The 115,326-nt window shown below is 39.6% G+C and overlaps 4 protein-coding genes and 2 long non-coding RNA genes across 9 annotated transcripts; 3 read left to right on the plus strand and 3 right to left on the minus strand.

The window, feature by feature from the left end:
* Positions 1-761: 761 nt before the first annotated feature.
* Positions 762-7,392, plus strand: krt18a.1 (keratin 18a, tandem duplicate 1). Its single transcript, XM_055048591.1, has 7 exons — positions 762-1,323; positions 3,414-3,496; positions 3,884-4,040; positions 5,904-6,068; positions 6,162-6,287; positions 6,522-6,742; positions 6,829-7,392. Exons 1-7 carry the CDS (start codon positions 877-879, stop codon positions 6,944-6,946), a joined length of 1,317 nt encoding a protein of 438 aa, XP_054904566.1. The 5' UTR covers positions 762-876; the 3' UTR covers positions 6,947-7,392.
* Positions 7,393-8,206: 814 nt separating this feature from the next.
* Positions 8,207-11,439, plus strand: LOC129371844 (keratin, type I cytoskeletal 18-like). Its single transcript, XM_055048676.1, has 7 exons — positions 8,207-8,692; positions 9,434-9,516; positions 9,600-9,756; positions 9,934-10,098; positions 10,211-10,336; positions 10,720-10,943; positions 11,270-11,439. Exons 1-7 carry the CDS (start codon positions 8,291-8,293, stop codon positions 11,391-11,393), a joined length of 1,281 nt encoding a protein of 426 aa, XP_054904651.1. The 5' UTR covers positions 8,207-8,290; the 3' UTR covers positions 11,394-11,439.
* A 31,030-nt stretch (positions 11,440-42,469) lies between these two features.
* On the minus strand, positions 42,470-44,061 carry LOC129371766 (uncharacterized). Its single transcript, XR_008607197.1, has 3 exons — positions 43,953-44,061; positions 43,263-43,355; positions 42,470-42,557 (listed from the first exon to the last, which is right to left on the minus strand). It is a non-coding gene; the product is annotated as an uncharacterized LOC129371766 (long non-coding RNA).
* A 570-nt stretch (positions 44,062-44,631) lies between these two features.
* On the minus strand, positions 44,632-46,443 carry LOC129371767 (uncharacterized). Its single transcript, XR_008607198.1, has 3 exons — positions 46,301-46,443; positions 45,543-45,574; positions 44,632-45,229 (listed from the first exon to the last, which is right to left on the minus strand). It is a non-coding gene; the product is annotated as an uncharacterized LOC129371767 (long non-coding RNA).
* Positions 46,444-46,606: 163 nt separating this feature from the next.
* On the plus strand, positions 46,607-108,922 carry tns2a (tensin 2a). 4 transcript variants are annotated; one of them, XM_055048338.1, is made up of 28 exons: positions 46,607-47,137; positions 70,005-70,110; positions 70,292-70,329; positions 85,777-85,815; positions 86,158-86,199; positions 87,173-87,222; positions 87,920-88,103; positions 88,335-88,385; positions 88,487-88,609; positions 90,929-90,993; positions 92,230-92,313; positions 93,480-93,592; positions 94,541-94,601; positions 94,738-94,813; positions 96,796-96,925; positions 98,741-98,806; positions 98,916-99,032; positions 99,675-101,243; positions 101,514-101,679; positions 102,302-103,371; positions 103,468-103,596; positions 103,721-103,816; positions 104,060-104,137; positions 104,257-104,334; positions 105,771-105,939; positions 106,023-106,091; positions 106,377-106,406; positions 107,122-108,922. In XM_055048338.1, exons 1-28 carry the CDS (start codon positions 47,009-47,011, stop codon positions 107,258-107,260), a joined length of 5,067 nt encoding a protein of 1,688 aa, XP_054904313.1. In that variant the 5' UTR covers positions 46,607-47,008; the 3' UTR covers positions 107,261-108,922. The 4 variants fall into 4 exon arrangements, with proteins under 4 accessions (XP_054904313.1, XP_054904315.1, XP_054904316.1 ...); XM_055048340.1 differs by having other exon boundaries at positions 86,161-86,199; XM_055048342.1 differs by lacking the exon at positions 46,607-47,137 and adding an exon at positions 57,785-57,899.
* LOC129371642 (piggyBac transposable element-derived protein 3-like) lies at positions 67,580-68,505 on the minus strand. The gene is made up of 2 exons (XM_055048343.1): positions 68,394-68,505; positions 67,580-68,021 (listed from the first exon to the last, which is right to left on the minus strand). Exons 1-2 carry the CDS (start codon positions 68,400-68,402, stop codon positions 67,695-67,697), a joined length of 336 nt encoding a protein of 111 aa, XP_054904318.1. The 5' UTR covers positions 68,403-68,505; the 3' UTR covers positions 67,580-67,694.
* Positions 108,923-115,326: the final 6,404 nt, after the last annotated feature.

Below are 115,326 nucleotides of genomic sequence, written 5' to 3' on the forward strand. Positions count from 1 at the left end.
ACACTGTAATAGCACCTTTTTAAATTTAAAGTGAGTTTTGGTAATTCCAGTGTAATGGGACCAGATTAAATACATCATTGGTTTGAGTTTGACCTTACTGAAAGTAGTTTAATACAAAAGTAAACAAAATTATATAAACAGAAAAAGTATTAGATTAGATTATTTTACTCATGACAAGATATTATTCCAATGTTATAAGTGAAATGTTATCCCAATGGAACTAGTAATTCTTCATCAACACTGAAGAATTATTGACTTAAAATAAACTCATATCTTGCTGAAAAGTTACTTGTACGTTAGTTTTGTCTATTTTCAAGTGTATTAAGATATTTGCACCAGACCCAAAATACTTCTCAAGATTTTGTAAGAACTTAATTACAGCATCATCCAACCAATTACCCTTCATGTTAACTTGGTTGTAACATTCTTTCTTAATTAGTATTTTCTGGTACAATGCATGCCATTATGAGAACACATCAGCCATATTAAAATCATTTTAATTTCAATAATGCAGTGGTGATTAAATAAGAAATTAAAACAAGCCTTGAAGTTTGGTTTATTTTTATTTATTTTTTTACACTACATGTTCAACTATTATTGTCAATTATTTCCTACAAAACTTTCTTTCATATCCCTCGGGAGAGCTGAGGAGAGAAACGATGTGGTTTTGAGTTCCTCTGTTTGGAAAACAGGGAGGAGACATTAGGGGTGGACTCAGGGGCGGACCTGTTGGTCCACGCGCTTATATATTCTAAAAGGCTTCCCCCTCTCCTCCTGCCGCTTGTCTGTGAGCTCCAATTTCTGCCCCTTCAGCCTCTCTCTGTCTCTCTTTGACTCACAGTCTGTCTCACTGAGTCTCAGCACTCTAGAGCAACCATGCAAACTACCAGGCAAACTGCATACTCCATGCGCTCCTCTACCAGCAGCAGGGCCCCTGCCATGTCCATCACCCGCACCTCCGCTCCTGTCTACAAGGCCCTGTCCATCCACGGCGGTGCTGGCGGCTCCCGCATCAGCGTGTCCTCCAGCTACAGAAGCTCCCTGGGAGCCGGGATGGGAGCCGGGATGGGAGCCGGCGCCGGGGCTGGGGGGTTCTCCAGCAGCGTCCAGGTGAGCGGGAACAGCGCAGACATCATGGGCAATGAGAAGTTTGCCATGCAGAACCTGAATGACCGACTGGCGAGCTACCTGGAGACGGTGAGGAATCTGGAGAAGGCCAACCACAAGCTGGAGATAAAGATCAAAGAGGCCCTGGAGAAGAGTGGACCTGACTTCAGAGACTACAGCAAATACCAGCCCATCATTGATGACCTGAGGAAAAAGGTAAGGAGGGAAGGGTGGAGGGATGAAATGGGCAGACATGGGAATGTGTTTATTAAGAAGTGTTGAAAAGAAAATATGTGATGAACCACAATGAGATGTTGGGAAATGAAAGATTTGGGATGAGTTGACCTCAAACAATCAATCAAGACTAAAGAGTACAGTAAAAGTTGCAAAATCTTACATTAGAAATATGATGAAATTAATGAACAGCTCTGGTTTCTTATTAAAATGTAAGTCCTACATGCGTCAAGGCATTTTCTTTTTTAATAAATTCCTAAGCTGCCTGCCAGACGGGCCCTAAGTCTCCACCGGAAACAGTATGGAGGAGGAATGTATCAGCGTCAGCAATCGCACAGACAGGAAACCAAAGCATAACAAAAGTGGAAAAAGTCCAACTTTAAAAGTCAACTTCCAGACCCATTCATTCCAGTTTCAACAATCATTGTCATTCATTTTATTGAGCTGAACAATAGCAGAAAAAAGGAAGACCACACAGAAAAGGGAATGTCAAGAGATGACAATCTCTGTATCTTCTTACTAATACGTCTGCCACTGTAATGAGTAATGAGCTAGAAGTAGTTGGTTTACAGATGTTTACTTCATATTCTATAAAAACAAGTCAGAATGAGTCAAAGGAGTTTTTTTAATCTAATGAATCCATTACATTTGGTTGTCTAGGTTCCTTCAGTTTTGGGAAACCCCAAAAGTACTTTTGTTCTAATATTTTCAGTAGCAGTTCAGAAGCATCAAGACCAGCTGAATTGAAATTTATTTTTTTAAATCTGAAGCAAAAATGATATGAGGGGGATTATCTTTCAAATCACTTAACAGGAAATATTTTATTGATCTAGATTTGCTTTACAAATACAAAGGGAACAAAGTTTATATAAACAAACATTGTGGGGTCAGGATGGGCATTTTTTTGTTATACTTAAAACATAAAATTGCTCAGTTAGTGCCCTTCCACCTCAGTCTTATCTGAGAAAACAGTGACTGTCACAGCAAAGCTAAACCAGACCAACACACAAAGTCAATTATCCATGGAGAAACCCACATACACACACAATCACAAGCCTGGACAAGCACACACACACCCACGCATGCTCACGCACGCACACACACAACCACCAAATCACCACCTGGGTTAGGCAAATGTTAACAGGGTAGATCCTGCTCTCCAGAGCAGAAGAGCTACCTGGCAGTTTTTTATTGGCTCATGGACTTTGTCACCTGGATGCTTACCTGCTGTTCTGCCAGCCTTATCAACCTTACTGTGACTGCTGAAGCAAACCACCTGGTTTTAAAAGTGGTTAACTCTCACTGTCCCTGAAGATACCAAAAGGCAGTGACATTTTCTCTCTAGTCCTTTTATAGGTTCATAAAATAAGCACATTTTATGATCATTTAGTTTAAAGTTGATGTTTTGTTTGTTGTGTTGGAACATATTTTTAAGTTTTCAATATTTCTCAAAGAGTTAAACCAGTACAGTTGTGTCTCATGTGTTATATTTAACACTCTGTTGCTGCTACCAGCAGTTTTCCAGCCTGACTTGGCATAAATATACACAACCAGTAAAACTTTTTTTTTTTTTTTTTTTTTCCATTTCCTTCTAAGCTTGGCTTTTGGTTGGACTACTTTAAGGTTCTAATACTACTTTCAAAACCAATTATCAAAAAGATATTGCAGGACCATTTAAAAATGTGTGTTATATTTAGCTACTTGACTGCTGCTACTGCCAGCTTGTTAGCCCAGATTTGCTTAAAAGTACGGAAACAAGCTACCATAGCTTTTTCCTACCAATGTTAGTTAAAGCCCTTAATATAGCAACTTTATCTAAGTTAGTTGCAAATCTCCTCCTAGCATTAGGTTAACTCCTAGTAGGTGTAAAACTGTTTAACTTTAATCAGTCCTTAGCTTGGTTTAGCTTAGCTGGTTTCAAATTAACATATGTAATATGAAAAACTACCTACAAATCAGATTAATGTGCTGAATAGGGTAAGTGGTATCTGTTTTTTTTTAAGTATTTTTTGGTGTCTTTTATTTCTTTAACTCTAAGATGTGTTATGGTGTGCTTTGTTAACATTTTCCAGATTTTTGATGCGACCACCGACAATGCCCGACTGGTTCTCAACATTGACAATGCACGTCTGGCAGCCGATGACTTCAGAGTAAAGTAAGACCCGCCTGCTACGCCGCTAATATTGTACAACACAAAGGCAGACATCTGTGGGCACACACCCTGTTTCACTACAGAATGGTTTTGAGTAGGGCAATGAATAAATCCTGTCATGATCTAAGGAGGCAGTCATTTGTCTCGTAGTCATAAATCAGCACCCTTGCATCATAAGCGGCGGAGACGCTGCAGTTGTGTCGTAGACATAAGCAAACACAGCTGGCCAGTGGCAGCAGAATTGAATTCTGACCTCTAAGTTTTATGTACATTCAGTCCTAAAGAAACAAACACAAAATATTTGATCCTTGACTACATGACAGTGCTCCATAACATAAGATATTCCTGATGATAATTTAGTGTCTGAAATGCTGTTTGTGTGTTTTTCAGGTACGAGTCTGAGCTGGCCATTCGTCAGTCTGTGGAGGCTGACATCGTCGGTCTGAGGAAACTCATCGATGACACCAACCTGAGCCGCATGAACCTGGAGAGTGAGATCGAAGCCCTGAAAGAAGAGCTCATCCACCTCAAAAAGAACCATGAAAATGTGAGTGTAACGCCAACGCTATTCCAGTTATGCTACTGCACTGCACAAACAAACTTCAAGAAACACTCCTGAAAACACTTGAGCAAAGGTCCACACCCTTGAGGTATCTGGATAAATATTTGTATACAAGCTCATCCTAATAACTCCTGCGTAGCTTTTTACCTAAAGCACACAAAGGTGCCATGTGGTCAGCTTATCGGATTGCGGGGCGTTCTTAAAAACAGGCATGAAAAAACTCCACGTTTAGAACTGCTAAGACATCTCAAATATCTGTGTGTGAATTCTGTGGGAAGCCTCATCATAAAATTCCTTCAGTCCATACTTGAAAACAAACACCGCAGAATTAAAATGATTGGTATTTGAGCAGAGGCCAAAACACAGCCATTTGTTTACTGAGAAAAGTATTAAACTAACTATTTACGTACCCAGACAAAGATTTAGATACGACTCCTGTATATTTATCTGGCCATAGCATATAATTATGGCTTACAGGAGGCCAGGAGTCACAGACAGGTCATAGTTCACCAGTCATCCATTGTGTTTGCTTTGCAGTAAGTTAAATACTGATTGTTTGTGCATTTTTGAGATGTCAAACAAGATCAAAAATGAAAAAAACTCTTGGTTAACAGAGATGAAAAAGAAACAAAGCAAAACATAAAACTAGTAGATCTAAAAAAAAAATGCCTGGATATTTGTTATTAAAGTGATGTCTGTGTGGTTTATTGTCCTCACGTTGTTGTAGGTACATACTTTTAAGCCATTATTAGGTACCCGAATGTAAAGATGTATGCTGTAAGCTGGTGATCCTGGATTTCTACTGCAGAAGTCTAATTTTGGAGTAAGAGAGGAGCAGTATTGGAGTTGTCTTTAGTTGAAGAATAAAAATCTGGTGACATTAAATTTGAACGAAGCCCTTCCCTTCACTTTAAGGCCACCTTAGCAGGTGGTAGGTCTTTGGAAGTTCTTGGAATTAGCATTTGTAGCATTTGAATCAGCTATATGCTTTGCTACTAAAATTTCACCTGTGTACCTCATACTGACAACAAAGAGTGCAACTTCAATGCTTTTTGGGGGGTTTTTTGAGTCTGGACTTCATTCAATCCCCTGAAATCTCATCAGATTGGAAATGAAAAAGTCTACACTGAACAGAATCTTTCACATTCTCAAAAAAAAAAAACACCAGAGATTTATAAAACCTTTAATACATCAACCTATTCACAAATATCTGGAAAATTGAATTGATCCTACAGAGCAGGTGAATTACATATAAGATCAATATCTGTTGCTAATATCTAGTGGCTACAGATTCTGGTAATAGATGTTGGCTCAACAAGAAGGCACAAACTATGGCGAATGGCCTGTACTTGTGTAGCACTTTATCAAGTCAGAGGACTCTCCTTCACACTGCATTCAGTTATTCACCCATTACCACACTGATTATGGAATCAATGCTACAATGTAGCTACCCATTGTAGCATTGGGGAGCTACCAATGCTATCCAGTGCTACAGTAGCATTGTACAGTGTAGTTACAATGATCTGGTGGTCTGGGTAGCTACAATGTAGCTATAATGTAGCTACCCAGACCAGCAGGCAAAGTAGGTGAAATGTCTGCTGGTTCACCCAAGACACAATGACAAGAAGTACAGAGTAGTCTGAACCATTAATCACTGCTTCGACGATAAACTCCTACCACTGTCACCTGAATTAGGTCTGATATATAAAAATACAAAGACCAAATATTGCTAGAATATTGCTAGAATCTTATCCTATTCACATGAAGTATTGGTTTGTGAGCTGAGCTCATTATTACAATCCTAGGGTTTACTAATAATACTTGTGTCAATTTTTGTGTTACTTTTAGGAAGTCATGGAGCTTCGTAACCAAATAGCCCAGTCTGGTGTTCACGTAGATGTCGACGCTCCAAAGGGTCAAGATCTGGCCCAGATCATGGCAGAAATTAGGGCTAAGTACGAAAAGATGGCAAAGAAGAACCAGGAGGACCTCAAAGTGTGGCATGAATCGCAGGTAAAGGATTAAAAAAAAAAAAACTGTCTTCACTCAAGAAAGCTTTTCTCCTTTTATTAATGATCAAGTGATTAACACATCTTTTAATTTCAGATTGTAGAAGTTCAGACACAGGTGTCACAGAACACAGAGGCCCTCAAGGGTGCCCAGACAGAGGTGAATGACCTGCGCAGACAGTTACAAACCCTGGAGATTGAACTGGAGTCACAGAAGAGCCTGGTAAGAAGCCTGCACTCAGCACATACTTCATTTACCTCAACACAAGCGTATTCTCCCTCACAACAATGTCCAACTCAGCACACTCTCTTCAGGTTGCTCGCTGTTATGTTGTTGACACAGGGTTAGGGTTAGGGTTAGGGTTAGGGTTACACGCTTTACACTCTGATGATCACTGTCACTGCACAGTAAGCTGTAAGCATGTAAACCCTTTTAACCCCTTCATTGTCCTTACAGAAAATCTCTCTAGAGGGAACGCTGAGGGACACAGAGTTGCGCTACAACATGGAGATAGAGTCCCTTAATGCTGTTCTCCTGGGCCTGGAGGCGGAGCTCACACAGCTGAGGAACCAGATCCAGCTGCAGTCACAGGATTACGAGGCCCTGCTGAACACAAAGATGAAGCTGGAGGCTGAGATTGCAACATACAGGCGGCTGCTGGACGGTGGAGACTTCAAGTGAGCAAAATCTTTGCAGAAACCATCTAAAAACCCTACTTCAACAAATTTGTAGAGACTAACAGAAATGGGATGTTTTCCTCCAGGCTTCAGGATGCCATAGAAGAGCAGAAAACAATGACCAAGACCAAAGTAATGACCGTCACACAGACCCTGGTGGACGGAAAGGTGGTCTCCTCCAGCACAGAAACGAAGGACCTTTAATCATAGCATGTGACTGAAACACCCAACAAACACTAAAACAAGAAAAGCAAAGTATTTGTTTTTATCAGAGTATCAAATGTTACATTCAAAGAGATACTCATAAGATCTTAAGCTATTTGTTAAACGTCACACCCAGATCAAACCGTTCTTGCAGAGGCTGATGGAAATTGGATGAGAGGAAAACAAAATCATCAGTTATTTATTTAATCTTGGTTTTTTTATGTCATTGTTTTCTGTCCTTTTGATGTTTACAATAGTTTGCAGTTGGTAGATTTTGTAAATCTATCAAGAATCTGACGAATTGAGAGAAATTTCAAATTGAAAATGGTCCAATTAAAAACTATTTCAAAATACATGTTTTTGTCTTTGGCTTTCCTTTTTCCCAATTTGGTCTGCCTGCTGCTCTGTGGTGATTAAACATTTCAATAAAGTCCTTTTGAGAAAAATCTGAATGTCAAACTGTGTTATTTCTTCCAGACGATCATCAAAGGGTCTTTTGCTTGTAAGCAAACAGTGAACGTAATAAAAAATGGACTTCCTAGGGATCCTGTATGATAAGCATCATGTCCTTCACTTTGTTCACTGATTATCTCTGCATTTACTTTTCATAAGACCTATTCTGTGGAGAGTCATTTTGCAAAAATAAAAAATCGAACAATTGCAGGAAGGTTAACTTTTAAGAGCTTTTAAGCCTCTAAAGTAGAGAAAAGACGTTTGGGTAACAATGGGTCATTTGAGCCATCTGGCGTTGTATTTTTTGGCCCGTTAGCAACACATCTCTGCCAGAATAAACTCTTCCACTTTCATTTTGAATAAAAAGTCTCTACTAGTACAAATCATGCTAGCCTTGAATACTCTATCCCAAATGAATAGAGTATTCTGTTTCAAGCCATAGTTTCTTACAGATGGAAAAAAAAAGAGAAAAACTTTTCCTAAAGCAACTGATGAATTCATAATCTGTTCCCCAAATGTGAGTAATTTATGGCTTTCAGATGGCGAGAATACACACATTTGGTACCCTGAACATCATTTGCGCCATTAATTTTGACATACGAGACTCACTTCCTGTTATCCCCCAGTTTCCATGGATACAATTTCTTTACCACACATGAAAGGTCAGCACACATTTAGTCTTTTATAGATATATTGCCTGAAAGGGGCAAAGTCTACAAAATAGCACAAATGTAATAAAGATAGAAGAGGAGTGGCAGGGAGGAGTACTGGTATTCAGTGATATATATAAGACCCCTGACACTTCCTTTGTTCTCCACTCTCAGCTGCCAGCTTGTCTGTTCCAACTTGTGTCAATTTTTCCTTTAATTGATCAGCAAACTTCTCTCAACCATGGAGTTGTATAGACGCCAGTCCTCCCAAAACCTTGGGTACTCCACTGCCTCTGGCAGACCGGCAACAGGGTATGCTTACAGCGTAAGTGGAGGCGCTGGGGGTCATGGAACCAGGATCTCCACCGCTTCATTTTCCACTCGGGTTGGCAGCAGCTTCGGTGGGGGGTACGACTACCAATCTTCTGAGTCAGCCTCTGGAACCTTGGCAATTGGAAATGAAAAAATTGCCATGCAGCATTTGAATGACCGTCTTGCCAGCTACCTGGAGACAGTTAGAAATCTGGAGAAGGCCAACAAAGGTCTGGAGATCAAGATCAGGGAGGTCATTGAGAAGAAAGGGCCCTTAGAAGGACGGGACTATAGCAAATACTATGCCATCATCGCCGACCTGAAAGCCAAGGTGAGCAAAAAGTTTTATCGTGATAACTGATGGATAGCTCACACTTTATGTAACATTTTACCCCTCTCTTAAAACCCCTGTACATGGCTGTATTATGAGGTTTACTCAGTAGGTCATTGTTCTGATTGGAAGAAGACAATCAGATAAATTACTCTTGTCATAGCATTATGTCATAGCATGAAATAACAAAAGTAACAAACCACTCCAACCATTCATCTATATATTTTCGGTAACTGTAGTTCTGTTTGGTGGTACTTAGCTCCTATTGTTGACAGCCAAGAGGGGAGTTGCATCCAAGGCATTTCTCCAGTCAATCACAAGACCTATTTCAGTCATCCAGACTGAGCTTTAAGAGCTACAGTGTTTTATTTTAATTAAAGTTTAGTTATTATGGCAAGATATCAAAATATCTTTTTAGTTGTACTTTGTGTGAAACCTTCTGAATGCCTTTTCAGACTAAGGCAGCAGTTAATTGTGGCTAAGCCAGTTTACACCTTCTACTCTATAAAGGCTCTGGTTATCTGCACTGATTTGTAAACATTTATGACCACAGTCTGCTGGTAAACCTTGCAGCACCCAGAATGTATTGGCTATTATATGTTAGTGATTGCCTCGACACAATTCAGGTACATTTTGTGACGAAAGTTATTTGAAAACTGAAAATACATTAAAAAAATATATATTGGAAAAGAAACAATTCTATTACTAATAAAATAATTTTGCTTTCTTCAATCCTTTTAGATCTTTGAGATGGTCAAAGGCAACGCCCACCTTGCGATTTCTGTTGACAACGCACGGCTGGCGTCAGATGACTTCAGAGTCAAGTAAGTATTAATGTTGGTTTCAAAATGAAAGAGTATATTCCATGCATCATGGTGTGTGTCTAAAGTAAGGGATGCATTCACAGGATGGAGTATGAGCTGTCCATGAGGCAGACTGTGGAGGCTGACGTTGCCAGACTCAGGAAGCTTCTGGATGACACTAATGTTGCACGTATGCACCTCGAAGGGGACATTGAGTCTCTAAAAGCAGAGCTGATCACCCTGAAGAAGAACCATGAGGATGTAAGTGCCTTTATCAGTATTGAGATGAGAACGACTGTGTAAGGAGAATTTCTCACCATTACTCAGGTGCAAAAGAAGCAACATTCTTGCCAAATCGCTTGTCTCTAAAGTTTCTTGCATAGGATGACCCATCTAACCTTTCAGGAAATCACTCCCTAACTATTTCCTCCCCAACAGGATGTGGCTGAATTGCGTGCCCAGATTGCACAGGCTGGGGTCCGTGTGGATGTTGATGCTCCAAAGGGCCACGACCTGGCCAGAATAATGGAGGAAATGAGAGAGAAGTATGAGAGGATAGCACTCAAGAACCAACAAGAACTCAAAGCATGGCATGAATCTCAGGTACAACACAATTCAGTTCAGAAGCTATAAATTGACGGTAGATTTTGAATTACTGTATTATGTATTTTTGAAGTATTACTCGTAGACAGTAAACATATTGTTTTGTTTTAAGATCACAGAGGTGCAGGTACAGGTGACTGAGAGTTCCACAGCTCTGAAGGAGGCCACCACGACGATGAGCGAAACTAGGAGGAGACAACAAGCCATGGACATTGAACTTCAATCCGCCCTCAGTTTGGTATGGGATTTCACATATTATTATACAAATAAAAGAATTTAGAAATGTTAGTGACAAACTACTGAATGTAAAAATGTATTGGACCTAAAGGGAGGTTAGGCTCCTTAAGAAAGTGTTGACATTTTTGGAAGGTAAACATGGATAATTTGATTTGTCCAGATGGTCTGAAACCAGAACTTAACATTTATCTAAATAAAAATTCAAAACTAGGGTGAGAGATAGTCTTGTTCTAGCTCTAGCCATAAAGCTTTAGAGAAATCAAAACACTGATTTTATTACCCAGTGGTACCATTTTATGGCAAACTAATTGTTACACAGCACCAACCAAACCTTATTATGTAATATTCTTCTTATGTAAGCTGAAAAATGTCATTTTCTGACAGAAAGCCGCCTTGGAGGCCACCCTGCGTGACGTCGAGATGCGGTATAACATGGAGGTGGAGAAGTACAATGCGATCATCCTGAGGCTGCAGGAAGAGCTAGCCAAGATCCGCACCGACATCCAGCAAAACTCAAGAGAGTACGAAAACCTGCTGAACATCAAGGTGAAGCTGGAGACTGAGATCGCCGAGTACAGGAGGCTGCTGGACGGAGGCGCTGACTTACAGTGAGTATGAAGAGACACAATGGGCAAGATGCAAAAGTGCAGGTCATGCAGGTGCAGGTGATGAAAGCATTGAGTGAATAACCACACAAAACAAGCAGTTGTTCAGCCCAGACATGAGTTTGCATATCAAATTTAAATGAGCTTCATGCAAAGACTGATGGAGTACCATTGACAGGGAAAGTAAAAGGGATTTTTTCATGCCAATGAAACATTTCAGATGCTGAATTTTAACAAGGCTGCTTTAACCTTAAAGTATCAAAACATCATTTTTAACTGTAAACTATGACTAACTGAATTTTTTCTCTTCTTCTTTTTCAATCTAACAGACTGGAGGATGCTCTTGAACAAAAGAAGGTGCAGACTAAAGTGGTGACAGTCACTCAGACTCTGGTGGATGGGAAAGTGGTGTCACAAAGCCAGGATGTTAAATCCAGCGAACAAACCTTGTAATAACCAAAATATCATGAAGAATAAAAGCTGAGATGAAAACTGCAAATCATGTGTGTGATTTCTTTTTGGTGCTTTTGATGAGTTATAGAAGCTCTTTGCGCTACTTTGGGCTGCTTTATCACAAAAAGCAGGACAATGTCTTTGTGTTAAAGATCTAAAAAGCTTAAAGTTTTGACAGGGTTTGGTTGGTAGCAAAAATAAAGAAAAATAATTAGCATCAATATAATTATTAGAATAAATATTGATGGATAATAGAAAAAGTGTCAATGGTCTTTCCCCTTTATCTGTATGACGTGAACACTTCCATTCTCCATTTTATGAAATACCTTTTTTAAGAACGACATGTAAAAGCTTTCACTCACTGTATGTTATACATACATTAAAAATGGCACAAACCCTTAGAATGTTCTGGCTGGAATGTGATTTGGCTCTGCAGACCAGTGAGGGCTGTGTAAATGATTGATTTGAAAGGAGTGGGCACATCTAGAGCATAACATGTCTGTGTTCTCAGCCAGTTGACGCAGCGTTTGGCATTCAGTACAAGCAGACATCACAATTACAGACATGTAACCTATCAACAAGTGCAATTGTATTGGATATGCATTAACTCCACATGCCATTCTTTTGTACTGGAACACTGATGCCAGTTGCTGAGAGAAGGTGCAGGACGACACCGGATATTGGAAAGTGTCCCAAAGTTCCATCTGCCTGGCAGGAGTGCAAACAATGAGTATGTAATGGTTGATGTGGTCTTATTTTGGATGTCCAGAATCTTCACAAGTGTGGGTTCATTTTTATACCTATTATTTCTAATGTTGGGAAATCGTAGCAATATGTCTACAGTGAACTTCTTCCCTATGTCAACGAATTGTTGAATATTTTAACTTACTGTCCAGAAGTTAAACATTGCTTTGAGTTTATTTAAAATATAATGGACTCAGAAACATTTTACAGGAAAAGGTGATAGAGAAGAGAAAGAAGATTGAAGAAATTACAAGTCAACACTCAATCTGCTTCTACACATGCAGAAAGAAAAAAAACTGAATCAAGAAACCATAGCAACAAACAACATGCATAGATAATATCAATTATCACTGAAAACTTGACACACAATGGTTTTAGTGGTAGCTGCGGTTCAATGGAGAATGAATCTGAAAAGCACCTGATTCTAAACACCTTTCATTATTTAAGATTTATTTATTATTCATTATTATTATGTGCTGTTTCCCAAAGGTAGAAGTTAAGCTGGGTGAGTGAGCAAAGTATCTTCATTTGTTAAAAATTTCATATGACCTGAATACTTTAATCACTGGAATCAACACAAACTAAGAAACAAGAGTGAGGATGCAAGAAGGAATGTCCACTCTGTGCACACTAATTGGTTTTTAGTGTCCTTCCTTTTCCTTCTACACATCTAAGTCGACACAAACTTCAGGAAATTCTTTCTACTTCTGAGAAATTCCCTCTGACCTCCGGTACGACGCCTTGTCCACTTATCGGCCAACAGCCTTTTTCTCCCAGGCTATGCTGGTGGTGGTCAGTGAGGTCTTGTCTGTCGCTTTCTGTTTATTTGAATTCAGTGAGTCTGAACCCCTGTGAACCGTCCAAAACAAATTACCCCTTTTCAGCCTCAGCTGAATCAAGGCATAAATAACACTGGGCGTGAGCCTGAGCTGTTCATCCACATGTAGAGAAACGGGGATAATTTACTGGCTAGAAACATGTTTGGAAAGAAGATGATGACTATACTTACAAACTACTGCACTTAGTATTCTGCCAATCACTAACTTCTCCAGTTCCAGCAGCTGTTGGGTGATGTATTTGTGGCTCTATGCTATAGGGAGTCCTTGAAACAGCTCCACCAAAATGCCCTTATGGGAATGATCATAAAGCTGTCTTTTCTGATTATCTAAACGACTTTTAGTGGATTCTGTTATCACATGAATCCATATGCTTTATATTATGGTCTCCCAATAAGATGCTGTTGATGCAAAACTGAAAAGAGAGGAATTTCATGCTGGAAAGATGAAGGGTTTGTTAGGGGCAGGAAGAGAAAAACAAAGTACAGATCTCTGGCAAGCCTGGTACCCTGAGTGGGCCTCAAAGGGAGCTTTTCCCTTTCTATTCTGCAGAGAGGGTGGGTTTGCTTCAAGCAGTAACTCCCTTTATGTCTTAAACTCGATCCAAGGAAAAAAAAGGTCATTATGATTCCATGCACGTTTTTTCTCCGCAGTGAATTAAATCACTGTTAACTACATAAAGGTCCATGCTTTTACTAATTCTATCCCAAAGGGAGCCATTGCATTTTTTCTGACCCCAGGAACCATTTTTGAGATTTGACTGAAGTAGTTCACCAACTTTTTTGTGTACACTTCTCAGGAAGGACATAGTTGAACTCCACTTAAAGGGTCTTTTGTTTAATGGATGCTTGAGGTTGGAGTAAAACTATTTGCTTCCTAAAAAATGCGTAACAATACATGAATTGTGGCTTCATTAAGAGGCTATTGACTTTTCTTACTTCATTTTCATTTTACTTCCTGGTGTATTTTTTAAACCCTCCATTAATCTTGTTAGAAGATGTTTTGGAGTTTGGTGCTTCTGTAGTTTTCTCCAGGTACTCTTGTTTTTTTTTTTTTTCCAAAGTCAAAAAACATGTCAGGTAGATAAGGCTGTTCCTCCTGCCATTCTGCAGTTTTATAGTGCAACTGTTGTCTTCAATTGTTATGAAAATGTTGTAAATATCAAACATGACTTAAGAAATATGACTTTGCATCATAACTGACAGATTTGAACTGCCTTCAAATTGCCGTCTGTCTCTCTAAGAACTTCAGAACCTTTCCAACATTCAGCAACAGCAATGCTCCTCCATGATGCTCTTCACTCCTCAATGAAGACATTTTTTAATCCAAAAAGAACTGGACAGAGAAGTAGTTTGCATGATCAATCAATCAATCCAATTTTATTTGTATAGCATATTTCAGCAACAAGGCATTTCAAAGTGCTTTACATCATAAACACAAAGTCATAGAATAAACAATACATTGTTCCATCATGACATTTTTAATTGATTACGTTTCAAATACAATTCTAAACAGGTGCGAGTGATGAGCTCAGCAGACTCAGCAGTGCCACAAGGTGTTTGCTCATTGCTGCTGCTAGTCTGGAGGTGCATTGCAGGAGTGAGCATCAAGGCAAGCTCAAATGGTTGCCATGGGAAATTCAGGGATTCCTCAAATGTGCATGAAATAGTCAACCCAACACTTCAGGTATGTTTTCTATGAGGGAGTAACATTATAATGTGGTATATAACTCACAAAGGTACATTTTTCATTGGCTTTTCACATGAAAAGTCAATAAAAGATGTTCAAAGTTTTCAATATGCAGAAGTGAGAAAATTATTCAAAAGAGTGATAACTTTTGCAAGACCATGCACAAACTTTTGCATTGCAGCACTTTTCAGTGTCAGCGCATATCATTGTGTACAGGCACACTAAAGCTATTCTTCAAGTAACAATAACAGTAAATATGTAACTGGTTCAGGAATGAGATGACGTTGCTCTGAGATAAATCCTCCCCACACGTCTCCCACACACAGAAAAATGTTTTCAAATTGATTTAAACTGACAATCTTTAAGAGTGGCGACACCGATAAATGGTGCAAACACACACACACAAAAAATGAGGTTAAACACAGATGAACTCCACATATCTTTGTTGCAGTTGAATTGCATCAGCCAGACTGCAGCTTTCATAAGCCGTCATTCACAGAAACCTTTGAATTAATGTTAACAGCCTGGTGGTTGTTATCAACACAAGTCAAGAGTTAATGTAAACTGTTTGAGAAATCAGTCGGAACTTTCTCCGAGTCACACGAGTCGATCTTAGCAGGTCAGGGACCTGCGATAAAAAAGAAGAAAAAACTGTTTTAAATCCCTCTTCACTTTCACAAGAAAACAGTTCATCATGTGCAAACAATGAATCATCCCCGACTTTCACACACAAGAAAACGTCCTGTGTGATTCACTCTGCCCCACACATCTGGAGGGTGTGACCAGTCCAGTCAGTCATCCAGTGCTCCCAGTTCACTAAGCCTCCTCTTGGTGAGACCAAAACAAGGAAATAATGGGTTGTAGAAAGGAGGCACTGCAAAGCGCTGGGAAAAGTATTTGCCGTTTTACACATTTCTTCTGTTTTTGCTTTAGTGTCATACGATGTGACCTTTTCTCAGGTTAATAGATAGTCATGCACACATTGATGATGGCAAGCTACTGGACAAGTCAGACTAAGACAGAAGGAGACGTTGTGAAAAATGATGTAAATTTTCTGTGCTGCTTTTAGAATCGTAGTCTGTCTGTAGTTTTAGAAATGGCGTCTGGCGAACTGAACAAAGTGTGCTGGCCACATTTCCAAATACTGAAGTTCAAGCAAGTCAACGGTGGATGTACTGGTCTTCTTCAGATCATTGTCCTACTCTGGACAATCCCAGACCATCATACCATCACCACCATGTTTGACAATTGCTATGCTGTTAATTTACCAAAATGCACACTCTTCCAAAAATTCCAATTTTTTTTTTCAGAGGCATACAAATTTTTTCTGAAAAAGTAAAAGATGTTTCCTGTCACACTGGAGTCAGACTAGCCATGGGAACTCTCCAACGGATTTCTGGTCTCTTTCTTATTGTTAAAACATGAACTCTGACCTTAATCGAACCGAGTCTAAGTCAATCTAGATGGTGGCAATTACTCTTTCACAGCTCTGCAGATGTGTAGGGAGATCAAGAGAAACAAGAAAAGGTCAAAAGATGAAAGCTTCTGGAGATTAGCGGCCAGAAAAAACACTAAATGCTGGAAATACATTGAACAGACAGGACACAGGAAGTCATCCTAATCAAACCCTGAAATCAAAATCCAAACAGTGATGAGTAAATGTTTGACTTCAACAGTGATTCATCCAATAAAATGATCACCAAGCAGTGATGGATCAATAAAATTAACTGGAAATGACATCTGTGAAGAATCCCTTCTGTTGACCAGCCTATGTGTGTGATGCTATAGACGGGAAATGACTACAAAGAGACCAGAAGGTCAAGAAGATAACAGGTAGGGGAGGAGAAAAGGTGAAAAGGTGAGGGACGTATGAAAAGAGGTGAAAAACTGGTGGGAGAACAGAAAACAGAAGAGGTGAAGAAGGAGGAGCAGAAGGGAGATTAAGTAAGAGCTGAACTGGGAACACATTCATTATGCAGCCACTGTTTGCTCCCTCCCCCACATTCGACTTCTCCATTTTTCCAGAGCTACCACGTGGGGAGCAAGCTGGAAATCCAGGGCTCGCTTCCCATACTGAAAGGCTTCATTGGCTGAACTTGTTGAGTTGACTCATCCGTCTGGTTTCTGTGGAAACTAACCAAAAGAACTTGGTGACCAGAGAGCAGCGCGCCGCACGCCCAAAAGAGTAAGATGATTGCCGCCTATGCTGTACTAAAAATACAGCGGCGAGGATCCTGCTCCTGCAGAAAGAGTCTCCGCAACAGAGTTCATCAGGTTAAAGGCATCCAGAGTCCATTGTTTCTCCTTTCGGAGGCCTTAATCTTGTTATCCAAAGCAGTTTCAATAACCTTGACATTCCTTAAATCAGTAAACCGCTCACATTCCAGAGCAGGGTAAATGATTGAAAGTGCAAGTGAGACACAGCAGCTCTATTCTTGGCTGAAACATATTAAACTACATGCTCTCGTTTGAATGGTTTTCACACTAAACTATAAGGTTTTGATAATAAATCTTTTACAAATGTATATTTATTACACATTTATAAATGTGTCATAACTTCATTCTTATTATATTTCATTCTTATGACATTATAAGAATGAAGTAACCCTTGGTGAAAGAAAACCATGTGGAACGCAAAAAAACTACAGAGCAAATCTAACTTGGCCTTCTGAACAAAACCTTCAGTTTAAAAGCGACCATTCTGTCTAAAATCAGGCTGACTAATTTTAGACATGAGCTTGCTATCATTAAAAACCTCTAATCAGCAGTGTTTTGCAAAAGCATTCAACGCTCCTGAACTTTCTTACTTTTTTATGTTGAAAAGTAACATAAAAATTAATTGCATTTTATTTGGATTTTGTATGGCAGGCCAACACAAAGCAATGCATAATTGTAAATAGGTACATGGTTTTAAATTTCTTTTAAAAAGAAAAAAAGTGTCTACCTTCTGCAGACCGTTTGACTGCGACGTCATGCTGTGAAGACGTCATGCAGCCATCGGTGTGTTTGATACACAGCAAAAAAAATTACCATCATATACTTAAGCTAGTGACCTCAGTAAGATGCAATCAAATCTAGCATTATGTCTCCATGGTCATCAGTAACCATGGTGATCAAAATGTACGAAAAATACTTTTGTTCTATTTTACGTCTTCTCTGGTGTAAGGGGAAAAATTGTTTATGACATAGTCATATGTGGCATAAATCCAGGCAAAGTCAATAATTTGATCAACTCAACAAACACATCAGGAGGGAGAAGGTATGAAGCGTCACTCCATTCAATACTACCATCATGGCGCCTCAAGTGGTTCAGTTGCAGTAGTTGGTCAGTAGTAGCAGTTAAAGTTTTAAGTACAAAAGAGTCCAATATTAAGTAGAGATTACTGAAAGGTGCATTACACCTTTCTGTCATGTTAGAACAGAAAGGTGTAATGAACCTATATGTGCCCATCATGGGGTAATAAAAATGTTGACTATCTGGTTGACCTTGGTAAACAAACAATAATTGTGACTTTATTATCCATCATTATAGTATAAGATGTAACAGCCAAGAATATATGAATATATGACCTATCAAGCCTGAGATGATATTTTGGATTTACAGCCAATTACAGTCTTCTGTTACACACTTTTGCCCTTTCTAAGAAAAAACTGCCACAAAATGTACTTTGTTCCCCAGTTAATTGTGTAGTGGTTGAAACATTTTTGATAATTGTGTGAAAAGGTCTTCCGGTGAGCATTTTAGTAAAATGGCAAGACAGTTTTTATGCACATAATAAAACAAATACATATTTTCTTAAAAAAAAAAACAAGACATATGTAGCATATAATATTTGTCTCAAAGTTCATTCAGCAGGGATTTTGCTTCCCTATTAATTATCTTTTCCAAATGCGTAATCCACTTACTGTTGGCTGCTATTAGAGAGGAGGGGAGCTCTAATTATAGGGATTGCTTGGGAATTTTATTTTTGTTGAGAGGAATTCCATCACAGGAAAAGGAGGGTCCGTGTTTAACAGAGCTTCTAAAGGTTCCACTGAAACTGTCACAGCATCATGTCCTGGTAGGAATGACACGCAATCATATTCACACAGTTCAAAGACACAAACCAGGAGGTTCACATCATTTAACCTCCAGTTCTTTGCTCTCGTGTGAAAAGCTCTGTGTCACATAATCTTGACAAAGCTTTGGCTGGTTTTCCAATGTGAAACCCAAATCCATGTAATTGAGATATAGAGTGAGAACAAAGAGCCAAAGAGAATTTATTGCTAGAGATTGTATGTGAACCAGTTTGATGTATGACAGAAAATAAATCTCTGGTTAATATTTAGTGGTGTCTCATATGGTAATTTTTTCATGCATTATGTTTCCATTTAAAGGGGATATGACAGATTTCTATTCAAAGTCCAAGAAATGAGATAAGAAAAAACGGCTCATTTTCCACAATAAACAGCCCATTTTTGTTTTTCTACAAACACTGTTTTTAATCACAAAAAGTGTGTGTACTCACAGCCAAAACTTAAGTGAGAGAAAGTTCTCTATGTTCACCACAAGCAAATTGTGTGGAGCTCAAATTTGATATGAACCACAACCTTGTATGTTTAGGGTTAAATTTGTGACCAGCGGTGGTTCTGACATGAGTGAGAGCCTCTATTCTGCAGGGCATGACAAGAAGAGTTTGGGTTTTTGTTGGTGGTATTGTTTTTTTTTTCCCCTTAAAGACTATAAAAACTGTGACTGTAACTAAAGTTCATCCAGAGTTCTACCATTTCTTAGGGTTCCATTTCTATTAGTCTCAATCTCAATAGTCTCAATAAGGTGAGCTTAGTGCCAGAAATGTCTGCTTTTTCCCCTGTGTTTTCACAAATAGAATAAAATTGCATTTTAAGAAGCTTTGTTCAGTCAATAGTATTACAGCTCAGGTCTGATAAGTCAAAATAGTTTATATTTTGAATTAAAACTTGTCAAATGCATTCAAGAAACAGTGAAAAAGCCGTTTAATTAGCAGTTGCTCATGAGATTCAAACTTCTGCTGCATTATCTGCAGAGTACTGCCATTTTTTCTGACATAAATACATAAATAATAGAAAACCATTCGGGGCACAATTAACAGATAACCTTATATATTTTTTAGCTGACATGTTACTAGTTAATGAGATTCCATCCTGGGCAGTGAGTCATATTTTCCATAAAGGCGGCTCTAAAGTTCTCTGAGACATTCTCTGTAACCCCAAGAGATGATTGTGTGTGAAGATCCCAGTAGATAAGTAAAACATTTCTAAAACATTTAGGGCAACTAGTCTGAAGCATGTTTTCACATTCAAAGCCCCTTCCATCCCTTTTCAACTCCATTCTGCTGCTCGGTTTGAAATGAAACCTTCATCACATTCAAAGGACTGAATTATTGCTATGTGACTGATTCACAGTTTGCACTAAAAAGCAACTGAAGAGGTGTACCTAGCCAAGCAGCTTGTGGGAGCATGAAGGACTTTTAGATTATGTTCACAACTATTTCTGAAAGGCTTTAATGCTCAGGCCTGATTTTTTTGTGAAATATCATGTTTCTTTTTTTTTAAAGTGGTCGTTAATATGTCCAAATATATGCAACTTGTATATGATCTACCTTGTGACCTGCAAATGACCTGAAATTGTCCTGCACGAACAGTAGTGGACGCAGTGATGTCATACGTAGCGAGCAGGCTAAGTGTTTTGCCAACAGCGATTAAAAAAAAAAAAAGAAGTGCTCAGTGTTTGCAGAAGAAAACGTGGATGCTAACGTTGGAGCATATCTTACAATTTTAAAGTAGTTGTAGTTGATGCGGTCAGTGCATCAACTACGTATCTCCTCAGTATGGTCGGCCATGTTTGTTATTTTTATTCTCTCTTGCATGAATCAGAATGCAGAAAAGTGATGTTTGTCATGTATCAATGACATTCAGGTCAGATTAATGTGAAGGTATACGTCATGTTCAGGAGATCTACTGAAATGTTTGGACTGTGGGACAAATACTTCAGTAGATCTGAGTTGTTTATCAGTTAATTTGTTTTAATTGATTATTTAAGAGGAACCCAGACTTTCTATGTCATCTTTGTGCTTCTGTGCTAATGATGTTCATAGATGTGTAACAGGACCTCCCCTCTTTTTCCCACAGTTTAAATACATGTATGGCAGTTCAACTGGCTTAACTATAAGACCACTCTGTTCCCAGGTATTAAAAGCACACCATGTGTTTATGTCAGTAATTTCTGATCTTGTCTGTTATTTAGAGGAAAATGAAGAGCCTCCTTTTCCAACTCACTGGTTGTTGTTGTTCCCAGTTAAAGGTCCTCAGACTTGGCACAAATCTGTCCCTCGTCCTTTCATAGTTTATTCTTTTTTCCTTTTCGTATTTATTTCCAGATAAAAATAAGGTAACCAAGGGCTTGAGAGACATCATTACTTATACTCTCCCTTAGGGTTTTGAATGTCTATGTGGGGACCAGGATAAAGACCCTCAGAGAAAACAAGCAGTTAATCTTCTCAATAATAAAACCTTATTGTGTTTTTACCAGTAAATTTGCATTTCATTCACAATAGGATGGAGATTCTCTCAACCTGCCTTCTCTTCCCTGGTAACAATGTTAAAGAAGCTGTCAGTTAGTATGTTAAAAACAGCAGCAGTAACACTGAATAAAAGACTTTAATTTGTTTTTTTGAGCCGAATAGTAATCAGTGAGAAACCAGTAACTGAACGAAGCAAAATGCCCATGTAGTTGAGTTCTACAGTTTTTACCCCATGTATATTCAAAAAAATAAAAAAACACATGCAATACTGATGTCATTGGTGAATATTGTCAAATTCAAATCTACATTTCCCTCCCTCCACTCTCTCATATCAACTATCTTCAGTCTTTGGTATCTACGGCCATGTGGGCATTTACTGCAGTGAGACGACATCCAGCAACCTAAACATTATAGTGAAATGCAACATGAGAATTTTTTGAAAAAATATATATATATATATATATATATATATATATATTTCAACAAGATATTTCAGGTACATCCATAAACTTAAACAACATCTTATTATTGAAATGTGCTAGAAAAGGAAGAAATAACAAGAATTGCATGCAGAACATCTGACTTTTCTCCTTTTAAAAGTTATCTTTCAGAGGAACATGTCACATGTTTTCTGGACGTATGAAAGCTAACAGTATCTGATGTTTCCCATAATCTCAACCTTAACAGGTTGGGACAAAACCGTCACAGTTCTGTTCACACCAGTCATGCAGGAAAGATTCCAAACTCCCATCTTTTTAATTCCTTGCTCAGTTATTTAATACCTGGGTGCTCCTAATCGAGATTATCTCCAAAGAGCACAGACATAAAGACGTTTTTATTCAATCTGTGATCGTCGTTTCAACCTAACCCAGGGGTCAGCAGCCTTCTCCATTCAAAGAGCCACTTTTGCTACAGCTACTAAATAATAACCCTCAATGCAAATTAGATTTATAAAGCAAAAGTCTCAATTTTCAGGCATTTGCAAGAAACAAATCACACAGAAGCTTAATATTAAAACATGAAATTTCAGTGACACTTTATTTGACGGGTTGTGAATAAAACTGTCATGACATAAACATAACATAAAACCTGTCATGAGCAAGAATATTGATTCATGAATATTTATGACTGTTGTCATAAAGTGTCATTTGGTAAATTATGACACTTTTAATACAAAGTTGACATTATTCACAGTGTCTTCATTATGACAACTTGACATCAACCAAGAAATTATGATTTGATATAAATTTGTTATAAAAGTATTACTGATTAAACTTTAGTTTTAATAACATAAAGATAAATCATTTTTAAAGTTATGTTTATTTTAAAGTGAAATAAAGTGTTAACACTTCTTCAACATTAAATCCTATCAGCAGTCTCTAAATTCTTAGAGACAAAAACACCTGAAATACCTGGACTGGAGACTGTGACATATAACTGCAAAATACCAAATATGATTAGGTAAAGAGAATATTCCAAAAAGTTGTGCAACAAACTGGAAGATATCAAAGGCCCTGAATGTTCCAAGAGATGCTGCTGGAACCACAAGTGTTCAAAAGTTTACTGTTTGAAGAACAATGACAACGTGATCAGAGGAATCTGTAAACAGCTGACTTGTTGGTGAAAAGGTAGGCGGCCAGAAACTGAAAGCAACTCGCCAATAGACATGTTGCATGTTATTGGTTAAATATGGAAATTTTGCACATGCATACAGTGTTAGATGGCAAAAAGATGAATCCTTTACTTTCTACTCAGAGCCGTGTTGAACAATCCTATAAACAAAATGAAACCTGAAGATGTAGGTATTTTAGGTATTATTTATTTAGTGCAGTGCGCCACAAACAAGGAAAAATAACACAGAAAAACTTTTGAAGAATAACTGAAACCACTCGTATGTTTCTATGTTAAGGTTGTCAAAGTCAAGATGGCGTAACACCTATTTCTGTCATATTATAATTAAAACATTTCACTGACCTGTGAATCTTGTTATCTGGTTGTCACAGTTTTGACAGAAGCAAAGTACTGCATCCTTTTTAGATTTCACACATACATTTAAGTGTTAGCTATTTATGTTGATAACTTGACAGCTAAAACCAATGGTGGCCATCGTCAGCAAGCTGTTTTTTTGCCCTCCAGCAGGGAGCCAGGACTCTGTTTCAATGACAGTCAGCTTCAATTTGTTCATAAATATGTAAATCAAAGAGGGTTTGGTGGTCTTGTTTGTGCCATGATGAATCAAAAGTGATACTTTAGAGGCCTCTGAATCAGAAGTATCAACATGGATGAGAGTAATGGAAGGGGTAGAATGATGAAGCAGTCACTGGAAAAAACACCATGCCTTTAGTCACGTAAGTTGGTGACTCAGTGATGCTGCATGGCTGATCTGCTTACCCTGGCACTGGAAGCCTGCAGTGGTTGGAGAGCAAGATGAAGAAGTTCAGACTTGGACATCATGGGATATTAAACAGGACGATGATTCCAACGGTGTCTCAATGTTCAGACTTGTTTCAGGAGAAGATGTCAGTCATTTATGCAGCAAGTCGTGTCTGCCAAAGAAAAGTCTTCTAAGTACTAAATATTCTTCTCATGCAGGGTTTGAATGATGAGCTGTTTATTGAGTACAGATGCTAGATTGAAGATTTCACCAATGAAACCTAGTTTTCTATTGGAACCGAGTAATTTGAGGTGCAAATATTTTCTATACCAAAAGAAGTCTTGTCCTTTTCCCTATTCTTCAGCACATCCTCTAAGGTGGAAGTGTTGTACCAAAGGAGCTACTTTTAGAGCACATTTACAGACAGGAAGAAGGTCCGCTTGTTCTTTTCTTCTCTTCAGCGCTACAGGATGTGCTGCTGGATTCAACAAGTGCTACTGGGCGACACTTTTGTAAAGAGATGATGACAGAGAGCTTTAAAAAAAACGGTTGGTTCCTGTAGCTATTTATTGATTCAAGATACAAACACATCTCTCCCCCTGGTGTCTGGACAGCATCACTGAAACACTGCAGAAACCCTGGGCATATCTGCTTGCCAAAGACATTACGCAATACGAGGGAAAACAAATGAAATTGCTGATATCATGCTTCAGGAAAGTGAAATCCCCCATTTCATAAATTGATATTTAATCATAGGGGTATAAACTCTTTCCTTGATCTTTATCTTTCAAACAATCCGTCTCAGACTGCTACTGGATGCCAAGCAGTTTTTGAGTGCAAGGTCAGGCAGTAGTAATGCAGCTCAGTACTGAGTCTACGTAGTTCTTCCTCGTGGTTGGCTTATTGGGCCTCAGTTTACAGTGATATGACCAAAAAAGGATTTTCAGTGCTTTCTGCTGCTGGGAAACCAGGCTTTATCTTTCACCCCACATAGGGTCAGTCGGTTGCAAAGTGCAGCTAAAAGTCCTCGTGTTTGACAAATGAGGGAAGAGGAAGAGAAATAACTGCAGGTAAAACTGAATGCAGTGCCTGTCAAAAGTTGACACACCTGTTAAAAATGCCAGGTCTGCATATTAATGTCACATAAATTCTGATTCAACTGAAAAACAAATCTTTTCAAAGTCTTTACTAGTGACCAGTCTCCTTAAATTCAATGAAGTTACATGATATCAGCGTTACAATACTCCGTTGGATGGTCATAAAATGTTAGAATTTTGCAGTCTCAACATGCAAAGGTACCAATCAGAAGGACATAAAAAGGTTACACAGTGAAATGTATACATTGGGATGCTGCCAGACCCAGAAAGACTAAATCCCAAAATCAAATCAAAAGGTTTCTCAAAGCATGCAAAAGGGTCATTCCACTTTTTATTTCCTTCTTTGTTTTTTATGTTGAATTGTCACATTAAATCTAGAAAAAAAACATCCCAATGTAATTCATATTTACAAAACAATGACATTTGAACTAGGTTCTGTAGACTTTTGAGAGCCAAAGTACACGCATTAGGATGGCCTGTGAAAGTCGAAACAGGAATCGATTGCGGCCCTTTGAATTTTGTGATGATTAACCAGCCCACCTGATTCGAGGGAGCGAGTTAAATAAAGCTGGTGGAAGCAGAAAATACAGCAAGTCATTCTGTCAAACATTCATAGCCCTCGAAGTCACCATGACTAGAGAACAACACTTATTGAAGAGAAACTTTCATGAAGTTAAGAAACTTATCTGAACACCAGATGGAGGTCTTTCCATCTTATTGAACCCTTTGTGATTATACACTGCAAATAAACTCTTTTCTCAACTTCAAAAGATTGTGTGAAGCCGGGAAATTGAAATGAGAGTGGAAAGCCCCATCACAAGACGCTGTGTACTTATGCAAGTCGACCAAAAATCAAAAAACAAACAAAAATGGTTCCTGTGGACTTTAGGGCCAGATCTGTGCCTCTGGACACAGAAGCGACTGAGTCGATGAGAGGGAGACTCCCGCAGTGATCTCATTTTAAAGGCATTCTGGGTCAGGTCAACAAACAGAAAATGACCCCTGGATGTTTTGCCTTCACTTCAGATAATCTTGCTGCTGTGTTCAATTTAGCGAACAGGAGAAGACTTCCTTATAAGAGGAGAGAGTGAAGTCCAACTCTGTGACAGTATGAAGGTAAATTAGTTCCCTACTAGCACAAAATATTACTCAGCTGACATTTTAACTACTTTCCTGATTTGTAGTAACAGACTGTGATCCTCTTTCACACCACAATCTTTTGGTGAAGCACAAACTTGGCATATAACTGATATGTGTTAAGAGACAAAGAAATGAAGCAGCTGAAAAATATATATTTATATACAAATAATAATATAACCTTTGGCTGTTTTTAGTTCCAGTGTCTATTCCTTTTTGAGCAGCCTGAATATTTTGCCTCTAAATGGTCAAGTACTGTTTGTTAATGAAGCTAGCTACTCTTAGCTAACTGGTAGCGTTTATTTGATAAACAGAATGTTGTTTCCTGGGATTTGAAAGACTTCTTTTAGAGGCTAAAGCTGCTCATGTCATTCTTTCATTTATTCCACTAGTTCATAAATGTTCCACAGACAGAATAATTAAATGGTGATACGGGGATACAGCTTTTCCAAAAACAAAATGCATTGACCTGAGCAGTCAACCCAAATTCTTTTGGGCTCAAACTATCAATCCCCCAAATCTGAGACCCATCTAGAAACATAGGCTGATAATGCTGATTAACCCCAAAGCGAGAAGCTGTCTCCCGACTCCAGACTCAACAATGGTCCAGACCAAGCCTGAGCATGCCAGACATAAAACAGGGACGAGCCTGTAAGCATTTACATGAAATTAGACAAGTGTCTCCTCTGGCAATAGTTAAGGATTTACTGAATATATCTGCAGTGTTTATTTATATGACATTATTAATATGAGAAAGTGTCTGTCAAGGATTTTGTAACATGATCCTAAGAGAACTTAGGAAATCTACTGACTAATGATGTCATGTACAAGCCTGTGCTTTGCTCCCCATTACATCCGATACCATGATCTTCTTGTGTATGTGACGTAATACAAAAACACAGCAAAAGAAAAAAGCTGCACAAATATTTAACAGAACCTAATTGAGCCTGGTGGGTTTTAGAAATCCATCACATTTTTTGTTGTTGTTTTTAAGAGATGTAAGAAATCTGGTCTCATACCAAAGGATGAATAAATCCAACAGTATGAATCCTTTACTCCCTCTTAATAATCCCTTTCTGCTTCCAGAGTGGAGTCGGAGCCAAAGTGCCATTTCCATAAGTGGGGGCAGCAGCTCTGGGAAAACTCATGACATCTGTTCAGCTGCCAAGTTTCTTTCGGAAAGAAAAAGATGGAGGGCTGAAGGGAGTATGTTTAGGGAAGTGTTGAGATAAGCAAAGATGTAATTATGCTAGCAGCTAATTAAAATGAGTCAGCTTTCCACTTGGTGTGGTACATAATGACAAGACAAACGAAGCGTGTTTCTGGAGGGAATTACAGTGATGATGCTTAGATTATAATGGCACAACATTATGTCATAGCATGAGAAACTTTGAATTGCTTTGTATGTTTTAAAGGGGTAGTATTATGTGTTTTACAGTCACATAAAGCCAATTTATAGGATAATCAAGTAACTATATATATATATATATATATATATATATATATATATATATATATATATATATATATATATATATATATATATATAAGCAAAATTTCCCCCTGCAAATAACTGTATATCAAACTTAAAGAAGAATAGTGAAGTTTACTGTAACTCATCAGTAATATTATATAATAACAAATCATCACTTAAATTACCACTCAATGAGCTTTATCCCACTTCTGGGAATAGACTAGTCATTTCTTGTATGAGCAACAAACACACACAGATCTTCTTTCTCTTTCTTGGTGCAGATCAAAGGAAAGTGGCTCCTGGTTTCAGGTAACAAGCTGCTTGGGGGAAATCAGACTCACTGTACTCAAATACATCATCATTAGTGTCTAAGCTGGTTGTTCTGCAGCTTTCTTTTTCACTTATTGTGATACAGTTCATTCAACAGATGAGAATCACACTGAAACTGCTATCATACTGTTACTTGTTTTGTCACGTATCTCGCTGTGTCCAGAACTTCTTTGTGAGACAAAATTTTAAAAAGGCTTTTTTTTTCCTAGATACTAATGCCAGAGCTTGGGTTTGAAATGCTGCCCAAATAGTAAATGCTATATTATATAATCCAAAGAAAATTTCTGCGTAAGCATGAAGGTCAAACATGAGATCATCTCCTCCCACTTTCACAGCACAAGTCATTATCCCGGCCATTACATTTGTGGTCCTGTCAGAGCCCACAGTTACTTATCAAGCTGCATTCACAGACTGACTGTTCATGTCGCCTAGAGTAATGAGGGTCATTTTCCTGAGGCCATAAATCTGCCACATTTGTTTGCATGTTCTGTGTAACTAAATGAAAGCTTTTTAAATTATGAAGAAGGAAATTCATGTGATGTTAGGGAGCAGGAGGGGGTTGTGGGTGGGGGGGGTCTTCTGTGTGTTCTCTCACAGTGATAACACAGTATGCTGGTCAACATGTATTTGAAAACTGCATTGTATACACACCAGCACTCTATCAGACAGGAAGTTATGTCAGTGGATTATATAAATGGGTTTTCAAATTGGAATAATTAATAGTGTTCATTTCAGTTTCACCCCTATAAGTCAACTCATACAAAGATCATATTGTGTCCCTTTAAACTCTAATTCCAAGATTGTCAGTAAAATATTCAGAAGTGTTTGGCTGACTCATTTTGTCCTGAAAGGATTCACAGAGCACTTCTTTCACTGCCCATTTTAGAGAACAGCCAGGCTTTGCCTGAAGGGGATTATGTGGTTTTGTGAATTTCTAAAAGCCCTTCAGTTTAAGATGCAGGCTTTCTGAACTAAGCATGTGCATGACGAGAAATCTAAAAGGTTATCTGCCAGCAACCACCAGGACTCCCGCTGACATCGAGTCAAAATGAGTCACCTTGGGGGTTTCGGCTTGGATTGAGCATTTTCTCCCTCAGTTTTATCTGAGCTTTCTCCCACAGTCTAAAAACTTTGATGTTGAATGGAGTTCGCGTTTAAGAGAATCCTGGGCCAACCCCACGCTCCCACTTCCTACATGGATTGTTAAAGTACTAAATGTAGCTTTAGAGCAGAATAAGTGGCACCACTGCAGTACCTTGCAAAACTGTTCGTCTTAACTTTCACATTCTGCCACATCAGAGGTACAAACTTGAATGTATTCAATTGGAATTTAATGTGAAACACAAAAACAATTGTGAAGTGAAACGAACAAGACAAATGGTTTATAATTGTTTATTAAATAAGTCTGTAAGTGAGTGCCCCAACCTAGTTGATACTTTTAGCTTGTCTTACACAATAATGCAAGGTTGATTATCAATAGAGTATCAATAGTACTGTTTCCATTTCAAATGTGCAACTTGTAAATATTTTGCTGACGCCAAAGTACAAACACAATTTCACAATTTCCATTACATAAGAAACAATTAAAATTTCACGTCAATAAACTTCTTCATGTGTGTCATGTTCATAAAAAAAGCAAACATGTCACACCATCGTCCTCCTGTTGTTTTTCAGCCAATAGTAACATCTGGTTGTTGATCGTGTGACTTGTGAAAAATAAAACAGTTTTCATCACAGTTGTATTAAACGTACTACTTTGCAATGCGCCTCGTCCTCGATTATAAACTCAATCGAAAACACTTTTCTTTTTTCTTTTGGGTGCAGCAGCGGCGCAAGAGTAAACCCTATAATCCATGCAGAAGACATTAGTCCTGGACATGGCCGTCACAGGTTTGAGTCACTTTCCTGTCTCATGCTCTCTGTCAAACTCAGGCCCTGAGAGCCAGGAAAATCTTTCTATTTTCTTTTTTTTAATTGTCGTGTTTCCATTGAGCAAATTTATATTGTAATTCCAATTTGAACAATTGTGTGGTCATTGGAAACACAGACTGTGTGCATTTACTTCAAATTTTGAAATTATGTCTAGACTTTGACTAGGCTCCTCTGACACACAAATAAAATTTTATTTAACTATTACATTTTAGATCCTGCCATTTATTTAGGATTATTTTAATCCTCTACAGTATAAAGTATTTTGCGGCCTCTAATAGATTTTCTTTTAGATTGCTTTATATGTATCTCCATCCATCTTCCCATCAAGTGTCGACCAGGTTTATTAGGGGGTAACTCTGCCATACTTTTTTCAATTTTGCAAGAAGATGTTCTCTTGGAAACATCGGAGGCCATAAAGGGAAAATCTTAAATTGAACTGAGGTTAAATGAAGCCACACAGTTAAACTCTATTTACTAATTAGATTGCTTCTTAAAGCTACAGACTGGACCGGTTTTTATTTAGTGGCACCAGAAGGAAGAGGGTTTTCATAGAATATGATTCCTCTTCTTTGAGTTCGCATTTAAAAACTAGTCTCTGTTGGTTTATTACATAAATTCCCAGTGAAATTCATTAAACATTGTGGTTGTGCAATCTGCCAAACCAACACAGGAAGTAGAATGTCTTTAATCTGAGATAACTAGTGTTGTTCTTCCATATAGACCATTGACTTATGGGTTGTTTTAAAACTGAAACCACAATCCAAACCATACGTTTGTGAGATGTAACCCTAGTGTTTTTGGCACTGACTTCAACGCATCAACAAGTCCAAAACTGATCCTGAGTTTAAGTCCATCAGAAGACCAAAGAACATTTCCAGTCAAATGAACTCAACCCAGACTTTTATTTGCTTAAACATACTATTAATCAGGGTTTTAGCCAGCACCACTTCTGTCAACATGTTTAACCCTCTGCAATTACTGTAGCTTATATCTGATGATATAGCTTTCTTCTTCTCTTCTGAGGATAAATGTGGAAATCCTGTGACAGCAATAGCTGGAAATATAATCAACCAATTCAAGAACAGTTTTACATGAAGAGTAAACATGACATTAAGTCAGAAAGGTGTCCTTTTCACACAGTCGGATAAGGAATAAACTCTTGCTCAGATGTTAATCTTCATGCAGTTGTATTTCGACAAGCACAGACCTAGATCAGATCAAGAAGATAAGACTGATGTGGTCGGGGAGGAAAGTGGCTTGAAGAGAAAAGACAGGCAAGTTGAAGCAGGAGCAGATCTTCACCACTGGTATTAGCTTCATTGGCTAAACTTGCACTTTAATCAGCAGTTTAAGCATAGATTTGCATGCCACCAATCACTTATATTTTGGATTCTTCTCCGCGTTCCCGTCACTTTATCCTGTCGCATTCAATAGGCTATGTTCTTCTTTACCCTTTGGGAATATCCCAGATTCTTCGATATCAGAATAAGACAAACCAACAGGTTGAAAATCAAAAATTTAGATCGGCGCAGTCCCAACAGCCAGACCAGAAACTTTACACATCACACGCGACAGGAATACCTCTTAAGATTATTTTCAGAGCCATCCCAATAGTCAGAGCATCCTTAAGGCCATCAAAAGGGGAGGAAGTAGGTCCAAAACCTGCATAATTATGTTGCTGTGTCAACCAGCCCTCAGGAGAAAAATGTCATAACTTTTAGCAAAGAAAGGTCTGCAGTTAGAGGGATGATATAATGTAAAATCAACTCTTCTGAACTTTGCATCATGCGGTAATATAATTCTCTCACCAAAAATATACCTGAAGTGTTGCTTTGATTCTTTCATGCATGTTTGAGAAATCCTTTAATCTGCAGTTGCAACCAACCAGCTGTGCAAAGCCCCGGTGTGACAGAGTGCCACCTTCAGGGTGCAGCTCCTCCTCTGAGCCGAAGCTTCCAAGATCCCCCCTCACAGAGCAGCCCTTCCACACAACTCCCCCGCTTAACTCCTTCAGACTAGCCAGCAGTAATTAGCAAACACCTGATGGAACAGCGCATCTGCTGAGCTCATTACAGGAACTACTTTGGTGCTGGTAAAACCATTAATGGGTTAAAGGACGAGCCATGTTGTTAAGACTTCCAGAAAGCAGAAAACAATGAGGGCTGCCTTTCTTTATGTTTTACGGCAGGATGATGTTTAAGTTATAAATTAAAATATTTAGAGAAAGTAAATAGTAGAATGAATTCATTTGTATTTATGTAGGTGGCATGTATAGGTAGATAGATTATGTAATTTGGGAAATTCACCAGTGAGCATGGAATGATTTAGTCCTAAAACTATTTGAGGTTGCCGTTTTGTCATTTCGGAAATTTTGTTGCCATTAAAAGGCCTGACATGTCATGTATTTCCCATCAGTTTCTGCCAAATGTGAATGAATGAATCCTTGCCAAGTCAGCCTTCATCTCAAAGCAAAAGGCCACTTTGTTAGGCTCACAAAGGTGCTGTTATGATGGCTGCAAAAGAAAGAAGAGTTCACTGGACAAGTTCAACCTCTTCTATTACTTTGTGGTCCAACTCTATTAGCCATAGCAGACCTTTTATAGTAGTGAATACTGACCTGTCTGCAAGTTCAAAACCAAAATAATAATTTATAGTAATTAAATGGTTATGCTCATGGTTCCTTACATACATCAGCCAGTTTCTGTGGTGGCTACTGACATGTCACTGGTGCTTATTCCTTAAGTTGATCACAATTGGTACATTCTGCTTATTTAACTTTTTTAAATTTGATTTCTCAACTCAAAAATGTACACAGACTCTGGTAACAATCATTGACATGAAAAACATTCATCTCACACTAATTAATCTTCCACCACAGGCTCAGACACTTTGTCATTCCCTGCTGTGAGCCTTTTATGTTAATAAAAGTAAGATGTTGATGACAAAAGTTTATTAGGACGCGATGACTAAATTGTTTCTAACAAAATTTTGTAGATTTCTAAATTTAGGATTTTACCCCAACAAAGGTTTTTTAGAAGACTCTGGTTATTCTGACTAAGGCCTCAGGAATACATGAAAGACATCTGCTGGTATTTTAGTAATAGTGCAAAGGAAAAAATGACAACATAAAAACCATGCTGGAAACCTTTCCACAGAAAAGCAGCCAAGTCGTCTCCGCATAGCCTTAATCTATTCAAAAGATGATTTAAAAAAAAAATTAAGAAAATATCTGAGTCACCAGGATTATGTGTTAGAGAATTTCTTCATGCTACATGTAAAGTTATGTGTCTGAAACACTTAAGAAAAAGTTATGTATGTATAATCAGATCCCATTTTTCAATAATGATCCCATGAAGATTAATCTCTTCATGTTTAATAGATTTTAATGTGTTTAAATTTAACACATTCGCTTTTTAATAAAAAATAAACTAATACATGGTTCAGTGCCAGAACCATGTATTCCAGTGAAAGTCAGACTTTCACTGGAAAGTCTTACCGGGTCTTTCCAGTGACCCTGTAAGACTGATGGACAAAAGCAACAACCTCAAAAACCAGCAATGGACAACAAAGCGTACTATAAAAAATGAGTTTATAAGGTAGGCTAATTCCAGCTTAGAATAGCACCTCCATACTCATGATGCATCAGCACAGATGTCCACCAACCTAATGTCAACATATACAGTCCACATTTCTAAAGAAAAAATTTTTCAAAAATGTTCCATCAAAGTTCCTGAAAAACCTGAAAGAAAAACCTAACGAGTCCCACCATTACTTGTTGTGTAAGAACAACAATAAAGTCCTGTCGACTGGATTGATGTCAAACACTACAGCACTTTTATTACTGCGACTTTTATATGCAGAGGAGCCATACTGAACTGCAAGCCATGGGTTGAAGAGAGACATTTGACTTTTCCAATTCAGAATTCACTTGATTCCTCCAAATGACTGGACTGATGTACTGTGTAAGACACTGTCCTCTTATAAATACTCCACAGAATCCCCTCTATCTGAGTCCCAACCAAGTCAGAGAAAAGTGCGAACTTCAGGGGGCTTTTGAGCTTCTAACGGTTGGCATAACAACTATAAAACCTTTAAATGAGAATATCCTTACTTCAGTTACAAAAAGACAAATCATTTTCTTCATGTGGAAACGTCTCCGTTCAACATCCGTATTCTATGATTCCCCGTTTTCATTCCAGACTCAATGCATCACTGACCATTAAAGCTATCATGTCTGCATGTGTTTGGATCCTGAAGCTTCCGTTGGAATGTGAGGGAGTGTCTCCTGTTGTCAAAACAATGATTAAACTGTTTTGCGAGTTTCCATGACATGCAGGCTCAATTCTGTTGACCATTTGGGAACTGGGGGGAGAGGAGGTGGAAAAAATTATGCAAAGTAGCAATGCAATACAACAGAAAGTGTTCTATTCCCCCTTTCCTTCTCTTTGATGCTCACTCCTATGTTGATGGTCCCCCATAAACATCATTTTGTGTCCGGACTTGCTTTTGCATGATGATAAGCAATACCTTGTTTTTCAGAAGATAATCTCTGCGTTGCAGGCAAAACACTAGACGTGGTGGTGCATGTGCAGAAGTGCATTTACACAATCTAAGACGGGATTTTTAACCAAATTATTAGCACAAATTACAAAAAAAATAACTAAGTGTAAATAAATAAGGTAAACTTGAGAGTTATGTCACTACTCTGCTCAGTTCATTGTAGACTACCTTCATAAATGTAATCATAATTTAAACTCGATGTACTGGGAATGGATGTACTTAAGTTTCCAAGGTGACCAGGGAGCATGAGTAAGGAGGTTCAGGTCATAAAGTGAATTTCTACTGATCAGCAAAGTCAGAGTTTGGCTTTTTAAGACGTTCTTTGTCTTTGACGATGCCTCCCCCTGGTGGCATTTTAGGTCAAAAATGCCTGCTTTACACAACGTCTACCTAAAAAGGCAGAAATTTTCTAAAAGACAAAAATGGAGGATCAAGTAGTTTAATAGTTTATTTGTAGAGCATATTTCAGTATCAAGGCAGTTTAAAGTGCTTACTATCATGAAAATATCATACAATTATGAAACAACAATGATTATCATCAAAATCATCAAGCAAATATACTGATTAATGTTCCAGTTGTTAATCAAATGGAGGAAGTTTCAGTTGTTTTGCAGTTTTCTGGAAGTTTGTTCCAGAATTGTGGGGCACAGAAACTGAATGTTGCTTCACCATGTGCTGGTTCTGGGGATGAAGAGGGCAACCCAGAGACAGACAGGACAAACAACTCACACCAAGGAGGAAGCCAGAGTACCTGGAGAGAACCCACCCATGCACAGGGAGAACATGCAAACTCTGTGCAGAAAGACCCCGGGCCGGGAATTGAACCCAGGACCTCCTTGCTTCAAGGCAACAGTGCTACCAGCTGTGCCTCTGTGCAGCCCCTGCATCGCTGCCTCCTGGGCTCAAATCTCAGCCTGGGATTTTTCTGCATTGTGTCTGCAAGGGCGATGGCTGAAGATGCTAGAATTCATCCCTCATCTGCACTCTGATATATTGATGTTGATGTCTAATATGATTTTTAACTGTAATAATTTTAATAGCTAGTATTAAATATTTTCTGAAACGTCTTTTTTTATGTGTAGTGATGAAAGCTGGATTTTATCATCTGAAAAATATTTGGCTAGGATAATTTTTCTGTCGAGCCAACACAGAGTCGTTAATTTTACTTTTTCATAACTTGATGACTGGATTATTGCAGTTTTGTATCTGGTGTTCCAAACAAGTTTCACAATTCCAGACACACAATAAAAAGTGTTAACTAGATCCAGAAGAGCATACATCATGTGAGGTTGCAAGTCTTCATCTTGGCTACCCGTCAACATCAGGGTTGACTTTAGGGTCCTGGCTCTCCATTAGGCAGCTCTAAACTGTCCCAGTTGATCTCATTTACCAGATAAATTTTGTTGCATTAGTTCTTCAGATCCACTATGTCTTCCAGCAGCAGCTAATCCTAAATATCATAAAAGGTCTAAACTAAAACACAAGTAGACACATTTTTTTTTATTTCAATCTAAATATTTAGCTTGCCAACTAAATGTTTTGTTTGAAGTTAAACATTTACCCTCAAACTGAATATGTACTTAGAATGCTACATATTTAGTTTGCAGGGTATACATTTTTCAATAAGCTATTGGATATTTAGCTCTTTGCTAGAGTGTCAACTTAATATTTAGTTGCCTAATTCAATATTTAGCTTCAAACTAAATATTCAGCTAGTGAGTCAAATATTTAGTTTACAAACTGAATATTTAATAAATAAATATATAGCAAAGAGCTAAATATTTCATTTATAAAATACGGATTTAGTTTGAAAGCTAAATATTTAATATCAAACTAAATATTTAGGGTCAAAAAATTTTGCATCAAAACGATTTAATTAGTAACCTAAACATTCAGCTTTAATATAAGAGTTATAAATTAAAGAAGAGCATGGTTAAAATATGACTTTTCAGAATTAACTCTCACTTTTTTTGTCTGACAGGATAAATGCCCCAAAATTCTGCTTCTAATTTTTGTCTTTGAAACTTTACAAATGGCACACCATAATGATTAATTTTTGTAAATACTTTTACATTTTATTCCTTAATGAAATTAATCACCTATCATGCCTTCATTTCTATTTTGTACCTGAAAATGTTTTTATATGTGCTGTAGCCAAAGCATATCAGTTAATTACCACTGCAGTTTGGCATCCATATGAATCAACTAAAAATATTTCATTTAATTCATTTAAATAGTTTACCGTTATCCAAAAACTTTACATTATACTATGTCCATTTCCAAATGTCCAAAATCCACTTAAAATTCCATAGAGCTTGTTGCTAAAAGGTGCAGTACAAGTATGTTTTGATTGATTGATAAATTGACATTAAGCAATGAAATGTTCTGGGAAAATCTTGCAGTGTGCTGCTGAGACATATGGTTTTTTATTAGTGTTCTCTTTCTACAAACTCTGAACGCTTCCACAGATGTTCTCCACCCCCTCTCCTGGGGTTACTGCCAATATTTTATAATTTTATAATAATGTAGAGTGGCATCTACAAAAATGACTTGCTTCCATGGAAATTCTTGGATTTTATTAAGCTGTGGTTCTATTTGCCTTACCTGTAGTGAAAAGATTTATCACTAAGTTTATGTATACATGCATAAACAACTGAGTATGACCATGTATATAGACAATCATATACTATTTTTGGAGTGGTGGAAGCTCAGAAGTTAGTGGGCTGATCAGAACAATGGGAACTAAAACAATCATTAGGTTTTCTGGGATAATTTTCAAACCATTATAAGAACTGGGAAGGACAGGAAGACTCCATCTTGGATGCTGCTTTACAACAGTCAGTCTGTCACAAAATCGAAAAGTTCTCTTCGGCCTGGAATAACCAGAGTGTGGAGAGTCATCCAAATTTCTTTTTCAGTTTTATTTAGTTTATGTTTCATTTTCTGTGAGGGTCGTCTTACTGCAGTTCTTTCTAATGAAATCTAACATGTATGTGCTTTAACTTGTTTGGTTGTCAGTTTTTTATTGTACCATATCGGTCAGAGTATCAGAGACAGTTTGCCACATGGTGGTACATTCATACATATCCAGCAATAGTTTTGGGCCATTCCTCTACTGACTGACATTTCACCCAGAAAAGGCTTCCTATAAACAGGTTTGTCTTAAATGACCTCCTGTTGTCTTAGGCTTGCTTATACAGAAGCATTTCACAGGATCAGCTGTTATATCGGGACCTGATGACACATTTCCAGTCTTGCTTGAGTAAAATTTCCGCTCATTTTTTCCATAATGACTAAGCATGGGAGGATTTAGGTGGTTGGTTTCCTGCTTTTGTATTCGCTGCGTGTTGTCATGCATACCCACTCTTCCTATCTTTCCAAAAAATTTTGCTCTTCAAAGGTTTTCTCATATATAGAATGAGGAAACAACACTGGTGTCAGAAAAATGCTCATCCTGAATTTTCTCAATTTGCTCAATGTTGAATTATCTTGCTGTCACAAGGGGGCAGTAGATGCTCAAGCTAAATAACTCAAATCATGTGTCTGTCCAAGAAGTGACAGTAAATGTTCCCTTCTGTGAACTACTGCCTGGGAAAAATGATCGTCTCTCTTCTTTTTCAACGCACATTTGCATTTTCACCCACATTAGGAGTTTGTGGGTGATTTCCTTTAATTTTAATAACTGCATTTATGCCTAAACCAGACATTTACTCCAGCTCTAAGTATTACTAGTCTATTCGTAACATAACCTTAACCAAAACGTGATTCACACCTTACCTGTAAAACTAAGCTCTACCCTACACAAGTGGGTGACTTCACATCAGGACTGACCTTTGGTATAGTGATAAGAAGAATAACTAAATAACCACAGAAACATACACATAGTATGTTTTTCTGCCTTCACAAGGACTTTGCATTGACTTAAGCTCATTTGTCATTCATTTCTAAGGCCGAAACCAAACCCTGTCCTAATCAATTAAGTTTATTTGTATAGCACATTTCAGCAGAAAGGTAGTTTAAAGTGCTTTCCATTGCAAAACCACAACGTCATCAAGAAAACACCATGCAGCAAACAACTGAACAAAAATTCATTTTGATGAACAGCATCACCAAAATCAAACACAACAATGTTAGTCAATGTTTCATTTACTATGGTTAAAAAGCAACCCTAAACAGGTAGGTCTTTAGTCTCATTTTGCCTGTTTTGCATGTTTCTGGAAGTTTGTTCCAGATTTGTGGCACAGTATTTTAAAGTCAATTCTCTGAGCTAACCTAACTTCGCTCAATTCAACCCTAAAACAGCATTTCTTGTGAGACTCAAGTTTTGGGATTGATGAGGAGCAGACGGTCCCCACAATGTAGCATTTGTTGGAAAAATGGTCCTTACAAGGAAAGAACCACGCATACACTTGGTGAACTCATGGAGTATTCCAAGACTGATTCTGAAAACCAGATGCTTGGAAACAGCTGAGGTCAAATCCCAAAGGACGGGGCTTTAAAAATACCTGATAATAAAAAAAAATATATATATATATATATATATGATTTATATATTTGCCAGTGAAGGTTATCACTCCTCAGTCAGCAAACACCCCAAAGTGCAAGAGGTCTTCTGATTAGTGTTATCCATGACTTCATTCAAACTGTATTTGTTTCAGGGCATCGTTGTTTCTGAAGCTTTTTCCCCACCAGCATTATGACCCCTTCTGTTCTCTCTCCATATAAGGAATTTGCTGATCTTCTCAGGTCTTTTTCCTATTTTCTCCTATTTTTTCCCTGTCAAACCCCAGTAATATGTATTTAATCTGACTGATCCAGACTTAAGGAAATTTCTTCCAAGTCTGATATACAGTGCCAAGAATTCTGTATTTTTGTTTGACTAACAAAATATGAAAATCTTTTTTTGTTTTTGCACCCCATGATACTGTTGTCAGATCTAGTTTGGGGGTAGCAATGTCACAATAGTACTTGTAAGCATTTCAGGGTAGAATTAGCACCAAAGATATAATGTAAAGAACTTTTCATGACAAGAATCAAGTGCAAAAATCTAATTTTGTTACAATTTTTTATTAACCGACAGTCTTCAGCAAGGCAAAATACCTGCAGGCATAACAAGATCTTGACATAATACCAGCAGGATATATGACCTTATCAGGAATTAAAATGGTTTCCTGACATAGACTCCCTTTTTAATAGTAATTCATCCCATGTATTGGGTTCAAACTTTCACCTTTTGCTGTTAGTCGTTGTTTCCTGTGTATTGAGCCTATTCAGTCTTCCAACAAAATATTAATCCCAAACACACATTAAATTGATTTTGGAGCATATAAAGTTAGCCTGACCATTGCCTTCCTGTAATTCTGTCTGATTCTCATCTCTCTTCAGTGCGCTGTCTGGGCTTTCTTCCATTGAGATGATTTTTTTCCCAGTGGAAGTGGAGGATGGTTGTTTACAACGCAGACAATTTCCGGAAATCTTCATAACATTGAACTGACACATTACATACATCAAGGCCGAATGTTAGAGATTAGGTAGAATTTCAAACTTCAACAAAGCCCACATATCTAGGAAGCAAATGTTTCTGTAGATAAAGGGAGCCCATACCCACTGTACAAATTAAAGAGTGTTTTCATCAGGCTTAGACAAAGTGGGTTTCCAGTAGGTTTTCTGGAATGGTCTGACCACAACCCTATTTGAAACTCATGGACTTTGTTATAAAGTTAAGACGCTAACCCTGGACACCAATCAAATGAGCTCTTTCATTTTTGATCCAACCAGGGTGAAAGTGTTACATGTAGTTGTGAATGAGCAACTACATGCTTCCCATGCAATATCACGAGGAATATTTGTTTAAACATTGTTTAAGGGTTTATTTTTATATTTAAAGCTGCATGTATCACCATGTGTAAGTTGGAGAAAATCCTTTTAAAACTGGCAGGGGTTGATTAGAAGAACTTAATTTCATGGCAAGTAAAACCAGGAGGGGGTTTCTTGTAAACACCGTCTGCAGCCTGAGCTCATGTCTGAAACCGAAATGCACAGAAAAATGAAGGAAAGCGAAATAAGTGTGTCAACCAAAGGATGGTCGGCTTTATGATTACAAGATACAATGTAAAGGGTAGGACATGATGGGATGACTTTAGTTGAGCGTGTCTTGGTGTTTTGTCTGAACGCAGGAAAGAAAGGCATGTGGGGAACATGGAGCAAAAGGAAAACAACAGGGGAGAAACTGGGGAGATGTTGAAAGTCAATCCAACTTATGAGAGAGAGGAGGAGGAAAAGGAGGAGGATTTTGGAGGATCATCAAGAATTTGCCTTTTAAGGGGTACAGTCTCTTACTTCCAAGCCTTACGAGCTCTTGTGTTCTCGCCAAAACACTCAAGGGAATCGCAATAAACAACAGAAAAGAGTTTGTGAGGAGCAAAAACAATTTTCACACTTATGTAATTTTAATGAACATGCCTCCTTTTCAAAACAACAAAAAAGAAAAAGTCAAAGGCACACATGGCATCCCCATCTCATAACATTTATGTTATTTCACTGAATAGGTGGGTAATCTTCAGGACAAGAAAGTCCTTTTCTGTTTGCAACAAAGAGACCACTGCAGGGTAAACAAGAGAGGCCCACAGTCCACCCTGAGTCACTGGATCCTCCCGCAGCATCCCAACAGCTGCCGAGTTTTTCTTGGTCGTCCCCCGCACAATACCAACAATGTGTTGTTGCTGGGGCTAAGGAGTGACTGCCTGTATCTGGGAGCAGGAAACAGAGGGGAGCTGAGGAGGAGAGATGGGTGGGGAGGTGAGAACAGAGAAGTAATTGTATATGTAAGAGTGAGGCAACCGAAGCAGAAGGGGCAGACGCAGGAGGAGAGTGAGACGGAGAGGGGAACAGGAGAGAAGTACACTCTAAAAAGAAAAAAGTTGATCCAACTTAATTGAATTACTTCTGTAGGTAACAAGTAATTCAATTAAGTTGGATCAACATAATTTTTTTAGTTTGTTTAACTTGATAAATTTAGGTCAGTCTAACGCAATTTATTTACTTTATTTCATATACAAATGTTCAATCCATCTTACTTAAATTTATAGAAAGTCAACTCAAAAATGTAAGTTGTTCTAAGTTAAAAAATGAAACTACCCCAAAGTCGTTTATGCATATTTTGTACTTACAATAATGCTTAAATATAAATCACTTTTAAAGTATGTTTTAGCTTTTACAATAGCAGTAAAATTCCTTTACACTACCCAAAAATTCAACTTGGTTATAACAATCTACACTGCACAAATAGAAAATGTTAAATTTTATTGTGAAATCACAAACTTACAGATTTTTCACAACACATTTTGCACTGAACATACTACACAGATCTTTTGCTTGTCTGCTTAATTGAGTTAGCTTTTTAGTAAACTGAACATGGGGTACCCCAAGTCCAGTTCTGGAGAGCTACCATCCTCCAACTTTCAGATGAATCCAATCTCCAAATAAAATTAAGTGCTCATTACTATGCCTCTGCTCAGCTGAGTGTCTGCTGGTGTGTAAATTCAGCAAGGTGGTATTGAAATAGTCCATCTGACATTTGCACATTGATGGCTCTCCAGGACAAACTTTGGACATCCCTGTGTGAGCTTGTAGAATCCAGATGTATTCCTCTGAAAAACAATGTTTTTCAGATTTACCACAAGTCCTCCTAAAATAAAGGAAATCAACATTCTCAATCCCTAAACTGTTTTTACATAAAATGTAAGAAACATGTGTGTCTGTTTTTAACATCTTCAAGAACAAAACTGAAAACAAGCAATAACATCTACATGCTTTCAAACAAGGTTGTGGGGTCATGGCTTGCAGCATTTAAACCATCTCCGATATAAGTTAACTGACATCAGAACAGAATAGTAAACATTAAGCACTGCTTAATCCAAATTGAAAAAAAAAATATGAAAAACACTGTGAAAGTGTCTGTGAACAATACTACAGCAGCCTACTAATGCTGTGGCTTTAATATGCACAATGTCCCAAAAGAAATTCAAAAAGTTCAGTCCCTTGAGGTTAAGCTTCCAAAACACAGCCCCTCATGTTCAAACAAAGACAGAAAATAATCTGTCATTTTGCACAACATACAATTGTCTTTACTGAGAGGTCTGAAGTCTTCCAAACAAATTCTGAACTTTAGGAGACATTTTGTGTTGGTCAAGTTGCATGAAGATTTTTTGAAACACTTCAAATGTGAAGCGCAGAGGCTTCGGATAAGCCAGGTTAAGGGCATATATCAAACCCAGAAGCAGGGCACATGCTGAGGCAACTGAAGTCAGGTCATGCAACACCTCCACTCCCTCAATGACAATGCCAATGTCTTCTGGGATTCTTCCAATCCCTCTCCCTTCTTCCGAATCACAAATATTGCCAGGGTGAGTTGTTTGAGATCCATCTGGGCATCATCTCCACAGCTGCCCTGTAGTGAGAAACCATATGTTAAACTTGAAGACTGTAACTAATCTGTCAGTTGACAAATAAAAGCCTTATAAATGCAAGCATTAAGTACAAGTGTACAGCTTGTGAATTGAAGAGAATCGTTTATGGCATCTGAAATATCCTTGATAAATTTTCCAAGTTCAAAGTTGCATTAAAAATTGAATAACTCAAAGGGTGATTTTTAAGGTTTTTAGAAAAGATAATACAAGGATGTAACTTTATATGTGTTTTGTCATATTGCAGGTTTTAGCTTAAACAAATTCATAGATTATACATCAAAGCAGAATAGTAGTCCAAGCCAATGGTCATCTTAGGTTGGAAATCAACACAAAATGCATATTTCTGTTACTTATCAGATATTTTGGAGCTGGTATGAAAATAGCATGACTAAAACATTCTTATTAACTTGTTTTGTTATATTGGTGAACAGGAAATGAAGTTGATAGTGAAGTTAGATAATGGTCTTTGCTGAATAGCAAAGCACACCACTGTTGGATTTAAGCAGGACATAACCATGTTAAATTTACAATTCTGACACCAAATCTGCCTGATGTATTAAAAAGATGTTTAAATATAGAAAATGCAGGCCAGAAATAATTTAAAAAGGTACAAGCAACTGACATTGAATTTTTCAATTTTCCTGAATGGGTTAAGATGCGGCTTCAAACCTTTAAAAGAAACTTACACTGTATTCCTTAATAAGGTCTTCTGGATCCTCTCCAAGAAAGGTGATGAGCCCTTTCAGAACACATTCCCTTCGAATCCCAATGTCCTCCACCTGGAGAAAATGTATTGTTATCAATATTCCATATCTCTGACAAGATTTCTGATGTAACAGTAATATATTCAAATACCATAATGTGCAGCCCACATGTCCACCGGGTTAATAATGCTCTTCAAAATTATGCAAATTCCACCTCTGCCAAAATTTATGCTTCAAGTCTCAATTTGTGAAACTAGACTATATTGTTGAGGTTAAGGCTTTTTCTTAGCACAATCTACTAGGACTAATGAATATCATTTGTTGTTTGTATTTTATCTTGCAGCATAAAATTGATATGTCTACCATTTAAAAAATTAAAATTTTAAAATAAGCTCAAAAAAATGTACTAAATAGCACTAATTTCTGGCAAGTTGGACAGAAAGGTGTATTTTATGAAATTCATGAATGAACCACAATACAGACTAACTAAATCCACTAAAAATACATAAGACAGTTAAACTTGCTTTCTTTGAGTGATATCACCTTTGCACAAAGTGTATCAAGTATTAATAATTAAAACAAAAGTCTGAAAGTAATTAGAGACTTTAACTTCTTTGTTTTAAATTAAAAATGGTAAATGTCCCCCAGTGTTCCTATCGATGATATCCATACCTCATCATAGATTCTCATGATTCCAGCTATTTTTGCACGTGTTGCTCCTCCCTTGGCTTTGATGACTTTAATCAGCTGACTTGAGAGCCTGTCCAACTGGGCAAAGAAAGTCTGCTCAAGGGAAGAGCCATGAGTCTCAGGAACTCCGCATTAATCTGAGAAACAAAATAAAACTTATTTTGTATCTTACAAAATGACTTAAATAAATACTGACCAATCATTCCAAAATCTAAGTAAAAACTCAATCTGCATTACTACCTCTTTCTGTTGGAACAGGGCAGGCCATCTGTCCTTGAAATCCTCTATGCCAGGTTCTTCATTCACCACCTCCTGACGCCTGTAGGCAAAGGTATGAGCCATTTTCTCCGCAATGACCTTGTCATTGTTCCTCCTTTTGATTGCTGTCAAGAGTTCAATTCTCTCTTTTTCCATACTTTCTTGTGTTTCTCCCACTGGAAAGGAAGGATAGAAGTTGGCTTCAGCTCGTCTTGGCTTCTTTATTTTTGCAGCGGGAAACACTGAAGTACTGGCTTTGGATTTAAGTGCGTTAACAGACAATTCTGGACATCCCTGAAAACTTGAGTAGAGTCCTGTAGTTTCCCATTTTGTACTTCAGCCTTTGTTTCCAACCGTAGCAACCATTGAATGAACCAGGCTCTTTTAAACATGGGTTTTTTAATCAAGGCCTCTGCAACTACACAGAACTGTGCGTCCTCTGGATAGGCTCTGTATCTGTAGATCTCTTCTACTAATCTATTTAGGATGTCAGTCTTCATTCGTGGGGTGACTGTCAATATTTTGTTTTTTGCCTGATACTCAGAATTCCCCTTCTGTAGCTGACGTTCAGTGTCATACGAAAACATGGGAATGGGAAAGTTGGCTGGCCATTGTTTTGTTCGCGATGAGAAGGATTCAGGGGAGGAGAGGAGTATAGTGTCATTTGAAGCTAAAGAACTGCTGTCATCTGAGTGAACTGCAGAAGAAGATGGAGCTGTTTCAATGACATCAACAAAAGGTTGAACTGCTTCTTCTTGAATCACCTTGACTGTTCCCAAGTCCACAAGGTCAGAAGTTGAGCTGAGGTTGAAGAAGTCATTACCAAAGTCTTTGTCCATATATTGCAGTCTGATGTTGGTCTTTAAACCAAAGGTATCCTTCACCTTGCTGAGAAGATCATCCAGAGAATCTGGTATGCCATTTGGAAGAGTCAGTTTTTCAGTGTTGCTCTCTCCTAGAATCACCTTCAGTCTTGCAGGTTTTGAACTTGCCATGGCAATCTGAAAAAAGGGCATAAAGATGGCTCCACTGGATGTAGAGGAGCAACAGCTCTAATCTCAGCCTCTCCGAGATGACTGAGCTTCTGACCCCATGTTGAGTGAGAGCTCATCAACCCTTTGGAGGAAATTAATTTCATCTCGTTCTTTGACCACCTATTATTCCTTTTACTTTAAAATGATGTTATTTATCGAAACTATTTTTGAATTAGTTTAGAGTATATGTTTTTCATATTATTGATACAATACAGCATATTAACTAATAACTTAACTTTTTTTTCTAAATTAGAAGCTTAGTGAAGCAAATATGGCTTACCTTCTATGGTCTGATGATGCTTGGCTCCAGGCCTGGAGAGTGGGAAAGAGAAATTAAACTCAAAGTTCCTACAAACATGAATTGCTTATTTTGTTTTTTGCTTTTTTAAGAAAAATGACATCTTATGGATTATTAGCGCAGTCAGGATATTATGCGTTTTATATCATGTCGTCAGTAAGCAGGTGACAATTGGAACAAATGGCTTCCCTGACCGCAGCTCACGGTGACAAGTGACAAGCAGAGCGCAGTTGCGTCACATTAAATTAGTTTTGCGTATAACACTAACACCTCCGTAACTGTACGTTAAGATTACCCATAAAAAATCAACCTGTCCAGTAGTTCTTGTTATAAAATCTGGCCACCACTGCAGTGCATTAGCTGCTCCCACACTTTGACCCAGTCTAGCTTCCGACCGGAACACGCCAGCAGTTCTCGGTCCACCAGCACCAGCCCTGAACGTCTCCAGTCTAAATCACATTTCATGTTTTTCACTACATACCCGGCTTCCAGCTATTTAAGTTCTTTAGGGTCAAATAAAAAGTACACACTCAAAAAAACGTTCACTAACTAACAGAGCAGTTAAGTTCAAACATGCCGAATAGCGCGGCAAATTACAACTAGCAAATGTGTTCAAAGCAAATAACTGATGATACTTCGACGTTAAAAACAGTTAACTGTTTCAAATTAAAGGTAGAAAAAGTCATTAATATTTTTACACCGTTTAAATAATATTTTGCCATGATGTGTAGAATACTTACTGTTTTACAATCCGGTGGACAGTCGATGGTCAGAAGAAATGGCGGCTGCACAAGCGGTCGGTACAAGAAGTGGATCTGTCTCGGGCAAAGCTTGCGTAATGACGTCAGACGTAAAACTGCATTCAACTTAATTGGTTCACGTCAACTCAAAGTTAACCGTTTGTTTTAAATGAAATGTGTGTCTTTTAAGTTAATTGAACTCATGAAAGTAAGTTGACATAACTAAAGCCAAACAATTAAGTCAGGTTAATGTAAAAAAGGCCATAACATTAACTACAGCCCAAATACACTTTTTAGAGTGTATGTTGTCTTCGGGATGGGCGCACCGGGAAAAGAGACAGAGACGAAGGAAGCGTGGGATGAGTTTTTGAATCTGAGTTTTGATGCTTTGAAAGAGGAAACAGGGATGTAGGGAGAAAAGGAGGGACCAATCAACAAAAGTCATGTTTTACGAAACAAAGTTGGCGGATCCTTGGGGTAGCAAGCAGTGAGGTGTTTTTAAAAGAGAGTGTTTAGGTAAAAGTTGTAGAGAAGGGTAGAGAAAGTGTATACTCCAGAGCAAGAGCCAGGAAAAGGGGGAGGGCCTCGGTCTCCTCCTCTCCAGCTGACAAAAACAGCTGCCCAGGAGGACGGAGGCGGAGAAGAAGACTCACAGGGTGAACAGACAGAGAGAAGAGAGAGAGGGACTCCCGGACCCCGACCACCTATATGGGTTGTGTCCTGAGCTCGGATTGGTGTGGGGAGGGAGAGGTGCAACCGGTGCCGGTGGTCCGAAGTTCGTCTCTGAAGAGAAGGAGTCTGGAGAGGAGTGACAGTGTGAGGATGAGGCTCACTAAGGTTGGTACATGTGGACGAGGTGTGTGTGCATGTGTGTGGGATGAGACTTTATTTAGATCTTCACCTCACTTCACCATAAGTGCTACAGTCTGCTACTTTTGAGATTTGCTTACACTCTGATTTAAGACTTGAAAAGGCATATTATTTCTGCCATTTGTAGCATATGGATGAGAAATCTTGAGGATTCTGTGTAGATATTGTCCAAACATCTGAGATTTCTGTGTCAGGATTGTTATTGCTCAATGTATGACTGCAGTTGATTGGTTCTGTATCTGTTATTAGGATGACCTTGAAGGTTTATATTTTAGGGCTAATATTATGATGGATCCAGTTTCTGTCCACAAGCTTGTGTCTGGTTGTCATTTCTTCTGTTTTTGTATCACCTGGTTCTCCTTTACTTAATTCACACCTGAGATAAAGAACTTTCTCACACTTGGCATTAGGGATGTGCGGCATTAGGGATGTGCGAGATGGCATAAAATTCAAATCACAATATTTATTACAATAGGTGGCAGAAACAATGTGTATCACAATACAATTTATATATAACTTACAGTGGAAAGGGAAACAAAATCCCATACTAATTGAGCGGAATATATATTTGTATTAACACTCGTTTTCAAATTGATGCCATTTGTTTGTAACTTTTGTTTTATGTTACTGCCTATCATTACCAAGTCTTCCTTAAAAAGAATTACAATTTTAAGTGAGACCTGGCAATCTTGGGCAGCAGCATAACAATAAGTAAGTGGCTTAATAAAAGTAAAATAAAAAAATAATAAAAAAATCTGTCTCTATGTAGAACACAATAACCTTAATTTAATGGATGTCTGCATTAAATCCTGGTTTTAATTCCCAGTATTGTGACTGGAACTTGTAGTTAGAAGCATTACCACTATTCACTTAACTACATTATGTTGTTTTAAGATGGTAAAACCAATGGCTTGTATTTTCTCTATTTCAGACTCTTTGTAAATTCCATTTTTCTGCTCCTGGTCTGACTGTTTAACCGTCCTGCGGTCTAATCTCGTGCACGTCCCGGCGGGGAATGCACCAATCCTTTTGGATTGCGTTTTTACAAATCGCTTCGCCGCTGTCTGACCGTGACATATGCAGCGCTCCTCTTGAGCATTGTGCTAAGACTGTGGGAGGTTAAACATGAACCAGGTCCAGATAATTTATGTTTTTGCATCTGCCTTTTTAATGTGCTCTTCCCTTGTACTCTCAGCCATGCTGCTTCCTGCATGCTCTGTTTTGATCCCACATGGTTACGTCATCAACAGACATTATCGTGGATAGCCGGTAGACTGCAGATCTCTACTGTAGGCCAAATTTTATTTCTACTGTATACTGTGTAGCATATTCCTACTTGACACTATTTTGATAATCATCTCCCACCAGATAGTAGTTCACAGTTTCTCTGTTATGCTGTTCGATACTGAAAATTGTTTCATTCGGTTCAAAACTGTCTATTTAAAAACATTGTATTTACCCTTTATTTATACGGGGTTGAAATCTAAGATCAAAATAAAACAAAATATTACCAAGACAGCAACAAGTAATTAAAGGAATTGATTCAATTAAATGAGTTAATAAAATATGAGCTAAAAATGCCAATGATCTCACATCTAGTCCTACTTTAGCTACTGTATGTCCCACCTGGTTTGAGTTCACTAATCATCTCACACCTGGTTGTAGATTAGTAATTATCTTCTAAATTACTCTTCGGTTTTACTTACCACGTCTCACCTGGTTTTAGTTTGCTCATCAGCTCAAAATTGCTTTCAATTCACTATTTATCTCACAGGCTCTAGTCTTCACTCCTGCTTTTTAATCTTTAGAAGGGGCAATATTAAGTATGCTGTATATGCCAAACACTACTTCATTTAAAAAGAAATTTGACGTCTTGAATTAGGGCCTCTTTAAGGAGATCCTGTTCTTGCTCTTTGATCCACTGCAGCTAGCAGAGTTTGTTGTGGATACTCAAGCTAGATACCAGGCCCACTGATGACGGCAGATAAACTGTCTCTCTGTCATGGCAAGTTGTTTCTTCACTGTTAGCACATTTAGCACAAAGTACATGGCATTGATTGATATCACTAAGACCCACCTCCTGGCTCTGATTGGTCATTTTAACTGGGAGCCTTGTTTTTTTTTTAGACAACAATAGCAGCTCATGGTGTAAGTGAAGGAGGTTGATCTTTTCACAGACTGTCTCACACTACAGGGTCACAACATAGTGACAGCTTTAACAAATATGTATTTTTTTTTTTTTTTTTTATAAAAGTTACATCCTGTAGCTTTGATGTGCTGGTGGTGTGCTTCCCACCTTTGACCCAACTGCAGTTGGAATAGACTGCAGACCTCCTCAAACTATAGAAAGAAAGAAAACTGAACTATAAATTGAAAGTTATAGGTGCAGGAGAGGATTAGATTCCAAAATACAAAATTCCCTTTCCAAGTAATGTGAGAATGTATTTTCTTTGTTTAAAAGATGTGGATAATCATGGCATCACAGCACATCTGCGCAGCTACAATGGCTCTGTTGTGGCGACCATAGCGATGCCACAAAGCTATCGTCATGTAAACACAGGCAGGCCGGCCGCCTGTCCTGGAGCCACCAGAAGAACACTCAGAACCCTGACCTCTGACCCACAGTCACAACGCTCTGGAGCATGGCTCCATTCCATCGTGTTCTATGAACATTCTACATGTATGTGTGTGTGTTGGGTCCCAGTGGCTCTGAATCACATGCAGAGCAGCGTGGGAATGTGAAGCTTTCTGGACTACGTCATCCTGTGGTGACTGACCCGGACGACTAGGGGTGTGGGAACTGGTCGGATCCAAATTATCCCGAGCAAGAGGAGACAAACATGCATCTATTTATGGTCTTTTTTCTCACGATACATTCTTTTAAAGTCATAATTTGTTGATGTTTTCGAAGACACATGAGGCATGTTGCTGCTCAGAACCGTGAACTTGATGATTTGTTTGTATTTTTCTGGCACGAACCACATGTATATATTTGTAGACCAAACCAAGATCTTTCAGGACTAAAGAAAAAAAAAAAAAACATTGCTCAAAATGATTGCATAATGGCAACAATATTGGGAAATAGATGTTTCTCACACAATATAAATAGGTTCCTCACATTAAATTCTTATTTATGTTTACAAGACCTCAGAAAAAGCTAATTAAAGATTCAGTGAGTAGCATTCTCAGAAAACTGATTGTGGAATTAGTTTCAACAATTACGCTTCCTTATGCCAGGACTATTGCGCAGCAGAGTATCAGTAAAACAAACAAAAAAATCATTTTTACTACTGGATTCTGGATCTGAACACCAGAGTCAATAGCTTCAAAGGAGCAATATTCTGTTAAATTGACTTTTGGAGCTTTACAGCTTGTTAAAATATCATTCTTTCATCAAAAACATACCAACTGAAGCTCCTCCTCGGAGCTGCAACTTCCAAGTTTCAAAGCTTCCGACTCATACAGCAGCTCATTCAGACTAGTCAGAAGTAATTAGCTAACATCTGGTGGAACTGCACACTATTTGAGCTCATTATACGACCTCATTCTCATTAGGTTGTATAATCAGTTTTAAATGTTGTGAATGGATTAATGTAGGAGCGACGTAGTGATGACTTCCCTTTAAGGCAGAGTTACAGAGGTAACAGTTTTGAAAGAGACAGAGGTAAAAATTTCAAGGAGTAAAATTAGGAAGTAAAATGTATTTTAAGCCATATTTGATACACACAGCAACTGAAGGTAACAGTTTCTTGATTGTGCTATAAACTGACACAATGTGCCTGGACAACACATAATATTGCTCCTTCAAAAAAAAAAAATAATAAGGTCCACATTCTCTGCTCAGGTCATAGATCAGAGGGGATACATATTCGGCTCCAAGTGTTTTGAGTTTTGAAAAACAGATTGAAAACAGTCACATTTCGTCCTCAAAACTCACTCGCTATGACTTCTTTTTATGGACTCACCTCTGTTGATCTGAGAGTTACATTTTTACAGGCAAGCAGACATTTAACTTGTGATGCAAAGGGCACAAGTCTGAGAGTCATTACCAGACTTACGTGCAAGTCAAACATAAATACAGAAGTTAGTCTGCCAACTTCGTTTGGCAGAGGAAGGAGAGCAGTATGCCTGCAGCTTTGTTCTAAAGCTTTCATTGTCACACGAACGAGGATAGTTGTCAGTTTCCCTAGTGTAGATATGCATGATGGCAGGAGGTTAGAACTTCCTAAAGTCACAATGTTCCTTGAAGTCAGGAAGTTTTAAGTGTTGGTTCTGGGAATTTAATTTAAATTTCAGACACTTGAATGGAATATTCTGAAAAGGTTTCCATCATGGTCCTAAGCATGAGTTAATTCAGACTAATGCCTGACAGACTGAGTTTGTCTGAAACACCATTCAATTCTTAATATTTGTATGTTGAACTTTAATCAATCCTGGAAAATATCTATTCATTTCTTTTTAAATATTTCAACATTTAAAACATTTTTTTCCTGAGTTATTTTGCAGCATTTTAAAGTAACATTAACATCCTTTACTGCGATATTGCAATTGCAATGTTTCCATTAAATTAATAATAATTAAATACATTTAAATCACAAGTGAATAGGTTTGCTCACATAAGTCACTAAAAATCCTGGCAGCGACGGATGTAAACAGTAGCATGTGATATATTCACAAATCAGCCATGGCGTTAGCGCTCATCCATCAACCATCAGCGGAGAAGTCTGCGTCTTATTCAGACGTCGGAGAGACGAACCCTTTGTACTTGGGAGCAGCTACACGAGCATCTTTTTGGGAAAATTGTAGTCAGCAATTTTAAGGAAAGGCGATGGATTCAACACTTTGGAATAACAATTTTTTATGAATTGTGTGATGCTGTGAGAGCTCTAGTAGAGCCAGCTGCACACTGTTGTAAGAAAAATAAATCATCCTACTCCTTCCTGTTGTCTTCTTCGTGGTTTTCTCCCTTAGTAATAGTCGACTGTTGATCACACAACTTGAGTAATTCAAATTGTTTCGATTGCAGTTAAGTGAAGTACATCTGTTTCGATATGGCCAAAAAAAAAACACCTCATCCCAATGCAAAAACATGACTTTTTTTAGAAATTGATATTTTTCCATGTATTAAATTTATTATAATTGGTCCATCTTAATTCAAACTGTTGACCAACCCTGGTTCAAGATGTGTTTCACGTTCCTCATTGTTGCTTACAGGCAGATCCATATTTTCTGCAAATCCATATTTCAATCTGGATATTTGACATCCATATTGTAAACTTCTGTCATAAGTTTTCAGTATTACCAGTAAATAAATCCTTTTGATACATTCTCATTAGAAATACCTTTTTTGGTCATATCATGATCATTATGTATTTGATGAGATGAGATTTGATGAGGCTCGTTTTGCATCAGAAAAACATACTCAACTTTCATAATCTGAAATAGAATGACATTTGGACATAAGATGCTTCTTGATTCTTCGAGTGAGCAGGAACTTAAAACTGCACACACACTCTTTTGCCTTAACTTGCACATGCTGTTAACTTTCAAGTCATATAGAAACTTGGCTTTGTGTCAGGAGTTTTATATATTTTTTTGTTCTCCTGTAATTTATTTTCAAGATTTAGTTTAGATGACCAATATAGGCGCCTTTAGCCACAAGCATTCACAGCAAACACACACCCATCAGAGGAAGGAACAGTGACCAGTGAGACTTAAACACAGACATACCCTATGAATGGAAAAGAACCGAACAGAATGAAAATAGATGTAACCCTGACACTCCTTGATGTGTGGGAAGAAAAAGGGAGGTAAATTCCCCCAATAAAGCCCAGGCCTTTGGGAAGACTGTCGTAGACTGGATTCCTGTGGCTTGCAAACAAAGATCTGTCCCAAACTCCAAGATGGATTTGAGGAATGCTGCTTGTTTTCATGTAGCAGTCACACAGATGAAAGCTGATCGAGGGAAAAGAAGGGGAAAGACACAAACCATTTCCTCCCTCAGTACGTCTCCAACAAATCCCAGCTCCGCCCTGAAAAGAAACACCCTCTCCCGGGAAACTATGCACCAAAATATTTTCTTCTCTGACACGCAAAAATGTTGAGCTGGACCCACCGAGGTCTTCACAGAGAGGATTTTATCAAATGTGAACAAGTGCTCAGTGGTATCCTTTCTGTATCTCATGTCCTCTTCCTCAGGGTTTTTGCCCATTTAAACAGCTGTACCTGATCAGGTTTTGGCTTAGTGCTGTCTTGTACAATCCATCATTGTCCCCCCTCCCCGCCCCTGTCTCGACCCACCCTTTCCAGCCTCATTTCCTCTTGGCCCGCAGTTTCTTCTCTGTTTAACTCTTTCCCATTTACCTTCAAGAGGGGTCCAAGGCCTTCCTTTTCCTCTGGACAGTAAATTCCGTCTTGCAGACAGAGCAGAAGCCCACCTGTTGTTCCATGTAATTTGTCAAGCAACACAGAACACCTTGCAGTTTGTTGTCAGCTGGGACCATTTGCTGTGCTGTGACATTTAGATTCATGATTTAGTCTTGGTGTTTACCAAAAGAGTACGAAATGTCTAAATTTATTACCCTGGACCGCGTTCCATACACAGTAACCACAACTTTCTTCCAAAATGACCCTCCCCCACTTTACCCACAAGTTAACCCCTCATTCCATACCAAGCACCGACTTCCTGCCTCACTTGATCCCCTCTTATTTTGTTAGTCCACCTTTCTTCACCTCTTTATCCCCTCCTCCACCCTTGTTATTTCTGTTCATGCAAACCAACTGAACTTTATACACATTCTGCCACAATAGAGCCACAATTTGAACTGCAGTTTATGGGGATTCAGTGTGACTGACAGACAAAGAATACTGTAAAGAAAGAAAAAAGTATGGTAGATTCCATAGTAAAAAAAATAAATAAATAAAAATTATTTGATGATTAGATGCATTGTGATCATGGAAATTACCATTAAGAAAGCAAAATATTTTGCCATAAGGAAAACACCAGCATTTTTTCTAAAACTTAACATGAAAACAACCTATACAATAAATGTACCGTATTTTCCGGACTATGAGTTACACCGGAGTATAAGTCGTGTTTTTGAAGGAAATGTATTTCGTAAAATCCAACACCAAGAACAGACATGTCATCTTGAAAGGCAATAAAAATAGAATAGCGGCAACAAGAGGCTGAATAACTGTACGATATGTTAACATTACATGACATGTGAACAATGAACTGAGAACGTCCCTGGTAAGTTATTCAGTTAAGTATAGCATAAATAACATGCTAACACGTTTACCAAACCATCCGTGTCTCTCCAAATCACTAAATCTTCATCTTCGGTGTCGCTTTTAAAAAACTCCGCTAACTCCGGAGGTAGCTTCTACCGCACACATTATCATCACAGGCCTGGAGCGCTCTCTTGTGGTTTAGTGTGAAAATAACATGTGATATGATATAATAATGTGTTAATAATTTCACACATAAGTCGCTCCGGAGTATAAGTCTCACTCCCGGCCAAACTATGACAAAAACTGCGACTTCTAGTGTGGAAAATACGGTACAGATGTGATATGTACAAATTACCATTTCATTTCACATCAAATTAACATTTTTAAATTTTTTTATAGTTTACTATTTTTTTCTGTCAATTTTACTGTTTTTCACTGTTAAATACAGAAATATTTCTTACAGCACAGTGCTGGAGGGATACAGTAGTGTGAAAACATTCTGTGGATTGATGAGATAAAATCTGAACTCTTTGGAAGGTCTGTGTTCTGTTTGGCATAACAGTAACACTAGAAAAAACATCATACCAATAGTAAAACATGGTGGTGGTAGTGTGGTGGTCCGGGCTGCTTTACTGCGTCAGGACCTGGACGTCATGCTGTGATCAACCAAAACATTCTAAAAGAGTTGAAACCAACTTGCGTTCTGAAGCAGGTCAATTATCCAGAACACAAAACCAAGTCCACATCTGGATGGCTGAAGAAAAACTAAATGAAGAGTTTGGAGTGGCGTAGTTAAAGTCTTGACCTGAATTCTATCAAGATGCTGTGGCATGAGATTAAAAAGGCTGTTCATGTTAAATCATCCAATGTGGAGGAACTACAACAATTCTGCAAAGATGACTGAGCCAAAATTCCTCCACAGCTGGAAAAGACTCCAGGCAAATTATTGTAAATGCTTGATGGCAGTTGTTGTTGTTAAGGGTTTCCCAACCAGTTATTAGGGTTAGGGGGAAAATCACTTATTATTTTATTTCTTTACACAGCGCCATGTAGGTTTGGACATTATTTTAAGAATCCAGACATACTTTAATCTTCTCCACAACTTCCTCCCTGACCTGTCTGTTGTGTTGTTCTTCCGTCTGTCACTTTTCATTCTCATCAACAAACCTTTGAGGCCTATTTGACAAACAAGTGACCTCTAACGACCAGTGGTTACATTGGATTTTATTTTGTGGTAACATTTGCATTGTGGTGGACAATGCAAATAAAATGTGCATTTTAACTCTGTGCACATTTTAACTCTGTGTCCTTTTGATCCCAACAATATACATCAAATCTTGTGCTTTTGATATGAAGAAATGTCTACAGGTTTAAGGCATGTTCTCTGTATGAATTAGGAATCTTTGAGCAGAAGGAACGGAGTGCATTACTGCACATGATTTTTGGTAAGTGACGGTCGAGGGGGGGTTACTACACATGCCATAACTCAAACTTCCTTTTGGCACTACTATACTGTGCAGCCTTCTCATGAGTGCTACACATATGGAAGTGACTAAGAGACTATGGCAGCAGACAAAAGTCTCAGACTGGAGAATATTAAGAGCTTACAGTCAGAGACGTGCAACTTGAAAGGAATGTATGTGCATTTATCCCTGAGTACAGAGTATTGTTGATCATAAGCACTTTTTTTCGCTTTAATCATATTGAACTATGCATTATAAATAAATGCTTTACTATTGCAGAAAAAAACTTGGAAAGATTAGTCCAGTTTTCAAACATCACAATCTAAAGATCCAGTTAAAGATCTTGGATGTAGAGAAGTTCTAAATAAAAACTGGATAAAGGTGATAAACTGCTAATAGTTTTTTTTTTTTTTTCCAGTTGCAATTTTCTATTTCACCACTAGGACATGCTACTGACCCACAGTTAAGCATTGCCGTCTCTGCTGGGATGTTTCTGCAAAGAACGGACCACACAGAACCTTTTACAGTTCTGTGTGGTAATGATCCATAAAAAATAATATTGTTAATAAGTTTATAAACTGATAAATATAATGAAGATGTAATATACTGAACATGTAGTCACAATAATTTTCACTGTGAAAAAGCGTATGGTTATGACTCCGATTGAAACCATTCATTTGCAAAAAAAATTATCACCAAACAAACAAACGTTAAACCAGACGGAGATGTGATCACAAAGTAAAATTCTATTTTTTTAAATATACAGCTGAAAGGTTTTTCAGAAGACAATTGCATATGTGAGAAGTTTCAGTCTGGTTGCATAAAGTACCACATCACTGAAACGACCTTTTTTCAAAATATATTTTTAAGTATCTAATTTGAACAGGAACTTTGTTGTTTTAGCGTTTCGTACATAATTGGAGGAAAGGCTACCCAAACAGCTGCCATTTGATTGCTGACCTCAATACGTTCAAATATCACCACTACAGGTAGGATTAGATGGCTCCAGTACTGCAGTGGCATCCTCACCTTTTGTTTTGAAATATGAGCCTCATTTTCACCAAAAACTTGAACTTCAGACCTGATACAAAGGCCTTTACGTGTGTTTAAAGTAAAAGATGTACTTTAAATTTCAAAAATGTTAGAGCCGCATGAAAAGATAAGATGTTTCCAAATTTGCAATTAGCTGCTTTTGTCACAAATTCCTGTTCAGATAAGAAGCCATGCAAGTCTGGATCCACTTTTACCTACTGGCTGTAACATACTGGTTGTATTAGGGACATTGCAGATAGAAAAAGAATTTGGAATAAGTTTCTGACAGAAAATTTAGGAAATTTTTAAAATATTATCAAAGATTTTCTAGAAGAAAAAAAAACATTTCTGAGTTTCAAAAGTTGAAAATGTTAAACTTTTGACACTCAGAAATGTCACATTTTTTTCTAGAAAATATTTGAGATTAATCTCAGATTTCTGAAAACTTCTAAATTTTTGGGCAGAATTGTATTCATTTGTTATCTATCATGGCCCTAACATGCTGTCAGAAACACAATGCAGAAAATTTTGATTTTCTTATTAATCAAAATTCTATCTTATTCTATTTTTACCAAAAGATCTAATACTTTGTCTTATAAACATGGTATCTGTATGTCTAAAAGTCAAAGTTGTAAGTTAAACAGATTTCATTTTTTTAAGCAGATCACAAAACATTATGGTTAAAAATAACCCTGAAGTGCCTGAATGCTTGAAACTAAGAAGTTTCTCCGCTGACTGCATTGTTGGACAATTCAGCCAATCTGAAATCCAGACCCTAACGCTCCCCTCCTGGAAGCGACCAATCAGGCTTTTAGCTCACAGTAATAGTACTCCACACATGGATTTAGCTCCACCTCGCAGTCCCAGATCCCTGGGAGGACCAGAGCAAAGAAAACAAGTTACCTCACACAGTCTGTAGCAGGGCATGTTGTAGATGGCTTCACCGGGAATGAGGCGCTGCGTCTGAAACTGGGGACATGATGAGCGGGAAAATGAACAAGGTGAGCTTGGGAAAGGGAGTCAGACAAGGTAGGGAGTTTGGAGGGTTTGGTTTTCAGTTTTCTATGACTGACTTGGAGGTGTGAGTGTGTGTTAACAGAGTGGAAGACGGATATAGGATGAGGAGTTTTCATGTGCAGCAGTTCTTCCTCAGAGTTGAGCTCTTTAGTGGTTTTACAAAACAATCATTCAGGATTCTGGAGGGTTAAAACTTGCATCTGCATACCAAATTCTAGATTCCATTTTTCATTTCCACACACAGATATTTCATCTCGTCGTTTTCTCTCTCTCAATGTGTTAGTATGGGAGAAGCATTGACTTCTTGCCGCCCCCCTCTGAGAGCTTGTTTAAAGTGTTGCACTTCATTAAGCTGACATTAGAGGTTATGAACAGAGGGTCATGTGACATGTTCAACATTCTCACACACACTCACAATGTTTCAACTGTTTCTCATGAGCAATTTTAAGACTACATTGGAAATATTAGTGAAACTGAGCTAGGGTTATTTTGAAGACAAACTAGTTGGTTCTGATTATTCTGAAAGTGTAAAATGTGGGTGTAACTGTCTCATGATTTCTTCTTTTAAATTGTGACGTATTTCCATCTGGATCAACATTTCCTTTCCCAGGGCAGCAGCTGCACTGCTTGGATAGAAGGCAGGGTTCTTGTCATTACCAGGGTCACTGTTATATAATGAAGTTGGAGGAGTTAAGTCTTTGATTCGTAGCTAATTTGACAAATCATTTGTACTCACAGATGAGTTGAAATAATTAGAGGGTCGTTTTTAAAAGCTACTCCAGCATTACAGGAGAACTGTAGGTTGGTGCTTAACTGTGACAACATGCTATGTGTTTGCATGTGCAGCTATGGTGCAAAGGTTTTCCAACAGCAACAACAAAAGTTTTGTGTGTTTTGTGTCCATACCACAAGTTTGATTTTTAACATTAAACACAAGAAAATTAGATTTTAACTCCTACATTTAATTTCATTTATTAAAAAAAAAGTAATGGTGCACATAGATGCACTGAAAAAGATTTTTTTATTTTATTTATTTATTTTTGGAAGATTTCTGATCTCCGGTTTTTGTAAAGCTTCCTAGACAGATTTGAATAGAGCAGTTTTGTTTGTGCTAAATTTCTCTAACAGTGGAGAAAACAGACCTTCAGTCGTTCAAATTATATTAGCTGGAGAGGTTACATCACGCTGTCAGAGAGAGAGAGAGAGTCACTTTTACTTGCCTGGTGGAAATCAGTCCCTTGTTTTATGCTTTGCTTCATACAGTGAGTCTGGATCCTCGGCTACTGAGAAACGATTACTTGCTGGAGACATAGACTCTTTTGAAGTTTTAACAACTGGATCTTATTTTACCCAATCACTAACGTATGGCCGTGACGTATGTAATGCCTCAGTTTGATGAAGCTTACAGGAAATGATGTGTGCTGTAAACAACCCTGTGGTGAGGAGGGCCACAACATCTTTGCCAGCAATAAAATGTCTTATCCCTCCCATGGTCTTAGCGCGACCCTCTGGAAGAGCAAATGGCAAATGTCATAGTTGGTCAGTGGAAAGTGCAGGGGGTTGTCCCGTCATACCATCAGTTCCCAAAACCACATTAAAAGAAAACTCATAAGCAACCACCCCAGAATGAAACGGTTGCAGAGACCAAATGACACCATCTCTCAACAACATGGGAGGGTTAAGCACTTCTCCAGCTTCAACTTTAATTGGTCAATATTTGGAAGTCTGGTTAACACGGACTGAATGGTTTTGTTCACACTTTCCACCGCCATTGACAAACTACAACTTAAACGATGCGGAATAGCAACATCAATGTTCACAACTCTGACACAGAGAACTGAAGGCACAGAAGAATCAAGAGGAAATGCTTAGAAAGGCAACGGCCAGCCCAGGGATTTGCTGTTATAGTAATGCAAGTATGAAATATTCATAGTGCACATTTCAACTGTAATTAGTGTTCTACCAGCAAATAACTTCATTCAGTTCATAGTGATATATATACAGATATATATGTGTATATATACACATACACACACATTAGACACCATGCATAACATGGTTTATCTGCTCAAAGGTATTTTACCAAAGTAAAATAAATTTGAACTGCAGTGGGTGAACTATCGATCTTTTTCACTTTGTTATTCTGAAAATGAAAAGTTGACAGGAAAATCAGTTGTTCTAATTCGTACTTCTTTCTGCTCCATTGTTTGCTCGTTTACAAGAACCACGTAGAAGAGAAGAAAAGGATTACAAAAATAGTTTTCAAAAAATAAAGTGAAGATAGATCTACTGTTTGGGTGCTTTGTCACTCAGGGATACGTAGAACATAAATATTTTGGGCTGTTAATTGGAAATTGGAAGTGGCTAAATCAGTATCTACAGGTCAGAGACTCTGAGATGGCAATAAGAAATATGACCTCAAACCTTAAGAAACATTTGTGTTAAAGGTGATCAACCGCCCAAAGTTATCCATTCTCAACCAACCACTAAGTTTATGCACTCCAACACGCCCGGCCATTCACTGATGTGTTTGTTGATTCTTGCAAGCTTGAATTCCACCCTCCATTGAGAGTCTCCCACCAGCATCTGGGTCCCTGCATCATTTGTTGGCATTACCTCTTGTGTGTGCGTGAGTAATAAATGGGAGTCAGCCTTGTTGTGTGTGTGTGCGTGCGTGCGTGCGTGTGTGTTTGCATTTATCCAAAGGGTGGGACAGGCAGTGCAGGAAACAGAGACTGCCTGTTCCTTTAATGAGGTCAGCATGTTGCCATGATCCACTTCCGCTCCCCCAGTAGGACTTCAGGTCCAAACACGACTGGGACATACAGAGAATTTCTTATTACTGTACATTATACATCATTCTCTATGAATATGATGTTACATATAAATGTGCTAGGGTTAGAAACATTCCAGCTGTGCTATGATGTGTAGTAAGTATTTGACTTTACCCAGGGTAATGCTGTTGTTTGAACAATTTGAAATTCTTCTCTTAGTTTCTACTAAGCTTGAAGGAAATCCTTCTCATTCACATCCTGGTAGAGCCACAGATGGGAGTGAATAGCCACTAGTGTTGACCTGCAACCAGAGTAACTGGATGTGCCTCAAGGGAACGTCAACCAGCCTCTGTTTCAGCTTCCTGTTTGGCAGTGACCAGAGGGTGTCCCAAGTAAACACAACCATCTTGTACCATCAAACCTCTCAGTTACACCCCGTAATTACAAATATAGACTACCGACTGTACTCCAAACACAAGCCTTGGCATTGTATTTCTGGTCACCAAGTATCTCCATGGGACCTGCTGCCCACAAGCCTGACTGGAAGGTGACACGCTTCTTTGAATTTCCTGCCCAAGTTTTCTCAGAAAGTGGGACTTTTTCTACTTCAAGGCCACTTTCCAATCTGATTAAAATGCGTGTTGACGTCTGTTCATCCGCATGGGTTCACACGAAAGAAAAATGACCGAACTGCTATCAGAAAAGGAAAGGTTGGACAATGTTATCTAGCTGTTAATCCAAATCTGTTTTTCCTCTTGTTGCAAGAACGGTGGAAGCCAAAATTTATTGGTGGAGATATTTGTAAAGGAGTCTATCATTACTCATTACAGTAGACCCTTGGTATTCGATAAGAATAAGAGATCACAGTCGCTTTAAACACCAAAGGTGCCTTAATATGCATTAAAAACTTAGTAGAAGCCATAGATAGATAGACAGATAGATAGATAGATAGATAGATAGATAGATAGATAGATAGATAGATAGATAGATAGATAGATAGATAGATAGATAGATAGATAGATAGATAGATAGATAGATAGATAGATAGATAGATAGATAGATAGATAGATAGATAGATAGATAGATAGATAGATAGATAGATAGATAGATAGATAGATAGATAGATAGATAGATAGATAGATAGATAGATAGATAGATAGATAGATAGATAGATAGATAGATAGATAGATAGATAGATAGATAGATAGATAGATAGATAGATAGATAGATAGATAGATAGATAGATAGAAGTGTGTTTGTGTGTGTAATTTATATTGAATTGGTAGTTCAACCAATCTAGAGTTTTCCTTTAACAAAAGGAGATGCTAAGAATAGTTTAGCTGGTCAATATTTACAGAGATGGCAACCTCCCATAAATGCAATAAAATCAAAGTGTAACCTATAACTTGCAGCTTTGATTGAAAATCAACCAAACTTAAATCTTAAACCATAAATATCTCTGATATTTATGATCAGAGAAAAAAGACATATATTGCTCAATCATACCACTTCCTGTTTAACAGAAATACCTGGGATTTTTAGTCCTTTATGACTAGTTGATTGTATTACTTTATTTTTGGAGCCTTTGAGCTCATAGGTGTGGTTTTCCTAATGTGCACTCTCAGTTCCCTTAGAAACCCACAGTCATGATAGATGATCCGACGCAAACCCCCTTCAGTCCAGACCAATGAAGTTTCAGGCTTCTTCAGGCCGTTGCCTGCATGTGGAATGGAGATGAACCTCATGCAATGAATGAAGTCTACCAGGTTTCTGGTCCAGTGATACTTCACAGCCCATCAATGTCTACCATTGAGATAGTATACAAATCCCAAATTAGCTCATAGCACATATTACAAAGACCTAAATAAATTTGAATGCAATAATTCCACTTACTCAAGAATTCAGTGCAGAAACATTTGGCCATTATGAGCACAACGCTTCCGCTCAAAGAACAGAGGAGCTAACATCCATGTTTCATCCCGAACAGAATACAGACACAATCAAATTTGAATAATTTCTTTCTCTATTATACACTGATTTACTGTACACTTAGCAAAACACAACATAAAAAGTACTGTCATTAAAACCAATTACTAGCTGCTCAAACTTACAAGAATCTTCCGTGAAGCGCCACCATTTCACCCCAGATTTTTTTCAAGTAGTACCTTCTTTTCATCGTCCGTCCACCTAACCTGACAGGTTACATTACTGCGCCTTCGTTTTTCCCAATTGGTCAACATTGTGAGACGGGCAGCTGCTCATTCAATCACATTAAGAGAAAATGGAAACTTAAGCCAGCTAGAGACCAGAAGATAGAGCTTATTGAAAAAAGAAGGAATTTTATACTTCATATGTGATAACCGTTATTTTTAATTAAATGTCAATTGAGGGAGCCGATGTATGAAAAAGGAAATAGCACAAATCAAATTTTGTTCAACTTTGTGCAATTTAGGTTAAGAGTTAGTCAGGAAAGAAGCCTTAATTGATTATTTTATCATCTTTAAGAGAAGTTTATGTGATTAAGTGCTTTTAAGCAGCAGCTCTTACAGAACAGACTGTAAGCACCTGCCCTTCACTGCCACATGAAGGCTTTAACAGAAGCTGCAGTCACATTAGAAATGTGAGCAAAAATGTACCCATATTCTGTTACTGTCAAAAAAACACACAATTTCGCAATTGCGATGTTTCCATAAAACAAGAAATTCAATTAAAACCATGTGATATAAAAAAATTTTCTGTTGCAGTTTTGTGGATTTATATTTCAATTAAGCCAATAAAACATCTCAGCAAAACTTTTTTATCAAGAAAAGGAGAGTTTGCAGTGTTTTAATTATGTGATCAATGAAAATGCAGCTTGAACCTAATGATCTGACAAAGTGGATCATATCATAAGTGAAAGAGAGGTCTATGCCCTCAAACCATCTGGTCACATCCTGGTCAGAGACAATGTCCATCACTGTCCAAATATCAGCGCTATTTTTAGAGTGTCCAGATTTCCATGGCCTCGAATGACTCGAGCTCTCTCTATATTTGTTTTTTTTCACATTAGGTGAATTTCATGTTTGTGTCCGGCTCACTGAATGTTGAATCCAGCTTCTGTTCTGTGAAGGCAGGCTGAGAGGGTTTGGGTTGGGATAGTTGGGGGGTTAAGCTTGTCAGAAAGCAGCTCTTTGACTCCAGAAATCTCTGATTCCTTTTTTTCCCTGCTGAGAGGCTAAAAATATCAGAAAAAGGAGCTTGTTGTATGTAGCAGATGTTATCCTGGGAAGTCAGGGTGTGTGTTGGTGGGGTGGGGGTGTCTGTCCTGGAACACATAGGGACAGGAAAAGGAAAAAGGGGCTGCAGTCTGTTTTCACCATCTGTCTGCAGGGATACGCACATCTGCACGTGAGCGTGTTTGGAAGTGCAGCTCCTTTCTGCGAGGGTTTAGGTTGTTGTTTACAACTCGTGTCACTTCTGTGGAAATGTGGGCAGGCCCTGACTGGTGGAGGCCGTGAGTGGTCACATGTTGTGTGCTGGCGCTGGTTTGTCCAGGATGCATCCATTCCTGAGGGAGTAGCACAGGAAACCTGAAGGTAAAATAGTCCATGCTGCTTTAGAAGTATTTGGAATATTCTTTGTTGTTTATTTTTAGGCTGCAGAAGCAACTTCTAGAGATTCATACAGATTTGGTCTTGCAAAGGAAGAAGTTTTTTTTTTGTTCTTTTTTTTATTCAGCGCAGCGGTGACAGTAATTACCATCCTGGGGACTGAGCTCGGCATTACAGGTTGTTTTTAGTGACTCCACCAGCTGTTTCTGTGTTGTAATCCTCCACAAAGCTGTAAACGTCCTCCATTCTGGTTTCCTCTGCTGGACTCCTAAGTTGATATGAGGAGTAGTTTCTGGGGAAATACATTCTAAACTTTCAGCCACTTTGTCACATTGCAGAAATCTTAATGTAGAAGTGTTGGCATGACCTGACAAGCATGTGTTGGTCATTTTCTGGACTCATCCTCTAATTTTAAAATGACTAAGCACTTCCTCTGATTATAAATGGTTATCCACTTTTTTTTCTTATTTTCCACTCATTTTGTTCTGAGGTCAAATAAAATGTACTTCCAAAGGACTATTTTTCAGTGAGGGCTCCTCATCTTAGAGTTTGTCCGTGTTTTCCTGAGGGTGAAAGTATTAGAGGGGTCCCAATCTGATATTGGTAATGAAAATCAGTCTGAAATCAGTTGGTGGTCTGTGGACTCGACAAATCACTACAAGTAAGGGACATACAGGTAAAATAGCCCATTGGTTTTAATCCTACAAGAAGCTAAGAAGTAGATGAAAAACATCAACATCATATTTGGAAGATTCTTGTATCAGATCATTTCCTTATAGTAAATATAAATGGTTTGTTTCTTGTTTATTTTTTTCTACCATGACCCCCAAATGTTGCCTCAAAAAATGATTTCACTGTGGTGTCTGCTTCATCGCAGTCATGTCAACTACATCTGATTGTGATAGAGGAATTCAAAAGATGGCTTAAAACTTGGGTAGATATAGCATACTGTTTTACTTTTGTGACATTTCATTGCAACTTTAGGGCAATCACAGCTAACCAAAGCACCTCGCAAAGTGGTGCATTCAGCTAGATGAATTTCCAGTTCTCCATTTTTTATTGCACTGGAAAGGCTTCATGTGGGGCTGAAAACAAGTTTCCGCCTAAGTAAACCTTATGCATGAATGTTTCATTTTTTTAAATTGCACATTCTTTATAAGCAAGTGAATTTTTCAAACTGAAATGAGTTTTAGCTCTTAACATTTTAAAGATTGGTATTTAGCAGAGTTGGAAATGGAGGTTGATTGAGTGGAACCTCAACCGCATTTAGTTGTGGTTTCCCCCTGAAGTTGCCTTACATGAACCAGCATAGAGCAACTTTACAGCACCTTATAGAGCGCTCAGTGGCTGAGTCGTGTATCACTGTCTGACCATGATTGCGTGTGGTTGGATTATATAGTGATTGTGATTGTGTCTGAAGCAGGAAGAATGCTGCCAGCCTCTCCTCTCTGTGTTTATATCTCAACCCACATCACCACTGCAGCCTCAGATGACAGTAACTGGTTGCTTTTTTAAACTGGCCGCAGCCCCATGAGGATGCTAATGCCTGTTTGTGGACACCTCACAAAACGGTTGCAACATTTTATAGAGGAAACTGATTGCATGCTCTCTGAAAATGGATATAAATACCGTAGGATGGTTGCAAAAGCTGTTTGTGTTCTCAATGCAGCTTCGCTTTAATTAACTCATCAGTTAATTTTTGTACTGCCGTAATCTACCGTATGTCTCATTGAAGCAGCAATGGTTGATGCCACAAAACTCATCCTGCTGGCTGAAAAGTGGAAAGTTTGAGGACAAATCACTGCTTCAGGATACATTCATAACTTTGGAGCGCACTAATCAGAATTTTTGGCAGATTACACATGCCTGTTCTCTTTTTGTGTCTCTTTTTATTTGTTTTGTTTTGACTTGTCAAAACCACTTTTAAGAATTTCTAATTTTTCTTAGGGTGTTTTCAAACCTCATAGGCTGGTATACTCTGCTCAGCTGGGGACTAAATGTGCAACCTTTCATACATTTCTGTAAAACATCTACCTCGGTTGTTTCTAAGTGTAATGGTAAAAAGGCAACCTTTCAACCAACAATATCAAATGACATAACTGGTATCAGCCCGGCTGAGCCACCTACTGTGTGCTCCTTCACTGTCCAGGTTGCTGTGGTCAGAGTACACTTGAACCAGAGTGGCCCAGAAGCTGTTGAACACAGCTGGGTTAGGTGAGGTGACACCAGGCAGGCAGCTGCCCAAACACAGTCAATTCCCAGAACACAGTCAGAAAAGAAAGGATAATAGAAAACATGTCCAATAGCGGTCTGCTGTTCTGGTGTTGGTAAGAAAAAAAGCCCACCCAGCAAATGGAGAACCCATACAAAATGCCTTGCAGATGTATTTATACTCGTCAACAGTAAAGTTCAGTGTATATTGTTGGATTTTTTTTTGTGACAAACACAAAGTTTAGGTGGAGGAAAGATGACTCTTTGTGTAATCGATCAAAAAGATGAGAACTAAAAAGATTGAGAAAATCAGTTTCAGCTAATAATGGAATTAAAGTTTCAATGTACTGTTAATCAGCCTAATATATATCACTAGGATTTGCTGATTGTACATATGAAAAATAAGGAACAAAACAACCAACAAATATAATGTGAAACAAAGGAACTTTTCAGGCTGTCAACCACCGCCAGAGAAAGCTCTCTGGATTTATTGTGAATCTAATTTAGCTCAAAGGGAAGACCACTACGGGGTTTAATTCAGTCTTTATATTTAAAGACTGAATTATACTTTTATCACAGTCATTTCAACTTTAAATACTTTTCCCAATTTCTTCTAATTTCTATCTGGTTCTTGCCATTTTGAATTTTTTCACCTTTCATCTTATTTCGTCTCGTTTCATCTTCAGTCTTAACCTCCTGAGACCCGGACTTTTGTTTGATGTGCATTTTTTATGTCTCCTTACTATTTGGGATTAGTCTGACCTAATTTTAGTTAAAATTAAATTTTAGCTTTCTATGTGCTCTTGAACTATGTCAAAACCAATGTCCTCATATGAGGACATTGGGTCTGTTTTTGCATATAATTTTTTTCTTTGCCATTTGGGATCAAAAGGACCCAATTAGCCTAAAAATGAAATTTTAGCTTTCTACAATAAGTGGTGATATCAAAACTAAATGTCCTCATATGAGGACATTGGGTCTATCTGTGTGACGATAAGACCATACAATCAATGTTATTATTTACGTCTGTGTTTCACAGTATGTACATTTACGCTGCTTTCTGTCCAGACTTTCACAAGGAAGACACCATTGGTTAACAAAGTACAAGTTTATTTTATACTGTCAACAAACACAAAATTGCAGAAAAAAGTGTGCAGCTTTTGCATGGAAAAGTGCAAAGTTTATGAACTTCATTATGAACATGTTATAGCGAACTCATCATTCTGTCTGATAAGTCTACCCCACCCATTTTTGCATTGTACTCCTGTACAATATTTGGTCTTCTGATGGTTAAATAGCATTTGTCCTTCTTGGACCACCGCTGGCAGGTGTCCTCTGGCTCCTTAGCATGGACAGCAGAGAGCATCAGGACCGGCTTGTTGTCAAACCATTTCACTACATTCAGTTTCCCAACTCCCCTGACAACTGATGCGGAGGACCATCTGTCTTGCTGCTTCATGATCTTGTCACTTGGAAGCTTCTGCATTGCTTTTGGGATCCTGTTCTTCATGACTGTACCAGTTAGGTTCACCTAAAAACAAAACCAATTAGATAATCTCTAAGTGATGTAGCAAGGACAATTTTTTATGGCAGCCATCTTGACGGAAAACAGGGTAAACCTGCACCCTTTTTGAAGGATCAGCCTTATTTTAAGTGTAATAAGACTTATTTTGACTAGAAATTAGAAATTTTGACTAGAAATAAACACAAATGCTCTTGAGAACATTTTACGTTTTGCACTGAAGATAGACCTGATGTCCTCAAACGAGTACGTCATGTTTACAGACGTTGTAGCTTGCTAATATTACTCAAATATATCAAATAAGCATGCCAGGTGAAGCTACAGACATTATTGTGCATAAATAAACAAGTTTCAATCATAAAATTTGATTAGGATTTTTACCTTGTCCATGTTTCTGTCGGGAGTTGCCGTCGAAGAAATTGGCCGTCATCTCCGCCATGCTGTTTTTTTTCAAATGAGTGTAATTTCATTATGAGACCACTAGGTGGTGCGGACATGCCCCGAGATGAGGACAATTGGTCAAAATTCTTACAAATTCAGTATCATGGTGCAGAACAGCAAAAATGTAATGTCCTCATATGAGGACGCGGGGTCTGAGGAGGTTAAAATGGGTGTGCAATAAATAACCACAAACTCTTTTTTTTTTTTTTTCCAAGTGATCCATAATACTGGCACATCTGTAAGATATTCAAACCTGGGAATGAGCAATTGCTTTATTCCTTGGTCTTCATTGTGAAAATATTAAAAGCATGTTATTGTTTATGTCTATGGAGGAGAATTAAGGCCACCAAATAATATCTGACTTTAATCTCAGAATTCTGACTTTAAGTCCACAATTCTAATTCTGTCAGTCTATGTCAAAATCCAAATGAATAATTCTACATTCATAAATTATTCTCTTAGCATAATAATATGGAAATACATAATACAGAAAATACAGAAAATTATCATATAACTGTTTCTTATTTGTTGTAGGATTGCACTTAAGCCACACTGAGTCTTTCTCCAAATTTAGTTGGTAGATTTGAGTTTCAAGACTAGATTTGCCTGATGATGCTAAGTTTAAACTCAGAATTATAAGAAAAATGTCAGCATTCTTTTTTTTATTTTTTTTTAGTGGGCCTCATCCATTTTAGATATGCCATGTGTTTATTTGCAACATGAATTCATGAATTCCCAGATAAATATGGAGTAGTTTGTAGCACTAAATTTGCTACTTTCAAATTTGCTGCTGATTACTTGCAATTTTCCAAAAGACTTGCACAATTTTTTTTTTCTTTTCAGAACTTCTTCAATTATTTATCTTCAGATCAGCCTTTGCTTACTGGTGTTGTATCATTCAAATTCAACAAAGAGTCTCTGGAGAAATGGCTGCAGCATGTGTGCTGCTGTCCACACTGACAGACATGTTGACACGAGAAAACGACCTGCTTCATTTCTCATGTTTCACATTGTCAGCTCATCTTTCAGCCATTAGATGAGCTGAAATTTTTTTTTTTTTGACCTGTAAAAATCTATTCATACACACAACAAAAAGAAATGGGATTATAGGTGAGGCATGGGCGGGAACCACGAGGATCATTACTGGAAGACTGTTACACAACCAGAAGAGAAGTTCAAGAGGCAAAATGTGCAGAGAACTCATGCTGCTATTGTTGTGCACATACAGAGCTTTCATGCACAAAGAAAAGTCAGTAAGACCAACAGGTTAAAGCTGGTCTCTAGGAGCTCCTGTCATAATTATAGTCCTCCAGGTCACTCATGCATTGCCTCATTGCTTTGGTTTTGTAAAATAGCTCTGTTTCCAGTGTCTATGTGGCTCCTGTTAGACATCTGAGGTCAAAACAGGATTCTTTCAGTGTTTCTATGAGCAGGCATCCACATATTGCTGCACTTTAGCCAGTATCAGGTGTCTGTACTCAGTCATTCAGTCGTGGTGATGTGTGTTTGTGTGTGTGTGCGTGTGTGTGTGTGTGTGTGTGTTGTTAACAGGCAGGAAAGGGAGAGCCCCATGTCTTCAAAGAAAAGACATTCAAGAAGAAACGGCAGTGCAGCGTGTGTCGACAGAACATCGATAACGTGGGCTCCTTCTGCAGAGGTAAGAGTGTTGCTAGGCTGCCGAGATGAATAGTTTGGACAGAAGAATCAATGTAAGTTCAAATAAGTTACAGCAGTTGAATGAGCGTTTTTCTGTGGACATAAAAAAAAGAAAAGACTGGGCTATTTCTACTTGACTAAATTGAAAAAAAAAATTTCTGTCATTTTTATGTTTCTTACAGTATGCAAGACAGGCACCCACAGGAAGTGTGAGGGCAAGGTAAGAGTCATTCACAAAAACTTTGCAAAATGGTGGAAGATGTAAATGTCAGAGTAAAAATGGCACATGTGAAGCAACAAATCTACATGCACTCACAAAAGGGTGTGGCTGCAAAATTTGGAATACATATATTGATTTCTAAAAACTAATATGATGTTCACAAGTTAGATTTTGTTATTAATGTTCTCAAATCTCCACAAAATTAAAATTATACTTACACTTGGTGTACACTTTGGGGTTACAGCCAATCAGTGTCAAGGAAGATGAAGAATGCAATAGTTGATTGGCTGCTCTGCAAATGCCAGGCAGTCCCATGCCAAGTAACAAGTGTCTCAGTATTTAGCTTCCCAAGCTGCAATTTAGACACGGTGTATGAAAAAAAATTTACCAACCGGCAGCTTTTCCAGGAATAATTTGGCATAATTAGTAATTCTGAAAAAGTCTGCAAATAGGGGAATCCACAAATAATGTATAGTGAAACAGAGAATAGAGTCATTGAAATGGCATGTTGTATGATCTTCCTACTCCATTGATTGCACTTATTCTTGGCTGTGTTGTTGATTTCAGTTATCTTACAAAAACATAAAGGTTATGGTTTATTTTGGTGGGTAGAAGTGGTGTGAGTCAAAACATCCTCACAGTGGTGGGCGCACATCTATTACTGCACTAATTTCTCATTCAGCACATTTCCCCTAAAATACATTTTTTTCAGATGAATTCTGAAGCGTTAAATTACTTGGCTGTTTTGCAAACTTTCATTTGAGTAAAAGTTGACATTTTGTGACATTTGTGCTCATGCTGAGCCATATCAACGAATGTTTGCCAGCTTAGAAGGAGCTCTACGTCTCAGAACTCCAAATGAAATGCATGATCTCAGAAAATCAGTGCCTTAAGCGCTGTCTCACAAGAACACTGGAATAAAGGAAACGCTGTGGGAGTAAAACACCCAGAGCGCCTCGACCTCTCTGGTTCACTGTTGACCCAAAATGCAGACACTCATATCTTGCTTGATGAGTTTGGACCCCTTGCAGATAGTTGTCCTTGTGCTTAATGTACATCTTTAGCAACTGTGAGCTTCAGAAACAACACAGACATACACGCTGAGATGGTTAAGTAAACTATTGATATTGGGGTGATGTGTGAAACAACAAATTACATAAATTCTGTAAAGCCAGAAGTCTCCAGGTCGCTGCCAATAAAAAGGCTGCTGAGCCACATTCCTCAGAAAGCGCTCCAAGCCTGTCTAGAACCCCACACCGCCGCTGGTGTGAAAGAGCCATTGATGGAGAGACGGTATAATGAATAGACAGAAGGATGCAGGGGGAAGAATGCCAGGCATGGCAGTGGAAGCTTGGAGCCTTGGCGAGCAGCGGGCGAAGGAGAAAGAGCCAAGGGTGAAGGCATGTGGCAAAGACTTCCTCCTGTATCAGAGGAGCAGAACCTCCAGAAGTTCAGGGATCAAAGGAGGCTCAGAGATAGCACCAGTATAAGAATTAAAACCAGACGTTAAGGACAAACTATCTGGTTGCTTTCATCAAGGAGGACATTTTCTTTAAACAAGATCTTACAATGCTTAACTTTTATGACATTTTATCTAAACAAACTCAAATTACTACACAGGGGAAAAACACTATTTTTTGTGCAAGTTCTAAATTATTTAAGTCAGACCCCTCAGGCACACTTACTGACAAAAAAAATTTCAAAAAAATATTTTTTCATTCAAATGTGGAAAATGAATCTTTCCACATTTTGACTCAGCAGAATCAGAAGGAAAGTTATCATTCCTGATGTAACTGCAGCACTAGGTTGCAATGAGGGGAAACTGAACACAAAAAATGCCACAACTTACAGACTTGTAAATTTGTAACATTTTACTGCCCCCTCACAATTGTGTCATAAAATAAAATACGTTACAGTCGGTGGTAGCAACATGACAAATTTTGAAGAAGCGGGCTGGATCTGAATACTTTGGCACTGTCATATTTAGATCAAATGTACGCAGTTGAATGGAAAGACTTGGTTTCAGAGGGAGATTGGGATGTCGTCCGGGAATGGTCTGATGAGAGTTTGTTGTCTGGAGTTAAACAGTGATAGCCATCGCTACTAGCCAGGAAGGGAGAGGTTAGATAAGGCAGGGTGGGGAATGCATGGTTGCCATGTCTGTCATTGCTGTTATCTAACCTTGCATGATTTGGGAATTTGGGTAATGATGGAGAAGGGATGGATGGCACTGGATTATAAAAAAAGGCGTTCATTCACTTTTTAAACTAACTCAGTGTTCATCTTTGAGCAACATCTGTGGTTTCTCCCCAGACTTCTATTATGTCTGTAAGCATGATGACAAATCGTCTCATTACCACACCGGTCAGCATCCTGTCTGTACATCTGCTCCATCTCTGTGGAGCCACTTACCACCACCTACACACACTTTTTTTGTAAACTTCCTCCCCTTGAGAGTGGTTGGTGGTAATAGGTAGCCAGTTTACAACTTTTCTTTTCTTTTCTTTCTCCCCTGTCATTCTGGTTCCTGGTGTTTGCCAACCGCCGCTAGCTGGCCCAACTCTGTTCCATTAAAAACACCCAGACTCTTTCACACAGACCAACAGAATGCTGTAAACATTTTGTTTCTGCATGTTTCCTCTCAGAGAACAGCTTCCCCTGCATCTTTGATCCCAAGTGGAAAATTTAGTCCACAGGGAGCAGATGAAGGGTGGTAGGGAGAGTGACTGAGGCCCCAGTGGCAGAGGAGGATGGGGGCAGGAGTCATAGAGGAGCAGTGGAAAGAGGAAGGATTAAAATGAGTGAAATTCAGCCCATGACGAGTTGACTAGCCCATTTAATTAAGCAAGAAGAGGCATTTCCGCTGGTCTGGGGGGGAAAAATGACTGGATGTTTTAGTGTCTGCTCAGTTTAAAGTCTGAGTCAGATCAACAGTGATTAAATAATGATTTCAACTGGATCTGACTGGCTGTGTGACTGAGAGGTAGATTAGAAGACTAACACCTCCCCTCTTACCCTGATTTAATGTCATTAGGGGTCGTCATCAAAATTTCCCCAACAAAAAGGGAAGCCCCTTCCAGATGGTGTTTCATTTAAACATCCATCTTTGGGATTCAGAGGATATGACAATGACAACAATTCTTTGATTGCATTGTGTTGAGTGTAAAGTTTGGAGTGGAGGGGAATATAGCATGGGATAGAGGTCTGCATATTTTGGTATTGATCAGATTCCAAGTAAATACAAGGCTGGTTTCACCAATACCAATACTGATACCAATACTTTTTATTTCTGTTTGATGTATCAAACTTGTGACCTTCAAGCTTTTTTTTTTTTTTTTTTTTTTTTGAATTATTTTGTTCAAGCCCAGGACAGGTTTCTAAGAAATACTAAAATAATTTAGATTTCTTTTGTACTATGAAGTTATTTTAAAATCATAGAAGTTATTTCACCATAGAGTCATTGATAATCAGAGTAATGGATGCCAACATTTAGTCGGAAAATAACTTTGAGACTTCTTCCACTAGTAATGACTTCAACACCGATGAGTGTTGTGGTCACTGTGGACTGATGTGTGGTGCATTCACCGATCAGATAAAAACTTTATGACCAGCCAGTCACTATTTAGGCATCATCAAGCTGACGTTCTTTTAGCTTCATTCACTTGCAGATTTCTTTAAATAAAGGCAACGAACAACCAAACAGGTGAGAAGATTAAATTCAAACTGCATTTTTTTTTTTTTTTTTTTTTTAAAAGCTGAAGAAAAGATCCACACATGCATTTAGAAATCAAGGTAGTTTCATGTGAGGAATAACTTGATTTGAGATTCAACTACAGCTGAGTAAGCCACTGCTAAGTGTTGTGGTTTCTGCTCCCATTCAAGAATCTTCAATTACTTTCACAGTGAAGCCTTTATTTACAATCATAGAAAAATGAACGTCATGGGATTGCAGGTTTAGCTTGTGCCTCAGAGCTGAATTTATAAGCTTAGGCGTTCACAGATCTTAGTGGAAAAAAGCTTGAGCAATGAGCCGTCCCACAGATGTTGTGTCTTGGCTCTGCAGATGCTGTGTGTTTCAGTGATTACAATCCTTCTGACAGAAGGATTCCTCCCCATCTCTCCTTGTTGTCAGTTCCCTTATCCTGTAAATATGACAGAGTACATGCTGTGTATGGGTTCTTGTGCTGGCTCATCTCTTTACAAGAAGAGGATGTGCAATCAAGTCCAGATACAGTGGAAGTGGGGGAGAACAGAGTGGCGGTGCAAAGCAACATGACCAGCCTCATGTTTCCCTAACATAAAACCCTTTCATCAGGAAAGTTGTGGTTACAGTCGAATCCTCCAGGCTCACTGTTTGCTTTTTTTTCTGTAAAAAAGGAAAACACTCAGACCTCCTCCGTCCTACGCATTGTTACTTTCTGTCTTCCAGTAGATTCTAAAACTCATGTATCCAACTTCCTTCAGACCCAAAGCATACCAAAGAAACGGAGCGATGGAAGCAATGAGGAGCTAGAGCGATGGAGTAATGGCATGTTTTCCCAACAAGCATGCAGCTGACCCCCGCATCCCAGTTATGCGACAGACTTCCTGTCAAACTGAAAGCAATTGCTCAACAAACGCGAGCATGTCACGAATTGCTGTTAAAAACATGTCGGCCGTAGAAAGCTCATTAGCTTTTAGGCATAACTTCAGAAATTCTATGGTACATGGCTGTTCTAAGTGTTTTGAGAAGGTTGTTTTTTGGGGTGAGGGGGTAAAAGGGTTCTCAGTCACGGCAATAATGAGTAATCTTTGTGGCTTTGAGCCCAGATCTCTGGTTTCCCTCCCCACAGACCCAGACCTTCACCCAATCCTCATGTAAGTCCGCGTGAGTCATTGTGGATAACAGGAAGCAAGAGGATCTTTCAGTGTTACAGCAACTATGACTGTCTCTTCTGACCAAAGTAGAACCCTTATTATCACAGACAGCTCTGGTAATTGCTGAGATAGGGCAGTGTGTTTTAACTTCAAGCTCTGTATCTGTCTGTGTGCGTGTGCATGTGTGTGTGTGTGTGGGGCGTTATGTGTGTGTTGCTAAATAAGTGAAGAACCAAGTACATGATCAGAGTTGATGAGAGTTAAAACCATAAACGGGACAGGAAACGCAGCCAAGAAAGGACTTAACCAGTTCACTTTGAGTCTGTGGGAAAAAGTTTTACTAATAAATCTCTAGAAGATATGGCACGGCATAAACATGCCACACAATTCAAATGTTTGTTATTTTGTTTGATTTCTAAAGAGAATGACATAAAAATTATTTTTTGTTATTTTAACATTTTGGACACTTGTGGCTTTTATTTGTCAGTAATCTGACAGGAAGAGGTACACAGTGCAATATTAAAAATAGTATTGAAGTGGGTCCTTAACTAGGTCACTTCAGCAGACTGCCTGATTATTACTTGTTATCTTAATAATAAAACAAAACATACTCACATAGTGTCATGTTAAGACATGTTTCCATTCTTTGTGGAATCCAGGAACCAATCAGTTGCAACAGAGGAACAGAGACACCCAGCCGGGATTCTTTTCGCAAATGTCTAGGTTTCAGTATTTCAGAGAAGAGAATCATTGTCACTCTAAGAAGAGACGTTTGGATGCCGCCACAGCCACCGATGTAATTTGAAATATTGTGAAGAAGCTGGTCCTCAACCAGATTGATTCAGCTCCAAGCCAAGTGCCTCCTTATTACCTCTGGATCCCAACACCAGAGTGTCTCATATTCAACTGTCAGGACACAGTGATGGTTTCAATAAATATGTGAAAATTACTTTTTTAAATAGTTATCTTTCATTTCCCTTCAATTTCACAACTATACAAAGAGGCAAAGGTGAGAACATATAAGAAGGTTGAAGGGTGTGAATACTTTTTGTCAACGGGTTTGATCTCTTTAGAAGATCTGCTGGCTACGTCGACATCCACTATGCATGATTCACACAGATCTTAGGTCATGATATCATTTGATAAACATCAGCCTCTGTATGGAAGAGTTGTTTTATATGTGTATGTGTGAGAAGAATCAGCTTCTGTTCTGCCTCCGACATCATCACAATAGTGAAAAAAAAAGACATCACAAGAAGAGAATGACGTTTTTGACCACTGACATGTTTTGCTTGAGAACTGTGGTGAGCTGCAAACTGAGACAGCTCCTGAAGCAGTTGTTGACAAAGCCCGTCTGGTGAATCTGAGCGCACCCCTACATATGCTAAACACTGTTTACATTGTAGAGATCTGCAAATATAGAAACAGGAGGAAATGGTGGGCTTTCTGGAATTGTGTGCGCATCAACAAGATGAATGCCAACGATGGACCTCAACCACAAAATGAAGACATGGAGGCAAGGAGTGAAGCTCTGTAATAACAGCCGGTATCGGTTGGCTCGCAGGAGCTTTTTCCATTGTTGATGTCTTCCTGCTTTGTTTGTTTACCCACATTTATTTTTATCTGCCATCCAACTTTCAATGCTTGTTTGGCTCGGGGGGAAGATAAAGATAGTTGGATGAGAATGCTATGGTGTGGTTTGTTTTTTCACTTTGGCTTCGGGGATGTACTGAAAAACCCTTACAACATAAGCAACATGCATGGCTGTGGTTGTGTTTTCCATTTTCATTCCTTTTTGGGCACTTTTAACTCTAGGGTTCTTGAATAAAGAACCTCAAAAGGTTCTAAAATGATCTAAAGCTTACCCCTGGTGTACAACAAAACAATATCAATTATGAAGTAAGATATGTTGGTAAGCAAACACACTTGACCACATCTGTCAGAGCAGGAGACTTTGCAGATTTCTGGTCTGAATCATACGGCTGTATGTAAAAAGTACAGAGCAGAAAATTCATCTGCAAAGATCATTAATGTAAACAATCCCAGATTCTCAGCAATCATTCGAGGAATTGACATCCTAGCAAATTTATTCCAAGGTTAGAGAAACAAAACAAAAAAAAAACTCAGTTAGCATGCTAATTGCTTAAAGTTAAATGTATTTCAAAAGTGGCAGAACAATAATGGCTTGTTCGGAAGAACTGAAAGCGAGGGCCTTTTCGCTCTAAAATATGGCACAATACCGGGGCCAAAATTAAGGCTGTTGCAAACCCAGCAGTGGCTACTTGTAGCAGAAGCCTATATCCATTCTGAAGCCAGCTGCTGATATGATTATTGACATGCTAACACCAATATTTCAGTGCCAGTGTTGGCAAGTGAGGAGGAGATAGCTCACCTGTGTTAGCACAGAAAATGTTATGTCTAAGCTGGTGATCACCCACTGGATTGTCTACTTCTTTTGTCCATTAGCACAGTTAGGCTCTAATGCATGTCATTTGCACATATTTTATGCCAACAACTTCACTTGATAAAAGTTTCCTTAAAACATATCTGTTTAATTCAGCAAGTGGCCAGCCGAGTCTTGCTAATGGTTAGCCTCTCTTGTGCTAAGACCACCCCATTTATACCAATCGAATTACTGACTACTCCTTGAAAAAGTAACTTAATTAGATTACTGATTACTTGATTTGGAAAGTAACTAAGTAGGATTTAACAAGAAAATCTGTCTCCTTTGAAGCAACATAATGAATTTGTGGCAATTTGGATTTTTTGCAGTCCCCTGTAGATGTGTAGTGAACATTGAGAGCAACAGGAAGCTGGTTCTTGGTTGGTTGCGAAAACCTCTCTGCAGGGAGCAATGTGTCCTCCCAGCTGCTTGGAGAAAAAATAAAATGAGGGGATGACCTTTTTGTTTAACACAGACTGTGGGAACCAAGGAAAGGAGTTGGAATGGAACATTTAGCCTACAGTGAAAAATCTAAAAAAAACAATATTTGCTCTCACAAACACTATTGCAATATTTTTTTCATTTTACTTAATGCTTTAGTTTTAACATTTGGTCATCTTACTTGACTGAGGTTGGGTACATTTCTAGTATTCTCATTAGTGTTCACCTTGTAGTAAATAAGAATGTTTTTACACCTGATAGTCTCGGTTGGAATGGGGACCAGAGTTGCAACATTTGCTACATTTTCAGCTTGTGCGATTTGGATTGTGTCAAGCAAACCAAACCTTTTGAGCAATCTGTTTACCACTGTGGTGGCGCTGTACTCTTTATGTCATCTTCCTTGATGATATGAACATGAAAACTCCTGAAGAAAACAACGAGAGCAACTTCCTTCTTCACAAAATGTAAGCAAAAACAAAACAGTGTGACGTCAGATTTTAGCAATAGTAGAATTTCTTTTTTTCTTTGGCAAAAGACCACAAGCCATTTCTCCCACTGATGCTCGACATAGCTGTTTGTTTTGGTTGTACCTAACCAGAAAACCCCATTCTATAGTCTGCTTCTTGTTTTTGTAGCATTCTCTGAACCACTTGGCATTCACATATGCATTGGGACAGTACCAGAACTAACTGAAATGTAAGAGCTCGCTTTTTTGGTCCGCAAAAGTTGGATTACACATTCACACCTCCCCAAATTAACCGGACTTTAAATGTAAACAAACTAGAGTTTTACTAATGCAGACTGAACAGGACTTGTGTGAATGTGTTTTAAGACAGAAAAAATACCTCTTTTGTTGATAAAAGAAAAAAAAGCTGCCCTATAATCCAAATGTGTAGTATGTGTAACACATTGCAGCAATAATGGATGATTGCATGCTCATCTTGTAATTTATCAGATAATAAATCAACATAACACGGAGGAGAGGCTCAACTTTGTCATAACTCCACATAGAGGACTCCACTCACTCTTTGCTGTTTGCTATTCTTGTTTTCTTGTTGTTTTTACCGCTGAGCTCATGTGGGGGTTATATGCGTCTGTCCTGTACGTTATGTTCAACGAGATCTACAGGTCTGGACAGGTAAAAAATAACATTTTGTGAGAGGGATAGGATTTCTATGTGTTTTTGTGTGAATGAAAACATTTCTGGAACTGGTCCAGTGAGGTTGTGTGTGTTTTTCCAAACTGACAACCCATTTTAGAAAAAATAAAATTCCCATGCGGACAAGGCTGTGGACATTTGAGATGCCATAAGAAAATCCTGCAAGTTTGTGCAAATACGTACATCTACAACTCGGATCCAGAGACCTCATTTTAAAAAGTTAAAACGCCTTAAACTGTTTAAAATTTGTTTTGTGTGAGATCATTTGAAGGCTTTTCACAAAGAAATGCTATTAGCAAAATTTTATAGATTGTTGTTGTTGCGTAAACTCTCCTGTAGTTTTTTTTTTATTTTTTATTTTGAAACATATTTGACAAGAACTATAGAACTACAGTTAATTTTGAAGGATTTCTATCATCTAGTCCAGAATTGCTCTCCTTACATCCCTGAATTGAATCTTACAGGCTGTACGTGTTAGTAAAGCAGCTATTTCTCACCCACAATAACTTTATTCAACAGGGGGATGTGAAATTCTCCCAGAGGTACAATCTACAGCTGGAATCCTTGACTTTTCACTTTATAACTGTAATTATGCATTTTTTTAAACCAGATTTAAATTAATCATTTCAGACAGCTGTTTGAACTCTTACAGAAAACAGGTGTACAACACAAAGAACCAGCATAAAGTTCAAAGTGCTGACAAGCTGGAGCAATATTCCCTTTAGGGAAGTAATGGAGCCTCTGTTGTTGTGGGGAAAACCATGAAGGACTTTGGTTCGCTAACAAGAACGCCTGTTTGAAAGCAGCTAGGGTAACTTGGAAATATCCTCTTCAATTTGTAGCCACAGTGGCTGATGATCTCTGGTTTTTATGAACACTCTCTCAGCTGTTTAATGTTAATCTGTGGACGCTGAAATGTTTCAGTTTCGCTTCACTTTCATGGTTCCGATAGTTTAGTCTTGGTTCACAACGATGATGAAGCACAAAGGTCAGAGCCAGCATCAACTTTCACTGATTCCTCACAGCTTTCTTTCATTTCCTCTGATTGGCTCTCCTGTGGGGAATTTTAGGCTCAAGTCTAAATATTAAAAGAAAATCCCCACTAACTGCAGAAACTTGACACATGGCTTAAGGATCTGGATGGGTTGCAACTGTTTTCTCTTGGCTTCAGAGGAGAAAGTTTTGCTCTTCCTCCTGTGTGACAAGCTGGTGTAGGAAGTTGGTTTGGTTTCCAGAGATAGATAGCTTTGTCTAAGATTTGCTCCCCTGTGGTGACAGACCCACAGTCTTTTATTACACCACTGGTTTGGCTTTGTGTGGCGTTTTCCTGTCCGACATGATTCGCCAGACTCCTCCTTGCTGTTTTTGTTAGAAGAACAAGAGCACTCTGGTAAAAGTGGGAAACTTAGTGCTGAGAGAAACAAGAAGTCAACTTCTATTAGCTCTTTAAAACCTTATAGCTTTTAAAGAAATTTAGATGGCAAGCAGCAGCCAGCTGCATTTCATAAAATGTAATATGGTTCTTGCACTTTATAGTACAAAAAGAATTCCCTAAGCGAAACGTTCAGCAGGAGGTTTGAACAAATGCACAAACACTGAAGTTTTCATCACTGAATGATTTATGTCTCCAACAAACCTCTAAATGCAAACCATTGCAACTGTATACCTTATCAGGGTCAGCTGGACTACAGTCTTACTCTTTTTACTCATTCAAGTCAATTGGAGTTTCCAGGAATTTCTAGTTAGCATTCCACGACTTCCTTTTTTTTTTGGGATGTACTGTATTGTAAAGGTCTGTTTCTGTTAGCCACTGGTCAGCAGGCTGGAATTGGATCTATATTTATCTTGAAATGACACACAGCATGTAGAACAGCAAGGAACTGGTGAAAAGAATCTCAGAAGTGCACTCTTGAAGAACTGCCACAGAAAGTGAAATCTTGGGATCAACCAGTCTCTATAACAGCCATTAGATATTTTCTCGCCTGCTATTATGGTTGTAAACATAGGGAGTTAGCTAGACACTAGTGGGACCTTAACTTGACCTGTGGTCATTGGTCAGACAGGATTATATTGACTTTTTTGGCAACCAACTCTCCAGGTGGGTTTGGTGAGAACCTTCTTAGAATGTGTATCATCATAAGACGAGTCAGACACCCGAACGGTTGGCGTTACTTCTTGGCTGGAGTCAATGTTTTTTTGTGCATCAGTGTGGGACAAATCTTCCACAAGCTTTTCCTGAACAGATGAGGGAATGCAAAGGAAAAGATTACACGTTTTTAACTGGCACAAAGTCGAAAGCTTCACTGAATCGCTTGGATTAAGATGGACATAAGAGAACACAGACCTCTGTTTTGTACTAGGACTAATTTGGTGATCCTGGATACGTTGGAAGGAGGATAGTGGAGATGGAGCTGCTAGGCATGAGGAAGAAAGGAACACAACAGAAGAGTCGTGGAGCATTGGAGAACCTTGAGGTTCTGGTTCTGATGGACTAAAATAAACCCAGAAACTTCATTTCATCTTATAGAAATTCATTGCTGGCCCTAAACATAATAAAGACTCAGATAAGCTGATGATTTTGCTATATAATTACATTCTGGTACATTTTTTTTTTAAATGTGCAGCCTTTTGGATTTAGATAATGCAGTCAAAATATGTAAACCATTAGCCACATATACATTTTATTTTTATTTTTCAATTAAAAAACAAAAAAAAGTCACATCCCAACATTCATATTATGTTGTTCCAGTGTTTCACATGGTTGACACAAAACCGCAACTCTGTCAGAAAGCTAACTACAGCTGCGACATTTTTCTCTTCTTTATTACTGTCTGTAATAAAATATCTCTCTTCTCTAGAGAGAAGCTGCTAGCAGCGCCGCTCATTCACCATCATTCTTCTGCAAAAATGACCACGTGTTCCTGCTGCTCCTGATTAAACTCACAATTAAAGTCCTTCTTCCTGACGAGCTCTCTGATAGCAGACAGCATGTCCGTGGTCCACAGTTAAACTTCATATGCTGCTTCCAGTTGTCAGTGATGTCAATCAAATGGTTTCCATGCTGTACCCTGATCGGTCCTGCTGGTACTACCCCTGAAGTTGAGATGAAAATCTGAGAACAGCCAGATTTGTCAATGGAAAATGAATCTGGCCCCGGCAGACTGAGACCGTACTGGTTCAGGGTGGTCTAGTGGAAACGTGCCTTCAGCTGCCTACACAAAGGCAGAACCTAGAAAAGATTCTTAATGTCTGTCAACAAGCATCCAGGGTTCTGTGGACAGAATTATTCTCAGTTCCTTCTCCCATGGGCTACTATGACTCATGGTGTCTTAAAAAGATTATCCACAAGTTCTTTTAGAACCAAAAACATCACACAGTAAGAAGGTACAACGTTACAAAACCTACTTCTTCCTAGAGTTCATCCAGGAGCCAAATCTCAAGATCAGCGGTTCAGATGAGACTGGCCACAGATGAGGCTTAACCACAAATTGAAGGAAAAACTACCAACAATTTCTCAGCCTGAAACTCCTCTGAGATCGCTGGGAAAAGCTCCAGCTGACAACTCCATCAAGCTGTTTGAGAGAATGTCGGGCATTCAGCTGCGTGAACTAGAATGCGAGTATTTGGAGAATCTAAGATAGAAAATTGTGCTTGCTATTAAAATTTTGGGCTTCATTTAGATGTTCTGTGTCTTTCTTGTGTACATGTACCCTACATTTTGTAGGTATTCCCTCACGGACGAACTCTAATAGGGACTCAAACGTTTCCCCAACATTTCTCACAGCAACATACCAACGCTGCTACCTCACGCTGTAGTTATCCCTTTCAGAGCCCACAGCTCCTAAGCCTGGCTTTAAAGGGAGAGTGAGCTGTGCATTATCCATTCGCCATGCTTCTTTCAGTTTTGATGGATCAAAGAGCATGTTGGGAAGCCAGAGGAGTTAGGGCCACTGCAGCAAAACAAAATGATGAAAGAGTAAGATGACAGAGGGCTGGCAATGGGAGAAGAAGGGAAGCAAGGATGGAGCTGGATGGAGAGGAGACGACAGGGGGGGACAGGGGACAATAAGGGAGGATAGGGGAGAGGACGAAAGGAGAGGAGAGGGTCAAGGTCTCCAGGTGGACTCAGGAGGAAGGATGAATATTTGAGTGTTCAAAGATTGAAGTAAATGAATGAATGTACTTTGGATCGCATTGCTTGAAATTGGATTGACGTATCTGATAAAGTAAATCCAGAGCAAGTTGGAGTTAGTCTTGACTCTAGTCTGATAATGAAAACCTACAGAGAATGTTGGAAGAAGGCGGATCCAAACTTGGAGAGTTGACAAACGGGAAGCATTTTGTTTGAAGCAGATTACAAGAGAAAATGAAGTGAGGAAAGAGGAAGGAAATATTGGAATCGCGAGATGAAAAGCAGAGGATGAAAGCCTGAGAGGAGAATTTTCCACTTATTGACTCAAAAAAACAAAATAGAGGACATGAAGAAGGAAATTAAAAGAGGTATTCAGGGTTCTCCAGTCTGGAAAAGTCCATCCATCTATCTTGCTATCATCCTTTTAATTTTCTATCCATTCTCTGATTTACAATTCAATTCAAAAATACTTAATTTATGCCAAATGGAAATAAAATTGAGCTACTCCAACATGCTGCCATCTTAAGAACTGCAATTCTAGCAAGTTCCATGTTTAAATCCCAGCCATTGTAGAAATATTTGCCAAAATTGCACTTGAAGTCTATAAGTGCAATTTTTCTTCGACAAGAAAAATGCACAGAATTGAGGACAGTGAGGAGTTTAACTGAAGCAGAGAAGCAGCAGTGAAGTCAGAGGTGTGGTTAAAGTTTTCAAGGTCTCAAAAGGGTAATATACATATATAAACCAAAATATTGGTTGTCTGCCTTGACAGAAATCTTGCTGAAATGTTCATATCAGTGCATATCTGTACCTGTCTTCAACAGATGGGTACAGATAGGTGCCAGTCTGTATCAGCATCCAGGCTTGGTCCTGACGACAAATGATTGACAGATTTGAACTTTTCAGCCCCATGTGGTTGCTGAAAAGAAGCATCTATTCTCATAGTCACTCATACAGAAACATAGTCAAATTAATCATTTGATAGCCCAAGCATTCTTGCTTCAACTTTCATCAAATAAGACACGTCTCTGAATTTAGCTCTTTATCAGTTCCTCAGCTTTCCTGTTGATGTCTGATATTTCGTAGGAGCGGCAGTGAGCAAGCGAGCCCAACGCTGAAAGAGAGGAGAACAGAGAGGCTAACTCAGATTGCCTGCATGGCGACACACCCCCAGGATCAGGGCCGCAGGAACTTCCCCTCTGTGCACAATGAAATCTAGACAAACCCTTGCCCTTTTCCTGTATCCAAATAAACAGTCCAAAATGGGCTCTTTGGCCAAAACTTGCACACACGTGTGCTTGCATGCGCATGAACAAGTGAGACTGAATGTGCACGAGTTACATAAGTGTGATTGTAGGTGTCAGCCCCTTTCTATTAGAGCTGGATGTCCAGCTCTGGCTTCCTTTGGTTTGGGTTCACTGACCTGTCGGGCCATAGAGAACATGGGAATCAAACACGTCTCTCTGTTGGTGGGTCTCCTCTCCAGCTGTGTTTCCCTATATCTGCATCCATGTTTGCTCATACTTCACATTTAGCAAACAAGATCTTCAACATAAATAATACTTGTAATCGACACTTACAGTAAATGCTCTTTTTCAGCTGTGCTCAGCATTCTTTCAGTTTCCAAAGTGGTTGAGAAATGTAGATGGTGACACTTTTCAAGTGTCTTAATTATTTGACAATCATATAATCTTGCGCAGGAAAACTGGGTGAGTGATTTAAACTGATGATGCTAAATATTTTCAATGACGTTATTAAGAAACCATTTGTTCTTTATTACTACTAATTTATTCCCAAAGCACTTTAAAAATAATCTCAATATAACTTAGCTACTACAAAGTAATACATTCAAAAGGTCTGATTTAATTTCAGATGTTTGATTTGTAAAAAATTGTTACTGTAAATATGGGTTTTAACTCAGTATCTAATCTCTTGAGATCTGTCCAGTTAATTACAGTCATATTCAATAAATTAGAATATTCATCCTGATGAATTGAATATGTTGGATTAAAAATATCTTTTGAAAATGACCTTTAAGCAGGTATTAAACATGCATTTCCTTAAGCACATATTTCTACTTTTAAGTTTTTTTTTTATTGGAGTGATGTAATGTTCTTATCTTAAGTCATGCTTTCATCAGCGGTTAGCAGAAAATCATAATGATTAAGAGAAATAAAGGTGTCAAAGCTTCAGTCTGTCTAGTCTGAAACATGAACTTTTCAACAATATTCTAATTAAATGCTCCACTCTACATATTTGTGTTTCTGCTTCGAATGATCAATAAGCAATTTTATTGCGATACAAAAATTCTGAGCTAGATTGGAATTATTTTTGCCATGTTTTGCTCTGCAAATTCACTGTTATTTTTCATCTAACTATATTGGATGAGTTTTCAAATTTGTTTGTGTGTTCCAGGTGACCTCTGCATGCATCCCACCTCCCTCCAATGATCTGGTGAGTCCCCTTTGCGCAAACTTTCTTTTCCTCAAGAGCATTATATGTACAGGAGAGGTTTTCCCACTCCGTCTATCCACAGTCGGGAAGTGTGGCTCTCCAAAACCACTGCATGGTTTTGTTTAGAGGCGAATTCCTTCTGGGAAGCCGAGCCCTCAGCTCGGTTGGAGCTCGGTTCATTTCTGGAGAGCAGTAAAATTTCCAGCTTGGGAGGTGGGGGAAGCATTTGATGCTGCTGTAGGAAGTAGTTGTGTTTATTCATTAGGGAGTCTATTTGTTTAATTAACTCTGCTTTCCTTCCTCTGTTTTGCCTCTTTCTCTAACCTTTTCTGTGCCTCCCAGCAGCGTAGAGGAACAGCTCCTTCTCGACACAACCAACACATGGTGAGCACATTTCCACATTTACTCTTCTTTGTCACTTTCACTATTCCCATTGTCAGTGGCCCTAATCCAGATGTGAACTAAATAATCTACATGTGAACGAAATATTCACACCTGGATTATGGATAGATCGATGCACTTTTTTCACTTCCAATTTCAATACCAATACCTGAGGTTTAGTTTTGACCAATGCTGATCCAATACAGAAAAGAAGAGCTGAATTTACTTAGTTTCAATTTTTAAAAAAAATACAGATGTAAATGTACTAAATTACAAATTTATTTGATACCTCTGCATCAGTAAAGAACCCTAAAATACACCGACAGCTTCACAAGCTTGGTCAAACATTTAAAAACAACACAACGTTCAGTCATTCTAGGAGTGGAGCAGCCAATGGAAAATAAATAGTAAACTGACAAAAACAGTAGGTTGACTACCTTGGTCAAATGTAAGATTAAACAGTCTTTCAAATGGTGCATAAGGAATTTTAAATATAATGTAGAATAAACAATAAAGCATGATGTCACTCAAAACACAGATTAGTCCTGTTTGGGTCCTATTTCCAGATGCTTAAAAGTGTCACGTTTGTCTGCACAAATATTTATATGCAAGTTCAAACAACATGGGAATGATAAGGAAGGAAATGGGAGACTGTAACAATGTGGGCTGAAACGCAACTCAGAGAGGAAGAAGCCATTACTCCAAAAGCAACATAAAAAGCCAGATTACAATTTGCAAATTCACTTGGAAAGACCTTGACTTATGAAGACATGTTCTGTGGTCTGATTAAACTACATTTGATCAGTTTGGCCAAAAGAGCCTATGATTGCATTTGGGATAAGAAGTGAGATACCTGCAAGTCCAACAACACCATCTAAAACTGTGAAGTGTGACGTTAACAGCATTATGTTGTGTTTAGTGTTTTGATGGCATCATGAAAAAAGAACAGCAAGTGGAAATATTGTTTTCTCCACAGGGATCAACTAAGTCTCTCACCTACACCAAACAGAGGAATACCCTACCAAGGTAAAATCAGTCTCATTGATTTCGTTCAATGTACTCATATACATTATGTTACAACCATGTCTGCATATTACATGGGTAAAGTCAAGAGTCTCTCACGTTTGCCTTCATTGGTCCCTTCATTGGTCCCTGGCTGCCCAAACTGTGCTCTTTCCATCTGTTCCTGTTTCAAACCACCTGCTGTTTGTTCTCAGATGAAAGTTTAATGTCTCAAAGCGATGCAGCAGTTTGATATGATTTACGTTAGACATAGAATCCAGTTTCCCATAATTCATGCTAAATGTATTGAGAAGTACACTTTGCGAACCTCAAAGTAATTTTTGACAAATGTGTGAGTGTTTTTCAGTCAGTCATGATTTTGGGAGGTGAAAATACTTTTCCACTGTATAGTTTATCCACAGTTACATTTCCACTCTTCCTGGGGGCCATTAAAGTAACAGAAAATACATATTTTTTACTTTTATGTTAAGCTGAAGTAGGTTTGAGGACATCAACACTTTAATAACTTGTGTACATTTTGATAGAGTACGAAGCTCCTGTGTGTGAATTCATGTCTGACCACCAGGCGAATAGAGGATCTTGCACAAGCTTATTTGACCAAGTCAGCTCATGCAAAGAGAAATAATGCAAATAAGGAGCTTTGAAATAATCATACCTCCACATTTGGGTCTGGTCTCCTGTTTTTCCTCGGTTTCACCAGGAGCTTCAGTGTGGACCGTGTGATGGAGCGCGTGATGGAGCGCCACTACGACTTCGACCTGACGTACATCACCGAGAGGATCATATCTGTCTTCTTCCCTCCGAAGCTGGAAGAGCAAAGATACCGGCTAAATCTGAAGGAAGTGGCCACCATGCTCAAATCCAAACATCAGGACAAGTTTCTGGTGAGGAACACCAGCAAGTTGTTAACAAATGTGGGGTCTGAGCAAATGTTCAAGTTTATGCAGCTTGTTGTACGACAGAGTTTGGCATGTAGGCTGCAGCTACTGCAGATAAAAAACATATATAGATACATAGCAGCCCACATGAGGCAGGCCCTCAGCAGGCTTCAGGTGATCCAGGATGCTCCAGGATGGTCCATTGTTTTTTCTGTCACACCCTTTCTTCTGTTCCAGCTCCTGAACCTTTCTGAAAGACGCCATGACATCACTCGACTAAACCCAAAGGTAGATCTCTTCTTCGAGTACTTCTCCAATAGTCCAACAATTGTCTGCTTAATCTTCCTAATTCACAGTTTGTTGTTCCTCATCTTTCCAATATGCTACAGGTCCACGACTTTGGCTGGCCCGACCTCCATGCCCCGCCGCTGGATAAGATCTGTGCCATATGTAAGGCCATGGAGAACTGGCTGACCTCTGACCCCCAGCATGTGGCGGTCCTGCACTGCAAGGTCAGAGTTCAGGGAGGGCTTCTCTCAGACAGACATGCCAATGTTTCCCAGGCTTTTAACACAGAAGCAGAACGCTGATTTGAAGAGCATGCTTCATATTGATTTGCTTTCACAGGAACTGATAAATCAACTGCATGTTGAAAGGCCGACTGAAGGTCACCGGAACGATGCATTAGTATAGACAACAACACATAGGAAGCGGCTTGAACTGAACAGAAAAAACAGTGAAATTAAAATGTGAAAATTTCTACGTCTTCGTATGCAGGTAGTTCAAACTCAGGATCATGTTTCTTTCATTTCCTTAAACTCTTAAATCTGGGGTAGTTAACTTTTTCAAAAAAAATACTTCTTACCCTTTTGTTAAGACTGTCACCGTCTTCTGACAGCATAATGTGAGGCAGATAAACTGTGAAAAAATCAAGCTCCTCCACCTTCTCCCAGTGCTACCAATGCACCGTAACTGATTAAAACACAACCTGTCAGAACCAGGAGGAGGGTCTTAGCACAGTCGATCATGCTCGTCTACGCGCTGCTCAGTGTGCTAATGTCAAAGAAACAATTTAGCATTCCAGAAAACCTGTTTATCTGGCATCATCTGTGGCCATGCTAAGTATTTGGCAAATTGTTCCCAAATAATTTGGAGTTACATTCCAGTGACAATCTGTGAATAAGTTGTTGAAAGTCAGAGATACAGATATGTTTGTGGGTAGTAACTGTTGCTTTGTTTGGTGCTATGTTCCTGTATCGAACAATTGTCCAACCAGCCTAATCAGCTGGTTGGACAATTGTTCAACCACCTGGAAATCACAGGAACATCTGGAGATCCCAGGAGCATTACGTCTTTGATTCAATATCCAAATCTTTAATGAATTCTTTGTGGAGCTGCAGCAAACTGATGATTCACAGCTGATTAACAGCTGAACGGTACACCTACCAAGCTCAATCAGCACGACCCAACAACAGGAGAAACTTCATCTGACTTAATGTCAGATTGGAACAAAATAACTGCTGTGCAGCTGTACATTTACAAGCTTTGTAGATGAAGATATATGGTCATTTTTGAAAACCAATAAAGAAAGCTTGGGATGAGTCTGGGTCAGGCTTTAGAAAGGGCTTATTGAGGTAATTGTCCAGAGCCCAAATTTTTACATACAAAAAAATCCTCAGTTATTTGAAAATGATGACATTACAGTAATTGTTTGGGAACAACATGGATCTACTGGTCAGGGGGATGTAGTAAATCTACCAGGCATCAATAAAGTATTACCTACAGATGTTATGTAACTTGCATTATTAGAAGATTTTTGCTGTCATGGATTGGGCACAAACCAGCCCAAGCCCAGGGGCCCACATTCTTATAATTCTGGCCCTGGGATGAGTGACTACAGTATGTATTTTACAAAGTTGGAAAGATTTTTGGAAGGTTTTCAGATTATGTATTCCAAAAAATTACCTAGATAACAGTTAAGTTCTTGATCACACTCTTGAAAAACTTTCCTGATTTCAGACCTGTGATATGGTTATGGTTTACTTTTGTTCGCACAAAGCATTAGTGCGGCTTAATCTCTCTAGTTGCTAATCCTGGTGTAAAAATGTTACATATAAAGTCAGTTTGGATTAAACTAACTGGACGTTGAACTTCTCGTAGCCGTTTTTCCTCTGAAAAAAAAAAACCTTGTCCCCAAAAGAAGCAGTTCATCCTTGTGCTGACAACTGGGCTCCTGCAAGTTTTGTTCTTTCTTTATTTTTATTACTTGTTAATTTTGGTCTGAAGAATTGAAACAGTAAAAACCAGACAACTCCTGAGCCCTGCCGACTTTCCAGAACATTCCAGCTGCAGGAAATGATCCATCAGCTGCAGATCATGACAGGGACGAAGGAAACTGAGTTGCTGTGAATAAAAAAAATTAAAAAAGAAATATGTTCTCCACCAAGAGAGAGGCACACACCAAAATGAGCTTTAATTTGTGCTTATTGTGTTAAAGGGGCCCTTATACTGGTATCTGGAGGGGGTCCCATTTGGAATTTGGAGCTGGAATGTTTTTGGAATGTGTCAGGAAGTGTGGAACTCTTGCTGTGAAAAAGACACCGCAGGGAGCTTTTTATTTCCAGCTCAGCAGCCTTCGCACATTTCTCCATGTTGTAGTGTATCTGGTCTGCTCTCCTTTTCCTCTGCATCCTTGAATCTAAGAATCAAGGTCATACTTTGAATTTTCAGATCCCATAAGCCGTTTCAGTCACGAGGAAGCTAAACCGCCCTCGGTCAGATCAGTTCATGATGATTTTTTGAGTATTTCTCTCTCTTTTCTCCCCCAACAGGGCAACAAAGGGAAAACGGGCGTGATTATTGCAGCCTACATGCACTACAGCAAGATCTCTGCAGGGTGAGTGTGAATGGAGAGGAGGCGCAACATCACTGCCAAATTTCTGGTTCATGAAAATATCTATGCTTTAAGTCAACAGAATGTCAAAATATATAGGATTGAACTGTGCATATCTGTACAAACTCCTGAGACATTGACATATGATATGGCATTCAGCTGAAGCAATAAACATGGAAAGAGGAACAAAAAAAACACCTTGAAAAAAGTTTGATATTCCAGTTGTACAAGTAAGCACATCCTTAAACTGACGTATTGCTGAAGCATACTGATTCAGTTTCACCATTCAGTCTTCTTTAAAATTAATCTATCAGCATTCCACATTATGATTTTGTAATATCCGATCATTCTACTTTGCAAAGTTGTCCAAATTTATCAAACTGTGAGAACATCTCAATCAGAAAATCCAGTGAAAGAATCTTGTCTCCATAAATCAGATTCAACATAGTCGATAATGGATAGTATGTGCGTATGCACGAAAAATATGCGGTGCCATATTTTACGCATAAGCCGGCAAGAATAAAAATGAAGATTACATAAAAGTTTGCGTAAATATAAGCAAACTTTTTACCTGCCGTGGAAATGTGTGTCAAAAGTTTACCTTTTGAATGTAATGCCACAAAGCAGCACCTAGCAACCCCATCGAAGCTGAGCCTATTACCATAGCAACCAAAGCTGAGCTCTAGAGGTTTGGTCAGCTAGCGTCACCAATCTTGTTGACTTACTATCCAAGTATCCTGCATTCTTGTTGGTTGTGCAGGCGGCTCTACTTCTGCTTTTCAAAGATGTTCGGTTGTTTGCAGACATTTTTACGAGCAATCGTAAAGTCATCAAATTGGGGAGGGGGCGTGGCCAGCTGCTGCTTATTTGGACTTAAAGTAACAAGAGGCCCTCAAACAACTTATTCTGAAAGGAGCTCAAAAGAGCAGAAACCAGAACAAAATCTCATTATCTAGGAATGATTTTGTGCAAAAAATGGAATGAACATGTTTTGCGTAGCCCATAGACTTATCCTAACCCGTTTAAGGAAGAATAATAGGTCCCCTTTAATAAATTAAGTGTGTTGGATTCCTTTCAGGAACAGTGGAAACCAGTTTATCCTGTGCTCTATGCCAGTTGTATCCTTTCCATGTACTTTTTGGAGCTCCAAGATGGAAACCGTTAACTGAGAGCACTTGTGTGTTTGTGTGTGTGTGTCTGTGTGTGTACGTCTGTGTGTGCATGTACATCTGTGTGCAGAGCGGACCAGGCTCTCAGTACTCTGGCCATGAGGAAATTCTGTGAAGATAAGGTGTCCTCTTCCCTCCAGCCGTCCCAAAACAGGTAGTGGCCGCAGGATGATCTGAGAGGAAATAAGCAGTGAGGATGCGGAGGGAGGGTTGATGGGAGTAGTTGTCCAACATCTTACGTCAAATTAATGAATGCATCCGATTGGCGGAAAAAGGAAAAGGAAACCACTTCTGGCCTTCAGTTTTTTTTTTTGTTGGAGTGCGATATCTTTAGCTTGAAAAATATCAGACAGGTTTTTTATCAATATGAATTGATGGGGTTCATTTTGTTTCTTCAGCTTAAAGTTGGTTGTGTCATTTAACAGTAATGTCATCGATAGATCATCTGTTTGTTTCTCTTATCCTCCTTGACTAAAATGCTAGCTGTGCTAACCCTAAAGCACTCATTATAAACATTAGTTCTGCTAACAAACTGAATTTAGGGGGAGTTATTGCTAAAGCAGCAAAATGTGAGTATGAGGAGGGTTAGCTGAAGTGCTAATCAAAAACTTTGCTCTGCATTAGCTGACCACTGATAGCTTAAAAGATCTGTAAATCCATGCTAAAATCTTTTTAACTAGAGAAAGCTAAAATATTCTCCTTTTTGTGTTGAGCAGAATTTACAGCCCAACATTAATTTATTGATTACATGATGAAATTTCAGACAAGCTTCAGTTGTCAGACACCATCACTTAAGAACACTTTGGTATATAGTTGAGTTCAATGACCCCAAACTCCCTGTGATTGCAAAACAAGTCCATATATTCACAATCTTGGGTTGATCCCACCAATGAATAATCGTTCCTACTGAATAGATTTCAAATTGCTTACAAGTAGCTTTTCAACTCTTCCCAGTTTGACCGGCATCAATGATGACTTTCCTAAACTCTTTGCTGATGCCTTTCAGCCTTGACATGATTTCAGCACACACACTTGCACACGCTAAACCTCATGCTTTTAAAGAGACTTTCACATCGATCAAAGTAGCAGATCATGGCTCCTACTTTTTCTCCTAAATACATTGACAGCAGTTTTTGATGGTCGTAGAAGCAGCCGCTTTCCCATGCCTGTAGCCCAAGAACTGAGAAAACATTTAAACTAAACCCAGGAATGTTTTTTTGTTGTTGTTTTTTTTCCCTCTACTAAACATTTAAACACTAGTAACTACCTGGCAACATCAATGCATGTTTTTTCCTACTTCTTCCTGATTCTTATTTCCAGGTATATCTATTACTTTGGAGGTCTTCTCTCTGGGGCGATAAAGATGAACAGCAGCCCTCTCTTCCTCCACCAAGTTCTTATCCCGTCGCTTCCCAACTTCCAGGGTGAAGGAGGTACATTTCTTCATTTGTATGAAGCCAAACTATTAAAAATAGATTTTTTTTATGTGTCTTGAAGTCCTGTTCAAATATCATGAACTGGGTTTCCCTCAGAAAACCTGCTATGATTAGTGCTGGGGGGTGCTAGGACAATCCACTACTGGGCTATTGTCTCTTTGCATTAAAAATGTTTAAAGTTGCAAAAACTTAGAGGCGTCATTATATAACGTGAGGCCAAAGGTCAGGTGCAGGGACGATGTAACTGGGCACCTTTTGGCTCCCAGTTTGATGCGTAAACTACAAATGCAGCTTAATTTGTATTTTTGCTCACACTACTGGTTTACAAAAAATCCTTTTTTTAAAATAAACAAATGACACTTAGCCTGGTGGTCCGCCAGGCTTATAGTACATTTGGGGACACCCTCATAAAAATCCTGTATCATACGAAACATCAGCAAAAAGCCTCAAAATAAGGAGAAATAAAAACAGGAAATGTAAGTTTTTTTGCTGCCAAAATAAAATGCTACATCATAATTTCAAACTGTGATTCGGGACAAACAGGGAGAGGAAGAGACTTTATATTTTGATGAATGATGTCCTGAAGATCCTCATGTTTTTCTGTGAAACTATCCTTCCAGGTTCATTTGTTGTCGGAAAATTCTTAAGGGAACCAAGAAGTACCTCCTGTCACTGATCTGCTGTCCCTTCATATAAAGACACATAATGGGATGTGATGATTGTCTTGGCATCATCCCCTAACAGGCTTTTCCAGTGGAATCGCAGCAATGTTTTCAATGCAGACGCCACAGATGGATGAATTCACTCTCTACCCACACACACACGACTGTCTGTTTGTCTTTAATCTGACGATCAGGTCCAGAAGGAGTGGATGGAAGTCAGCGCATTCCACCGTCCTGATGCTGATAGTGCTCACAAGTCTAAAATTATCTCTCCTCTTCCTAGGCTACCACCCCTTCTTGAAGATCTATCAGTCCATGCAGTTGGTCTACACTTCAGGCATATAGTGAGTCTGCCTTCCTCTTGAAAGGCCAACTGATAAACCAGATAAGCATTGACATTTGACCAGTTTGTTCTAAAGTTAGGCAGTAAAAGTCGCGTTGCGTGCACCGTCTTGTTTCTGAAGCCATTGTTGTTCACAGTGACCTTCAAGGCACTGGTGGGAGGCGACTGTGTGTGTCCATCGAACCGGCCTTGTTGCTGAAAGGTGACATCATGGTGAGTCAAATGAGAAGGAAATCCTGCACTAAGAGGCAGCACAACAAAACAAGACCTTGTATTTTTGGTCTAGTTTCTTATGCAAATATTTTAGTACACTTGAAATAAGACAAAACAAACTTACAAGTAACTTTTGCAATATGTATGAGCTTGTTTCAAGTCAGTAATTCCTTAATACACAGTTTGTTTGCAACACCTGACAAAAAAAACAAAAAAATATTAGAACAAGAAATATGCTTCACATGAAGCAAAACGTTGACCTCCTCATCAACATATTCACACCTCTTGAACTGTTTTGCATTTTGTCCTGTGACAGCCACAAACCTCAGAGCATTTCATCAGACTCAAATTATTAACACCCCAACAATGTTTCGGGTTTAAACTCCTCTTTACATTTTACTTGCATATTGGCTGAATTTGGAATATTTTGGACCAACTTGGATATTTGGGGGGGCGGGTTTGTCTTGATTTTTTTTTTTTTTTTTGGTTATGTTCCTGCCAGCTTTGCACATTTAAAGTTTCACGTGTTCTTTTTTGCTAAATAGCTCAACCTCCGTCTGATTGGATGGAGAGTTTCTCTCAGTTTTTATGTTGGTACACAGATTCTCAGTGGATTCAGGTCTAAGTTTTGACTGGACCGTTTTAGCACAACAATAATGCTTTGACTTAAACTAATTAGTTCTGGTCGCCATGTTTAGGTTGTTCTGCTGAACTGTGAGCATTTTATGGGGGTTTATTTTGCAGTTTTTAAGAGGATTTCCTCCTGGATACTCCATGAATTTTTCCTCAACACTGAGCCTCCCAAGGGTGTCAAACTCATGTTCAGTTCAGACTACATCGAGATCATAAATTTCCTCAAAGAGGCAGTTGTGGCAGACTGTACTTATAATACCACCTATTAAAATGTTTAAATAATATTGCTCACACCTTATATTGATATTTAATATAATTTCACATTGATGTAATTTGGCACTATGCACAATAAAATCTGATTTGACTAATAAAATAACATTTAAGTGCACAGCTCTTATCCTGCAGCCTATTTCTATTTTGCCCTTTCGGATGTTGAGGGCCACATTAACTCAAGGCCTTTGGGCCAAATTCGCGCCGCCTGAGCTGTTTGATACCTGTGTTGTAGAGAAAAAGCATGATGCTGTCAACAACATTTCACCATGGCGATTTATAGTGGTGTGCAATGTTAGGCAGTGGCACTCTGGGTAACCATCTCCTTCTGCTCCCTCTTAACCCATCAACATGCAGGAAATTGTATGAAATCTGGAGCAGGACAAAATGTGAATTTCTTCAGAAAACATGTCAAATTATCTACTTTTCAACCCACAAGCAAGGGATTCCAGCTCCCCATTAACATGAGAGGAATAAAAATGTCCTTCAAAACTCAGCTGATGGCTAAATATACTTTTTATATCTGGTGTTCCTGTGCAACATCTCCCCATCTGTTCCACCCTGGGCAACTGCCAATATCACAAACCACCAGTTAGTCTCATTTGACCAGAACACTCTTCTATATGCTTCTTATCTCTCACTGAGTTTTATTTACTGATTTTGTAAATAAATCAGTAAATCAGTTGTGAGGGCAACTGGTCACAAAGGACTTTTAGTTAGAATCAGAATAAAGACAACAAAATGCAAACGCACATTGCAATTTTCAGATTTCATCTGGAAGAAATTTGGAAAGGCATGCTTAACAGAATGCATTAAAGCTTGTGGCTAGAAAATTACAATATGTAGAAAAGCTCAAGGGTTGTGAATACTTTTGCAAGGCCCTTTAGTTCCGATGGGGAAAAAGAGCAGCTTGTTAACCAGAAATCCTAATTTGTCTGTGAGTGCAGTCTGACATTTCAAAAGTGTAGGTGTCACTCTTCAGGGGACATAAGGCCTCCCATTAACTCCACAGACCTGCAATTATCCCACATCGGCTCCAAAACTCCAACGCTTCCCTCACCTTCTGCTGCCCCCTTCAGGTGAAATGCTACCACAGGCGGGCCCACAGTGCCGACAGAGACACGGTGTTCAGGCTGCAGTTCCACACCTGCACCATCCATGGATCCCAGCTCTGGTTTGGAAAGGGGGAACTGGATGAAGCTTTCACCGGTGAGTTTATGTACTTGGGTAGATGCAGCAGACAGGAGTTAAGGAGCCACAGGTCACAGATATGAAGAGTGAGAATTTGTTTTATTGTGTACATTTTCTAATCCGTTCGCGATTGGAGGAGAGTTTATTTTGCAAAGTCATCTTAATGAATAGCTTACCAGTTGTTGTTGTTGTTGTTTTTTTTGTGTGTTTTGTTTTGTTTTTTCAAAGTTTTTTCTTGGGATTTGGCTACTTTTTTATTGTTTTCTTTTGCTTTGTTACTAGAAATATTCATAATTAAAGGCAGCCTTAAAAAAAAGAACATGTCTGATAAATACAAATGGAGTATGCTATTTTTGATATCTTAAATTATAATTTTGCCCATACTCTATAATATGATTTCCTTACATAGATTTGAACATGCTAAACATTTACAACAGTTAATTGCATTTCATTAACATGCAGAAGTCCTGACCCTGAACCTGCAAACAGCAGCAGTAGATTATAAAGCAGCTTCTCTCAGCCCACTGGGGTTTAGTTTAGAAACAAAACAGTCTGATGGGATGCTGGGAAAGACTATTGTGTTCAAGTTGTGCTGAAAGGAATTAGTCCATCACCAAAGCTATTGAAGCCTAAAGTAGCATGACAATGCTAAACATGTTGCAGCATAGATGTCCCTAACACTAATGTCCACAGTCCCCAAAGTTATAAACTCCTTCATTTCTAAAGAGTCATGAATGATCTGGGGTTCCTGAAACACTGAAAAGCTGAATGGGTAGAATAACACTTTGAACCACTTTGATTGTTGAATAACCTGAATAGCAGATTAATCAAGTCCCACCACTAACATAGGTATTTCAATGTATTTCTATATTAGATTTTTCATTTAGGTCTTGATTGAAGCCCTGTTCTGCACACATTTGCATGAACTGAACATGGTTCTCTGAGCATTTTCCAGGGTGGGGCCATGGCCTCCCTCTGCTCAGCCTTTGCACATGTCACTGCCTACGTGGCTCAATTCCTCCTCACTTTGTTGTTGTTGCCCCTGAATTTCCCTACTGTGGAACTATGACATTTCTGTTTCCAATATGAATTAAATAAAGTTTACATTTTATTTTCACAGAGAATGTTTTTTAGCAGCAGCTATAAAACCATATTATTATGAAGAAATGTGCTTCATTTGTGTTATTGATATGCAGTCCCTTTATATCTTATAAAATGTTGCAAGGAAAATAGTATTATCCCCCAAATACCTCATTTCTTTGGGTTGTGTTACGGTATGTCGTCATCTCTGCACTGACTGACATAATAGCAGCCTTTGTAACTGGCATTGTGGGAATATATCTGCAGTGGTTTGGCCTCATGATAGTGTGGTCAAATAAATCCTTAAATAGTAGTGGTTTAATCCCCATCTTGGAAGTAATAACAGTTCCCTGGTGTAGAGTACAGTGAGAATTAGATGTGATGATACACAGTTGGTGGACATGCATTACTTAAGTCTGTAATGAATGTGTTTCTTACTTCAGCTCTTCCTCAGTTTCACTTTCTCTGAAATAACAGACTGCATGTTTGTAGGAACACTGTGGTTTTTATTCCTTGAACGAGATGAAGCATTAAAGTGTGTGATTATCGGTCACACACCTCTAAATACATCGGTGGAATAAGTGTTGGGCTTTCGAGGGTTTTCCAGCATGCTAAATAACCATTTCCCTTTTGTATATCTAAACATACATAATAAATCATTTATTTCAAGAAACTGATTGGCTTTTCTGTAGCCAAGAATCTAGTTTCTATGACGTTTTCCTTTGAAATGAGCATTTGTACTCTTATCCCCAGATGAACGATTTCCATCCGATGCCACTGTGGAGTTTGTCTTCTCTTCAGGACCTGAGAGGGTCAAAGGTCAGCATGCCCAACTTCAGATTTTGCTCAAGTCTATTTCTGGACATTAATATTATTCACTTATTCAAGGAAAGAAAGAATTGGAAACCCAATGTATGTTTTTCCACAGGCCGCGAATACCACAAAAACGACCCAGCTGTCATTGTCGACTACAACACTTCAGATCCAGTGGTTCGCTGGGATTCCTATGAGAACTTTAACCAGCGATATCAGGACAGCCTGGAGGGTAACTGGTGTCTTAATGCCCCATTTCTAATATTTCACCCTCCCTAGACAATCAGAGGCACACAGACATAAAATAACTAAAGTACAACAGGGCTGATAAGAGTTTAGTTCATCACACAACTTTAAGTAATACCATTTACAGATGATATGATTATGTTGAGATCTTCATGCCTCGATCTTCAATGTGTGCTGAATCATTTCACATCCAAGAGCCTCTCGTTCTCAGGTTTCCATTCCACTCAGCTCTTATCTCTCTTCAGCTACGCACATTTTTTGCAATGTTTTAGAATCGTAGTCCGCCTTTACAGGGTTATAGTTTGGCAATGACTGCAGAGGAAATGAATGAAGCTACTCAGTCCATGTTGGCCACGTTTGTTTCTTGTTGGCAAAGATGTCACGGCCCTAATCCCCACGGAGTCACTTGCAGCGCACACGATTTCCAATAGGCTTCATTAAGGATGACAAAAGTCATGGCCAAACATTAGCAGTTTGGTGAAATCAGACTGCTGAGAAGGATTTCTTGGTTTCCCTTCTGGATTTTGTTGACCTCCACAACCTAATCTCTGATTACCGAAAAACAGTGGGTGGCTAGAAGGACATTGCCACGATATTTAACTGAGCTGTCTCTTTTATTTTGTTTCAGACATTGCACATACCCGAGGTCCTTTAGATGGAAGTCTTTACGCTCAGATAAAGAAACGTCGAGGTCCCAGCTCTGGTTCTCTGACCTCAACCAATGGCAGCAGCCCAGTGGGAGGCCCTGCTGAAGACAGACCTGATCATCTGATCCCTCAAGGTTCCGATTCGGGCCTTTCAGCCCATTCCCTCCACTTGAACCAATCATCAGTCCATCCTGACCACCCAGAGGAACTTGTCCGCCCACCACCACCAACCAGACAGGAAAGGGAGGAGCTGGAACGTCTCCTCGGTGGGATTGAGGGAAACAAGGATGGAGAGCGAGAGACTGCCATTTTAGATGATGGCGATTCCTGGTCCCCGGAGAGAACTGGGACATTGAGGCTCAATCGGTCATGTTCTTGTAGGGATGGTTACCGGTCTCAGCGCTGCGCTGAACCGGGGTGTGACCGCACCCTCCTCATGCCAAATGGCTACTGTCTTGATAGAGCTCCCGGCACTAATGGGCACCATGGGGCGACCCCATCCACCAGTCCAAACCCAGCTGGTCCTCCATCACACATGGATATGTGTCAACATTACAGCCCACATACCCATCAGTCTCTTCCTCCACCGGATCTAGTGTGGGACCGTCAGAGTGGCTCACCCCACTACTTACACCGCTCCTGTTCGGAGGCGCCCTCATCTCGACATATTTGTCCTTACCCATCACCAGACCTCACCCCTCATTCTCATAATCCGTCACACCACCACCCTGTACCGGCTGCTGGTCGACTTTACTGTCGTGAAGATGTTCCCTTCCATCATCCTCCTCCACCCCTCAGTCACCACCACACCCACTCACACCACCCAAAACCCTCCACCAGTCCAACTTACCATGATATAATGCTGATGGAAAACCTACCGCCCTCTAGCTGTCCTTGTAGGGACTGCAGCATTAGGAGAGAAGATTCCACTGCCTATCACACGCTGAGGCTAGAGCGCGGCGACAGCTTTCACTGGGACAGAGAGACAGAGCTTCAACAACGAGAGGCAGGACTGAGGAGGACGAGGGAGACCGAATTAACCAGAGGACCAGAACTTCACTGGGAGAGGGATCCTGGGCTCAGACGAGGCAGAGAGCTGTCACTCCACTGGGAGCGGGACAGGGAGGCGGAACTACAGTGGGAAAGGGACAGAGAAGCAGAATACTGGCACAGACGGGCCACCGTAGCCTCCTACGGCCCACAGGGACACGATCTGCCAGCCTTCAGCTTTGACCCTTTACCATCAGGTCACCCAGCTTATCCAGAAGCGTCAAGGTCCCACGCTCATTCTCACCTGGATCTGAAGTACAGCAGCAGCAGCGGGTACCAAACACCACGTCAGGTGTGCCCCTGCTCACCGTATCAGCCCTCGCCATCTGAAAGCAGAGGCTATGCCTCGGGCTACCAGTCAGAGTCCACATCTCCTCTGCCTCCTCCGTCCTCCATGGTGGGGAATTGCAGCCACAGCAACGGGCCAGCAGACCATATGCCTAACCACCACCACCACCATGCAGATTCACAACAATCATACAGCTCTGATTCACACACTGGTGAGTCACAGTAAACACAAACTCTCAGTCGTATGTTACTACCTAACAAGAATGCTGAGGGAATAAGTCATCCCTAATCAACAGCAGCATCCATTGAAAGGTTTACTCAACATGCCAGAATCCTTTTGCATTACTCACAAACTGCTTCTTGTTGGCTGTGGAGTTTCACAGACTATGTTCAAAAGTGTCCTCTGACCACATGGGATCTGTGTTGATACAGTTTATTGAGAGAACCATTTAACATGTTCTGCTCTTCCCATCTTGTCTCAGATGGCCTTCGTAGCTCCGGTGAGAGCGTGGGCTGGAGGGATCACATAACCCATGGGTCTTTCAGGAGAGTCCACAGAGATGCTCATGTGGCCTGCTCCACACCATCCGATATGTCCGGACCATCGACACCAGTCCACACCAGTAGCCCACTACGCACACAGGAGAGGTATCCCATATCAGCTCTTTGAATTTGAAGATTAAATTTAGGGTGCTTTCAAACCTGTTAGTCCTGTATATTTGGTTCAATTAGGAACCAAAATTCCAACATTTGCTACATTTTCACACTGCACTGTGTCAAAGGAACCAGACTCTTACCCTTTGAAAAACCTGTTTACCCCATTGTCTGTGGTAACGCTGCACAGGAAACACTGAAGGAAATGACACAAAAACTATGAACAGGCTTCTGAATCACTTGATGGCATGATTGCATACAAATGCAATCATTTGAAACACTAGTTTTTCATTTTCTTTTGTCGGATTGGCCCAGTCAGTCCAGAGAGAAGACGGCAAGTTTTGATTGTTAATTTTCCTTCCACTTCAAACAGATACACTGTTTTTTACTGAATAAGAATCCAATGTAATACATTGAAGTTCATGATTGTACATGACAAAACATAAAAATGTTTCAGAAATAAAACTTTTGCTCAACACTGTAGGCATGTTTCTTTTTTCAGGAGTTTGTTGCTTTTGTTCCACTCCCAGCTGGCCGTAATAACCCGATTAAATCAACCAAAAAGTGTGCATACACTCAGCGTTTTTGTGTTTCTCATTGTGTCTGTCTTTTAAAGTCCCAGTCCTGGAGGCAGAGATTATGAGATCCGGACCACAGACATCATCAGCAGTGACAACGAGGGTTCCCCAACACAAGACGGGCATTTTAGTAACTCTAACGTCATTCAGGAATCATCGGCACACCCAAAAACAAGCACCAAACAGGAGGAACCTTTATCACCCACCAAACCAGATTCCCCCCGGGTAGATCCCCCCAAAGCCACAGCGCTGCACCAAAACTGCACCATAGATGCACCCTCTGCTTCTCCTTTTGACTCTGTGACACTGACCACAACAAACCAGGAACACTGCCAGGTTCCCTCCTCATCAGCACCAAACCCACATCCCCAGAATCTCCCTCTCAATCCTTCAGAAGCTGCTGCTGTCCCTTCCACCGGGGTCCAGACAGTAACCCCATCTCTGACCCGAACTCAAGCTAATGGACTGAGTTCAGCACATGTGAATGGATCGTCACCAACAAAGTCTCACCCAGAGGGCCCCAAATCCCCCACTTCCAACCCTGCATTGGCCCCAGTGTCATCCCCATCCTCACAGCCTGGGTCCAGCAGCATGGACGGCTCTCCGGTCTCAGACGTCCCAGTTCCTGGTTTTGCCACCCTGGGTAGGAGGTTAATGTTGAGTGGGTCAGAACCCCACCACCCTAATTACCTGCAACACCATGGACCCCCACACCACCACTATGCCATCTTGGACCACAGTGCTCCTCTAGACGCTAGCAAGAGAAATGGCTTTTTTGGTCCTGCCCCACACCTCCACCCGGCCTCCTACTCCAACTACTCCACCATCTCCATCCCTCTCCCCCACCCACAACCACCTCTGCCAGAGAAGCGACATCACCCTGCCCAGCCGGGCCCCCCCAATGATGGGGTGAGGCCACATGTGGGCCAGGCACCTCCCTCTGCCCAGCATCAGCACCACGTCACGTTTTCTCCCACGGTGGGGGAAATTGCACCACCTGTAGGACACAACGAAGAAGTGGAGGGTGAGACTGCAAACCGAGTCAGTGTTAAGTTTGTCCAAGACAGTTCAAGGTTCTGGTACAAATCAGGCATCTCTAGAGAGCAAGGTAAGAGTAAAGCAACTAAAACATCATTGTTGTTTGAAAGAATCAGAACTTTTGAAACAAAGGATCAGTTTGAAACATTTAGTTATTTGTCTGTAGCCATTGCTGCTCTGAAAGAGAGAGAGCCAGGAACTTTCCTGATCAGGGACAGCAACTCCTTCCAGGGAGCCTATGGCCTGGCTCTGAAGGTGGCCACACCTCCACCCAATGCAAGCCTCAACAGTAAAGGTACAAAGGACTCTCCTTATCTCTCCATTTCCCATCATTTATCCTCATAAGTCCACCTTGTCTTGCTGAGATTTCTAAAATGAGGAGACTGACATTTTTTTACAGTAATAACCTTTTTTCACAGCAAGCGACCCCCTGGAACAGCTGGTGAGACACTTCCTGATAGAAACTGGCCCTCGGGGAGTGAAGATCAAAGGGTGTCAGAATGAGCCGCACTTTGGTATGTTTTCCCCTCCACTTTCAGACAAAATTCACGTTAATGATTCAAGGAGAACATGTTTGGTGCATGGGGCCTCATTAGTTTTATTAAACCTGACATTAAGCTCACACTAGCTGAGGAGGCTGTGTGAATAGATCTGGAATGGATGTTTTGCGTCGCACATGCCTTAAATTAATGGATGAACACTGTTTTTCAACATTGTCTTTCTTGAAAACTTATTTTTCTGTCATATTTTGTCAACAGGGAGCCTCTCTGCACTGGTCTATCAGCACTCTATCACACCCATTTCTCTGCCCTGTGCTCTTAAAATCCCAGAGACAGGTTGGTCCAAACCTGTGCTTCAATCTTTACTCTCTGCATCAGATTCTTAATGTTGAACATGTTTGCTCACTTCCTGAAGTATTTTCTCTTAGTGTACGTGTTTCCTTCCATGCTCTCAGATCTTGTAGGAGAAGTGCAGGAGGTTCAACCAGTCACCAACATCAGCACAGCAGCAGACCTGCTGAAACAAGGAGCGGGTGAGTTCTTCATGCTGCCTTCATCGTGGCTTTTGAGAGAAAGAAACCATAGCAACAGTGAAAAACTGTCTGTATCTGTGCAGTTACTTCCTCATGGAAGTAACTAGGTATTCATTGTGCATGTAGTTTGCTTACTAGATATGACACTACCAAATCAATAGATGACAGTATTGCTGCAGTAATTCACAGTTTTACCATATTAAACTTCCTGCTATAAATCTGAGGTTTTATAAGTTTGAGGACCTTTTCAGAAGATGCTCAGAGAATAAATGAAGGATCAAATCCAGTTAAAATATTATTGTGTTATTTAGAGGCCAAAATTAGATCAAGAGTTTCTAATGAGGTAAATAAATACATTGATATGTCACAAAGTAAAGGATTACATAATAGCAAAGTGAAAGGAAAAATGTCTGTGTTCTAAAAAATTTTTCACAAATAAATATAAAATCTGACATTGGGTGGAGAGTCTGTGGTTTTGTTCACACTGCAGGTCTTGATGCTCCATTCATATTTTTTTCCTGCCTGGTCGTTCATGCTACTAATTAAATACGACTGCAGTCAGCATTTATCTGTGCAGTCTGTGTGAACGGTTCATGACCCAAAGTGCCCCATATGCACAGAAGAATGTAGATTTCCACATTACAGGTCATTGATTACAGAAGGTCCAGGGTGTACCCCGCCTCTCGCCCGGAACGCAGCTGGAGATGGGCACCAGCACCTCCCGACCCCGTTAGGGAGAAGGCTGCTCAGAAAATGGATGGATGGATGGATGTTTACAGAAGTAATATTTGACAAAGTCATTTATGGATCAATTTTAAAATGTATTCAATAACGGGAGCCAATAGTATTGTCACAAAATCAGAAGGCGAAGGAAGCCAATAGGAAGGAAACACCACTAATAGCAGTGACCTTTAGTGGAAGATTGACTGCAACCTCTGTAGAGAAATCTGTCTGAATGTGTTGCCAGAACCACGAGTAATGGGACTGTAGTGTTATGTTCTTCACTGACAGACATCTTTCATAATTAAGCATTTCAGCCCTCATGAAACATCTGAGTTTATTGCAGATGGCCTCTTCTGGTGCAGAATTATAACATATGTCTCACACAAGTGACATAAAAATAAGATAAAATGCAATATAACCGTTCAAACTGCAGACACGTTGAAAGTTATCAGATACCACAACGAAATGCCACAGACTGGATTTTTTGGAGGGGTGAAAAGATCAGGAATGGGTCGTTCTGATATAAGTTGCATTTGGCCGCTGTGTGAACGTGGTAAATGTTCAAATGTTTCCACAGCGGAACAAGCGTTCATATTTATCTCTTACATCATGTCTTGGATTACTCTAAAACATGTTTTTATGAACCATATCCCAGCGGAGGTTTGACGGCTGCAGTGGAAAGACGTCTTATGAGTTCTCTGTGTCTTCCACAGCCTGCAACGTTCTCTACCTGAACTCCGTGGAAACCGAGTCGCTGACCGGCCCCCAAGCGATCGCCAAGGCAACGGACGCCACACTGGGCCGGAACCCTCGACCGTCTGCCACCGTGGTCCAGTTCAAGGTGACGTCACAGGGCATCACGCTGACCGACGGCCAGCGGAGGTAAAGGCTGCCAACTTCCCAATGAAGAACAGCTTGAATAAATTTCCCGCTTTCAACGTATGCATTTTTTTTTCCTTCCCCAGAGTTTTCTTCAGGAGACATTACCCTGTTAATAGTGTCACCTTCAGCAGCGTTGACCCAAAGGACAGGAGGTGGGAAATTCAAACAGAAAGAGAGTTAGAGTGGGATTGGCATTTCTAACCTAACAGGAAATCTGTAGTTTCCCTGCATTATGTGGCCATAGTGCAGTGTGGTGTACTTTTAATGCATGGAGGTCTGTTTTTTGGCTTTGTTGCCTGTTAGCATGAACGTCAGGTTGATTTGTTTTTAATAGGCATGCTGGCTGCAGCAACTGCATCAGCTTGTTGAGCAGCTCTGCCTGTGTTTCAGTGCATGTCTGAGTCCACTTTCTGTCTCTGTCTTTCTCTGGACTCCAGGTGGACTAACTCCGACAACACGATGGTTCAGTAAGTGCTCTGCTGTCAGTCTGTAGGAACTCTGAGGAAGTAGATTTGGGGCTGAGAAACGAGTGCTGTTAAAGCCTCTGCATGGCGTCAGACAGCATGGAGGCCTTGGAAGGGGGAAGGGACAAATCTGTCAGTGGACCAGATTTATCAAGTCTAATGTGACCCATTAGCTGCATTTCCATTACAAATGGGCACAAAACATTGTCAATATTCACTAATATTAAAAGGAAAAAAATAACAAATGCAGTGTTTCCATTAACCGCAAAACAGAATAAAAAAATTACAAGTGAACAAGTTTGTTTATGCGACAAGTCATTAAAAAACAAGCTGCGCCATCTTCCTCCCTTCACTTCCTGTCATCTGCTTCTTTGTGGCTTCTTGTTCCAGTGGGAACATCTGGTGTGATGTGATGAGTGTTTCCAATGCACTTTTTCTAAAGAAAACAAATTCTATAACATTCTAGTACCAAAACATTTTTTTCAAAATTGGGTTCAGATTAGTGTCCATTAAGCAAATTTGTTTAATAAATGTGAAATTGTGCAGTTATATTGTCAATGGAAATGTAGCTAGTTTTTACATAGAGCTGACTCTTTTCATTAACAGCAGGTCCTTAAGCTCCTCGTACTCATTAGACTAATTATTTGCCTCTTCAAAATTAATTTCTTCAAAATTAAATCTTTTTTCCCCCACACTTCCTGTTTCGTTTCCCCTGCAGGGTGTTTGGTTTTGTCGCCAGGAAGCCAGGCAGCACAGCGGAGAATGTGTGCCACCTTTTCGCAGAGCTGGACCCCGAGCAACCCGCTTCTGCCATCGTCAACTTCATCAACAAGGTCATGCTGGCGCAGCGCAGATGAAGAAACCCAGAGTCCGTCGATCAAACCGGCAGACCGTTCAGTATTTGTTCATTTTTCTGATCACAACTCCTCCCGGAATGAGGAGGCTTCTTGACAGAGCGGAGCAGGCGTCCATCAGGGGCTTTTACCAAGAGGCAAGATGGAGGATTAAATGACCTACTTCAGACGTCGTTGTCATTTTGAATTGAAATCTGATCATCTCCATCTGTGTGGATCCTCTGAAAATGAAATGATTTATGATGTGCCAACAATTGGCTGTAGGAAAAACAAGGTTTATTTTAAATATAAATCAGATATCTCATCTATTTTTCTTTTTTTTTTATGTTTCTATTGCATCAGCTGAAACAATTTTTTAGGTAAAAGTTTTATCACTCAATGTCTGTTCTTTCCCCTTGATTCAATAACTCCACCGGTCTCTTTTGCTTTTATTGTTAGTAAATAAAAATGATTTGTTAAATGTAACTATGGTAACGGGACTGTCCTGTCAGGATTTTTCAGTCCTTCAATGCGAATGTCATTAAAAAGTCCCTACCTGATATGTGATTCAAAATCAATGTCATGTAAATGATGCGATATAATATAACATAGTAGTGCTTTCATTCACCCTGCAGCTAACAATTATTTTAGTCAGCGATTATTTTATCTCCAACTTTACCATTGAAGCTGTCACTCATCAATGGTGAAGAACTTTTATGTTTTGTATGACTGATGAACCAATCTCGCCTTTTGATAAACACCCCTGATTAAATGCGATGTGCCATACTGTTGCCTTCAACACAGACAGAAATGAACGAACAGCTCTTGTGAGGTTTGAACATTTGAAACGTAACTGCCTTAAATGACAGCAGATCTGTATATTTTGTACCAGTCTAAAGAAAATCGTATTTTTCTGTTCAAGAGTAACCAAAGTGATGTAATGAACTTCCTGCATGTAGAGACGTTAAGCATTCTAATGTACGTACAGCACATCCACGTCGGCACCTTTCACCTGCATTTACCACATTTAGAATCAGAACCGACAATCATGTTTGGGTTAAACTCACATTTGTCCGTTCACTCAGAGCGAGCAGGGAAGGCAAACCTGAATGTGAGGTTGTTATGTTTGTTGATCCTGTGATGAGAGAGTTGTGCGCGTGCTGAAGGTGAACGTGGGGTGAGGTGGTTCACCTCGTTTAGTCAAGTCTGGTTTTTAACCAAAGTGATGTATGTGAATCAGGGGTGAAGCTGAACTGTAAAACGGACTCTTGTAGGGTGTAGTGTGGTGGGACAATGTTTGTAGCTTTTGTTTGAACAAAATGAAAACATAAATGACACCAATGTTAAAGAGTTGTAAAAACACACACACGACATCTTTTGTCATCTGGCCAAAAGACAAAAGATGAAGCAACTCTTGTATTAATAAGCTTTTTATCAAGCTATATTTTTGTACTTATTCCTTCTTGTATTTTTTATTATGCATTCATTTAGTGTTGTCTTAGTTGGTAGAAAAAAAACACTACTTGTATTACAACAATAATATATTGTGGTTATGATGTTATCGTGTAGTAATATATTTTCACATGCAGCTATGGGGCAAGTGTAACAAGAAGAGAAAAGGAAAGTTTGTTCATTTGGAAAGATGGGAGCCTATTTTGTATGCAAGCCAATAAAGAATCAAAGTGAAAAAAATGTTGTTTTGTGTTTCTTAGAAAGTGAGTTATTAGTTGGACAATTATAACATTCAATTTAGTCTCAGGAATTTCCCCTGAAAATAAATTAGTTTGTTTCCTCTGTAACAAAATGAGCAACTTTTTCACCTTCCATCAAACTTGAGAGGATTTTATTAGCATTTGTCTGATAGTACAAATACTAATAAAATATTGTCTGAAGTATTTTCTATCACTTCACATAACTGTGAAGTGATAGAAAATACTTTGAAACAAAACTATACCTGAAAAGCATTTTACATTGGTTGGTCACATAATACACTTTGGAATTTGCAGATCCGTAGTGATGAAATGAGAACCAGGTCAAAGTGAATTGTATCTTGACAAGTCTTCCTTGTTTACCATTTAGTGTCAGGGTGTGGCCGCCTAGGGAATCGTTGCTGAATGATAGTGTTGAAGTTCTGCACTATGTATTTGGTAGGCAGAAGTGAGGAGTCTAGTGATGTCGCTCAAAGTAGAGTAAGCCTCAACCAAGCCAGCACGCATGAGTGGGCCCCACTTGTGTTTGATGTGGGCTACATGGGTAATGAGTGGGCATGGGTTTTATCTGGGCGAACTGCATGGGACACATATGGTTAACCTAAAATGAGACCCATATGGGCTGGCCCATATGGGCTAAATGCATGGGCCCTATTCAGCAACTAGGTGGGCTATCTGGGAATGGGATAGTACTGGGCAACACTATATGGGGCCCATGTGGTTTCAGTATCATGGGCCCAACATGGGAAGCCCATGTGGGCTGACCACATTGAACCCACATGACATCAGCATGGGCTGACCATATATGGGTTAGACCTGGGTGTGGATATGTGGGCCCCAGTCCTTTTTTAAGTGGGCTATCTGGGAATGGGATAGTACTGGGCAACAGTATATGGGGCCCATGTGGTTTCAGTATCATGGGCCCAACATGGGAAGCCCATGTGGGCTGACCACATTGAACCCACATGACATCAGCATGGGCTGACCATATATGGGTTAGACCTGGGTGTGGATATGTAGGCCCCAGTCCTTTTTTAAGTGGGCTATCTGGGAATGGGATAGTACTGGGCAACAGTATGTGGGGCCCATGTGGTTCTAGTATCATGGGCCCAACATGGGAAGCCCATGTGGGCTGACCACATTGAACCCACATGACATCAGCATGGGCTGACCATATATGGGTTAGACCTGGGTGTGGATATGTGGGCCCCAGTCCTTTTTTAAGTGGGCTATCTGGGAATGGGATAGTACTGGGCAACAGTATGTGGGGCCCATGTGGTTCTAGTATCATGGGCCCAACATGGGAAGCCCATGTGGGCTGACCACATTGAACCCACATGACATCAACATGGGCTGACCATATGGGTTAGACCTGGGTGTGGATATGTGGGCCCCAGTCCTTTTTTAAGTGGGCTATTTGGGAATGGGATAGTACTGGGCAACAGTATATGGGGCCCATGTGGTTTCAGTATCATGGGCCCAACATGGGAAGCCCATGTGGGCAGACCACATTGAACCCACATGACATCAGCATGGGCTGACCATCTATGGGTTAGACCTAGGTGTGGATATGTAGGCCCCAGTCCTTTTTTAAGTGGGCTAACTGGGAATGGGATAGAACTGGGCAAAACTATGTGGGGCCCATGTGGTTTCAGTATCATGGGCCCAACATGGGGAGACCATGTGGGCTGACCACACTGAACCCACATGACATCAGCATGGGCTGACCATATATGGGTTAGACCTGGGTGTGGATATGTAGGCCCCAGTCCTTTTTTAAGTGGGCTATCTGGGAATGGGATAGTACTGGGCAACAGTATATGGGGGCCATGTGGTTTCAGTATCATGGGCCCAACATGGGAAGCCCATGTGGGCAGACCACATTGAACCCACATGACATCAGCATGCGCTGACCATATATGGGTTAGACCTGGGTGTGGATATGTGGGCCCCAGTCCTTTTTTAAGTGGGCTATCTGGGAATGGGATAGTACTGGGCAACAGTATGTGGGGCCCATGTGGTTCTAGTATCATGGGCCCAACATGGGAAGCCCATGTGGGCTGACCACATTGAACCCACATGACATCAACATGGGCTGACCATATATGGGTTAGACCTGGGTGTGGATATGTGGGCCCCAGTCCTTTTTTAAGTGGGCTATCTGGGAATGGGATAGTACTGGGCAACAGTATATGGGGCCCATGTGGTTTCAGTATCATGGGCCCAACATGGGAAGCCCATGTGGGCAGACCACATTGAACCCACATGACATCAGCATGGGCTGACCATCTATGGGTTAGACCTAGGTGTGGATATGTAGGCCCCAGTCCTTTTTTAAGTGGGCTAACTGGGAATGGGATAGAACTGGGCAAAACTATGTGGGGCCCATGTGGTTTCAGTATCATGGGCCCAACATGGGGAGACCATGTGGGCTGACCACACTGAACCCACATGACATCAGCATGGGCTGACCATATATGGGTTAGACCTGGGTGTGGATATGTAGGCCCCAGTCCTTTTTTAAGTGGGCTATCTGGGAATGGGATAGTACTGGGCAACAGTATATGGGGCCCATGTGGTTTCAGTATCATGGGCCCAACATGGGAAGCCCATGTGGGCAGACCACATTGAACCCACATGACATCAGCATGCGCTGACCATATATGGGTTAGACCTGGGTGTGGATATGTAGGCCCCAGTCCTTTTTTAAGTGGGCTAACTGGGAATGGGATAGAACTGGGCAAAACTATGTGGGGCCCATGTGGTTTCAGTATCATGGGCCCAACATGGGGAGACCATGTGGGCTGACCACACTGAACCCACATGACATCAGCATGGGCTGACCATATATGGGTTAGACCTGGGTGTGGATATGTAGGCCCCAGTCCTTTTTTAAGTGGGCTATCTGGGAATGGGATAGAACTGGGCAAAACTATGTGGGGCCCATGTGGTTTCAGTATCATGGGCCCAACATGGGGAGACCATGTGGGCTGACCACACTGAACCCACATGACATCAGCATGGGCTGACCATATATGGGTTAGACCTGGGTGTGGATATGTGGGCCCCAGTCCTTTTTTAAGTGGGCTATCTGGGAATGGGATAGTACTGGGCAACAGTATATGGGGCCCATGTGGTTTCAGTATCATGGGCCCAACATGGGGAGACCATGTGGGCTGACCACACTGAACCCACATGACATCAGCATGGGCTGACCATATATGGGTTAGACCTGGGTGTGGATATGTAGGCCCCAGTCCTTTTTTAAGTGGGCTATCTGGGAATGGGATAGTACTGGGCAACAGTATATGGGGCCCATGTGGTTTCAGTATCATGGGCCCAACATGGGAAGCCCATGTGGGCAGACCACATTGAACCCACATGACATCAGCATGCGCTGACCATATATGGGTTAGACCTGGGTGTGGATATGTGGGCCCCAGTCCTTTTTTAAGTGGGCTATCTGGGAATGGGATAGTACTGGGCAACAGTATATGGGGCCCATGTGGTTTCAGTATCATGGGCCCAACATGGGAAGCCCATGTGGGCAGACCACATTGAACCCACATGACATCAGCATGGGCTGACCATATATGGGTTAGACCTGGGTGTGGATATGTAGGCCCCAGTCCTTTTTTAAGTGGGCTATCTGGGAATGGGATAGTACTGGGCAACAGTATATGGGGCCCATGTGGTTTCAGTATCATGGGCCCAACATGGGGAGACCATGTGGGCTGACCACACTGAACCCACATGACATCAGCATGGGCTGACCATATATGGGTTAGACCTGGGTGTGGATATGTAGGCCCCAGTCCTTTTTTAAGTGGGCTATCTGGGAATGGGATAGTACTGGGCAACAGTATATGGGGCCCATGTGGTTTCAGTATCATGGGCCCAACATGGGAAGCCCATGTGGGCAGACCACATTGAACCCACATGACATCAGCATGCGCTGACCATATATGGGTTAGACCTGGGTGTGGATATGTGGGCCCCAGTCCTTTTTTAAGTGGGCTATCTGGGAATGGGATAGTACTGGGCAACAGTATATGGGGCCCATGTGGTTTCAGTATCATGGGCCCAACATGGGAAGCCCATGTGGGCAGACCACATTGAACCCACATGACATCAGCATGGGCTGACCATATATGGGTTAGACCTGGGTGTGGATATGTAGGCCCCAGTCCTTTTTTAAGTGGGCTATCTGGGAATGGGATAGTACTGGGCAACAGTATATGGGGCCCATGTGGTTTCAGTATCATGGGCCCAACATGGGAAGCCCATGTGGGCAGACCACATTGAACCCACATGACATCAGCATGGGCTGACCATATATGGGTTAGACCTGGGTGTGGATATGTAGGCCCCAGTCCTTTTTTAAGTGGGCTAACTGGGAATGGGATAGAACTGGGCAAAACTATGTGGGGCCCATGTGGTTTCAGTATCATGGGCCCAACATGGGGAGACCATGTGGGCAGACCACACTGAACCCACATGACATCAGCATGGGCTCATGTCATGGGCCCAACATGGGGAGACCATGTGGGCTGACCACACTGAACCCACTGTGGGTTCAGTGTGGTCAGTACATATCCACGCCCAGGTTGGACCTGGGTGTGGATATGTAGACACCAGTCCTTTTTTAAGTGGGCTAAATGAGACAAAATTGTAGAACAATGTACAGGGGTTGGACAATGAAACTGAAACACCTCTCATTTTAGTGTGGGAGGTTTCATGCCTGAATTGGACTAGCCTGGTGGCCAATCTTCATGAATTGCACATTGCAACAGTAAGAGCAGAGTGTGAAGGTCCAATTAGCAGGGTAAGAGCACAGTTTTGCTCAAAATATTGCAATGCACATAACATTATTTGGGACATACTGGAGTTCAAAAGAGGGCAAATTGTTCACCAAGACAGCAAGTCTTTGTGATTATCAAGAGCCACAGTATCCAGGGTAATGTCAGCATACCACCAAGAATGACGAACCACATCTAACAGGATTAACTGTGGATGCAAGATGAAGCTGTCTTAAAGAGATGTTTGGGTGCTAACCTGGATTGTATCCCAAAAACATAAAACCACGGTGCCCAAATCACGGTAGAATTAAATGTGCACCTCAACTCTCCTGTTTCCACCAAAACTGTCCGTCGGGAGCTCCACATGGTCAATATACACAGCCGGGCTGCTATAGCCAAACTTTTGGTCACTCGTATCAATGCCAAACGTCGGTTTCAATGGTGCAAGGAGCGAAAATCTTGTGCTGTGGACAATGTGAAACATGTATTGTTCTCTGATGAGTCTACCTTTACTGTTTTCCCCACATCCGGGAGAGTTACGGTGTGGAGAAGCCCCAAAGATGCATTCCAGCCAGAGTGTTGTATGCCAGAGTGAAGCATGGGGGTGGATCATTGATGGTGTGGGCTGCCATATCATGGCATTCCCTTGGCCCCATACTTGTCCAAGACGAATTGATGCTGTATTGGCCTCAAAAGGAGGCCCTACACCACGCTAATAAGTTATTGTGGTCTAAAACCAGGTGTTTCAGTTTCATTGTCCAACCCCTGTAGTTAACCTGTCACTTTCAAAATTTTGACTGTATGTCAAAGCAAAAGCTGCAAGAGCAAGATTCTCAAAACTTGGAAAGAATTACCCGAGATGTCAGCTTTATAGTCTTTGCCAAGACAATTGTTACTCAGCTGGCCTCTAATGGAGTTGATGTAAGGTAAATTGTAGAATTTAATTTTTTCCTTGTAGGAAACCTCGACGATAGTAAAGGTTGGTGACCTTGACCATTGTCGAGGTCTCCAGGACGAAGGTGACCTCGTCTTGGAGATCACCCAAGGATATATTTTGCTGATAGAACAGAACATCCATGTCTTCCTAATGTTTGAACCTAAAACATGTTCACTGTGTGATATCTATGCCTGGCTCATTTACAAACAATAGGCTTCCAGAGGACCAGGATATTAAAACATTAAAAATAATTCTACAATGCTTTATTTTTTTAAACCAGTTCAGTATTGCTCTAGCCACACTTTGAACCCTTAACATTTTTTCATGTTATTATTTTATGCTAGAACAGTCCAGTCCAGTCTCCAAGCCAGTACGCATGAGTGGGCCCCCCTTGGGTTTGTAGTAGGCCATATGGGTAATGAGTGGTCATGGGTTTTATCTGGGCAAACCTCATGGGACACATATGGTTAACTAAAATGGGACCCCTATGGGCTGGCCCATTTGGGCTAAATGTATGGGCCCTATTCAGCAACAATGTGGGCTAACTGGAAATGGGACAGAAATGGGCAACACTATTTGGGGCCCATGTGGTTTCAGTATCATGGGCCCCACATGAGAAGCCCAATGTGGGCTGTCCACATTAAA

Source organism: Poeciliopsis prolifica, unplaced genomic scaffold, assembly GCF_027474105.1.
Source record: "Poeciliopsis prolifica strain line A6 unplaced genomic scaffold, Auburn_PproV2 SCAFFOLD027, whole genome shotgun sequence".
Lineage (NCBI taxonomy): Eukaryota > Metazoa > Chordata > Actinopteri > Cyprinodontiformes > Poeciliidae > Poeciliopsis > Poeciliopsis prolifica.

What these genes read in the sequence shown, in the direction of transcription:
- krt18a.1 (XM_055048591.1), top strand. Translation starts at nt 877, where the DNA reads ATGCAAACTACCAGGCAAACTGCATACTCCATGCGCTCCTCTACCAGC. An exon ending in TTGATGACCTGAGGAAAAAG is followed by an intron (nt 1,324 to 3,413) that starts GTAAGGAGGGAA and finishes AACATTTTCCAG; the next exon opens with ATTTTTGATGCGACCACCGA. An exon ending in CTGGACGGTGGAGACTTCAA is followed by an intron (nt 6,743 to 6,828) that starts GTGAGCAAAATC and finishes GTTTTCCTCCAG; the next exon opens with GCTTCAGGATGCCATAGAAG.
- LOC129371844 (XM_055048676.1), top strand. Translation starts at nt 8,291, where the DNA reads ATGGAGTTGTATAGACGCCAGTCCTCCCAAAACCTTGGGTACTCCACT. An exon ending in TGAAGAAGAACCATGAGGAT is followed by an intron (nt 9,757 to 9,933) that starts GTAAGTGCCTTT and finishes CCTCCCCAACAG; the next exon opens with GATGTGGCTGAATTGCGTGC. An exon ending in AAGCATGGCATGAATCTCAG is followed by an intron (nt 10,099 to 10,210) that starts GTACAACACAAT and finishes TTTTGTTTTAAG; the next exon opens with ATCACAGAGGTGCAGGTACA.
- tns2a (XM_055048338.1), top strand. Translation starts at nt 47,009, where the DNA reads ATGGGTTGTGTCCTGAGCTCGGATTGGTGTGGGGAGGGAGAGGTGCAA. An exon ending in AGGACCTGAGAGGGTCAAAG is followed by an intron (nt 98,807 to 98,915) that starts GTCAGCATGCCC and finishes GTTTTTCCACAG; the next exon opens with GCCGCGAATACCACAAAAAC. An exon ending in ATATCAGGACAGCCTGGAGG is followed by an intron (nt 99,033 to 99,674) that starts GTAACTGGTGTC and finishes ATTTTGTTTCAG; the next exon opens with ACATTGCACATACCCGAGGT.